The 140,955-nt window shown below is 42.9% G+C and overlaps 2 protein-coding genes and 2 long non-coding RNA genes across 4 annotated transcripts; 2 read left to right on the top strand and 2 right to left on the bottom strand.

Moving 5' to 3' along the window:
- The first annotated feature begins 327 nt into the window (after positions 1-327).
- On the top strand, positions 328-53,239 carry LOC100557280 (phospholipid phosphatase 3). The gene is made up of 7 exons (XM_016991137.2): positions 328-503; positions 1,331-1,752; positions 29,341-29,498; positions 32,137-32,417; positions 34,822-34,879; positions 41,752-41,928; positions 52,265-53,239. The coding sequence occupies exons 2-7, from the start codon at positions 1,575-1,577 to the stop codon at positions 52,364-52,366; spliced, it is 954 nt and encodes a 317-aa protein (XP_016846626.1). The 5' UTR covers positions 328-503; positions 1,331-1,574; the 3' UTR covers positions 52,367-53,239.
- Positions 23,208-24,462, bottom strand: LOC134296462 (uncharacterized). Its single transcript, XR_010003212.1, has 2 exons — positions 23,790-24,462; positions 23,208-23,704 (listed from the first exon to the last, which is right to left on the bottom strand). It is a non-coding gene; the product is annotated as an uncharacterized LOC134296462 (long non-coding RNA).
- Positions 53,240-60,435: 7,196 nt separating the features above from the next.
- LOC134296460 (uncharacterized) lies at positions 60,436-91,219 on the bottom strand. The gene is made up of 2 exons (XR_010003211.1): positions 91,074-91,219; positions 60,436-60,708 (listed from the first exon to the last, which is right to left on the bottom strand). It is a non-coding gene; the product is annotated as an uncharacterized LOC134296460 (long non-coding RNA).
- A 5,351-nt stretch (positions 91,220-96,570) lies between these two features.
- Positions 96,571-128,649, top strand: tubb4a (tubulin beta 4A class IVa). The gene is made up of 4 exons (XM_003216748.4): positions 96,571-96,731; positions 113,425-113,533; positions 116,374-116,484; positions 126,938-128,649. Exons 1-4 carry the CDS (start codon positions 96,675-96,677, stop codon positions 127,993-127,995), a joined length of 1,335 nt encoding a protein of 444 aa, XP_003216796.1. The 5' UTR covers positions 96,571-96,674; the 3' UTR covers positions 127,996-128,649.
- Positions 128,650-140,955: the final 12,306 nt, after the last annotated feature.

The following is a 140,955-nucleotide window of genomic DNA, read 5'->3' as shown; positions in this document are numbered from 1 at the left end:
GTCCTTCCTTCCTTCCCATCCTTTCCTTCCTTCCTTGGCTGTAATCTGGCTCTCAAATAAAGTCCCTTCCTTCCTTCCTTCCCTCCTTCCTTCCTTGGTTCCTTCCTTGGCACTAACCTGGTTCTCAAATAGTCCTTCCTTCCTTCCTTCCTTCCTTCCTTCCTTCCTTCCTTCCTTCCTTCCTTCCTTCTTTCCTTCCTTCCTTCCTTCCTTCCTTCCTTTTCTCCTTCATTCCTTCCTTCCTTCCTTCCTTGGCTCTAACTTGGCTCTCAAATAGAGTCCTTCCTTCCTTCTTTCCTTTTTTTTCCTCCTTCCTTCCTTGGCTCTAACCTAGCTTCCTGGAGCCCCCGCTGGCGTAGTAAATTAAAGCCTTGTGACTTGAAGGTTGGGTTGCTGATTTGAAAGCTGCCAGGTTCGAATCCCACCTGAGGAGAGTGTGGATGAGCTCCCTCTATCAGCTTCAGCTCCATGCGGGAACATGAGAGAAGCCTCCAACAAGGATGGTAAAAATATCAAAATATCCGGGCGTCCCCTGGGCAACTTCCTTGCAGACGGCCAATTCTTTCACACCAGAAGCGACTTGCAGTTTCTCAAAAAAAACAAAAAACCTAGCTTCCTTCCTCTCCCCCCTCCTTTCCTTCAGGTCTAACCTGGTTCCGTAATACCTACCTACATTCCTTCTTTGGCTCAAACCTGGCTTCCTTCCTTCCCTCCATTCCTTCCTTTCCTTCCCTTCCCTTCCTTCCTTCCGAGTTCAGTCGAACAGGAGGGCGGAGCTGCCTGGAAAGGAGAGGAAAGGAGCCCAGTTTCGCCCGTGGAGTTGTCCTCCTCCTCCTCCTCCTCCTCCTCCTCCTCCTCCTCCTGCGCGTTGGGTTTGGCAAGCCGAGCCCAGCCGGGCTTGGGGAGCCGCAAGACGGGCGCCCAGATCCCCCAGAGGACTTGCCTCCCTTCCGGAGCCGCCGCAGGTCCACACGCCTGGATCCGGGGGGCGGAGAAGGAGAAACGTCCCGAGAAGTCTCTGCCCCGAAGCCACTGCTGCGCCTTGGCGCGGCGGAGAGAGAGGTCGGGAGCAGAGGCTTGAGTTGCCGGGCCACTTTGCAGGATGTGGAGGTTTGTAAGCCGAGTCTGGGTGGCCGTCCGTCGGGGGGTCGCTTGGATTGTACCTTTCTTCATGGATTGGATGGCTTTGGGGCTCTCTTCCTGTTCTATTCAGGTCTGAAGCAGCATGCCCACAGGGGCCAAAAGCTGCCCTTCCTCTCTTTCCTGCTCCTCCCTTCCCAAGACTTAGGGGAAAAGGTTAGTAAACTTGTTTGTTTCTGTTCCTTGCCAGGCAGCAAGCAACGTGGAGTCCTCTATCAAACTGGAGCCAATATCACTCCTTTGCAACTTCCTAATGGACAAGGTCTGGATGTCTCCAAATCCTGCACCCAGGGACTAGAAGGTTGGATGCTGCCTTTGCTGCTTGAATAGGGATCATCACTGCTCACCACTGAAGAAGTAAAGACTGGAGTCTGCAAAGGTTTGAGGTGCTGGATCCTGCCTGATCCCACAGAATACGCTGGCCCGAAAAGACCATGCAAAAGGAACACTGTGAGCTCCTGGATCCTTTGCCCAAAGAGCATTGGGCGAAAGACCCATCGAATGTCCAAGTAGCAGTGCGAAGCCCAGGATCCCCGCAGGGGGACTTCGCCCCTCCAAGAGCCCTGCCCAGGAAGACCTTAGTGGTTGTGGATATCGTGTGCCTTCTTTTGGGTGAGTGGGAGGCACAGAATGGCCTGATGCTGCCATGCTTGGACATTGCATTGCACAAGAAATCAAAACTTTTCCATTTTTCCCTAGATTCGAAAGTGGGGCTGGAAAGATCTCTAGGTGTCTGAGGGCCCTTCCACACAGCTCCATATCCCAGAATATCAAGGCAGAAAATCCCACATTATCTGATTGTGGATAACCCAGTTCATAGCATGGGATTTTCTGCCTTGATATTCTGGGATATAGGGCTGTGTGGAAGGGCCTTGTGACTAAGAATAGGAAGCATCCCGGGAGTAATCAAACCCTCCTCTTAGCAACTCAGGGAATGGGCAGTGTCTGTGTGCAACCTCGAGTAACTTGGTGCTTGGCTTCAATGGCTTTTTGTGCCCATGTCATTGTGTTGTATTTCTCCGGCTTGGTAGAAAGCAGGAATCTGCTCTGCAAACTGATTAGGCGTCTCTGGCCGAAAGCCTGAATCTCAGCATAGATTGAGTAACTCTAATCCACCTCTAACTCGTAACTTTGGAATTGCTTAATTTGCACAGCCTGTGTTGCCGTTCACAACTTTCTTGATTTTGTTTGGTTTGGGTTTCTCATAGCACTATATAACACGATTTTAGTTCCTGGGTTATAAATATAATTTTCTTATTGGTTCTATCATAAAAACATGGGAAAAGTTTAAACTGCTAAAGTTTAAACTGCAAAAACTTTGCTTTTGCGGGACATCTGCAGCACTTTTATAGTATGTGTTGTCTAAGGCTTTCATGGCCAGAATCACTGGGTTGCTGTGAGTTTTCCGGGCTCCATGACTATGTTCCAGAAGCATTCTCTCCTGAGGTTTCACCCAAATCTATGGCAAGCATCCTCACAAGTTGTGAAGTATATTGGAAACTAGGTAAGTGGGTTTATATATCTGTGGGAGAAAGAGCTCTTGTCTGTTGAATGTTTCAGTTATCTTGATTAGCATTGAAAAGCCTTGCAGTTTCAAGGCCTGGCTCATTCCTGCCTGGGGAAATCCTTTGTAGGAAGGTGTTAGCTGACTCTGATTGTTTACTGTCTGGAATTCCCCTGTTTTCAGAGTGTTGTTCTTTGATTACTTTCCTGATTTTAATTGCAACATTCACACTTGCCTCCAACAGACAAGAGTTCTTTCTCCCACCCTGGACCTTCCACAGATATATAAACCCCACTTGTCTAGTTTCCAATATATCTCTGAGGATGCCTGCCATAGATATGGGTGAAACGGTCAGGAGAGAATGCTTCTGGAACACGGCCATACAACCCGGAAAACTCACAGCCACCCACATTTTGCTATAGTTTTTCATTTAGTATCTCATAGTCTCAGCTAATTCAACACAGCCACAAAAATGAAGTTCAAAGTAAGTACTGCACAATTAGAAAGGAAATAATACTTTCAAACCAGGAACAGATTTTTTTCCAAATTTTGTTACATAATGTAGTTTTCAGTTTTTAATGTAATTTTTTAAGCTACCCATAATTTAAGTGTCTAGTGTTGAAGTAGACATGCTTCGTTCTCCGGGCCAAGATGCCAGTTTGGCAAGCAAAGCTCTTCAAATGGAGACATGTGCTATCTAAAACCTTGCTCAAATATTCCCGTTAAAAATTGACTTCTCTGTAAGTCACTTTATTATGGGCGTTATAGCAGAGTGGACTTTGGAGCTTAGCAACATTACTCCTAGAGTTCCACAGCCAAGTGGGCCAGTAGCTATGCTGGCTTGGGTGTTGCTGAGAGGTTTAGTCCAGAAAAATAACTTTTCCAAACTCTGGTAGCTCACTTGTACCCTTTTATAGGATGCTATGGGTTTCTTTGCTAAAGGATGCTATTGGAAAAGCAGGTGAAGACTCAGCAGGGTTCAGAGGGGTCACCGAAGACCACTATTTTCTGTTGGAAGTTTGGCCCAATTCTGTCATTGGTAGGCTTCAAGGGGTTCTTAGACTGTAAGTGAACTATAAATCCGTGCAACTACAACTCCCAAGTGTCGAGGTCTATTTTCCCCAAACTCCATCAGTGTTCAAATTTGGGCATATTGAGTATTTGTGCCAAATCTGTTCCAGATCCATCATTGTTTGAGTCCACAATGCTCTCTGGATGTAGGTGAACTACAACTCCAAAATTCAAGGTCAATGCCCAGCAAACCCATCCAGTATTTCCTGTTGGTCATGGGAGTTCTGGGTGCGAAATTTGGTTCAATTCCATCATTGGTGTAGTTTGGAATGTTCTTTGAGCGTAGGTGAACTATAAATCCCAGCAACTACAACTCCCAAATGACAGAATTACCCCCCCCCCCCCCCAAAAAAAAAAACCCCACTAGTTTTCAAATTTGGGTGTATCGGGTATTTGTGCCAAATTTGGTCCAGTGAATGAAAATACATCCTGCATCTCAGATGTTTACATTACGATTCATAACAGTAGCAAAATGACAGTTATGAAGTAGCAATGAAAATAATTTTATGGTTGGGGGTCACCACAAGGTGAGGAACTATATTAAGGGATCACGGCATTAGGAAGGTTGAGAACCACTGTCTTAGTAGAAGGTGTTTGCTAGCAAGGATGATTGTAATGAGGCAGGGCTTTTAAATCATTCATTCACAACACCTGAGAAAATGTTGTCACCCTAGGTATATTGGTATATAAAATAGATATAAAAATCTAACAGTTACTAATAATAAATTAGCATTTACAAGCCTTGTTAAACTGGCTGATTTTCCTTTGTGTGGAGTACAGCTGAAGCATTTTCAGCAGGATCTACTGTAAACACTGCATGCTGTTGCTAACAGAGTGACATTTAGAAACATTTTACTGTTGTCAAATTCTTCATGACCCCAACATTGAGTTAAGAAGACCCTATTTGGGCTTGGGACCCAGTTTAAGAAGCAGTGTAATGGAGAATATTTATAGTGGAAGGAGTTTGTAGTGGAGGGTGTTTACTTGCAAGGGAGATTGTAATGGAGGGTGTTTGTAGTGGAGAGTGTTTACTCACAAGGGGCCAGAGGTGAAGGACGTGTGATAAGACTACACTTCTCATAAACTCTTAATGTTGGCTGTGCAGGCAAGGGCTCATAGGAGTTGCAGTTGCTCTACCTTTGCAAAAGTAGTCCACAAGTTAAATGTTAGACCTTTCAGAATGAGTGGCAAAGATCTGCAGGTTGTATTGAAGCTGGTTATGCAGAAGTAATTTAGCTTTGAGCAAAGGTAAGAGGTTTGTTTTCCAACTGGAACTGCTCATGTATCCTGAAAACTGTGTCCTTCCCTCTTAAATGGGCATGCAAAGGAAGGGAGAGCTTCAGGAAAAAAATTACAATGGGAGCAAGCAAGGAAAGAAGGTCTGCAGCTTCTCTCTGTGTTTCCAGTTTCTGCTATCAGCTGGGCATATTTTTTGATCTTGGACTAAGGACCTCATCACACTAGCATGGATCCACTTTAAATCCAGTTGCAGTTTCCTGCAGAATTCTGGGGTTTGTGGTTTAGGGAGGGACCTTTAAACAGCCAAATAGGTTCTGGGCCTCACATAGAATCATAGAATAGTAGAGTTGGAAGAGACCTCATGGGCCATCCAGTCCAACCCCCTGCCAAGAAGCAGGAAATCGCATTCAAAGCACCCCCGACAGATGGCCATCCAGCCTCCAAAGCCTCACGAAACTACAAACCCCAGAAGTCTGCAAGAGGCAGAAACCAGATTTAAAGTGGATCAATGCTCTAGTGTGGTAGGCTATTAGGAATTGTGGGAGTTGAAGTCCAAAACACCTGGAGGGCCGAAGTTTTCCCATGCCTGCTCTAGTGTGATGAGGTAGTAATAGTCAATAGAGGCAGCTAGAGATAATTGGATTTATACATAAATTTCCCTCTTGCTATGTAGTTCTTCCGTTCAAGGGATCGCTATTTCAGCCTTGTGTTGGCACTGGTAAGAAGCCAAGGGGGTAGTCATCCTGTGATAACACCATCATTTTCATTTTATTAAAACTTTTCCATCCTGATCTGTACTTAGATTTCTTGAGGTGGGATATAGTTAACGAAATGTCTTAAAATTATTATTATTTTATTGTATGACACAGCAAACATGATAATAATATGCTGGATTTCATATCACAAAATCACAAATCGAACACTTCCTAAGTGTCTAGGAATGTGTGATGTATTTTTGGATGATGCGCGCAGATCCCAGTAGGGTGGCCTTTTGCAGTTGGCAGATCGTAATTTTGTCAATGCCTATTTCCAAATGCCGGCTGAGATCTTTTGGCACGGCACCCAATGTGCCGATCACCACCTGCACTGGTTCTTGTTGTTGTTGTTGTTGTTGTTGTTGTTGTTATTATTATTTACCATATTTATATCCTGCCTTTCTCACCCCAGAGGGTACTCAAGGTGTCCTTACAACAAGCAGCAATTTGATGCCATATAAACAATAAATAATTACAATTAAAACCAACCAATAATTACAATTAAAACATGAATGATTAAAACAACAATTAAAATCACGCCCATCAAAACATAATCCAGGGCCATTCCATTTGTCAATCACATTGTTTCATAGTCACTTATTGCACTGCTCCATTTATTTATTTACTGCATTTCTATTCCGCCCTTCTCACCCCGAAGGGCACTCAGAGCGGCTTGCGAATCACATGCACATACAATATATATTATTAGCATAGCATAATATTAGCATTATATATTACTATATTGTACTATACCACTATACTGTAATATTATTAGTAATATTAAATGTAATATATAATATGTAATTAATTGTCAAAAGCTTGATCCCAAAGCCACATCTTAAGGGTTTTTTTCCTGAAGGTCAGGAAAGAAGGGGCTGATCTGATCTCCCTGGGGAAGGGAGTTCCATAGCCTATGGGCCACCACTGAGAAGGCCCTGTCTCTCGTCCCCACCAATCGCACCTGTGAAAGAGGCAGGACCAAGAGCAGGGCCTCCCCAGAGGAACTTAATCTTCGAGACTGTTCATAGAGATATGTTCAGACAGGTAAGCTGGATCGGAACTGTTTAGGGCTTTATAGGCCAAAGCCAGCTATTTGAATTATGCTTGGTAGCAGACTGGCAGCCAGTGTTGCTGATGTAACGGGTGGTTGTGTGCTCCCTGTACACCTCTCCAGTGAGAAATCTGCCTGCCATCCATTGGACCACTTGAAGCTTCCGAACAGTCTTCAAAGGCAACCCCAGGTAGAGCACGTTGCAGTAGTCTATTCAGGATGTAACCAAAGCTTGGACTACCATGGCCAAATCTGACTTCCCAAGGTACGGGCACAACTGGCGCACACATCTTAATTGTGCAAAAGCCTCCCTGGCCACCGCCAAAACCTAAGGTTCCAGGCTCAGCGATTAATCCAGGAGAACTACCAGGCCGCGAACTTGTGTCTTCAAGGGGAGTATAACCCCATCCAGCAGAGGCTATAACCATAACAATCTTAAAACAGTTCAGCATAATTCAAATAAAAGCCACAGTTCAACTTTGGTTCTACAGTGAGCCTTTGGTATTAATTGGCAATTGATTGCATCCCAAAATCTGTGGATGCTCAAGTGCCATTATACACAGTGGCAATGCATATTATATTAGTGTCTCTTACATAATATAGTGAAATCAAGCTTTGCTTTCAATTTTTATTTTTATTTTTGGAGGGGGAGTATTTTCAATCTATGGATGGTAGAAACTTTGGGGGAAGAATCCATGAATATGGAGGGCTACTTGCAAACAGTGAGTCTTGGCCACTGTTTAAGGCAGTGAAACAGATTTGGACCACTGGGTTCAACTTATTCAGAAACCTCTCTTTCGTGAGATCCTAGGAAGTGTGTTGAGTGAAATGTGGTGGAGTCATTTCCTAGGAACAATGCCTCCCTCTAACAAAATAAAATCTGTTTTAGCTTACTATGGCTGGGAACACCAGGTTCTAATAAAGCACAAAAGTCAGAGCCATGACATTTAAGCCTTCACCCCTCAAAATCTAATTTTGGCAAACACTTTTGGCTCTTGGTATTTCCCCAGGCGCTAGCCATGTTTTCTCGGAACCTAAGGGCTAGAAACTTGCTTTGTGCCTGTTGTTAAATTAAATCAAGGGCCCATTCCACACAGCTGAATAAAATCCCACATTTTCTGCTTTGACCTGGAATATATGGCAGTGTGAACTCAGATAACAAAGGGCTCTTCCACACAGCCATATAACCCAGAATATCAAGGCCGAAAATCCCACAATATCTGCTTTGAACTTGGGTCCTTTCCACACAGCTGAATAAAATCCCACATTATCTGCTTTGAATTGGAATATATGGCAGTGTGAAGTCAGATAACCCATATTAAAGCAGATATTGTAAGGTTTTCTTACAATAGTTGCCCAGGAAGTTTACTTCCATACTCTGGTACTAGAGCTGGGTATCTGGAGGATGGTGCTGATTGATCCATAAGACAAAAACAAGGCAGTAGTGTAGTGAACATGCAAAGGGAAGAGAATCCAGATTCAAATCAAGCATTGTCTGAAAAGTCATGCTCGTGTCTCTTTAAGTGTCACATACATACAATGTTCCAGCAGGAAGCAACTTGGAATGGAGGTGAAGAGAAGGACAGGCCCGTGCTGAGCACAGCAGGAGGGAAGTGTTTGGATATTGGGGACAGATGGGAAACCAAAGCAACAGGAGTTAAAACAACAGCTCTAGAAGTGAGGAAAGGAGTTGAGCTGGCAAGGCTGACGCTGGACCAGTTACTTTTTTAAACTACAGCTTCCTGAAGCTCCCAGCTCACATGTCTACTATTATTCTGGGCATTATAGTCCTAAAAGTTAATTCTTCCCAATCTCCTCTTCCCATCATTTTGGATAATGATCACTTCCTCCTTGTGGAAATTGTAGCCTCTTTGTTTTTTAGCCCTGTTTTACCACCCTGAGACCCCCCCCCCCAGTGGCACAGCGAGTTAAACCACTGAGCTGTTGAACTTGCCGACTGAAAGGTTGGCGGTTCGAATCCGGGGAGCAGGTTGAGCTCCCACTGTTATCTCCATCTTCTTCCAGCCTAGCAGTTTGAAAACATGCAAATGTGAGAAGATCAATAGGTAATGCTCCGGTGGGAAGGTAACGGTGCTCCATGAAGTCATGCCAGACACATGACCTTGGAGAGGTGTCTACGGACAATGCTGGCTCTTCAGCTTAAAAATGGAGATGAGCACCAACCCCCCCTAGACTTAATGTCAGGGGAAAACTTTTACCTTTACCTTACCACCCTGAAGTCTAGACTTCTGTTTTTAAAATATGAAAGCTTAGGCTTTACCAAGAGAACATGGCTGCGAAGTTTTCCCCCCGCTTTGCGATCTTAACTCGGACCTTTGAATGAAGTTTAATCAGAATTTGAAGTGCTCTATTTGTCTCCAAAGAAGACATGGTTTATGTTTGTTAATTTGTAGTGTTTTTATGAAAAAGAGTACCAAAAAGCAAATAATCTGCTGCACTGCCTGCTATAATAGTGCCAGAGAGAGAAAGAAGGAGAGAGGGGGAGGAAGACTGAAAGAAGAAATACTAGGACAAAGAGAAGGAATTGTTTGATCTTGCCACTACATTGATATCAGTTTCCACTGGGTTCAAGGAAGACTCTGTTTCAGGGGATTCCTGTCTATTGAAAGCAATCTGCTTCTTTTCTAGCAAGCCTTGAGGAATAGTTTCATATCGCTTTTTTATCTGTAATTCTTTCACCAATCTTGTAAGATTGTACAGAGATACTATCCCCATGATGGAGCTATAGTAAATAACATAAAAGACTGCCAAAAGGCAGAGATGGGAATCATGTAACCCTATGGGTGTTATTGGACTGAAACTTCAAATAACTCACTCACCATTGGTTGTGCTAGCTGGGAATGCTGGGAGTTGCAGCCCAACAACATCTAAGGATACCTAAAGAGTTTGTGACAGAGCTGAATTCATCAGAGCTGAGTTCAGGTCCATAAAATCAGAAGCCTCGGTGCCATCCAGAGCCATAGTATGCTAGCTATAAGTCATGTTGCTGTGCCTGACATGTCACCCTGACCCTATAAATCAGGGATCTCCAAACGTTTTAAGCGGAGGGATGGTTCGTGGTCCCTCTGACTGTTGGGCTGCATTTTAATTATGTGTATAAGAGGTGTGTGCATGTACGTATGTGTCATCCATGTGTGTATTTCTCTGATATGACCTGTGAACGTTTACTGCTTTTAAGTTTGGACTTTTCCGTTGTCTTCTTAGTTGTTCTAGTTAAGAGGATATAAAGGTGATCTTGTATTTTTCTGCCCATCTCCTAATTCTATGCTTCTGTAATTCATGGCAGATTTCAGGCCATGCCTTTGTTTTTCAGGAAATAATGCAAGAAGCAAAATGCAATTGGGCCTCCGCATTTGCAGGTTTGACTTTCAATGATTTGATGAAAATGTTCTCTCTAAGAATCTCGAGGTCTTCCAGTACACTTCTATGTTTGATTTCAAGCAGAAATCCACTGTTGAAGTGTCTGGATGACCTAGAGATTCCTAGGGAGATGTGCTCTCTGATTAAAAAAAAGAGTAATATTTTAATTGAGATTTTTCCTCTTTTGGGTTTTTTTTTGTGTGCCCTTAATCCCTGCGAATGTGGAAGGATGTCATTTCAATACCAGTCGTTATATACAACGGCACTGAATGTTTGCCATATCTGTACCTGTAATCCGCACTGAGTCCCCTCAGGGAGATAGAGCGGATTATAAATAAGGTATATTGTATTATTGTTGTTGTTGTTGTTATTATTATTATTAATTCATACAAGTCTTTCTAGAATAGCACTTCAAAATCCACTTGTTGATTTGTTATTTTGTAGCTGTGTTTTCTGCACACTGTTGGTTTCTTAGACCTCTTGGAACCTAAGGACATACAGTAGAGTCTCGCTTATCCAACATAAACGGGCCAGCAGAATGTTGGATAAACAAAAATGTTGGATAATGTTGGAGGGATTAAGGAAAAGCCTATTAAACGTCAAATTACATTATGATTTTATAAATTAAGCACCAAAACATCATGTTTTACAACAAGTCTGCCCCTTGTTTGGGAGTGTGGCTGCACTTGTGTTTTTGTTGAGCATGTTGGCCCACTGGGCATTGCTGCCTAGAAAAAAAGCTGTGGATCCGGGTGCGATGGAGGCTGCATTGGATAATACAGAACGTTGGATAAGCAAAGGTTGGCTAAGCGAGACTTTACTGTATTAGCTTAGTTCCTTCTTGATAAATTAAGGATTATAACATTTACTTCTCTTTTACCTTGCTTTCTATTGGGGTCTGGAAATGCTTTTGATTTATTTAATTACTTATTTAGCTGTGAATGCATCCAGTCTCAGATTTTGTTCCTGTTCGTATTGATTTTATACTGTGTTAAATAAACCGTCCTGGGGAACTAGTACAAAAGGTTTCTGAAGGTACCAGGAACTGACAGAAAATAGGGTAAACAAAATGTGGATGGATCGCTGAAATATAACGAAAAGAACAGGAACTAAATGTGGGACTTTCCATCTCTTTCATCAGTTTGGATTAAGTCTAGTTAATTGATTTATTTGTTTTATGTCAGACTGCCTCTTTCACATCTCATGGTTGTTAGAGTGTGTAAAAGGTACAACTTCACCTAATTATTCAGCAGAAAGACAGGAGATGAAGTGGTTTGAGTGCTGGAATAGGACTCCAGGAGTCCAGGTTTCAAATCCACAATCATTCTTGCCCAAGCTAAGAGGAGAGCAATGGCAAACTTCATCTGAATATATTTTGGCCAAAAAATCTATCATAGGTTGCTGTAAGAGTCAACTTCAAGGCAGATGCGAACAACAGGGCCCCTGATGGCACAGCGTGTTAAAGCGCTGAGCTGCTGAACTTGCGGACCGAAAGGTCCCAGGTTCGAATACAGGGAGCGGAGTGAGCACCCGCTGTTAGCCCCAGCTTCTGCCAACCTAGCAGTTCCAAAACATGCAAATGTAGGTAGATCAATAGGTATGGCTCCGGCGGGAAGGTAATGGCGCTCCATGCAGTCATGTCAGCCCATGACCTTGGAGGTGTCTATGGACGAAGTCGGCTTTTCGGCTTAGAAATGGAGATGAACACCAATCCCCAGAGTTGGACACAACTGGACTTAATGTCAGGGGAAAATCTTTACTTTTACTACAAACAACAGTTGAAATGAAAGAGTCAGCCAAAATTAATAATAATAATAATCATCATCATCATCATCATCATCTTTGTATTCTGCTCTATCTCCCCAAGGGGACTCAAGGGAGATAGGGGAGAATACAAACAAAAAACATAGAGGCACACATTCAGTGCCTCACCACAAGTGCAAACATTATTATCAGATACTTATTTGTATTTGTTCTGTTGTTGTGCATAAATGGGCTCATGCATGCATCTGTTTTAAGCAACCAAAAGAAGCACGTACAACTGAAGCATGAATTGGCTGTCCTCACCATTTTTAGCTGTGATGGTAGTGGAACCTCTGTCAGACGTCCAAAGTACTGGTTTCCGAACTAATAATACATGACACGCATATTTTCTAAAGAAGGGTGGGGATGTAGCTCAGTGGAGCATGTACTCTGAATGTAGAAAGTCCCTGGTCCTGATCCCAGGCATCACTAGCTGAAACTATAGTGGGTAGCAAGGCTGGAAAACATGTGCCTCAGATACCAGCCTTGGATATTTTGGTTTTATTAATGAGCTGGAAAAAGCACTTTTTTTCCAACCACAAATAGCTCCCTGGGGACCATTTTAGCCTTTGAACACTATTTTGCTTCTCACCCCGAAACAAACCAGAAGTGACTTCTGCTTGCTTAAAATGCCATCTCCTGTTATAGAATCGTGAGAGTTGTACTTTGCACCAGCACTCTTTTGGCAGAGAAGTCAAAAGTACTTATAAAACTACGACTTCCATGATTTCATATAATCAAGCCACGGCAGCTGAGCTGTTGAACTTACGACCAAAAGGTTGGCGGTTCAAATTCGGGGAACAGGGTGAGCGCCTGCTGTTAGCCCCAGCTTCTGCCAACCTAGCAGTTCGAAAACGTGAGTAGATCAATAGGTACCACTCTGGCGGGAAGGTAACGCCGCTCCATGCAGTCATACTAGCCACATGACCTTGGAGATGTCTACGGACAACGCTGGCTCTTCGGCTTAAAAATGGAGATGAGCACCAACCCCTAGAGTCGGACACGACTAGACTTCATATCAAGAGGAAACCTTTAGCTAGATGCATCCAAAATGTCCCTCCAACCTTCAGCATATGCCCACCTCTGATTTAGTACCGAGATCCATACTTAACCATTGTTGATTTTAATTCAGCCTTTAACCAAATATTTATGTGCTGAATGGTAGTGTTGAGTCATGTATAATTTATTTAACATCCAGGACTGTAAATAATAAGATAATCTCTGTTTCCTTTTGTAAACTACATCTACTGTTTCATCACTGTTGTAGGGAATATAGCAGTTGAGAATCTCAGTACCAAATCATACCTTATATACCTTTTAATAAATATACTTCTGATACTGACAGTTTGATGCATGTAAAAATCCTAGTAGAAGGCAGCAGGAAGCCACACATAAAAATGTGTGGGAGCTTTTGGCAAAGATAGCTGAACTGAAACCCAGAAACCATTTATTATAGAAACAGGCTTGGGGGGAAGATAATAGCCACTGAAGAAGGACAAGGAAACACCCAATGACCACAGTAGGTTTCATGTCTCAGTGGGCAACTAGAACCTAGATCTTCCCCGCTCAGTACTCTATCTGCTGCATTACACTGTCTAGCATTGTTTTGAGTGTCTTCAAGTCATTTCCAACTTAGGGAGAGATTAATGGTAAAGATAAAGGTTCCCCCTTGATATTAAGTCTAGTCAGCTTCGACTCTGCAGGCTGGTGCTCATCTCCATTTCTAAGCCAAAGAGCTGGCATTGCCCATATATGCCTCCTAGGTCATGTGGCTGGCATGACTACTTGGAGCATTGTTATCTTCCCGCTGAAGCGATACCAATTGATCTACTGGTTGGCAGAAGCTGGGGCTAGCAACGGAAGCTCACCCTGTCCCACAGATTCGAACTGACGACCTTCCAGTCAGCAAGTTCTGCAACTTAGTGGTTTAACCGCTGTGCAACTGCGGCTGTTTATGCAGAGAAAAAAGCGAAGCTATTGCAGGGTTTTCTCTGCAAGCTTTAGAGAGGGTTTTTTTTCTGTTGCCCTCCTCTGAGTCTATTGGGGTTTCCATGGTGGGATAGTATGTTGAACTTTGTCTCCCAGAATCCTAGTTCAACACTCAAACCAACACACCATTCTGGCTCAACTAATCTATCACATTACCTACCAGATGTCGAGTATCTTTTACCTGAAATGCTTGGGACCAAAGGTGTTTTGGATTTTTGTGTTTAGGTTTTTGGAATATCTGTATTTTCATATACAGTAGAGTCTCACTTATCCAACATAAACGGGCCGGCAGGATATTGGATAAGCGAATATGTTGGATAATAAGGAGAGATTAAGAAAAAGCCTATTAAACATCAAAATTGGTTATGATTTTACAAATTAAGCACCAAAGCATCATGTTATACAACAAATTTGACACAAAAAGTACTTCATTACACATTAATGCTATGTAGTAATTACTATATTTACGAATTTAGCACCAAAATATCACAATGCATTGAAAACATTGACTACAATGTTGGATAATCCAGAACGTTGGATAAGTGAGACTCTACTGTACATGCACAATAAGATATCTAAGAGATGGAACCCAAGTATTAACATGAAATTGATTGATGTTTCGTATACATCTTATAAGCTAAAGGTAGTCTTATAAAATGTTTTAATTATGGTGTGTATGAAGCAAAGTTTGAACCATCAAAAAACAGAGGTGTCGCTATCCCAGCCACCAATTTTGAAGAATTTTGGATTTTAGAATGCAGGATAAGGGATTCTCCACCTGTCCTTTTATAAAATGTGGACAAAACCATCATCAGTTCAAGGAAGCATGACCTAGGAAGAGCTGGGACATTTGGGAAGAATTAGTGTGTGGGGTGGAAAGGGAGAAAAAAGAACAAAAGATTATTTTCCAGAGGATAGTACAAAATGATCTCTTCTGTCTAATTGCCATACGACAAAATGTACTGAGATTGTGTTGTTGAAGGCTTTCATGGCCAGAATCACTGTGTTGCTGTAAGTTTTCTGGGCTGTAGGACCATATTCCAGAAGCATTCTCTCCTGACCATTTTGCCCACATCTATGGCAGGCACTCCAGAGGATGTGAGGTACATATATTAGAAACTAGGCAAGAGAGGTTTATATATCCATGGAAGGTCCAGGGTGGAAGAAAGAACTCTTGTCTTTTGGAGGCGAGTGTGAATTTTGCAATTAATCACCTTGATTAGCATTGAAAAATCTTCCAGCTTCAAGGCCTGGCTGATTCCTGCCTGGGGGAATCCTTTGTTGTGATATGTTAGCTAGCCCTGATCATGTCAGGAATTCCCATTTTCAGTGTGTTGTTCTTCATTTTCATGGTTTCATCCTTTCTGTTGAAATTGTCCACATGCTTACAGACTCAGATTACCATAAAGACTTCTCATGGTGAAGCTGCAACCAGGTCAAAGTGAGAGGGAGTGCAGATCAAGGGAGTATCTGCACTTGTGTGTTGATAAAATCTAAAGCTATTTCCATTATAAGTTATGCAGAACACGCTGTGAGTCTAGTCTCATTTTGTAATGAGTCATTAAATTTGAATATATAGTTTTAAAGTATTTTATGAGTATTTTGTCATAATCAAGAGAGCCGTGTGGTGTAATGTAGTTATTCAAGAGTGTTGAGGTAAGACAAGTGAAACCTAAGTCTGTGTAAATCAGTGGTTTTCAACCTGGGGTCCCCAGATGGTTTTGGCCTTTAACTCCAAGAAATCCTAACAGCTGGTAAACTGGCTGGGATTTCTGAGAGTGTAGACCAAAAACATCTGGGGACTCCAGCTTGAGAACCACTGGTGTAGACATCACTGAATGATATTGGACCACCACCTACTCTCTCAGCCTAACCCACTTCCCAGGGTTATGTTGAGAATAAAACTTCAGGAGGAGGAAGAAGCTTTGTTTACAGCACAACATACCCATGGGATAGTATCCACAGTTTCACTTATCAATTTTCTAGGTCCTCCAACATGACACTATCGTATTCTTGAGCTAAGAGTACTTAGAATCATAGAATCATAGAATCATAGAATAGTAGAGTTGGAAGAGACCACATGGGCCATCTAGTCCAACCCCCTGCTAAGAAGCAGGAAATCGCATTCAAAGCACCCCCGACTTCATTTCAATAGGGTTCATTGTTATCCACAGTTTTGTGAATCTATGTGAAGTCTGGGGACATATCCTTATGGATATGGGGGTTGCATTGGACTGAATAAAAGGAAGGAAACCATGAATGTAGTAGTGGTAATAGCGGTTGTTGCAATAGGAACGACAGTAAAAAGAGACAACAGGGATCCTTTGCCACTGGAAATTTTACTCAGACTATCTTGTTTCTCAGACTTGTACAGGCACCTTGAACCATAGCTTTCTAGCCATGAGGACTACGACCTTTTTTAAACAAGAACAGCTAGCCCTACACATTTGCGGATTTTACTTTTACAGATTTGATTATTCATGGAGTCACATTAGAGCAGAGGTTCTCAACCTGGAATCCCCAGATGTTTTTGGTCTACAACTCCCAGAAATCCCAGCCAGTTTACCAGCTGTTAGGATTTCTGGGAGTTGAAGGCCAAAAACATCTAGGGACCCCAGATTGAGAACCACTGCATTCGAGGAACCAGAGATTTTGAATTATGGCTTTTCCACTTTTCCAAGCGTTCTGCACTCCTAACCACAGTGAATGTAGCAGGTTGACTATAGTGAGGTTTGCAGAGGATGAATGCAAGTCACAGTACTCCAATGTCTTTCTGCACTTCTGTGGTCTTGTAATACATACAGTATGAGCCCTATCTCCACGGTTTCTTTTATCCATGCCTAACAAAATACGTCCTCTCATTTCAGTAAGGTTTGCTATGATTTGCGGTTCTCATACCCCGTGGGTCTGGGCACGTGTCCCCCCGCAGATCTGGAGATGGTAATGTATATAGTCCATAGCATAGACATACTTTTCCTATCTTTATCTCTTTTTAAATATCTCTTTTGTCATTTAAAAGCTGATACACAAGACTTGAAAAGCATGGGCTTTGATCACTTATTGACATGGTGGGGGCAGGAGTGGAATACAATAGCTTTCTGAACAATCATTACCTTTTGGTCATGGGAAAGGACTATCTGTCCAAGTCTCAAGATGCGATTGTACTATTTCCTCCAACCAAATCCATTTTCACATACAATTCACAGATTGTGGATAATAGATTACTTAATTAATGAGTAACTCAGCCAGTCAAAAAGGTAACAAGTGTGTGTAAGGAAGCGGTGGGTTTTATCATGGCCACTGGTTGCGTTTTGCCACACACAAATGGCATTGCTGTTCCCTTTATGTTGGCAGCTCATCACTGTCCTCAGACAGCCTGCGGATATTTATTTGTTTAAGATATTTATAGATTTCCTATTAGATATAATGGCATCCCAAAGCGGCTTCCCTAAAAAGGAAGAAAATGCTAGTCATCATGTTGAACAGCATAAATAAACAACAGTGAGAAAATAAAAGTCCAGTAACACTATATAACAAAATTTGAAAAAAAAAATTGTTCCTGGCTTGAAAGTGTTATTTCCTGATTAATTGTAAAGTACTTACTTTGCAAATTGTTATACTCTATAACCTTTGTTTTTGTGACTGCTACAAACTGTTGAATTAGTTGAGACTCTATGAGATATTAACTGAAAATTGAAAAACTATACCAAAATATGCTGCAGGATATCCCGCAAAAACTGCAGATTTTTGCAGTTTAATAAACCTTTTCCAATTAATTAGGAAATGATGTTTATAACCCAGGAAAAATTGTGTTACATAGAGTAATCATTAAACTGAGCTGTCATTAAACTGATCTGTGGCAGTTAAAATTAGCAGTTGCTGGCCAACCCAATAGCATTCCAATTAGCCTAACTTCTTCTCATGCCCTTCCAAAACTCAAGAGTTTTGGCTTTCTTAACCGACATCTTCCGTACTGTGGTCTTCCTCTTTTCCCATTCATCCAAATTTCTCAGATAATAATAATAATAAGAAGAAGAAGAAGAAGAATAAGAAGAAGAAGAAGAAGTTTATTTTTATATCCCGCCCCATCTCCCCAAAGGGACTTGAGGCGGCTCACATGGGGCCAAGCCCAACAACATACAATAAAATAGGTAAAGGTAAAGGTTTCCACTGATGTTAAGTCCAGTCATGTCTGACTCTGGGGGTTGGTGCTCATCTCCATTTCTAAGCCGAAGAACTGGCGTTGTCTGTAGACACCTCCAAGGTCATGTGGCCGGCATGACTGCATGGAGCGCTGTTACCTTCCCGCTGGAGCGGTACGCATTGATCTACTCACATTGGCATGTTTTCGAACTGCTAGGTTTGCAGAAGCTGGAGATAACAGTGGGTGCTCACTCCGCTCCCGGGATTTGAATCTGCGACCTTTCGGTCTGCAAGTTCAGTAGCTCAGTGCTTTAACACACTTCACCACCGGGGCTCCTCAGTACAATAAAATACAACAGTATAAAATACACAATATAAAATACATAACAATCACAATAGTATAAAATACACAATATAAAATACAACAATATAAAATACATAACAATCACAGTAGATCAATAACACAGCTTCAACAGAGTAAAAACATGGCCATTAAAAGAGGCGATAACATGGCGCTTCAGTCCATAGTCTTGGTGGAGAGGTAATTTCCATCATGCTATTGTTACTATCTTTACCAGTGAATCTTTTTGTCTTGTGATACATCCAAAATATGATAGCCTTTCTTTTGTCATTCTGGCTTCAAACAAGAACATAAAATGTGGGGAATGTTATGCAATTTTCTCTTATTTTTTCTTCTCTGGAAGAAGGGTTTTTTCCTCCGGGAATATGGGTTTCTTTCTGCAGAGGGAAAGCACTGGCAGAAATAAGCTATGCCACAAGTCAAAGTGTGGGAGATTATTCTGATCTGTGCATTAGAATCCATCATGTTTAGGAGTTCACTATCCATTTGGTTTTTCTGTGACTCAGGATACACTTGGGGTAAACCTTGACCTGTTTTATGTCCCCGCTTTCGGTGGGGGGGGGGGGGGTGTCCGTTTTTGGGAGCCTCCCGAAATTGGGAGGGCAGATACCCGTTTGCGATCTGGGGTGCCAAAATATCTGTTTTCTATCAGCCCATTATTTGGGGGGGGGGGCTTCCCAGGCTCCCCTTTCCACGAGCTTTAAGGAGGCGCCTTCTTACCTGCTGTTTCTTTCTACTCTAGAGGAGGTGCTCGGCTGCAGACACTGGCAGGCACACATGCTTTCTGGACACACACACTCTTTGGAAACATCCATAATATCCCTGATAGAGATCTTCTATGTTATTTTTGAATTGAGAAACCTTGCAGATTTCAGCTGTTCCTCATGGAAATGCTCCCGTATGGAGTACAAATTGAGAACACCACACCACCAACAAGTGGTAAACTCACAGCATTCCTATTCCAAAATAAAGCTTCATTGACTCCATTGGGAAACAGGTACAGATGGAAGTTACAGATATTATTCTTTTTATAAACCATGGCATTCTGGAAGTAGAACTTTCCTCCTTGTCTTTATCAGTCCTGCAACACTGGAAACAGATTGGATTCCTGTGCAAGCCTGGAATCAGACACAGTTGCCCGAGAGATTAAAGCCAAAAGCAGACCTCAATGTAAGGCAGTGTTTCCCTGCAGGTGTTTTGGACATCAACTCTCAGAAGCCTTAGCTGCCTTGGACAATGATCAGGGATTCTAGGAGCTGATGTCCAAAACACCTGTTTTAAGTCAGTATTTTTAAATCAATATCAAGAAGCCTCCAGTGGCGTAGGGGATAAAAGCCTTGTGACTTGAAGGTTGGGTTGCTGACCTGAAAGCTGCCAGGTTGGAATCCCACCCGGGGAGAGCATGGATGAGCTCCCTCTATCAGCTCCAGCTCCATGCGGGGACATGAGAAAAGCCTCCCACAAGGATGGTAAAATATCAAAACATCCGGGCGTCCCCTGGGCAACGTCCTTGCAGACGGCCAATTCTCTCACTCCAGAAGCAACTCTGGTTGCTCCTGACATGAAAAAAGTCAACATCCACACTGCAGAGCCTAGTCTAGAAAGTAGTGACTGATTACAGCTAGAGAGAATAGGAGTTGGCAAGACCAGGGACCCATTCATACTACACAGTTAAAGTACTCTGATTCCACTTTAACTGCTATGACAACATCCTGTGGAATCCTGGACCTAGTCATTTAATTGAATTTTCTGGCTGAGAATTCTCAACACCTCTCCCTAAACTGCAAATTCCAGGATTCCACTGGATGGAACCATGGCAGTTAAAGTGGAATTGCAGTGCTATAATTGTACAGTGTAAATAAGCCCCTGGTGAAAACACGTCTGTCTGACAGACAGACAGGCGCATCCAGGAGGAGGCCAGAGAGACGGTCAGAGGAAGCTAAAACCAGTTGTTACTCCGGAAATTATCCAGACCTGATTCAGAAGTGTCTATAGCAGGCATGGGCAAACTTCGCCCCTCCAAGTGTTTTGGACTCCAACTCCCACAATTCCTAACAGCCTCCCGGCTGTTAGGAATTGTGGGAGTTTGGGTCCAAAACACCTGGAAGGGCAAAGTTTGCCCATGCCTGGTCTATAGTCAGGGAGAAGAAGTAGCACGGTGTTTCCCAATCTTTGATCTGCTGGATTTGGAGGCTTCAACTCCCAGAAGTCCCAGACAGCTTAGTCATTTGTCCAAAACACCTGAAGGACCATAGGTTGAGAAACACTGCAGTGGATAATAAATCCATCCTGCAGTCTGTCCGGGAGGTGGAATGATAAATCTACTCCTGTCCTGCCATCCTGAGATGGACCATCCTGAGAGGTGGCATCTCTTAGTGGTTTTCTCAGTTTTTTTAATGCCTGCAGTTGTCCACTACCCAGCTCTCTGGGCTTCTCCAGGCCTGCTTCCAGCACCAACCTGCTCTCAGTTCCACCTGCTGTTTCTTCTTCCACATACAAGGCAGAGATGGCATCGCAGGCTGAGTCTTGCTGTCTTGGGTGTTGTTGTGGGAGGGGGCCCCTGGGCAGGCTGATGCTTGTCTCTACAGATCGAGAGCACTACCCTACAGAGCAATGCCAGAGGAGCAGATTCAGCCCAGAAGGCAGAGCAAGGTCTCTTCTTGTTAAGCAGTATCATTTACCTGCTCAGACTGTAAAACATGGGTGTTTCCAACTGCAGGCAGGGTGCAAAGAGCGTGGTGTATGGGAAGTGATATGCAAACACATTAATTCAGGATTGGCAGCTTGTTTTGCTGTGTCTTCCATGACTACAGCAGGCAGGGCCAAGTTAAATGTGCATACAGTAGCACTGATATGGAGCATCACTGAGCCCTCACAAAGAGTCCCTGTGACCCATAGCCTGACCTTGCTGCTCTTACCAGCCCCTCTGCCAAGCTGGACAGCAATACCTGCGTCCCAGCTCTGGGCATTTGGCCAACAAGAGGCAGTGCGAATGCCTCTGGGCAGCCAAGAGTAGTGTATATTAATAGCTATCTCCAAGTGCCCGGAAAGATTTGCATGGATTGAAGCTCCATATAAGGTGAGTTGGGTGGTTAGGATTCTAGGCAGGGGGCTATTGTGGGAATCTGGAAAGTTTATGATAAGCGGGAAAACAAGACTCCCTCTCACTTTAGTGTGGAAAACAAATCCCTGCGTTTCGGTAATGATTTCTAAAATGGAGCATCTCAAAAATAATAATCATAAGCATAAGCCTTCAGATGTTAGCATGCTTGCACACTTGGGACTTAAGAAATAGGGTCCTGTACACATTGGCTGTTTGTGTTTTTCTGGAGAACTGGTGGCAATCCCAAGGCTTGCCCACAAATTGCACAGATGCATGCTGTTAAACAAAATGCATGCTATACTTATGTCCCTAAATCCAGTAGAAAGAGAGTTTTGTGTCCTTTTAAGACTGAGAAATAAATGTCAGCATTAGCTTTCTTGGACAATAGTCAGGAACATAAATTCATGAAGGGCCACAAATGCATATACGGTACTGAAATAAATGCATGAAAGCTAGTGCTGAAACCAGTCCATGAAAGTGGGTGCTGATATACATCCATGAAAGTCTACGAAAGGAGATGCTGAAATAAACCGATGAAAGCCAATGAAAGTGAATGATAAAATAAATCCAAGAAAGTCTTCTTTTTTTTGGTACAGTAGAGTCTCGCTTATCCAACATAAACGGGCTGGCAGAACGTTGGATAAGCAAAAATGTTGGATAATAGGAGGGATTAAGGAAAAGCCTATTAAACATCAAATTACATTATGATTTTACAAATTAAGCACCCAAACATCATGTTTTTCAATAAATTGACAGAAAAAGCAGTTCAATGCATGGTAACGTTATGTAGTAACTACTATATTTATGAATTTAGCACCAAAACATTGCAATGTATTGAAAACATTAACTACAAAAATATAGACTACTAAAAGGTAGACTGCATTGGATAATACAGAACGTTGGATAAGTGAAGGTTGGATAAGCGAGACTCTACTGTAATATAAAATTTTATTTACATACATTAACAACTTGCAGAACACAAAACAATGAACATTTTACAAACACATAACCCTGCCACCGAGGCCTGAACAAATATCATTTTCTTTACCATAAAATTTATAAGTCAACCATTAAACAAATGTCATATCCAAAATTCCTGACCAACCAGGTTGTATTGTTTTGCCTTTTCACTCTCTAGGTAAAAAGGTAAAGGTTTCCCCCTGACGTTAAGTCCAGTCGTGACTGACTCTGGGGGTTGGTGCTCATCTGCATTTCTAAACCGAAGTGCCGGCGTTGTCTGTAGACACCTCCAAGGTCATTCCCACCAGAGCGGTACCTATTGATCTACTCACATTGGCATGTTTTCGAACTGCTAGGTTGGCAGGAGCTGGGGCTAACAGCAGACGCTCATTCCGCTCCCGGGATTTGAACCTGGGACTTTTCGGTCTGCAAGTTCAGCAGCTCAGCGCTTTAACACACTGCGCCACCACCAGGGGCCCTTTCACTCTCTAAAACATGTTTAATAAAAACCAACCAATATGAATCAAAATCTGGTCTATTAGTTTCCCCCCCTGTAAACCTTCATTTCCATTGATAGTTTATCATTTAAGGCTATGTTCCATACCTCCCCATACCATGCTTCCAACGTGGGGAAATCCTGGATAGTCTACATAGACTGGTGCTGAAATAAATCTGTGAAAGCTGATACTGTCAAGGACAGAACGCCACAAGGTTCAAGATAACAGAGTTTATTGGATTACAGAACTCAAAAATGCCCGTAAAATACAAGGGCCAGGCAGTATTAGCCTTTAGGAGCAAAAAGGGACAAGGAAAAACGTTCAAAAGATAAACCGGATTAAACCGGAGTTTAATCCGGGTAAAAACAAACTGCTTGCTTCAGCCTGGGGATAAACAAAACAAAAGCCGAGGAACAAAAGATACAAAAGAATGCAACTAATTGGCAGCAGATTCCTCTCTGCTGCCAACACTGTGCTTAGAGTAACTTGCGTCGCTCCCACACACACAGCAGACAGGATTTCCAACACGAACAGATCAGCCAAGGATTGTAGCAGTAGAGTAGACCAGTTCCTTTCCGTAGATCAAAGCCAGAAGCAGACGTTTGTAGATTCCAAGTCCAAGAAGGGGGAAGACAAGCCGTGGTCAGTTCAGTCCGAGTTTTCAAAGCAGGAGATGGCGTCCGTCAAGAAGACGACGGAAGGTCAAGCTAATAAGAGTAAGCACAGGTTTGCACAAACAAATGCCCACACAATTCCTCCCGCCGTCTGACCCTGAATTCCAAAACAACTTACGTATCAGCACACGAAAACACACCAGTCTTCAGGAAAGCGTCCCACACAGATCCCAAGCGTTCGTCCAGATTACCTTGCCCAACGCAATTTGCAATTGCTCCCAAGCCCCATTTTATGCCAGTTACAAATCCTCATCACTGTCAGCTGTCCTCCTTAACCCGGGCGTTTCCTCATCACTTTCCTCATCAGAGCTGGAACACCTCTGACTACGCCCCACAGCATCTCCAGCTGTGGATCCCGTCCCATCCCTCCAGCTATACCATGGGTCTAATCCTGAAGGTCCCCATTCATCTTCTATCCCATCATGACCAGTGGCACCCAATTCCTCCCTCACCCGAGTCCAATCCATCTCATCCTCCTCTGAGCTAACCAGCCCCTCCTCCATTCTCTCCGTAAACCCCTCAAAAGACTCTTCGTCAGATGGTGCTGCAAAAATGTCTCGCAGTCTTTTTCTTTCTCGCTCCTCGAGAGTATCTGACTCTCGAGGAGTCTTACGCCCACGTCTGTCAGTAACAGAGCCATGAGGCTCAATCATAACAGATACTGAAATAAATAATATTGCTAAAATAAATCAGTCTTAAAGGTGACCCAAGAATATTTTTTTCTCCTTCTTTGTATATGGCAACAAACTTAAACACAGCACTCTAAATGTGAATCGTATATGAAATCCTATCCTAAATGGGGGTTGAGGTCCCATTCATGTCCCTCCAACATCCCTGGGTGGGGCTGATACTGATCCCAGGTCTGTTCCTTGGGCACTTGAGCTCTTTGTGTCGGCTACTTTGCCATCTATTTTTAGAGCCCTCAGCCCTTCTCGCTTCCTCTCTCCTTACCCACCCCTGTCTTCCACACACGTACTTCTCGCTGCCCCTAAAAAGAACTAAGTGGGAAACTCTGTGAGATAGTTAACATTGATGTCTGTGTCCATATCAGATCAGTTTACCTGTCCCCTCGAGATTTAGGGTGGTTGGCAAGGCAGCTCCTCATAGTCTTGCCCCATAGCATTCTCCGCCTTGGTGACTCCTCTGCCCCAGCTGTCCATGCAACTTAATCCAGGCAGGCTTCTCCTTTGCTGGGCCAGAAAAAGCAGCCACACTCCTGTAGGGAAGGAACGTGCTGATGTTGGTTTGCTATTCATGCTCCAGAAAGGTGCACGGTAGCAGTAGACAAAGAGAAAGAGGCTCCGTCCAAGCCCATATCCTGAATTTTATGGCAAAATCCGTCCAAGAACCCAGTCTTTGTTTCACTGTTGTTTGAATTGTCTTTGCTGAGACATCAGTAATATAGCAGCTAGGAAGGGAGCTGGACAAGCATTTGTCACAGGTAGGACTCTATGAGACCAGTTTTAAAGTGCTTCTAGCACAGCGGTTCTCAGCCCGGAGCCCCCAGATGCTTTTGGCCTACAACTCTCAGAAATCCCAGCCAGTTTACCAGTTGTTGGGATTTCTGGGAGTTGAAGGCCAAAACATCTGGGGACCCACTGGTTGAGAACCACTGTTCTAGCAGATAAAGATCTCTTCTAATGCACCACTCCAAGAACCCAATATTCCCCTTTAAAAAAGGTTGAGGTAAATTGAATTGGGAGCCTCTGATGGCACAGAGGGTTAAACCGCCGTGCTGCTGACCTTGCTGACCAAAAGATCGGGGATTCGAATCCAGGGAGCTGGGAGAGCTCCCACCGTTAGCTCCAGCTTCTTCCAACTTAGCAGTTCGAAAACATGCAAACGTGAGTAGATCAATAGGTACCACTCTGGCGGGAATGTAATGGCGCTCCATTCAGTCATGCCAGCCACATGACCTTGGAGGTGTCTACGGACAACGCCGGCTCTTCGGCTTAGAAATGGAGGTGAGCACCAACCTCCAGAGTCGGACACGACTGGACTTAATGTCAGGGGGAAACCTTTAGCTTTACCTTTAAATTGAATTGTCTACAAAGATTTCATCCTGAGATAGGCAAGAATGGCCCATAGACTGCATGCGACCACTGATAGGCATTTTTATGGTAAATAAATGGCCTTACATGCAGTTTTTACAAACCCTCAATTATTTGTATTAAAATAGGGGGAAGACTACATTTCCTGTGGCTGTTTTAAGTGCCGGAGAACTGCTTACGAATTAGAAGTTGGGTTCATTCTTCTTTTAATAAAGGCCTCCACTAGAACAACTGGGAGCTGCAATAATATCAGGCATAGAAATTGGAACTCCAATGTCTTACATGGGCCCGGTAGAAACCCTCAGGCTCTGGTATTTGCCCATCCATTTTTTAACCAAAAATGTGTTCAGTCTCTCTCATTTATTCTTTCTATAATAAATTATAAAGTACCATAAAGCTATTTTTCCCTTATGTCTAGTAGGTAAAGGTAAATGTTTTCCCCTGACATTAAGTCTAGTTACATCTGGGGGTTGGTGCTCCATCTCCATGTCTAAGCCAAAGAACCAGCGTTGTCCATAGACGCCTCTAAGGTCATGTGGCCAGCATGACTGCAGGGAGCGCCGTTACCTTTCCACTAGAGCGGTACCTATTGATTTACTCACATTTGCATGTTTTTCAAACTGCTAGGTTGGCAGAAGCTAGGACTAACAGCAGGAGCTCACCCCGCTCCCCGGATTCGAACCGCTGACCTTTCGGTTAGCAAGTTCAGCAGCTCAGTGGTTTAACTTGCTGCGTAATGCAACAAAAACAGATAAGATACGAGATAAACTGTTGCAGGAAAAGAGGTCTGTTATTTGGGACTGCCATGCTCGGAGATAGAAAACCAGAGTGATCTAGAGATTTGAGACTACAACTCTTGAGACCAGAGTTCAATTCCCTGCTCAGACATGGAAACCCACTAGGGAACTTGGTCAAATCACACACTCTCAGCCCCAGATAAACTTGTGATAGGGTTGAAATAGGATCACTATAAGTAAAAAACAACTTGAAAGCACACAACAGCAATGCTTGTAAGCAGTGTCTTTGAATCACCACCCATATTATCATGAGAACAGATGAGGCCTATCCCATTCCATGTTTATAGGAAAGCTGCATAGTTCATCAGTTTGGATAACATCTTTGCATGGGCTAACTTCATATTTTCCAAATATTCTTCCCTGATTCCTGAAAGTTACTCTCGAGACCAGCCCTAGTGTGGGCAGTTAGTAGATCCCTCTAGGGTGGGGTAAAGATGATTTTTGCAAGGTCTTGGCATGAGCTGCATGACATCTGGAGTCCCAAGAAACATGTGCCAAAGCTTTTGAGGTGGAAGTGCTTCACCTGGAAAACACTTTGTTCTATGCCTCAAGGCTCCTGTGCCTGGTTTCGTGTTCCACTCCCCAAGATGTAGCAAGAAGGAATCCCTCACCCTTGCCAGGAAAACTAATGAGGACAGAAGAAACAAATTTGTGGGCAAGTGTGGTTGGTGGTTTACTAGCTGAAGCTATTTCTCTTGTTCCAGAGCTGAAATGTGGCTTTTTGGAGCTTAATCTTAATCCCTTTTGGTTGGGACAACAACCCTCAACTCTGCTTCCTTTCTAGTGGTTGGCTCTTAATGTGAACCACATTTTTTCCCTCTGCGGTTGAGTCTCCTTTAGCAGGAAGCAATAGGACAAACCAAATACCATAAAGACAACAAATTTCGGTAGCTCAATTGGGTGAGGACATGGAGAGAGCCTTCTCAGTGGCTACTTCCAGGCTGTAGAGTTTTCTTCCACAGCAGATTTATACGATCTCCTCGTTGCTCTCTTTTATCCAGACACTTTTTTTGAGGCATCCTTCTAGTGTTTAAATGTTGAAGCAGGAAGGTGTTCTCACCATGGTATGATATGGTTCTACCTTTTCATCTTTTAATTATGACTTACGTGGATTTAAAATGTTTTAACTGTGTGCTCTTAAATTAAATTTTGTTGGATTGTTTTTTAATTGTTGGAAATAGGATTTTACTTGGGCTATGCTTCTTCTTCTTAAATTGTAAGATGCTTTAAGTCTCTTAGCAGGAGAAACATGAAGGTGTCAATGAAATGAATGAAATGACATAAATAAATGTCTATCCCATCTACCCCTTTGCTGATTTTATAGTTCTGAGCAGTTTCATGTTCATTTGTCACCTTTCAAAAATTATGTTCACTTGCGCTGAGGCAGTAATTCCCAACCTTTTTTTTTTTTTAAGTAGGGACCACTCTCCAACATTAGTACCAAAAGGGTTATAGATCAGTTTTTGGTCAACTTTAGATTCAGTTTGGTTATTTGGGGTGCTGATTCAGAAAATTGCATTGGATAGACCACATCAATTCTAGTTTCTGATAAAGAACATATGCCATCCAGTAGTCGTCATCTGCTTGTCCACAAAAAAACATATTTAATTATCTATAACTGATGTGGTCTATCCAATGCAATTTTCTGAATCAGCACCCCAAATAACCCCAGGAACAGGCCTAAAAAACGAAGACACCAAGGTGCCCCCACTTCGCGGCGTCACATGGAACAGCTCCACTAAGGGGGAGAGAGGAGGGGGAGAAGCAGCAGTCAGGGGACGTTGTCACGTCTTTTGTGGGTAGTCAGCCTCTCCCCTCCCAACATCCCCATTTTCTCTGCACTATAAGAGGGTTTCGTGAGACAAGTCACGCTTGTTGCAATGGTGTCGTAATGGTGAGGCCACGGACCATATTTTACTTCTTGGGGACCACTGGTGGTCCACGGACTACAGCTTGGGACCACTGCACTAAGGGAATGGATAACATTACATAAAATTAAGCATTACTGAAATGAACAACTTCTGTTATGTTGGAGGTGTCCTATCTAGAAATATTCAGGGTCTAGGAAAGAATACAATTGGAAATTCCTAGAAAATTCCTTGAAAGGGCATATTTTGACAGATGTGATTAGGTGAAACCTCAGGTACCTGTCTGTATAGGCAAGTGGAAAATGTACAGACTTACCTGTATCCTGCCAATGCACCATAATGTAACATACACGCAGAATTTAATAACCCAGAGGAGTAATCCGAATCCTAGTTTTAGGGGTTTTTTTTAAACCCACTATTCTGGCTATGGTTCAAATCCCACAAGATCTATAACAGAAATCCTAACAGCTGGTCAACTGGCTGAGATTTCTGGGAGTTGTAGGCCAAAAACATCTGAGCACCCCAAGTTGAGAACCACTGCCTTAGAAAAATCTCTTATCAGAATTGGCATCTGAATTTATGTAACAGTTGTGACCTATTGTAAAGAAGTAAAGAAAATAAAGTAAATATTACTGAAACTATCACTGTATTTGTGTACTTAACTTTATGGAGATCATCTACAATCAACCACTACAGACTCCTACACTTTTCCTTCTGCACAACCATGAGTCAAGGTTTGAGAACTTTTGCTTTCATTTTGGCTCAATGGCAGTTTGCTATGTGATCCAAATGCAGACAAACTGGCCAGTTTTATCAACGAATTCTTTGTTGTATGAACTACAGGCCTCTGGGTTTTGTGGTACCACCTTACCAGTGGATGGTGTTTGAGTTGCTGTCATTTTCACAACATACCCTGTTTTGTCTCCCCCCACCCACCCACCCTGTTGCTGCAGCTTCCATCCCATTCCTCGTCTGTGAGCTTGGCCTCGTCTCCCCTGTGCGCCGTGGCTTCTTCTGCAACGATAGCAGCATCAGCTACCCACTCCAGCGGAAAGAGACCATCACTGACTCAGTGCTCATCTCAGTGGGCATCCTTATCGCCTTTACTGCAGTGAGTCTTACTTAGATAGAGAGTACTTTTTCCTACCACCTCACACCCTGATCCGCACAAGCCTACTCTGCATAATATTCAAAGAATGAAGTTTGCAGGCAAAGGGCTTGCCAAGGTTCCTCACTATACTCCTTACAGATCACATCTTGGAAAATGTTTGGAGTGGAATTCCTAGAATGCCCAAGGTAGCTGGCCAATTTTGCAAGTTAGGTTTTAAAAAGTCAAATTTCCAGGCTCTGCTACCAAGTACAATAGTGTTGGTAGCAGGTGGAGTAGCCTTCATATGGAATTCTGAAATCCAAAATCCCAGTTGTCCACAAAATACTGAGACTGTACCCATTTTCCACATAGGTGGCTGAGAAATTGACACCTTTGCTTTCTGATTTTTCAATATACACAAACTATGTTTCATTTACAAAATTATTAAAAATGTTGGTTATAAAATTACCTTTGGGTTATGTGTCTAAGGCAGGCGTGGGCAAACTAAGACCCCCCCTGGGCGCTTCCCTCAGGCCCTCCTCATTTTCCCTGTCCTCTTGGCATAAGGACATGCTGGCCCTCTGCATCCTTATGTAGAAAGAATGGGGACGAAGGTACACAGCAGCTGAGAGCCCTCTAGAGCACTCTCGCCCACTACATGTCTCGCTCATCTACCCTAAGTAAGGTGCAAGTGGTCCTGTCCTTATATTTATTATTATTATTTACAGCATTTATATTCCGCCCTTCTCACCCCGAAGGGGACTCAGGGCAGATCACATTACACATATAGGCAAACATTCAATGCCTTGACATAGAACAAAGACAAGACAAATGCAGGCTCTGAGCTGGCCTCGAACCCATGACCTTTTGGTCAGAGAGATTGGTCTCAGCTGGCTGCTCTTCAGCTTGCGCCACAGCCCGGGCCGTCCTCTTATACTGAGAGGACGGCCCGAGGTAGGCACGCAGCAGCTGAGAGCCCTCCAGAGTGCTCTCAGCCATCACCTGTCTTTCTCTCCTCCCAGCATAATGCTGACAGCCCAAAGATCGAGGGGGGAGGAACAGGGAGGAGGATCAGGGCAGTCACCACAAGTCTTGTTTTTGTCCCAGCATAAGTATGAGGCCAACAGACCCATCCTTATCCTAGGAGGACAACCTGAGGATGACCCAGGCCCTGCCCTGCCCCCACCCAGCACCATCCTCTTACAGGCCCTGTCCCTCCCAGCCCATCCCACCCATAGCATGCCCGGCTGCTCTCCCCCCTGGCCCGGACCTCTGAGTCGAGCCCATAATGTGACCTCAAGGCAAAAAAGTTTGCCCATGCCTGGTCTAAGGCATATATGAATCATAAATACATTTCAGGTTTAAATTTCAGTCCCGTCTCCAACATATCTCATTATATAAATGCAAGTATTTTCAATTCAGAAAAATCTGAAGGTACAGATCACTACTGGTCCCAAGCATTTTGGATAAAGGATACTCAACCTGTATTGCTTACATTCTGGGGTAGCATAGTAGATTAAGTGTTGGGCTCAGACTACAGGATGCTAGATTTTGACTCCTCAGCTAGTCATGGAAACCATTGGACAAACTAGGACAATTCACACGCATTCAGGTTTAAGACAAAGTAAATGACTAATCCCCTCTAAATAACTCTTGCCAATTTATTTATCGTGTCAGAAGTGAACCAAGGTTACAAGTTGCAATGTATTTGAAAATACAAACAAAGTTTAAAACAACAACAACAACTTGGCATGATACTAAATGTCCTTTGCCCAGTTGCTGGCCACTTGGAGTGCCTCTGGTGTTGCTGTAAGAAGGTGAACCTGAAACTGAGCAGAAAGCAAATAGGTGACAAACAATAACTTTGGCCAAAGGATCCACCAGGACTCAGCACTGCTTTCCAACCTACTCATAGCACTAACCCAAATACTACTGTATCTCGCTTCTCCAACATAAACGGGCTGGCAGAACGTTGGATAAGTGAAAATGTTGGATAATAAAGAGGGATTAAGGAAAAGCCTTTAAACATCAAATTACATTATGATTTTACTAATTAAGCACCAAAACATGTTTTTCAACAAATTGACAGAAAAAAACAGTTCAATGCACTGTAACGTTATGTAGTAATTACTGTATTTATGAATTTAGCACCAAAACTTCACAATGCATTGAAAACATTGACTAGAAAAACATTGGCTACTAAAAGGCAGACTGCGTTGGATAATACAGAACATTGGATAAGCAAAGGTTGGATAAGCGAGACTCTACTGTAGATAAAAGTTTATTTAAAGCAGCAGGTATTTTATAGAATTCCAGAGTTCACAAACAACAACGAAGTGTGTATGAGGAAAACTTTTTTCTGCATCGAATGCGCACACTGTCTATATGTATCGAGAAGTTCTTTGTTGACAAAGATGTTTCTGGGGTCTTCTCCAACTAATATTGGCCCAGAGTATGTATTTCCTCCCATTCTAAAAAATCTTGCCACAACTAGGTTTCTTTGGAAACCTATTGTGCCCTTCTGTTAGTTTCAGTGAATCATTTTCTACTTGCTTGGTTACCACTGATTAGCTAGCAGAGGCACAGCCTCCTGCCTTGTTGTCTGAGACACTGGATGTTCCTACAAAGCACCTTTTCTCTGTTCTTACCTCCCAACCAGATCACTTTGGGCGAAAGCTTCCGTGTATGCCGCTTACCTGAAAAATCACGCTCTGTAGTGTCCAATCCTTATGTGGCCGCCCTCTACAAGGAGATGGGTGCCTTCCTGTTTGGTTGCACTGTGGGCCAGTCGCTCACCAACATGGCCAAGCTTGCAGTGGGTCGCCTCCGCCCACACTTTCTGGCGACTTGTCGGCCTAATTTCACTCATATAGACTGCTCAGCTGGATACGTGGAAGATTATGTCTGCACTGGTGGGGCCTCTGCAGAAAAAGAGGCTAGGTATGTACTACAAATCTTTCTCTTCTCTATTGAAAAGAGGTGCTTGGCTGTCAATGGCTCATAGAAAAATACAAGTCTCCAAAAGTGGAATGTATTATTATTATTATTATTATTATTATTATTATTATTTCTTACTCGCTTCTGCTTGTGGCTCAAGGCAGGTTGCAGCATAATTAAAACACAGAAACATTTTTTAAAATCCTTAAATTCATATAGGTAAAGTTAAAGGTTTCCCCTGACATTAAGTCCAGTCATGTCTGACTCTGGGGATTGGTGCTCATCTCCATTTCTAAGCCGAAGAGCCAGCGTTGTCCATAGACACCTCCAAGGTCATGACTGCATGCAGCGCTGTTACCTTCCCACCGGAGTGGTACCTATTGATCTACTCACATTTGCATGTTTTCGAACTGCTAGGTTGGCAGAAGCTGGGGCTAATAGCAGGAGCTCGCCCCACTGCCCAGATTCGAACCTGGGACCTTTCAGTCTGCAAGTTTAGTAGCTCAGCGCTTTAATGCACTTCGCCACCGGGGCTCCTTTAAATGCATATATTAAAATGTATTTCTACAAAAGATACATATTAAAATGTATTTCTATAAAATACATATTAAAATACACAGAACAGAGATTAGACACAAGACATGAGTTAAAAAATTTTCTACCCTCCAGCCTCACCATACATTGTTTGGGTTGCTACAGTACAACATAACAGGATTTACATATTTGTGAAGTAGACCAGCTTCTTGTTATGTTTTTGAAACCACACATGAGTATACCACAATTCCAATAGTTTTGAGTTTTACTTCATTTTATAAGTCTTTACTGCTATGACCATGTTGGCCTTTCATGACAAACCATGATTTGTTTGTTTTTTCGTGTCAGGAGCGACTTGAGAAATTACAAGTCGCTTCTGGTGTGAGAGAATTGGCCGTCTGCAAGGACGCTTCCCAGGAGATGCCCGGATGTTTTGATGTTTTTAATCATCCTTGTGGGAGGCTTCTCTCATGTCCCCGCATGGAGCTGGAGCTGATAGAGGGAGCTCATCTGCGTTCTCCCCAGGTGGGATTCGAACCTGACAGCTTTCAGATTAGCAACCTAACTTTCAAGTCACAAGGCTTTAATCCACTATGTCACTGGGGGCTCACAAACCATGGTATGGTTCATTGTGATGTGCAAACAACATCATGGTTTGTGACTGAATGTGAACTCTGGTTGGTTAAGGCTTTGAAGTATGACTTGTTATTATATCTGATTTCCAAAGTCATAGCTTGTCCCCAGTTGATATCCCTAGCTGCCCACCCTGAAATAGGATTAGAAACAGGATGGGGAAATGTGGGAATGTTGCAGGTCAATATATATAGATGTCAGACCGTTGCAATAAGAAAAGTAGGAGGAGGATTTTGAATGCCAGTACAAGGTGGATGAGATGCACAGAATCTATCCCTACATAAAATGTAATTCCCCAAACCATTCTTGCCTGGTGTTTTTCTTACTATTTCTGCTGGCTTGCTGTTAGTGGGCTCAGCAGTATATGAGAAGAAGGTGAAAAGAAGAAAGGGCTAATATGTGGATGATAAACAAGATCAATAGTAGTGCCCCACCACACAATAATGCCCTATTGTATTGCTGTATTGATGACTTAAAACCACAAGCACACATCCCTCCCCTTCAGGACTATCACTAAACGTGCATCTCAGGAATCCTGTTCAGACATTTTGCAATACGACTCCCATCATTCCCATTCAGGCAGATATCAGCTGTAATCCATGGTGCTTGCTCTGTTGGAAAAGGCTGTTCAAAAGCAAGCCCTTTTACTCTGGATCTCTATTCTCCAAACCCGATAGTTTTGTTTTTACAAGGAGTGAGATTAATGTAGCATTTGTTTCATGGTGACTTGTGATTTCTTTGGATGATGCCCTCTGAATAATAATGCCCCCGGTGGCACAGTGTGTTCAAGCGCTGAGCTGCTAAACTTGCGGACCAAAAGGTCACAGGTTCCAATCCAGGGAGTGGAATGAGTGCCCACTGTTAGCCCCAGTTTCTGCAAACCTAGCAGTTCAAAAACATGCAAATGTGAGTAGATCAATAGATACCGCTCCAGCTGGAAGGTAACAGCACTCCATGCAGTCATGCCGGCCACATGACCTTGGAGATGTCTAGGGACAACACCGGCTCTTCGACGTAGAAATGGAGATGAGCACCAACCCCCAGAGTCGGATACGACTGGACTTAACGTCAGGGGAAACCTTTACCTTTGTGTCACATAGTGGGAAGCTGGAGTGATACTGAACTCAAAAGTAATCAGGTTGTAAGGGACTACGTTCCTAGTGGCTTTGAACTGGATTTTCGACTATAATAATATTACAACGTGCTCTGATCAAATAAAGTGCATCCTTTTCTCTTCCAGAAAGTCCTTCTACTCTGGCCATGCATCCTTTGCAATGTATACCATGGCATACCTGGTGGTAAGTCCTCTTTTCATGTTTACAAGGGAGGGATTTCCAGGGACTTCTTAAGATCATGGTTCAACCACTTTGTGAGCCAAACCTGACTCACCTATGCCAAATAGCTACATGACTGGCACCCTCTATGCCATGAGGATGGGTTGCCCTGCGATGTAGCCTCCACCCAACTAGGTTTAATTTTATCCCCTTCCATGTGTGGTGTGACACCATTCAGGGAATAGTTGGGAAACATGGATGTTAGAAACGTTCCACCAAGGTGTAACAGAAAATCTGTGAAAGCTGACAGTGTCTTTTATTAAGATTCCTTTCCTCTAAACTAAAGTTTGCAATACAGTTCTGTTACTTGGTCATTCTGACCTTACTCAGCATCTCCAGATTTGCTGGACAGATCCACTCTTGATGGCTGGTGGATCATCGCATTTATGGTCCATCATGAGCGGCCGCTGTTAGCTCCAGCTCCTGCCAACCTAGCAGTTCGAAAACATGCCAATGTGAGTAGATCAATAGGTACCGCTCCGGCGGGAAGGTAACGGCACTCCATGCAGTCATGCTGGCCACATGACCTTGGAGGTGTCGACGGACAATGCCAGCTCTTAGAAATGGAGATGAGCACCAACCCCCAGAGTCAGACATAACTGGACTTAATGTCAGGGGAAACCTTTACCTTTTTTACCTTATGCCTAGAGGGTACCAAGTCAGAAATGATATGATCTAGATCAGTGGCTCTCATCCTGGGTTCCCCAGATGTTTTTGGCCTACAACTCCCAGAAATCCCAACCAGTTTATCAGCTGTTAGGATTTCGGAGAGTTGAAGTCCAAAAACATCTGGGGATCCCAGGTTGAGAACCACTTTTTCATGGACTAGAAATTTCGAACATGTCAACTCTTTCAAAATTAGAGTTAGGGATTTGTTTGCTATTCAAACCTAGTCAGGGGTTATATTTGCATTAGAAATCTAGTGTGGTTACTAGGCCTTTGCTTGAGGCCAGTAACGTGGAGGGGACAGTTAAAAGTCTCCCAACAAAGACTGCCACTTCGTCCCCAGACTACTAATGCCAAGGTACCTTGGGAGAAACCATGCCAGTAAATTTCATTTTTCAAGGAGTGAGATGATAGGAATGTAAATACAGACTTTGTTTGGAAGATTATGAAGAGGGGACAAGTCAGGCTAAAGTCAGTTTTGGGAATCTCTGGTACCTTTCCACTAAGAAAGAAAAAGGTGATTGGGTTAGTTAATTTCCATTGCTTGCTAAAGACAGTACACAAGGGGCAAGACCCTCTTATCTCAGTTCTAGTGAATGACTGACGCTAGAAGACATTTTAGGTATGTATTTTAATAGGAATTGCTACCAGACCTGCGGTGGTGCAATGGGTCAAACCCTTGTGCTGACAGGACTGATGACCTGAAGGTTAGGTTGCTGACCTGGAGGTTGCTGGTTTGAATCCGCATGACGGGGTGAGCTCCCATCTGTTAGCTCTAGCTTATGGGGACATGAGAGAAGCCTTCCAACTAACACATCCGAGTTTCCCCTGGCAAATGTCTCTGTAGACGGCCAATTCTATCACACCAGAAGCGACTTGCAGTATGTTCTCAAGTCGCTTCTGACACGATTTTAAAAAATTGCTTAAGCAATTCAATGTCAGATAAATCCTGCTTCTAGTGCCTGTGCAAGGAACTCTGTATGCTTTTAATGCTGAGGCAGAATGTAATATTGCCTTCCGCAGTGCATTCCTAATTCATTTTATACTGCTGAAAACTTAATGGCTTTACAATTACACTGTTCTAGAGCAATTAATGAGCATCCTGTGGCCCTCTGGTTGTTTTTGAACAAGAAATTCTATCCACCAGAACAGCTGATGGTACAAGGTTGGATGTGGGCATCTCAGGGATGCTTTAGCTATGGATTCTTGTTTTGGACTATATGACCCTGAATGCCCATTGTAACTCTTTTGTTTGTGGATGCAATTCAGCACGTCACATGTTGGAAACTGCCTTGAGTCCCTCCGGGGAAATAGGGCGATCTACAAATAAAATTTTATTATTACAATAGAGTCTTTCTTATCCAACCTTTGCTCCTCCAATGTTCTGTATTATCCAATGCAGTCTGCCTTTTAGTAGTCAATTTTTCAATACATTGTGATGTCTTGGTGCTAAATTTGTAAATACGGTAATTACTACATAATGTTACCATGTATTAAACTGCTTCTGCTGTTGATATGTGGTCAACATAATGTTTTGGTGCTTAATTTGTAAAATCATAACATAATTTGACATTTAATAGGCTTTTTCTTAATCCCTTTTTATTATCCAACATTCTTGCATATCCAACATTCTGCCAGACCATTTATGTTGGATAAGTGAGACTTTACTGTATGTTGTTGTTGTTGTTGTATGACACAGCAAACAAGATAGATATGCTGGACTTCGTTTCACAAAATCACAAGTCAAACACTTCCCAAGTGTCTAGGAATGTGTGATGTATTTTCGGATGATGCGCGCAGATCCCAGTAGGGTGGCCTTTTGCAGTTGGCAGATTGTAATTTTGTCAATGTCTATTCTTTCCAAATGCCGGCTGAGATCTTTTGGCATGGCACCCAATGTGCCCATCACCACCGGGACCACCTGCACTGGTTTCTGCCAGAGTCTTTGAAGTTCAATCTTGAGGTCCTGATAGTGGCTGAGTTTTTCCTGTTGTTTTTCGTCAATGCGACTGTCACCTGGGATGGCAACATCAATGATCCAAACCTTTTTCTTTTCCACAATTGTGATGTCTGGTGTGTTGTGTTCCAGAACTTTGTCAGTCTGGACTCGGAAGTCCCACAGTATCTTTGCGTGCTCATTTTCCAATACGCAGGTTTGTGATCCCACCAGTTCTTTACTGCTGGGAGGTGGTACTTGAGGCATAAGTTCCAATGAATCATTTGGGCCACATAGTTGTGCCTTTGTTTGTAGTCTGTCTGTGTGATTTTCTTACAGCAGCTGTGGATATGATCAATGGTTTCGTCGGTTTCCTTGCACAGTCTGCATTTTGGGTCATCAGCTGATTTTTCGATCTTGGCCTTAATTGCATTTGTTCTGATGGCTTGCTCCTGGGCTGCAAGGATCAGGCCTTCTGTCTCCTTCTTCAGGGTCCCATTCGTGAGCCATAGCCAGGTCTTCTCCTTATCAGCTTTTCCATTATTATTATTATTATTATTATTATTATTATTATTATTACTATTATTATTATATCTGGAGATATGCAGAATTCCCTTTTCCTCTTTTAGAACAGCCAACCAACTGCCTGTCAGTGATGAGAATTGTAGTTCTAGTATATTTTTAATCAAATATTTAAAATTTCTTCAATGAAAAGGAATTTAAATCACATAGGGACAACTGGTTAACACTTTTATTGTTTAAAACAGAGGACAAAATTTTCCCGTTTTGAGATTCCAACTCTCAAGATTCCCAAGCTAAGTACTGGGAATTGAAGTCCAAAAGGAGAAGAGCTCCAAACTCCAGAACCTAAGAGCCATTCCTGTGCTTCCTGTGAAATTTTTGGAGGATGTGTGTATTTATTCCTCCGGCTCTTAAGAGGAAAGTGGAATAGATGGAAGTCATTGTGATCCAGGAATTATGGCTCCAAGTGAAGTTCTTGCCTGGAGTCTGTAGACATACCTTTCTACTTGTCTCTGCCAGAATTTCCTCTTAGGCAATACGAAAGATGTTGGTTGTGATCTCCCACCAAGGGCTTGGGCATGGTTTAATAATCACTTAGTGGCTGGGGAGAATTGTTCTCTGTGGGCATGTTCCAGGCAGTCGCAGTATGGCTCTAGTGGCTTGTGGGAAAGTGCTTTGGGCACTGCTGTACCAGACAAAAATGAGAGTGAGTTGTTTTCTGGTTCTTTCTTGAGGTTTGACCTCAACTATGCCTATTTTGGGGGCCCTGGTGGCATAGCGGGTTAAACCACTGAGCTGCTGAACTTGCTGACTGAAAGGTTGTCAGGTTCGAATCTAGGCAGTGGGGTGAGCTCCTGCTATTAGCCCCAGCTTCTGCCAACCTAAGTTCGAAAACATGCAAATGTGAGTAGGTCAATAGGTACCACTCCGGTGGGAAGGCAACGGCGCTGAATGCAGTCATGCCGGCCACATGACTTTGGAGGTGTCTACGGACAATGCCAGCTCTTCGGCTTAGAAATGGAGATGAGCACCAACCCCCAGAGTCAAACACGACTGGACTTAATGTCAGGGGAAAACCTTTATCTTTACTATGCCTATTCTGAGGCCTCTTCTGTTTGCTGTCATTGTGACTTGTGAGAATCTGATGCCTGCTGCATCATTCACCATCCTATATTTAGAAGGGAGTTTAGCATCCTGGCATCCTAACAGAGCCTTCTCCCCATTTGGGTAGCTTCTGGTGCCAGGGTGTGACTAGGAGAGAACAGAGAAAGATGAATATGTCAGGCTTGAGTCCAGTCAGGCTGGTTAATTTCCCCTAAAAGCCAGGAAGTAGCTTCTGCCACCTGTGTTTGTGAAACAGAGACCAGGAAAAATCTTAAACCAGGGTGCATCTGCCAAGATTTAATAGTACATTGACTGGGGGAGTTCGTAGCACAGACCAGACTTGAAGTGGAGACTTCTGGTTCACAATCTATTCCGTTCACTATTGTACTACGCTGAATCTCAAGGCATTACTGGAAAGCTTGGACAGTAGTTCTCAACCTTCCTAATGCATCCCCTTAATACAGTTCCTCATGTTGTGGTGACCCCCAACCATAAAATTATTTTTGTTGCTAGTTCAGAGCTGTAATTTTGCTACTGTTATCAATTGTAAATGTAAATGTCTGATATTCAGGATGTATTTTCATTCACTGGACCAAATTTGGCATAAATACCTGATACCTGGTAGGGTTTGGGGAAATTGGTTTTGTCATTTGGGAGTTGTAGTTGCTGGGATTTATAGTTCACCTACAATCAAAGAGATTCTGAACTCCACCAGTGATGGAATTGAACCAAACTTGGTACACAAAACTCCCAAGACCAACAGAAACTACTGGAAGGATTTAGTGGGCATTGACCTTAAGTTTGGGAGTTGTAGTTCGCCTACATCCAGAGAGCACTGTGGACTCCAAACAGTGATGGATTGGACCAAACTTGGCACAAATACTCAATATGTCCAATTGTGAACACTGGTGGAGTTTGGGGAAAATAGACCTTGACATTTGGGAGCTGTAGTTGCTGGGATTTATAGTTCACCTACATTCAAAGAGCCCCTTGAACCTCACCAACCATAGAATTGGGCCAAACTTCCCACACAGAACCCCCATGGCCAACAGAAAATACTGGAGGGATTTGGGTTCCTAAGACCATCAGAAATATGTGTTTTCTGATGGTCTTTGGCGACCCCTCTGAAACCCCCCTTGCAACCCGCCCCCAGGGGTCCCGACCCAAAGGTTGAGTAGCACTGTTACAAATATTGTAAGAAATTACCTTCAAGTTATATGTATACAATAGATAGGTAAAGGTAAAGGTTTTCCCCTGACGTTAAGTCCAGTCCTGTCTGACTCTGGGGGTTGGTGCTCATCTCCATTTCTAAGCCGAAGAGCCGGCCCTGTCCGTAGACACCTCCAAGGTCATGTGGCCGGCATTACTTCATGGAGCGCCGTTACCTTCCCACTGGAGCGGTACCTATTGATCTACTCACATTGGCATGTTTTTGAACTGCTAGGTTGGCAGAAGCTGGAGCTAACAGCGGCCGCTCCCGCCGCTCCCGGGGTTTGAACCTGGGACCTTTCAGTCTGCAAGTTCAGCAGCTCAGTGCTTTAACACACTTCGCCACCAGGGCTCCTTATACAATAGATATGAAACCTAAATTAATTTTGGGTTAAGACTTGGGTCCCACCTCCACGATATCTCATTATGTATGTATAGGCAAATACAGGTGCAGTAGGCTCTCAGTTAACTGGCATCTTTGGAATTGGTAGATGCCAGGCAAATGTAATTTCTGGTTCCTATTAAAAACAAACCTAACTAATTCTATACAACATACTATACCATAAACTCGGTATTGATACTCATATTGAAATACAGTAATTAAAACAAATAAATACAAACTTAATTTAATGTAACACAGTTTTAGTTTTCATCTAAAGTATTAATTTTTATTGATTGATAAAGATTCCTTGTTGTCTGAGTTCTGGTTCTTTGAGTTCTGGTTAACTAGGAGACTACTGTATTCCAAAATTGAAAAATTCCAAAATCCAATCCCCCCCCCCCCCAAGCATTTCAGATAAGGGATACTTGACATATATTGACCAACATAGGGTTACTCGGGACATCATGTCTTTGCTGCCCTTTGATTGCCTTGGCACAGTCCTTGTTTTCATTCGTTCCCTTAGAAAAGTTATACTTCTACATTTTTTAAGGTTCAGGATTTTCAAGGTCTCTTAAGATCCAGGATTAATCTTTGCCAGCATTGTTACTTTTATGGAATTGATCTCCTCATTGTTGGATAAATATTCATGTTTCGAAAAGTTACTTCAAATATTTCCACTACCAGTGTCCACAAGCAGTATTATGGTGGCGGTATTATATCGGGAATTCTGAGAGCTGATTTAAAAGAGTAATTTCCAAGTTCTGCTAAATATTCCTTGCATTCTAATAAATAGAAGTCCTCTCAGCCAATTAATGCCCCTGTTAGATTTGGTGGCCTTTTCTTATGAACAGTTTGGCATGCTTCTCTGAGGACATGTAGAAGACCTGTGGTTTCTTATGGCCGACAGCTTGTTTATTATGTTTCTGGCTGTTTTGAGAAAGCATTGAGTTCAGACAGATTAGCAAAGCTGTCTGCATTCCTTTTGCTCTGACATGTTTCCCCTTCTTCTATCTTCAGTTTTATCTGCAAGCTCGGTTCACTTGGCAAGGTGCTCGAGTCCTGCGCCCATTGGTCCAGTTTGTGCTCCTCATGGTAGCAATGTACACCGGCTTGACCCGCATCTCAGACTATCGACACCATCCATCTGATGTGGTTGTGGGCCTTTTACAAGGGGCACTTGTGGCCTACTGGGTGGTGAGTATCAGTATATGATTATCTTTCCATCTGGTCTCCCCCGCCCCTTCCAATGGTTCATAATACAGTGGGAAGAAATGGATACTATCTGGCTTCTTTTGCAGAATTTGAGAGAATTTGAGATTTGAAGTTCTATCCTCGGCCCAGTGCTGTGCAATGTCTTTCTTTAATAATTTGGATGAACGTTTAGAGGGTATAGTAATCAAGTTTGCAGATGACACCAAATTAGGAGAGATAGCTAATACTCCAGTGGACAGGATCAGAATTCAAAACGATCTCAACAGATTAGAGCTGGGTCAAAAATAACAACATAAATTTCTACAAGGAGAAATATAGAATACTGCACTTAGGCAGAAAAATATGAAATGTACAGATACAGGATGGATGATACCTGGTTCGACAACAGTCCATGTGAAAGAGGTCTTGGAGTCTTCTTGGACAATAGGTTGAACATGTGCCTACAATGTGATGCAGCAGCTAAAAAAGCCAATGGGATTTTGGGTTGCATCAAACGGAGTATCATGTCTAGATCAAGGGAAGTCATGGTGCCTCTCTATTCTGCTTTGGTCACACCTCACCTGTAATAACACGTGTCCAATTCCGGGCACCACAAGCTGGAACATGTCTAGAGGAATATTGACAAGCTGGAACATGTCTAGAGGAATATTGACAAGCTGGAACATGTCTAGAGGAAGGCAACCAAAATGGACAAAGGTCTGGAAACCATGAATCCCCATGAAGAGCAGCTTAAAGAGTGAGGGATGTTTAGCCTGCAGAAGAGAAGGTTGAGAGGAGACAAGAGGACCACGTATAAATATTTGAAAGGATGCCATAAGGAAGAGGGAGTAGGCTTTTTTTCTGCTGCCCTGGAGACTAGGACTCAGAGCAATGGGTTCAAATTCCAGGAAAGGAGATTCCACCTGAACATTAGGAAGAACTTCCCAACTTGTAAGAGCTGTTCAGCAATGAAACTCTCTGCCTCAGGGTGTGGTGGAAGCTCCTTCTTTGGAAGCTTTTAAACACAGTCTGGATGGCCATCTGTCGGGGGTGCTTTGATTGTGTTTTTCCTGCATGGAAAAATGGTGTTGGATGGCCCGTGTGGTCTCTTCCCACTCTATGATTCTATGAAGAGAAAGCTAAAATTCTTGCAAAACTACAAGTCTCATGATTCCATGGCAGTGAGTCATGGCAATTAAAGCCATATCAAATTGCATTAATTCTTGCAGTGTAGATCAGTGGTTCTCAGCCTGGGATCCCCAGTTGTTTTTGGCCTTCAACTCCCAGAAATCCTAACAGCTGATAAACTTACTGGGATTTCTGGGAGTTGTAGGCAAAAAAAAAAAAAAAAAAAAAAAAACATCTGGGGACTCCAGATTGAGAACTGAGAAACTACCCCTCCCATTTTGATATATTTTGCACTTTGGCCCAGATCCTTGTTTTACTCTCCTGCTTTTAATATTTTATGCTATATGTTGATTACTATGATGGTTTTATTGATATTGATGTTTTACTGTTGGAATAATTGTTTTATCATTTTATTGTTGTATGTTTTCGGGCTTGGTCCCCATGTAAGCCGCTCCGAGTCCCCATTGGGGAGATGGGGCGGGGTATAAAAATAAAGTTGTTGTTATTATTATTATTATTATTATTATTATTATTATTATTATTATAAAGCAGTGGTTCCCAACCTTTGATCTTCCTGGTGTTTTAGACTTCCGCTCCCACAGTTGGTAAGCTGATTGGGATTTCTGGGAGTTGAAGTCCAAAACACCTGGAGGACCAAAGGTTGGGAACCACTTCTCCAAAGACTAGAATAGCAACGGATTGATTCATATTAAAGGGACTCCACCTAAACATTAGCGCTTTTATTGCAGTAAGAGTTGCCAACAGTAGAACAGTCTGCCTTGAAAAGCAGTGAGCTCTCCTACATAAGAGGTCTTTGCACAGAAAATGAATGGATATCTTTTAGGAGCACTGCAGCTGTGCCTTCCTCCATGACAAAGGGTTGGCTAGATGTCCTTTGTGATCCCTCCCAGCTCTATGATTCTATGATTTTCTGTGATTTACTGGGTTAACCATTAGGATTGCTCAATTCTTCACATTAGCAGCTGTGTAATTAAAGAAAGAAAGGGTTCCCTGTAGATTTTAATCAAGGCCTGGACTGCAATGTTGTGATTATTTTTAAAAGAGAAATCTAATTTCTGTGCCAAGATGTTACAGAATCTGTAGCAAGAAAAGCAGGTTCTGCACCCTACATAAGTCACACAGAGTTAGTTGATCTGCATCATTTCCTGTTATTTTGCATATGATATTCTACGAGTCATTGGAAAGGGCAAGATGCCTTCCTCTCTGACCTATTAATCTTACTTGGCAGTGTCTTGTCTTCTGAAACTTCTGCAAGCATTCTCCTCACTCATACATATATCCCACTATAGAGGGAGGTTGAGAAAGCTGAATTGTAAACAAAGCGATTGGAAGTCTGTAGGAGATGAATTAATTCTACACTCAGTTCTGCTCAAATATGGGAGCACAGCATCACAAAATAAATGCAATTTGTTTCAAAAAGATCAAGTAGACAGAACATATTGAACAAAAATAACTTTCTGGCCTTGCATCACACATTTTAATGCAATTATTAAGACACAAATAGTGTTCAATTCAGCAAGTACTGCAGAATGTCATGCCACATTCCATTTCTTCATCAGCACCATAGAAGTCATATGTTAATGTGGACAATACATCTGGTCTGCCCTCTGAATATCTATCTACTTTCACTTTGAATGTCGTTTAAACCAGCCGTTTCGTGGCTGTCTACATCTCATAGCAATTACTTATTTTAAGACGCAACTTGTAGCTCATCAGTCATTGCCCAGAGATTAAGAGAGTTGTGGTATATCATCTGTAATGCTACATATTCCCCACCTACAGTTGCCAGATCTCAGGGCCTAAACTTCTCAGGGAATCTCAGAATTAGGGCATTTCCTTCAATAGCATGTATTAGGCTTGGGCCCGAATCATTTGTAATATTTGGTGGTCCGTTTCATATAATTTTTGAAAACAGAACAGACAGGAGGGAACCGAAAAACTGACCCAAACGGATTAAGGGAGCCAGATTTTATTGGTTACTAGAGAGGATGAAGTGTGCAATATACCTGAGACAGGGGTCTTCTGCGGGGCTCCTGAAGAATATGGGATTGCAGTGCCTTTTTCTCCCTTTTTGGCAATAACAGTGTCCATCCATTTCTTTATGAAAAGTTCCCTAGGCTCCTCCTCTAGAGAGGGCAGTGCTGGAAACTCTCTTTCCCAGCAGCACATACATGGGACGGACATTGAAAAGTCTCAGAGTTTCTCTCGGAGCATTATGGGAGTTGAAGTTTTTTTCTCTCTCTGTTTCTCAGCTAATAAAAAGCCTGGTTGTGTCCATGCTCTGATTGGCTGAGAATGGACACAATCAGCAACTACAATTCCCAGAACCTTCTCTTGCAGTTTGTCTTATTTTTAAAAATGTTATGATAAAAACTTAAAATAATTCTTAAAAAATCAGTAGATTGGCTAATTGTTTTGAAACGTGGCAGGCCTGCAGTTGTAAAAAGGGTCTAAAACTGAGGTAGGTTTCATACAGATAGTCCTTAAAATGACTGAGGACTGAACCTTTAAAGTTTCCCACTGTAGCCAATGGGCCGTACCTTTGCCAAATGAAAACGGCAACACCCCTCCTGATTCGAGTAACTTCCTGGTTCTGAAAATGGACCCCAAAATGGCATGCCTTTTGGCCGAATTTCACACCACTAGTATGTATGAGACTATTTGTTTATTTTCCTCATTTATTAAATGTGGTGTTTTTTATTTGAATTGCATGCCCTATGTACTGATGAGGGATGCTTAATGTGTTACATGTAGTGGGAAACTCCATTTCAGAAACATGTGCTCTCAACAGGTTGAGATAGTTTGGCTATTGTAAATTAATGTGGATCTTTGTTTGGTTTTTAAGTTATTATATAATTTTGTTTGACTACATGTAGTTTAATTTATTGATGTTAGGTTTAATTTACTGATGTTAGGCTTTAATTTGATGTTAGGTTTTAATGTTATTTTTATATACGGGGTTTCTCTGGGATATTATGTTAGTATTTGTTTGTTTACGGAGGCATTGAATGTTTGCCATTATACGTTGGAATCCGCACTGAGTGGAATACAAATAAAGTTTTATTAATGTTATTATTTTATTATTATTATTATTTGAAACACAACAAGATGAGTCCACAGCAGGCACTCTGCTGGCTGTTGTACTGGATCACATGCCAGACATTTCCCAAATGTATAGGGCTGTGTGATGTATCAGCGAATAATGCGTGCAGATCCCAGTAAGGTGGCTTTCTGCAGCTGGCAGCTGGTTGTTATTATTATTATTATTATTATTATTATTATTATTATTATTATTATTATTCAGGAAACAAGAGTTGATCACAGCACACAATTGTCAGAACTGAAAATGTTTCAGTTACATAGTATACTTACAGCACAATGCAGCTCAAACATTTTTGCAGGCTTTCCTCCCATTTGCCAACAACCCAAAACATTCTGACTTCCTAAGCTTTACACCTCCTGCTCTTTAATATCAAATTTCTCACAGGAATGACCTTGGTAGTTCGCAGCTTTGTTTTCTTCTCACACACATCTGCTCCTTACCCCAAGCTGCAAATGAAAAAGCTTCTCTCTTTCCAGCATCGCTAGCTGTGTTCCACATCCCATCATCCTGAGTTACAAAGCAAACATAAAACCATAACACGCCAACATGGCAAAACCTGTGATCAAGTAATACACCAGCTATGATATCACCAGGGTCTTCCTGCTGTGACATCACAATGCGAATAATTCTCATGTTTTACCCCTGAAATCTCAAAGTCTATAATAATCCTAATCTGTCAATCCCATCTCTTTGGTAAATAAGTTTTTCCCCCTCTTCTGTATCTCCTAAGTCTTATGCCACCCTTTTTCTTTGGATAGACCTTGGATGAATTTACACTATGTAACACAATTTTTGTTCCTGGGTTGTAAATGTCATTTCCTAATTGGTTCTATCATAAAAATATGGAAAAAGTTTATTAAACTTCAAAAACTTTGTTTTTGTGGAACATCCTACAGCAGATTTAATAATAATAATAATAATAATAATAATAATAATAATAATAATAATAATAATAATAATAATCTGCAAAAGGCCACCCTACTAGGATCTGCGCGCATCATCCGAAAATACATCACACAGTCCTAGACTCTTGGGAAGTGTTCGACTTGTGATTTTGTGATACGAAATCCAGCATATCTATCTTGTTTGCTGTGTCATACAATAATAATAATACAGTATAATCTCACTTATCCAACACTCATTTATCCAACATTCTGGATTATCCAACGCATTTTTGTAGTCAATGTTTTCAATACATAGTGATATTTTGGTGCTAAATTCATAAATACAGTAATTACTACATAGCATTACTGAGTATTGAACCACTTTTTCTGTCAAATTTGTTGTATAACATGATGTTTTGGTGCTTAATTTGTAAAATCATAACCTAATTTGATGTTTAGTAGGCTTTTCCTTAATCTCTCCTTATTATCCAACATATTTGCTTATCCAACATTCAGCCGGCCCGTTTATGTTGGATAAGCGAGACTCTACTGTAATAATAATAATAATAATAATAATAATAATAACAACAACAACAACAACAACAACAACAACAACTTTATTTTTGTACCCCGCCACCATCTTCCCAAAGGGACTCAGCACAGCTCACATGGGGACAAGCCCAACAACATAGTTAAAATATAACACACTAAAATGCATCGATAATAAACATAGCAGAATAAAACAACAACATAGTAACAGAATATAAATGTAAGCATTGACCCAACCAATGAACCTGAAGTACTAATAGATTCCTGAGCAAAGGAGGCCAGACTGGTACAAATCGAATTTGAGGATAATGCTCGTGGATAAAGTGTGTAAATCAAATGGTAAAAGTAGGGATGGAGAGTAGTGTAAAATGGAGCATAATATCTTTGGGTAGAGATCAGTAGTAAAGTGCAAAAAAAGTAGTAAAATGTTGCTCTAGTTTTTCAGTGAATATCTCATAGAGTCTCAAATACTTTATCATAGTTTGTGACAGCCTCAAAAGCGAAGTTTCTGGAGTATAACAACTACTTTGAAAGTAAGTACCGCACAGTTAAACAGGATATAACACTTTCAAGGAACATAAGATGATTCAAATTTTATTACATAGTGTTATATTCTGGCTTTAAACTAGAGAAAAAAATGGAAAATTTGACCACGAATCCATAACATTTATAATTTTTCAAGCTTCTGCTGCATTTTCTTCTGCCACAATGAACATCGTTCTTTTCTCCTAAACAAAAATAATGGAAACAAAAATAAATCTGTCCTTGGATGTCCTTTTCCTCTCTCTTCTTGCTCTGTTGCTATCATACTACTAGGGGCGAGGTGAGAGATTTGAGATACTAGAGACATGGAAGACTTTGCTCTGTGGAGGTGAGCAAGGGAATGGAGTTTGGTGGAAGCCGCCAGGAAATAACTAAGGAAACACACACCCTTTGCCAGCATTGTGTGCAGGCAGCCGGGAGGAAATCCTTCGATTTCCTACATCGGCTGTGGGATTCCATTCCCACCCATCCGACTCCGACATGGCAAAGGCACTGGGAAAACTGGGGAGGAGCAAGAGAGCAACTGCTGAGAGATTCCTTGCTGTTGCATGTCATTTGCACTTCTGGAGCTATTAATAGCAACAAGGAATCCAAAATATTGGTAACCTTATCTATTGCTGTGATGGAAAAGAAATGATTTCCTCAAGAATTGGGCTTTATCGCACAAACCTGCTATATTTTGGTATAGTTGCATTATTTTTCCTAGCATCTACATACTATGTTGACCACTCTCAAACTGCAATTCTCATCATTAGCACAACTACGGCAATCCATGATCCTGTGACAGCAGTTCTGCATAGCCTTATAGGTTTGGTAAAGGTTTTCCCCTGACGTTAAGTCCAGTCGTGACTGACTCTGGGGGTTGGTGCTCATCTCCATTTCTAAGCCAAAGAGCCGGCGTTGTCCGTAGACACCTCCAAGGTCATGTGGCCGGCATGACTGCATGGAGCGCCGTTACCTTCCCGCCGGAGCAGTACCTATTGATCTACTCACATTGGCATGTTTTTGAACTGCTAGGTTGGCAGGAGCTGGAGCTAACAAGGGGCGCTCATTCCGCTCCCGGGATTAGAACCTGGGACCTTTCGGTCTGCAAGTTCAGCAGCTCAGCACTTTAACACACTTCGCCACCACCAGGGGCCCATAGCCTTATAACCCCTCTGCTATTTTTCCTTAATTATTTTTATTTCATGCGCAATTTCACAATACCATCATCTTTTTAAAAAGGCAAATACAACTATAAAATAAAAGGAATGCCAGTTTAGGGAAAAGGAGGAGAGGGAAAGATTTAGATTTAGTATATACAAGTTTAAAGGGTTAAACCGCTGAGCTGCTGAAATGGGCGGTTCGAATTTGGGGAGCGGAGTGAGTTCCAACTATTAGCCCCAGCTTCTGCCAACCTAGCAGTTCCAAAACATGCAAATGTGAGTAGATCAATAGGTACCACTTCTGCAGGAAGGTAGCAGCGCTCTATGCAGTTATGCCATCCACATGACCATGGAGGTGTCTACGGACAATGCCGGCTCTTCGGCTTAGAAATGGAGATGAGCACCAACCCCCAGAGTTGGACACAATTAGACTTAATGTCAGGGGAAAACCAGAGTAGTTTGGCGTGTTCATTTTCTGTAAATTTTTCAGGCTTGTGATCCCATCAGTTCTTTGTCACAGGCAGATGGTATTTGTGGCACAACTTCCAATGGATCATATGAGCGTTATGCCTCTTATTATTCTGGGAGTTTCAAGCTATGTGGATAGCTGATATGTGGCAGCGGTGGGGGGGGGGGGGCACAAAGTGACTTATCTAGGTTTAAGGAGGGTTTTGCTGCATGCCAGCAGTAACCCTACAGATATATTTGGCCCAGAGTTATCATAAGCATAGTGAGTAGTGAGGTATTATGGGAGTTATAATTCAAAAGCATGGAGGTTTTAATTCCCCATCCATGCATTAATTAAATTAGAGATTAAGACTGAAATTGTATCTCTATACTTGCATATTGGAACAAATGTCTCAAATCCATTCCATTACTCCTCATGATCATGATAATAGTATAAACTAGGAATGCTACTGGCTTTTGCATTAAATAAAATTACTGAATTCCGTCAGTTCTAGGAAAATAAACAGATATGTGCCAAATTAAAGTTTGCTTAATTTCCATGACTGATTTTGTTTGTATGTGTGAGTGTTCTTGAGGGGGGGGGGGGTCCATACCATCCCAAAAGATTGCATCTCTCTCTTTTGGTTTGGAGGCTTGGATGAAATTCTGAACAATGTTCCTGGTACCCAAAAAAAATATTTATTTATTTTTACCATTATAAGTTGAACATACAGTATCTGGAATTCTGAAATCCAAAATTGTCCATGTGGGTGGCTAAGATAGGGACACCTTTGCTCTCTTATGCTTTAGTGCACACCAATTTCGTTCAATGCACAAAATTATTAAAAATATTGTAATAACATAAAATTATCTTAAGGCTGTATGTGTACATGAAATGTTAATGAATGTTGTTTTTGAACGTGGGTTGTATCTCCAAGGCCCCTTCCACACAGCTGAATAAAATCCCACATTATCTGCTTTGAACTGGATTATATGGCAGTGTGGACTCAGATAACCCAGTTCAAAGCAGATATTGTGGGATTTTCTGCCTTGATATTTTGGGTTATATGGCTGTTTGGAAGGGCCCCAAGATATCTCAGTATGTTTATATTCCAAAATCCCCTCCAAAAAGTCTTAAATATGGAGCACTTCTGGTGCCAAGCATTTCAGATAAGCTATATGTAACCTGTAATGGCTCTGTTGTCATTGCCAACATTTATATCAGACCTGAGCAGCTTGTGGCCCTCCTGATCTTATTGGATTGCAACTCCCATCAGCCATGCTAGCATTGCCAGTGCTGAAGCAATTCAACATCATCTGGAGAGCCAAAAATGGCTTTCCTCTGATTTAGATGTTTCTTTGGGAATGTTTCACAGGGAAACACTGTCTTTTAAACCTTGCAAATGGCCTGCAAAGCAGATCGGTAGTATTACTATCCTAGTCTTAAGATGGGATCAGAGGGGCATCAGGAGGTGTCACTGAAACTGAAAGAGACTGATGGGTTTCCTCAAACCATTTAGTACTTAGTGGTTTGGGTAACATCTGAACAGGGATTTTGGTTATTTAGCTCCACCTCTTGATTACTATATCATGCCGGCTCTTGGGTTGGTGAAACACAAAGTGGATATCCCTGAAATGTCAGCAGCACATTAGTGGGAATCATGGGTACAGAACCAGGATTGGCAGAGTTGGATGCTCATATTCCATCTGCAATGATCTCTGAACCATCCCATCTCAGGGACCACGTGGGGAAAGAAGGCAGGACTAGATCCGGGCTGTAGCACAGCTGGTTAATCGCCAGCAGCAATAGATCACTGCTGACCGGAAGGTGGCAAGTTCAAAGCCCGATTCGGATTGAGCACCCGATTGATAAGCCTAGCTTACTATCCACCTAAGCAGTTTGAAAACAGCTGAGCTGTAAGTAGAGAAATTAGGTACCGCTTAAAGCAGGGGAGGTATTTTATGACACCATAAAAATGTTGACAATCAAAGAACAAGAAGGAAATACTACAATCAAAAAGGATTCAGCATCATAGTGGATGAAGCACCAGCACTCTCCTGTGACCGGAATCGAACATAACCTCCAGGCGCTGAAGCTGGAAGATACTAAAATACCTCTTGTCTGTCTGTCTGTCTTGTATATCTAAAAACAGCACTGAATGTTTGCCGTGTATGTGTGCATTGTGGTCCGCCCTGAGTCCCCTCGGGGTGAGAAGGGTGGAATATATATACTGTAAATAAATATAATAAATATAATAATAATAATAATAATAATAATAATATCATGATCTGCCAACTGCAAAAGGCCACCCTACTGGGATCTGCATGCATCATCCGAAAATACATCACACAGTCCTAGACACTTGGGAAATGTTCGACTTGTGATTTTGTGATACGAAATCCAGCATATCGATCTTGTTTGCTGTGTCACAATAATAATAATAATAATAATAATAATAATAATAATAATAATAATAATAATAATAATTTGATGTCATTTCTCTTCTTTCCATTTCTAGGCATTCCACATCTCCAGCATGTTTCACTGCAAACAGCGTCCCTGCCCATCACCTTCAAAAATCTTGGTCATCTCCAGTTCAGATTGCCACACTGATTGCTAGGGGCACACTCAAAGTTTTTTTGAGCATAGGTGGGGCAAGATCGATTGTGCCACTTTTGCTTGGCATTCACTGCCTTGTTGACTTAATGTGCAGGCAACAGAGCAGGACAGCCATTGCCTTGCTGCCTACTGGGGTCCATTAGTGAATTTTGCTCACTGCGGTGCCAGCCATCACTGTGGCACTTGTTGCTGGAGGCTCCATGGGGTCATGAGATTTGGTGCCTTCTTGGGAAGTTAGGGCACCTCTCTGCCTACACCAAAGATTCCCCATCCTCCTAGTGAGCACCTGCTTGCCTGGTCTTCCTTTTGGATTTGGAGAAGAGACCACTCCCCTCTTCCTAGCCATCAAAGGATGCCACATCCACATCACTGCTGCCGGGATGGGCTTCCTTCTTAGACAGCACTCCCAGAGGAAGAAGCTTCAGAAGGAAATGCCATCTTTTTAAAGAACTCTGCATTATTCTTCAGGAAGACCTGCCCTTCCTCCTCTCATTGTGTTCGGAAATTATCTCACTCTTGGAAGTAATACACGCACAGGCTGTGTTTCAAGGAGTAGGACTGACAATTGCAGAGAATTCAGCACCAGTTGCTCCATCGGTGGCTCCTCGCTGCTTGAAGAACAGCCATGTGTCTTGCCGGAACATACATGTGAAGGAATGAACCACATATTCTGTTGGTGGGTTTAGGAGGCAAGTGCCTGAAAAATCACTAAGGAGGACCTGTGGATTTCTCCCAGTACGCTACCATTGCTGCTGTGTTAAGAGGCCTCTTGCAGGTATCTTGCACCTCCTCACCTCTTCCACCACCACCTCATAATGTGAATGGTATTTTTATATATGTGTATCTAATATATAATAAATGGTACTGACAATCATCTATTTTATTATCTGCCACTTAATGGAGACAGGAAGGTTGTGAGTGCCAAAAAGACTGCCTTGGTCCTCAGGACACTATTTCTCCTAACCAAGTATGGTTTGTCCCAAAAGGCTGGAATTTGTGTTCTGTGCTTTATCATACTTGAGATGTGAATGTCTGATACTGAATGAAGTCCAGAAATGCATAGCTTTTATTTAAGAGCAATACATGGACTTCTATTCCTTCTGATTGCAAAGATCTATATATCTTTAGGCGTTTTTCATTGCAGCCATTCCTCTCTATGAAACCTCCTTGCAGCTGCTGGAAAGCTCTTTTGGAATGGATGCAATAACGGTGTCATATATATGAAGAGTGATCCCCATTATTTCACTTTTGCCCAAAATGACACAAGAGGGAAGAAGGAATAGGATTGGGGAAAACACAAGATTTGCAGAAGCACACAAAAATCTCTAGGAAAAAGCCCAGAGCGGGGCTTAGATGAGTAAATCCCCCAAAACAGATCAAGGAAGAATGACTAGGTCTAGTGGCCACAGAATGATGGCAGGCAGGGAGACAGAAACATAGACTGGAATATCCTGTAAAGCAGTGGTTCCCAACCTGTGGTTCGTGGACCACCAGTGGTCCCAAGAACTGAAATATGGTCCACGGCCTCACCGTTACAACAAGAACGACTGGTCTTGCGAAATCCTCTTATAGTGCCGAGGCAACGGGGATGTCGAGAGGGGAGAGGCTGACCACCCACGAAAGGTGTGACAACAAGCCTCCTGACTGCTGCTTCTCCTCCTCCCTCCCCCTGAGCAGAGCCTTCCATGTGGCACCTGGAAGAGGAGCGCCTTGGTGACTTCATTTTTAGGCCTGTTCCTGCTGGGGTTATTTGGGGGTGCTGATTCAGAAAATTGTATTGGATAGACCACATCAGCTCTAGATTATTAAATGATTTTTTGTGGGCGAGCAGATGGTGACTACTGGATGGCATATGTTCTGTATCAGTAACTAGAGCTGATGTGGTCTGTCCAATACAATTTTCTGAATTAGCAACCCAAATAACCTAAGCTAAAGTTGACCAAAAACTAATAGGTAACCCTTTTGGTACCAATGTTGGATAGTGGTTCCTGGCCAAAGTGGTTCCTGGTCAAGTGGTCCCTGGTTAAAAAAAAAAAAAAAAGGTTGGGAACCACTGCTGTAAAGCAACACTGCGCACAGGTTGAACAAATGCACTTCTGAGGAATAAAAAGGAAATAAAGGGAAAGCAACTTCCGTGCTGATTTTAAATTCTATTTTGGTATGTTAACCATCTTGGTACAGAAGCAAAGAGTGCAATGTTTATAGTTGGGAGAATCACAACAATATGAAAAAAGTGAACTTTTGAGATCTCTTAGGCCCCTTCCACACAGCTGTATAAAAATCTACATTGGACTGGATTGTATGACAGTTTGTATTCAGATAATCCCATTCAAAGCAGATATTGTGGATTATCTGCCTTGATATTCTGGGTTATATGGCTGTGTGAAGAGCCCTTAATCTAAAACACTGGGCCCTGATACAGAGTGGACCTATTGAAAGTCAGTGGAGGCTTTTTGGACAATACTTGGGATTTTTCAACCAGCAGGGCTGCTGGGGATTTTGCGGCCCTTTCCACACTGCCATATAAAATCCAGATTACCGTATATACTCGAGTATAACACGACCCGAATATAAGCTGAGGCACCTAATTTTACCACAAAAACTGGGAAAACTTATTGACTCAAATATAAGATGAGGGTGGGAAATGCAGCAACTACTGGTAAATTTCAAAAATAAAAATAGATATTAATAAAATTACATTATTTGAGGAATCAGTAGGTTAAATTTTTTGAATATTTAAATAAAACTATAATTTAAGATAATAATAATACTTTAATAAGATAAGACTGTCCAACTCTGATTACCTATATACTCGATTATAAGTCAAGCTGAATATAAGCTGGCCAGGACCCTCACTCGAGTATAAGCTGAGGAAAGCTTTTTCAGCCCTAAAAAAGGGCTGAAAAACTAGGCTTATACTCAAGTATATACAGTATTTGCTTTGAATTGGGTTATATGGCACTCTTATGGTCCAGTTCAAAGCAGATAATATGGTTTATCTGATTTGATAATCTGGATTATATGGCAGTGTAGAAGGGGCCTGAGTGTAGAGTCCAAAGAAAAAGCCCTAGCTCTCTTGCAGTGGCTTTGTTCTACCAAAACTACACATTACCAGGTTACATTCATTTACAAGAAATGTAACAGTGCAGTTCAGGATTCACAGATACACATGTCACTTAAATAAGGCATGCCTGGTCACTAGGATTTTGTAGTTCATTTTGGGAATGCCCAGAAATCCCAAATAAAAAAGGGAAAGAGACTGTCTATTTCCATCAAAGACTGATTGTCAACCACCAACAACCTTTCCTTGCAATGCCTAGCTGTATTGCATAGCTGTATGCCAGAAGGACTCCAGCAATTGAATACAGTTTCAGGCATATTTTTATGATAGCTTTGCTGGCATTAATCTAGTTAACACATATACTTGCCTACCTGTCTTAGGACTAAAATATACATAACCTTTATCACTGGCCAGGCATGAAATGCATGAAAAAGCATGAAATGGCACCACGAGCAAAAATGCACAGCATTAACTAGAGAAATGAAAGGTATCTTCCCCCACCTCTTCCCTAGGGAGTTTTACTCCTATAAATGCCTGAATTGCATATTTTCCTGTCCACACCTGAAAAATTGGAACTCAGTCCTGCTCTGTTCTTCCTTATTGTGATTGGAGCATGAATAAAATACTTTTTAAAAATGCTTCAACCAGCACCTTTTCAAAGCCCTAAGGAAAAGTTCCTGGGGAAATTTTGCAGTATGGTTTGTTCAGATATCATCTGCTTGTCACAAAGGCTCTTTCTTCACACCTGTCAGGGGGGCAAAGAGTCAGGCCATAGCAAGAAAAAAAATCCTCTCCAAAGAAATAAAGATTGCTTTCATATCTGTGTCATCTGGAGACAAGATCATTTTTGTTCCATATGGGTGAAACTCAGTTGAATGGGGGTACAGCTATGCTCAGTTACCATCCCAACTTATAGTTGGGTTGTTGTATGTTTTCCGGGATGTATGGCCATGTACCAGAAGCATTCTCTCCTGACATTTTGCCCACATCAATGGCAGGCATCCTCAGAGGTTATGAGGTATATTGGAAAAGCTAAGCAAGGAAGGTTTATTTACCTGTGGAAGGTACATACTTATGTCTGAATTTATTGTTGAAGGCTTTCACTGCCAGAATCGCTGAAGTGTTGTGTGGTTTCTTCTGAAGATACCAGCCACAGATGCAGGTGAAAGGTCAGGAGAAAGTGCTGCTAGAACAAGGCCATACAGCCCAGATAATATCCAACACTCCTATGTCTGAATTTTGCAGTCAGCAAGCCTGAAAATTAGGGCAAGGCAAGAAAATGTGCAGTGGGACATATATGAGTCCCATCGAGCCCAGCACTGCAAAGGTTGGAGAAACTGGCATTCTATATGTTTTGGATCATAACTCAGCCAACACAGCTTCTGGAAAGCAATCTGTAGTCGAAAGATCCAAAGGACACACATTTTCTCATATCTTGGCTGTATCCCCCCTACCCACACAAACATCCTTTTTGCAAGAAGTGCTGCAAATGACCTCTTGATCAGCTGGTACGCAGACAATATGCTTCGCATGGGTTCAGCTACACTCTCTGACTTTCACCTCTGAATCCAAGGTGTCTTGTGCATGCCTACTCTGCTTGAATGGTTGTTCATCGGGCAGAAAATGTTCAGTATGATGGAATCCATGTCTTCTGAGAAGTAAACCTCATCGAGTTCAATCGGAATTAACAGGTAAGTTGTGTGTGAGGTTAAAGCCCAATACTAGAATTGGAAGCTGGTGAAGGTTTCAACCTTGAACTGATCTTGGGGGGATTCAACTGGAGTACTACTTCTTGGGGTTTTTTCCCCCTCCCTAAAATTCCCACCAATGTCCAGGAATCAAAAAAGATGCAGGTTGCTGTGAATTTTCCGGGATATATGGCCATGTTCCAGAAGCATTTTCTCCTGACATTTCGCCCACATCTATGACAGGCATCCTCCGAGGTTGCAAGGTCTGTTGAAAACTAGGCAAGTGGGATTTATATATCTGTGGAAGGTCCAGGGTGGGAGAAAGAACTTTTGTCTGTTTGCGCCAAGTATGAATGTTGCAATTGGTTAGCTTGATTAGCATTGAATAGCCTTGCAGCTTCAAAGCCTGGCTGTGTCCTGCTTGGGGGAATCCTTTGTTGGGGGGTGTTAGCAGGGCCTGATTGTTTCCTGTCAGGAATTCCCATTTTCTGAGTGTTGTTCTTTATTTACTGTCCTGAGTTTAGAGCCCATGCCCAAGCTATTCCACTCCTGGACTAAATGTTAAATTATGGATTGGACCATATAGGATTGAAGCAGTATGTCTAACAGACAATCTGAGTGTCAAATCTGTCACCCTTTGCTTGTGCCCAACATCAGAATTTTTAGAAGCTAAGCAATGTTACAAGGATCTTCAATATACCATTCTTATTTTGTTTCAATTTTCATGGGCAATTTTGGGTGCTGTCATTTGAAAAGTAACCTTTGTCCCACTCTAACCTTTATATTCCCAATAGGGAATCAGAGAAGAAAAAAGGTGGGCAGTTTTAACCAGTGCCCCTGGTTTTTGTTCTCTGCTTTAACTTGTCTGCTTATCCATCTGTTTTCCAACTTTGATATTCTCTCTTTCAGTATGTGAGAAGAAAATCTGACACAGATGGAATCTTTTGAATTTGTTTTGTTTTGTGTGAAATCCTGGGTCAAGGGATAAGCTCTTAAAACCAAGCATATTTTGGAGTCCCGATTCTCTAAAAGCACACAGGGCTGAGACAAGCCCTTTTGCCCTGTTCATTTTAACTGTTTTGTGCAGAATTCCCTCCCTCATCCCTGTCCCCACATTAGAATTGTGCAGTTCATTTGACTTGCTCCTGAATTTTGTACAGAATATGATAAAGTGGCCTCTTTTCCAATTTCTCCTTGAAAACTCAAAGTTCAAGAAGCATGAAGCGAAATCTCGACACAAGGTTACCCAAGGTCAACAACTTCAAGATGTTTGGCCTCAAAACTTATCTGGCAAAGCTAGCCGAGACTCAACATCGAACAAACATATTAGCCAAGTAACATTTTACACACTGTAGGAATAGCATTCCCGACATTCTGTGGAGTTTATTTACAGAGTAGAGAATGTGCGTTGAAATTGAAAACACTTCCAACCCACTTTGGAATATTTGTCTGTCTTCATCCTTAAGTAGTGTGGGAGGCAAAAGGCCAGGACAAAGGAAGGAAGACAGAATAGCAGATGTGACAACATTTCTTGGAGATACATGTCGATATATTTTGGATCCTCACATCATTGGCAAGAATCTCCCTTCTCTTTCCCACCATACAGTGTTCTGGTTTGTGGCCCACAAACCATACACTTTGGCCAGTTGTTTAATATACAACCTTTTAGCTCTGCCCTTGCAAGTGTACCAACAAATCAGAAGATTTATCAAGCCAGTCCTCCTCCCTTCCATGTCTTGATGGGTCATTTGTGCAAACTTTGCCATTCTTGGCTAAACTGACCCCCCCCCTTTTTTTTTTTTGCAATTTACACAGGTTCCACACCATAGATTTACTCTGCAGCTGCCTGGAAATCACCTAATTTCCTCTACCTACTCTGAAAATGTCTTTGTTCCTATTCAGGGATGAATTAATCATTAAAGTAAGTACACAGAAGAGCAAGGCCAAACCAAGGTCTTCACACCAGTTCTGCCAGAGTCTTTCCTGCCTTTCTTTTCTGTAACCATATAGCAGGATTCGCCAAGTCCTTAAGATTCTCTGGCCTAAAACTCAATAAAATAAATAAAGAACAACACTAAGAAAACAGGGGGATTCCAGACAGGAAACAATCAGGGCCAGGTAACACCTCCCAACAAAGGATTCCCCCAAGCGGGAAGCAGCCAGGCTTTGAAGCTGCAAGGCCATTCAATGCTAATCAAGCTGGCCAATTGTAACATTCATACAGACCAGAGTTCTTTCTCCCACCCTGAACCTCCCACAGATATACCCTGTTTGCTGAAAATAAGACATCAACAAAAAATAAGACCTAGTAGAAGTTTTGCTGAATTGCTAAATATAAGGCCTCCCCCGAAAGTAAGACCTAGCAAAGTTTTTGTTTGGAAGCATGCCCGGCACCTGCCAAACAAAACACCATAGCATGCAGGATTGGTAAATGTAAATTATTATTATTATTATTATTATTATTATTATTATTATTATTATTATTATTCTCCATCTCCCCAGAGGGACTTGGGGCGACTTACATACCAGTTGTATATGGAAATAATGGTAGTACAGTAGAGTCTCACTTAGCCAACATTCGCTTATCCAACATTCTGGATTATCCAACGCATTTTTTCAATACATCGTGATATTTTGGTGCTAAATTTGTAAATACAGTAATTACTACGTAGCATTACTGCATATTCAACTACTTTTTCTGTCAAATTTGTTGTATAACATGATGCTTTGGTGTTGGATGAGTGAGACTCTACTGTAACAAGAAATTATTGACAGGAGTCACAGTTTGTCTGGTTTAGTTATGTTGGTTTGTGATGACAACTACTGTACAGTATAGAATAAATGTTCTTTTCTTCTTTTTTTTTGGTTTAACAATGAATATGAATTCTTCATGGAAAAATAAGAAATCCCCTGAAAATAAGACCTGGCACATTTTTGGGCGTAAAAAATAATATAAGACACTGTCTTATTTTCGGGGAAACACGGTATAAACCTCACTTGCCTAGTTTCCAACAGACCTTACAACCTCTGAGGTTGCCTGCCATAGAGGTGGGTAAAATGTCCAACAGAAAGAATGCTTCTGGGACATGGCCATACAGCCCAGAAAACTCACAGCAACCCAGCGATTCTGGGCACAAAAGCCTTCAACAAGAAACCAAGCCTCTGTGAAGTAAGTTGAGAGTTTTATCAGCCAAATGGGTGAGGTTTCCATGCCCTCTGCTGCTCTGCCGCCTTCCTCCCAGGAGAATTAATTCCCCATCCCCACCCCCTCTGTCCTTGCTCACAATCTCTCCCAGGAAAGCTGCCGACTCCATTCAAGGCCACTCTGAATGGCTCCTTTATTTGCTGTCCCAAGTGTGTGCTGCACGCATGGGGGAGGGATGGTGCTGGAGGCATGTGATTCCGGGGGCCCAAACTAGAATGGAAAATAATCCCAAACTGGCACTGTTGAGTTCTCTCTAATGTTCTGCGCAGTCCCTCTTCAAGGCAGGGATAAACTGCTTGACGTTCATTCTGACCTTTACATTGGTCTTTTCTGGAGTAAAGGGCAGGAGTTGCCACCCGTGCCATGAGACAAGCCCGGAGCAGCAGAATCTGGAGACAGGAGAGTTCAAAGCAATTAGAAAGAGGAATTGCTCATCTTTACAGCCTGATCCTTCCTCTCTGTTTCACCTCTGGTGAAGGGGCAGCGTGGTGTTTTTATTTGGAAAAAGATGCCACAATAATTAGCAAAGATGACAATGAAACAATACAAAGAATGTCAAGCATATGAAAAAACTCAGTGAGATACTAGGGTGAAGATAGTGTCGAGATTGAGGGAAGTATAGTCAGACTGTCATATTTGTGGGCTTAATTTTGTAGATACAATTACACTATGCAACACAATTTTTGATCCTGGGTTAGAGTAAAAGGTAAAGGTTTTCCCCTGACATTAAGTCTAGTTGTGTCCAACTCTGGAAGTTGGTACTCATCTCCATTTCTAAGCCGAAGAGCCGGCGTTGTCCGTAGACGCCTTCAAGGTCATGCAGTATGACTGCATAGAGCACTGTTACCTTCCTGCCTGAGCAGTACCTATTGATCTACTCACATTTGTGTGCTTTCAAACTGCTAGGTTGGCAGAAGCTGGAGCTAACAGCAGGCGCTCACTCCGCTCCCAGGATTAGAACCTGCGACCTTTCGGTCTGCAAGTTCGGCAGCTCAGCGCTTTAACACACTGCGCCACCGGGGCAGTTATTGTATACCTGCAGCTATTGCTGCATTTTACTGATCTTAACGGGGAGGGGGGGGGGTGATATTTATGTGGACTGTTATTGCTTTTGTGTTATTGTTTTGTTTTGTTTTTGCACTTTGTGTATTTTGGGTGTTTTCCCCTTTGAGTGCATTGTGAGCCGCCCCGAGTCTTTCTGGGATATGGTGGTGGCGTATAAATAAAGTTTGTTGTTGTTGCTGCTGCTGTTGATAGGAATCCCTAGATCTTTTAGGACAATTGTATGATCCACTTCCACTGGGATGGCCACATATTCAGAAAGAAGGGTTAAGTTACTGCTATTGCTGCCTCTATTGAATATCTGCCAGTTAAGAGTGTTGCCTCACCTTATTGTAACACTGGTCCCACTTTGGGATGAAAAACTTAAGCAACGCAATAGTTGGATCCATTACTTGATGTCTACTCAAGGAAGAAGATCCAAAGGACCTTCATCATTCCTCACTACTCCCCCTATCAATGTGGAAACTGTGACATCTCCCAGACAGAGGATGTAAGGATTTGCTGGGATTTCTTGAGACACAGCTGGTAGGTTTACAACGGGAAGCATCCCCGCCGCTGAGAAAGTACTAAGCAAAAGCTGAGCAGGCAACATTAATGGCTGAGCTGGCCTGCCCTTGTGAGGAAGATATCCGCTAATCTCTCAGGAAATTATCAAGATCAAGAGAGATGTTTATTAAGTAAAGTTTGCCTTCAGTTTTAACCAGAAAAAACACATTCTGGTGTTTGGGAAATACAGGCAGTCCCCAAGTTATGAACAAGACAAAAGTTCTGTAGGTTTGTTCTTAAGTTGAATTTGTATTCAAGTTTAAAAATTTTAGCTCCAGCTATATATATAACTTTGGCTGGCATAGGTAAAGGTAAAGGTTTTCCCCTGACATTAAGTCTAGTCGTGTCTGACTCTGGGGGTTGGTGCTCATCTCCATTTCTAAGCTGAGGAGCCAGCGTTGTCCATAGACACCTCCTAGGTCATGTGGCCGGCATGACTGCATGGAGCACCATTTCCACAGGAGCGGTACCTATTGACCTACTCATGTTTGCGTGTTTTCAAACTGCTAGGTTGGCAGAAGCTGGGGCTAACAGTGGGGGCTCACCCCGCTCACCAGATTTGAACCGCTGATCTTCTGGTCAGCAAGTTCAGCAGCTCAGTGGTTTAACCCACTGCACCACCAGATGCTCCCTAGCATAGGGAAGGGTTATTGACTAGCATATATTGGCTAGCATAGGGAAGAGTTAACACTCCTGTGGTGTTTGTTTTGCTGTCTGTGCCCCTGTTGAGATTTCACATGACTTTCTGTCCTTCTGAGAATTGGATTTGAACATTTTGGCTTGTTGTGGAAACAGGGATTGTTGAGAAAACTTCAGTGGAGACACCTTTCCCCCATGATAACTCTTTCATGAGTGATTTTCCTTTCCTAGGGGTAGATTTCTCTCAATTCTTGTGGTCTTGCCCCCGTTCTTATCTAGGGATCATTTATAAACCAGATGTTTGTACCTCGGGGACTGCCTGTAATGGCAAAAGATGAAACAGGTCTTCATGGGTATATTGACGGTTTATACTGTTTAACAGTCCAGGATATGGAGGGAGATTTTCAGCAAGACCAGAAATGTCTGAATGTGTAGTATCTGAAGAAGACCAATCCATAGTAAAAGGGCCAAAACAAAATAGGAATGCTATAACATGAGATAACAAAAAAAAACGGTTCAAAAAATAAAATAGACATGTGAAAACCTGTTTTTCTTTTGCCCATGGATCCCATTTTATCGGCCGCCCCAAGAAGAATGTGGCATGATCTGCCGGAAGAGATCTGACAGCTAAATGAGATGTCAGAATCTAAAACACAATTTAAGTCCCATCTCTTCTGGCAGATCGTCTACCAAGTCAACTTTCAATCATGAGTTCTGATTTACATTCTAGTGCCTCTATATGTCAATTCTGTATCTGTGTTTGGAATAGCTTGTCTCATATATGTGGTGTGTGTATGTGTGTTTATCTATGTGATTTATTGTATTTTGATGTTCATTTATTTTTTAATTTGTTATACCCCACCTTGAACCATCAGGAGAGGCAGGTAATAAATAAATTGTATTATTATTATTATTATTATTATTATTATTATTATTATTATTATTATTTATTGTATGACACAGCAAACAAGATAGATATGCTGGATTTCGTTTCACAAAATCACAAGTTGAACACTTCCCAAGTGTCTAGGACTGTGTGATGTATTTTTGGATGATCCGTGCATATCCCAGTAGGGTGGCCTTTTGCAGTTGACAGATCGTAATTTTGTCAATGTCTATTGTTTCCAAATGCTGGCTAAGATCTTTTGGCATGGCACCCAGTGTGCCCATCACCACCGGGACCACCTGCACTGGTTTCTGCCAGAGTCTTTGAAGTTTATTATTATTATTATTATTATTATTATTATTATCAACACAATGACGTTGTATGGCACAGCAAACAAGATAGATATGCTGGATTTCGTTTCGCAAAACCACAAGTCGAACACTTCCCAAGTGTCTAGGACTGTGTGATGTATTTTCTGATGATGCGTGCAGATCCCAGTAGGGTGGCCTTTTGCAGTTGGCAGATGGTGATTTTGTCAATGTCTATTGTTTCCAAATGCCGGCTGAGATCTTTTGGCACGGCACCCAGTGTGCCCATCACCACCGGGACCACCTGCACTGGTTTCTGCCAGAGTCTTTGCAGTTCAATCTTGAGGTCCTGATAGCGGCTGAGTTTTTCCTGTTGTTTTTCATCTATGCGACTGTCACCTGGGATGGCAACATCAATGATCCAAACCTTGTTCTTTTCCACAACTGTGATGTCTGGTGTGTTGTGTTCCAGAACTTTGTCAGTCTGGATTCGGAAGTCCCACAGTATCTTTGTGTGCTCATTTTCCAAGACTTTTGCAGGTTTGTGATCCCACCAGTTCTTTACTGCAGGGAGGTGGTACTTGAGGCATAAGTTCCAATGAATCATTTGGGCCACATGGTTGTGCCTCTGTTTGTAGTCTGTCTGTGCGATTTTCTTACAGCAGCTGAGGATATGATCAATGGTTTCGTCAGCTTCCTTGCACAATCTGCATTTTGGGTCATCAGCTGATTTTTCGATCTTGGCCTGAATTGCCTTTGTCCTGGGCTGTCTTGGGCTGCAAGGATCAGGCCTTCTGTCTCCTTCTGTCTCCAGAAAACCGCACAATTATTATTACCCCCCCCCCCCGGCAGGTGCCACCTTGACGTGGTGGGGGGGCTTAGCTGCTCCAATGATGACTGAGGGCTGTGCTGGCGGTAGTGTAACTACCGGCAGGTCCAACCAAGCCAGAGAGGCCTCAGCTGAGGAGCACAACCAAGAGCACCTAACCCATTAGCATTATGGAGAATCAAACCCAAACGAAGTCTATACTGGCTCGGTCGTCGCCCAGGATAAAAAGGACCGCGGTGGATGCTGCTGATTCTGGACATCCATCGACAAGTGGGCTACGGAATCATCAAAACCCAAATGAACAGTCACAGAAGCGGCAGAAATACACAATGCCAGAAAACCGCACTATTATTATTATTATTATTATTATTATTATTATTATTATTATTATTATTTGTACTTGCAATCTTAGAATTTCTTTTCTCCAAACAGATGTGGAAATCCCTAGAAGTTCTTATCATGACATTATGATGATCCCTCACACAAACAGATGCAAACATATGTTTGAATCACTCTCCTGTCTGCTGTTCCAGAACCACAAAATCTCAGGAAATGAGGTTGAACTAACAGGCCAAGATTCAGAATTGGATGCCTTCCCATTCTTAGATCAGTACATAAACAGCCTCATATGATCACAGCAGCTGGCAGCAGCTTCTTTGCATCTCTTCCTTTTCTCTGCATGACACAAGATAGTTACTGGTAGTTAAAATCTGTAAGGATACGGAAAAAGATGAGATTTTAATAAATGAATACATAAATAAACTTTATTTATATATCATCCTATCTCCCCGAAGGGACTCAGTAGCAAACAAAGTCAGCAAACCTTCAAAGCCATACAAAAGAAAAATACATAAACAAATAACCACCCCACTCAAAACCCTACACAGAGAGAGAAGGAAAACCTACATTGCAGAATTAATGCAGTTTAATACCCCTTTAACTGCCATGGCTCAATTCTATGGAATTATGGGAGGTATAGATGTACAAAGTCTTTAGTCTTCTCTGCCAAATAGTGCTGGTGCCTTACAAAAATACAACTCCTGTGATTCCATGGCATTGTGCCATGGCAGCTTAATGTGGTGTCAAACTGCATTAAATTGCCAGAGAGTTGCAACTTTATAAGAGATCATTCTTGTAAAGTTTCAACTAATTGAATGGATTCACTATCCCATTTACATGAAAGCCAGCTGGATCCAGGATGTGTTTATGCAAATAAACACACTTAAAACTTGGAAAGGTTTCTTGCCGCCGACCATGGTATTTGGCAACTTTTGTGTGTAATAATGCAAAATCATCATAATTGACATGGTCATGCTGAGCCATATACAACCTTGGCAAACAGACTTCCTCTTTTTCCTTCTCACCCAGAGTCTCATACCAAGAAAAGGAGAAAAAACCTATATATCCCTCCCTAGCCTGGTGTTCACCAAATGTGTTAGAATAGCCATAACTTGGAGATGAAGATTTGCGGCCTTCCATGGGCTTTTGGCCTACAACTCCCATTTGTCCTATCTAGCATAGTCTATTGTGAGAAATAAGCTGATTTACAGTACAAACAAAATGGGAAGTCTACATTCTGTCCAGGAGTGTAAAATGTTTATTTTTACAATCTCAACTTAAAATGGACTTAATGTATGCTGAAAACCCAGGGAAGAAATGACATTGCACCGAACTGCATTTCTTATGAATCTCCACACTTTAAAGAAACAAGATTCTGACCCTAATATTTGTAAATATATTTTTGGAATAAATATATTTTTGGAAAAGTGTAAGTAAATTCTTTCTTTTTTTTTTTCCAAAAAAAGTGTAAGTGAATTCTAGGAGCCCCCAGTGGTGCAGCATATTAAAGTGCTGAGCTGCTGAACTTACGAACTGAAAAGTCACAGGTTCAAGTCCGGGGAACAGAGTGAGCACTCGCTGTTAGCCCCAGCTTCCACCAATGTAGCAGTTTGAAAACATGCAAATGTGAGTAGATCGATAGGTACTGCTTTAGTGGGAAGGTAATGGTGCTCCATGCAGTCATGCCGGCCACATGACCTTGGAGGTGTCTATGGACAACGCTGACTCTTTGGCTTAGAAATTGAGATGAGCACCAACTCTCAGAGTTGGACACGACTAGACTTAATGTCAGGGGAAAACCTTTAGCCTTTACATAAGTAAATTCTGCTGAAATCTTAAAACCTGGAGCACGTTCTGAACAACATCGTATGTCTCACCAAGAACCAGTGAAGTTAAGTTTCAGTGGCCTAGATATCTCGTCATACTTGGAAATAATATGCAAGCTGCCAATTAAAAAATGACACTACAAACAGTTCAAAATAAATAATCTAAATAGGCTTAGTTTTCACTGTTTATGTAGACTACAAAATGTAACTCTTCCAGTGGCACATTTTGAAAAATTTCACATCTAATTTAAGTGTTGCTTTTGTTGTTTTTAACAAATTCCAAACATCATAAAGTCACAAGTACCATATTACCATGTTGCTATTTTACCGACTTGTGTCTTCTTTTCTTAAGTGTAAGAAAATGGATACCCTTTCTATCTATGACTCGCCATGACTGGATGGGGGAGTGTGTCCCTATTGGTTCTTCTGGACCTTTCAGCAGCCTTTGATACCGTTGACCATGGTATCCTTCTGAGATGCGTCACAGGTAGGGGGCTTGGTGGTACTGCTTTGCAGTGGTTCCGGTCTTTCCTGGAGGTTTGTTCCTAGAAGGTGTTGTTGGAAGACACCTGCTTGGCCCCATAGCCATTGTCTTGTGGGATCCTGCAGTGCTCATTACTGTCCCCCATGTTGTTTAACATCTACATGAAGCCGTTGGGAGAAATCATCCAGAGTTTCGGAGTACGATGTCACCTGTAAGCAGACGATGTCCAACTCTGTCACTCCTTCCCACCTGTTACTAAGGAGGCTGTTCAGGTCCTGAACTAATACTTGGCAGCTGTATAGAACTGGATGAGGGTGAACCAATTAAAACTGAATCCAGACAAGACAGAGGCTGAACAGGGTATAGGGTTACAACCTGTTTTGGATGGGGTTACACTCCCCCTGAAGATGCAGGTTCACAGCTTGGGAGTTCTCCTGGACTCATCGCTGAGGCTGGAATCTCAAGTTTCAGTGGTAGCCAGGAGAGCTTTCACACAATTAAACTTGTGCACCAGTTGTACCCATACCTTGGGAAGTCTGACTTGGCCACGGTGATCCACGCTCTTTTTACCTTCCGAATAGAAGGTGGCACAGTGTGTTAAAGCACTGAGCTGCTGAACTTGCGGACCAAAAGGTGCCAGGTTCAAATACCAGGAGCGGAATGAGCGCCCGCTGTTAGCCCCAGCTCCTGCCAACCTAGCAGTTCGAAAACATGCAAATGTGAGTAGATCAATAGGTACCGCTCTGGAAGGAAGGTAACGGCACTCCATGCAGTCATGCCGGCCACATGACCTTGGTGGTGTCTACGGACAATGCCAGTTCTTCGGCTTAGAAATGGAGATGAGCACCAACCCCCCAGAGTCAGTCACGACTGGACTTAACGTCAGGGGAAAACTTTTACCTTTACCTTTACCTTTACCTTTACCTTATAGATTAGTGCAACACATTCTATGTGGGGTTGCCTTTGAAAACTGTTTAGAATCTTCAATTGGTCCAATGGGCAGCAGTCAGATTGATTACCGGAGTGGTGTACAGGGAGCATTCACCTCCCCTGTGTGCCAGCTCCATTGGCTGCCAGTATGCTACCGAGCACAATTCAAAGTGCTGACTTTAGCTTATAAAGCCCTAAATGGTTCCAGCCCAGCTTACCTGTCCAAACATATTTTCTCTTATGAACCATCTCGAAGATTAAGATAGTCTGGTCCCGCCGGCTTCGCAAGCTCGACTGACAAGGACTAGAGACAGGACCTTCTCAGTGGTGGCCCCTCGGCTGTGGAACTCTCTCCCCAGGGACATTAGGTCACCCCCTCCCTCCTAACCTTCAGAAGGAAAGTAAAAAACCTGAATCTGAGATCAGGCCATTGGCGAATAGCTCAGCGTAATAATAGATTTGGAATATGTGCAATGACTACATAATGGATGGTGTGATTTTATTTACGGTATTTATATGCTGCCCTTCTCAACCCTGAAGAGGACTCAGGACAGTTCACAGTGTTGGCAACAATTCAATGCCCTCGATAAAAAAAACAGTATAAAACATCAAACTTTACCTTCCCTTAATAAAACATGAAACATTATTAAACACATTCAATGTTAACATTAAATGCAATTTTAAATGTTTAATATGCATTAATTTTAATTAAATTTATTTTAAGTTTATGTTTGTGTGTGTTTTTAAGGCATTGAACAATTGCCATATGTAAGCTGCCTTGAGTCCCCTTCGGAGTCGAGAAAGGTGGGGTATAAATAGAGTAAATAAACAAATAAATAAATATTCTCCCAGGTAAGATATGAGAAGCTCTTACAACTCAAAATAGGGTGCTGTTCAGTTGTCTTTACTGCCAGCTCAGCAAGACCACCATCCTATATTGTTAATTTATGTGTACTTTATTATACCAGGTAGGTTTCCTGCCTCATCTATTGATGGCTTTCCTTCTCCCACAGTGGGAAGCAAACTTGCCACCAGTATCTCCTTCCACATCTCTCTGAAAAACTTATTTATTTGTTCAGTCGCTTCTGACTCTTTGTAACCTCATGGACCAGCGCATGCCAGAGCTACCTGTTGGCCATCGCCACCCCCCAGGTCAAGGTCAAGCTAGTCATTTCAAGGATATCATCCATCCATCTTGTCCTTAGTTGGCCCTTCTTTCTTTTTCTTCCATTTTCCCCAGCATCATTCTCTTCTCTAAGCTTTCCTGTATTCTCATGATGTAGCCAAAGTACTTCATCTTTGCCTCTAATATCCTTCCCTCCAGTGAGCAGCCGAGCATTATTTCCTGGAGTATGGACGGGTTGGATCTTTTTGCAGTCCAAGGCACTCTCAGGATTTTCCTCCAACAGTTCAAAAGTGTCTATCTTCCTTTGCTCAGCCTTCCTTATGGTCCAGCTCTCACATCCATAGATTACTACAGGGAATACCATTGCTTTAATATGCAGACCTTCATTGCCAGCGTGATGTCTTCACTATTTTATCCAGATTGGTCATTGCTCTCCTCCCAATAAGTAAACGTCTTATGATTTCCTGGCTGCTCTGAAAAACTAAAATGAAATTTTGTGGTTTATGCAGGTGTGAAAGAAATGGACCTAGACCCACACATTTCTATGACCTGCAAACTCATGGGTTTGTATTTTAAAGAATGGATTTGATTTCCTTTCCCAGGTTTACAAATTGGCAACTGAACAGGTTTAGGTGAAAATAAAAAGCCATTTGGAGACAGCTAGGAAAAGGCTCTTCCAGCAGCTTGTTGCATTCCTTTCCCCCTGGTTTCTGCTGACAATCCCATCCTGACTTCTTAACAGCAGGTTTCAAGTGATACTTGCAGGAACAACTGATCCATTGTGTTCTGTCTGAATGGTAATTCCTCTCTCACAGTTGCCATTAACTTAAAGGGCAGGGAGGGGAGTGTCTCCCCATTCAGCCCGTGGGTCATTTCCAAAGTACAAGAAAAAGATTATTGCATGAACGTTACAACCCACGGGCAGCAGGCATGTGATTAACCAGTGGAACTCCCTGCATTGGGATGTTGTGCAAGAGACAATTGCAGGGAGAAATGGGGAAACCTGTCACTTTTCAACTCAAGGTAAATCCTGGGAAGTATGAATCTCAGTTGACACAAGCAAGAGTGAGAGCAGAGTGTGGAGTGCATACTAATGCCCCACTGAGAGAGTGGAATTATAACCGCACATGCAGTCAGGCCTCCACATTTGCTGGGGCTAGGGACATAGGACTCCGGCAAAAGTGGATAAACAGCAAAGGAAAGAAACATTATTTTCAGTCAGATGTCAATCTCAGGATTCCATAGCATGTTGTGAAGGCAGTTACAGGGGCATCAAAGTGCTATAATTGTGCAGAACACCCTCCAAAATTTTGTTGATGAAAGCTGGAACATATGTGGCCAAGCAACACCAGAGTGTGAACAAGATGGCAAAAGTTGTTATTGAGGAAGAAAAGACAAGCTAAAACAGTGGTTCTCAACCTGTGGGTCCCCAGATGTACTTCTTCAACTCCCAGAAATCCTAACAGCTGGTAAACTGACTGGGATTTCTGGGAGTTGTAGGCCAAAACACCTGGGAACCCATAGGTTGAGAACCACTGATCAGGACAGTAAATAAAGAGCAAGACTCAAAAAGCAATGAATTCCAGACAAAAATCACTTAGGGCCAGCTAATGCCTCCCAATAAAGGACTCCCCCAGGCAGCTACCAGCCAGACTTTGAAACTGGGGGCCATTAAAATGCTAATTAAGGTGGCAAATTGCAACATTCACACGTACCTCAAGCAGACAAGCATTCTTTTCCCCACCCTGGATACTCCACAGATATATAAACCTCAATTACTTAGTTTCCAACAGACCCCTCAACCTCTGAGGATGCCTGCCATAGTTGTGGGTAAAATGTCAGGAGAGAATGCTTCTAGAACATGGCCATACAGCCCAGAAAACCCACAACAACCCAGTGATTCCAGCCATGAAAGCCTTCAACAACACATTATGTCCCTTCCTTTCCCCCACCACATCCTCTTCTGTGTTAACCGAGTGCAAACTATTTGTGCACTCTTTAAACTGAGTGTGTAGCAATTCTAGTAAACTGAGGACCAAGGCAGGGGAAGCAGGAGTAGGAGAGAGAAACTGGGACATTTAAAAACCACTGAAAACATGGGACATGAGAGAATTGATCAAAATAATGCCTACCAAACCAGGGCAGTTGGGGGTAGTGTGTATACTGTAAAAGAGACTTCCCAATACAGAATTACATGAGAGGAGGCAAAGAGGAGCCAAGAACAGCAAGCTCTCCAGTTGGAGCAGTTGCTCCGCAAGCTCCTAAGGAAGGGCTCGGTGCCAGTTTCTGGCTGAAGGGTTCGCCAAGAGCATTCAGGCTAGCCTTACAGCTGAGCAAGCAGATTTCCCTATATGACTTTATCTGACATTGGATAAAAGACCTGTTCTTGGTGCAAAAGGTCAGGTGTCCTAAACTAGCAGTCTGTGGTTCTGTTAGCCAAAGCCATCCCAGGATGTTCTTCTACCTTGGAGCCCATGATAGTGCAGTGGGTTAAACCCTTGTGCCAGCAGAACTGATGACTTGAAGTTGGGTTGCTGACCTGAAGGTTGCCAGTTCGAATCCAACCCAGGGAGAGCTTGGATGAGCTTCCTCTATAGGCTTCAGCTCCATGCGGGGACATGAGAGATGCCTCCCACAAGGATGGTAAAAATATCAAAACATCTAGGCATCCCCTGGGCAATGTTCTCTCACACCAGAAGTGACTTTCAGTTTCTCAAGTCGCTCCTGACATGAAAAAAAAAAACCTTGGTCAGAGAATTAGTATGCCATTTGATACGATGTTAACAGCCTTAGGTCAATGATATGAAATTTATTTATTTATTTATTACAATATTTATATGAAATCATGGGTGTTGTAATTTTACAAGGTCCTTAGAATTCTCTGCCAAAGAATGTCGGTGCCTCAACAAACTAAAACTCCCAGGATCTCATAATATTGAACTGTGGGCAGAGCCGGTCTAACAATGAGGCAAATTAAGCGGTTGCTTCGGGCGCCAAACATATAGGGGCGCAGTCGAGACTGCTTTTTCTGTTTATTTGTTGTAAAACATGATGTTTTCGTGCTTAATTTGTAAAATCTTAATGTAACTTGATGTTTAATAGGCTTTTCCTTAATCCCTCCTTATTATCCAACATTTTCGCTTATACAACGCTTTTATTTTTCAGTGATTGTTTTGGGGGGGGGGTGCCAAAATTCTGTTCGCCTACACTTGAAAAATACCTAGGGCTGGCTCTGACTGTGGGGTTAACGTGATGTGAAACTGCATTCATTCTACAGTGTAGATGCACCCTCAGTGGACCTCTCCCCCAACTCCTGAAGCAGAACCCAACTTGAACGGCAATATGACAAAATTCTCTTCCACTGCACCTGAGGGCAAAAGGTCAGTTGTAAGCGCCACAGGACAGGTAAAGTGTGGGATGCAGCTACCACCTCTACGGCCCCTTCCACACAACTGAATAAAATCCCACATTATCTGCTTTGAAATTGAATATATGGCAGTGTGGATGCAGATAACCCAGGGCCCTTCCACACAGCCCTATATCCCAGAATATCAAGGCAGAAAATCCCACATTATCTGAGTGTGGACTCAGATAGCCCAGTTCAAAGCAGATATTGTGGGATTTTCTGCCTTGATATTCTGGGTTATATGGCTATGTGGAAGAGCCCTACAACTTGGGGCCAAGGAATGATGGAATCAGCTGCTGTTTTGATGGAGGTGATGTTAGTCAAGTCTGGCTTTGGAGCTACAAGTGACTCAGGGGTTACGGCTACCTCTTACCACCATCCCTGACATGGAAGGAGAAAGAGAGAAAGATGAGGAACGTGGCAGTAATAGATGTGCCTCTAACCAATCTAGGCACCCACTTCCAAGAAACAAAAGGCCCTTCCACACAGCCATATAACCCTGAATATCAAGGCAGAAAATCCCACAATATCTGCTTTGAACTGGGTTACCTGAGTACACACTGCCATATATTCCCGTTCAAAGCAGAAAATGTGGGATTTTACTGAGCTGTGTAGAAGGGGCCAAAGAAAGAAGAGCAATACAGAAGTTAGCTATTGTTTTGAGGGCAAGATGGAGCAGCACCTAACACCTGAATGTCTGTCTTGATTTGGCCTGACAAATGGTGAGGGACTTTCACTACCATCGGATCCTTTGAAGATGCCAGCCACAGGTGCAGGTGAAATGTCAAGAAAAAAATTTGCTAGAACACAACCATACAGAATCATAGAATCATAGAATAGTAGAGTTGGAAGAGACCTCATGGGCCATCCAGTCCAACCCCCTGCTAAGAAGCAGGAAATCGCATTCAAAGCACCTCTGACAGATGGCCATCCAGCCTCTGCTTAAAAGCCTCCAAAGAAGGAGCCTCCACCACGGCCCGGGGGAGAGAGTTCCACTGTCGAACAGCTCTCACAGTGAAACCACACTACACCCGGTTCCGGCCATGAAAGCCTACAATCATACAAGTATTATTGTATTCGATAATACAATACCATATTTGTTAACATAAGGTACACAAAGTCTCCTGTTTGGCTCAGTGGGATTTACTCAGGAGAACTTCCCACCAGTCTTATTTGCCCCATGCCATCTACCATACTGCCTCTACCACACCGCCTGTACTCCACAAATTCATTCTGGAACACCAAATGCTTGTTTTTGGAGATGTACAGTCAGTGCAGTGCTGAACTTGCCAACTGAAAGGTCGACGGTTCGAATCCAGGGAATGGAGTGATCTCCCACTGTTAGCCCCAGCTTCTGCCAACCTAGCAGTTTGAAAACATGCAAATGTGAGTAGATCAATAGGTATTGCTCCGGTGGGAAGGTAACTGCACTCCATGCAGTCATGCCGGCCACATGACCTTGGAGGTGTCTACAGACAACGTCAGCTCTTCATCTTAGAAATGGAGATGAGCACCACCCCCCAGAGTTGGACAAGACTAGACTTAATGTCAGGGATACCTTTACCTTTACTAAAATGCCAGATAGAAACATTTCAAATTAAGACCGGAGACAGGCAGCTGATTCCCATCCACCCCCCACCTAAGTGACTTTAAGGCAGATAAGATAAAGGCCTCCTTGGGGAGATATTGGTGTCTTTTGCCTCACAATCGTCTCTCATCAAACAAGTTTCGCAGGTTTTTGTAGCACTTAAAAAGTCTGCTGAACTGTGTCTCTGAAGGTGATATTTGCTGATTGGGCATATTGCCACAGTTTGAACAGCAAAAACCCTTTCAGCATGGTTTTTTTTTAAAAAAATTGCCTGACACATTGTCTCACACATGGTTTCCAAATATTCAGATAGGTGGGGCAGATTGTTTTTCTGAATTAATATTTGCAACACGCTTCTCTCTTTCACTCTGTTCTCCAAGATTTGCTTTTGATTTATACTTTCTACAAGAATTGCCCACCACTAACCATGTCTCCGTGTGAGTTGCTGCTTTAAAATGCCCCCTGGTTGGAAAGCTGAGCAGAAGAGTGATTCCTCCAGAGATGTGGCAAATGGTTATCTCTGGGCCCTTCTACACAGTCATATAACCCAGAATATCAAGGCAGAAAATCCCACAATATCTGCTTTGAACTGGGTTATCTGAGTCCACACTGCCATATATTCCAGTTCAATGCAGATAGTGTGGGATTTTATTCATCTGTGTGGAAGGGTCCACTGAGAGTATATAATAGGGAGTTTTCTAAATCAGAAATGTCTGGATCAGTGACTCTCAAAATCAGGATTCAGTGACTCCCAAAATCCTGATACAGTAGAGTCTCACTAATCCAAGCTAAACGGGCCAGCAGAAGCTTGGATAAGCGAATAACTTGGATAATAAGGAGGGATTAAGGAAAAGCCTATTAAACATCAAATTAGGTTATGATTTCACAAATTAAGCACCAAAACATCATGTTATACAACAAATTTGACAGAAAAAGTAGTTCAATACGCAGTAACGTTATGTTGTAATTACTGTATTTACGAATTTAGCACCAAAATATCACGATATATTGAAAACATTGACTACAAAAATGGCTTGGATTATCCAGAGGCTTGGATAAGCGAGGCTTGGATTAGTGAGACTCTACTGTACTACAATCAGCTGAAGAGCTTTCCTGGCAAGAGCTAAGGGCAAAACCACAAGGAGAGCTCTTAAGTGGTTAATTGAACAGAACTTTAGTGTTTCCCTTTGGCAAAATGACTGGTCCAAGACTTTGGGAACTGCTTAAAGACATTGGAACCTAGGTTGAATTTGAGGCTGTGGGTGCCATCTTCTGGTGATAATACACATTGCATGTTCTCCTATTATTATTTTAAACCCCAAAGCAGAACTTAACTTAATCTGTGTGCTGGTTTTAGATTATTATTTTATAAATATTAGTTCAATACACCAAGTAGCTGTATTTATTTTTTTATTTATGTGTTTTATTTTTCAAAAATAAAAAATCCAATGTTAGAGCTGAAATATGTAGTTTGGTTTTGTTTGGGTTTTTTTGTTTGTTTTTGGTGTCAGGAGCAATTTGAGAAACTGTAAGTCACTCCTGGTGTGAGGGAACTGGCCCTCTGCAAGGACGTTGCCCAGGGGATGCTCGGATATTTGATGTTTTACCATCCTGTGGGAGACTTCTCTCATGTCTCATGGGGAGCTAGAGCTGACAGACAGGAGCTCACCCTGCTCCCTGGATTCAAACCGCAGTCCTGCCGGCACATGGGTTTAACCCATTGCGCCACCGGGGCCTCCATATAGTTTGGTGGGGCACTTTCATACTTTGACAAATTCTAAAATTACAACTCCTAGGATTCCATAGCACTGAGTCATGTCAGGGAAAGTGGGATCAAACTGAATTAATTATACAGTGTGTATGTATCCCTGCTCTCAAAGTGTTAAGAACTCTGCATATTATTAATTTCATTTTTAACATAGGTAAAGGTAAAGATTTCCCCTGACGTTAAGTCCAGTCGTGTCCGACTCTGGGGGTTGGTGCTCATCTCCATTGCTTTTTAAAATATATATATATATATTAGTGCTTTTCTGAAATTGTGACACTCATCTCCATTTCTAAGCTGAAGAGCCGGCATTGTCCGTAGACACCTCCAAGTCATGTGGTTGGCATGACTGCATGGAGCGCCGTTACCTTCCTGCCAAAGCAGTACCTATTGATCTACTTACATTTGCATGTTATCGAACTTCTAAGTTCGCAGAAGCTGGAGCTAACAGCGGGTGCTCACTCCGCTCCCCGGATTCAAACCTGTGACTTTTTGGTCTGCAAGTTCAGCAGCTCAGCGCTTTAACATGCTGCGCCACAGGGGGATCCTTATTTTTAGCATAGTTAGTACCATATTGCAGTGTTAACCTATTACTTTTGGATAGCAAATTTGGATAGTAAGCTGCCTTGAGTCCCCTCTGGGGTTGAGAAAGGCAGGATAGAAATGAAGTAAATAAATAATAAATAAATAAAATTGAGACATATTAGGAAATAGGTGGACAATTTGTATTTATTTATTATGAATGTAGCTTTATTGTCAGGATGGGGTGAATAACCCACAACATCTGCTTTGAACTGGAATATCTGAGTCCATACTGCCATAAATCCCAGTTTAAAGCAGATAATGTGGGATTTTATTCAGCTGTGTGGAAGGGACCTAAGATTTTCTGCCTCAGGTACCAAAATAATGCACCACAGTAGTTTGAATGTTAGGATAGACTTGAGGCCCTATCTACACTGCCATGTAATTCAGTTTCTGAATCCAGATTATCTACTCTGGACTGGATTATATGGCAGTGTCAGTTCATTGTTGTTGATGACTGTTTTGTACTCTGTTGTGTTGTTTTTTGTTTTCTATTGTCTTGCAATGTTGTTTATTATTTTTAATGTATCACACTTTATATGGCACTGTAGAAGGGGCCTGAAATACAATTGAAGCTATCTGTGGGTTTTTTTCCTCCTTCTTTTAAGGCGCCTTTCACACAGCTGAATAAAATCCCACATTATCTGCTTTGAACTGGAATCTATGGCAGTGTGGACTCAGAAAACCCAGTTCAAAGCGGGTATTGTGGGATTTTCTACCTGATATTCTGGGTTATATGGCTGTGTGGAAGGGCCCTAAGGATTTCTGCCTAAGTTACTCACCTAGGCCCCTTTTACACTGCCATAAAATCCAAATTATCTGCTTTGAACTGGATTATATGACAATGTAGACTCATATAATCCAGTTCAAAGCAAATAATGTGGATTATCCACATTGACAATCTGGATTATATGGCCGCGTAGAAAGGGCCTTGGAAAAGTGTGATTTAAATTTTAGTGATATATTTATTTGTGTGTAGATTGCTTTTGTGTCTTTTAAAATTGTGTGATAATTTTATTAATGTGTAGATTGATATAGATTCATTGTAATATCCTAACTCCTGTTGGTCAGTTTTGATTAGTATGCTAGATTTTTTTTTGCAAAAGGGAGTTGTAGTCCTACACCATCTTTAATGAGCTCCAGGTTTGGAAACTTGCATTTCTGATTTTTAAAATGCACTATGCTTTGTTTCTCGTCCCTTTGTTTTTTCCCCCCTGTATACTAGGTGAGTGTTACAAAATGGCAAAGAACATGAACTCCTAACAGGTTAGTTAACTTGGAAGACACATTGTAGCTGTTCAGCATTAGGAAGGTTGAGAATAACTGCTTTAGAAACACTTTAGAAACAATTTGTCACTCCCACCCCAATTTAGTAATGAATATTGAAACATTTTTTTCATTAATTGCACACGCCTACTCCTCATCATTGTTTACATAACATTTCAGTTCATATTGTCATGAAAGATCTAGTTTTTGCCTCACAGCACAAAGGTTCATGCTCAAGAACCAGCATGTCAAAGCTTGTTTGTACCAGTCTGTGGTGTTTTCCCTGCACATGAGAGTAATCTGGCTTGATGTAAGCTGTTGTTGTGTTTTTAAGGCCCCTTCCATACAACTGTATAAAATCCCACATTTTCTGCTTTTAACTGGGTTATATTACAGTGTGGACTCAGATAACTCAGTTCAAAGCAAATACTGTATTGTGAATTATCTGCCTTGATATCCTGGGTTATACGGCTGTGTGGAAGGGTCCTAAGTTGACTCCCATTCCTGGTCAACCTCTCATGGGGTTTTCTTGGCAAGATTTGTTCAGGATAGGTATGCCACTGCCTTCCTACAAGAATGAGAGAGTGCAACTAGTCCATTGGATTTCCATAACTAAGGATGCATGTACACTGTAGAATTAATGCAGCTTGACACCACTTTAACTGCCATGGCTCAATGCTCGAATCCTGAAATTGGTTATTTTTACAGTCTTTAGCCTTCTCTCCCAAAAAGCACTGGTGCCTCACCATACTACAACTCCCAGGATTTCCTTGCATTGAGCCATGACAGTTAAAATGATGCCAAATTGCATTAATTCTGCACTGTAGATCTATGGCCCCTTCCACACAGCTGAATAAAATCCCATATTTTCTGCCTTGAATTGGAATATATGGCAGTGAGGACTCAGATAACCCAGTTCAAAGCAGATATTGTGAAATTTCCTGCCTTGATATTCTGAGGGCCCTTTCACACAGCCCTATATCCCAGAATATCAAGGCAGAAAATCCCATAATATCTGCTTTGAACTGGGTTATCTGAGTCCACACTGCCATATATTCAAAGCAGATACTGTGGGATTTCCTACCTTGATATTCTGGGTTATATGGCTATGTGGAAAGGCCCCTAGTCCAATACTCAGCCCCTTACACCATCTTGCCTCCTTTTTATATAAGAGTCTAAATATACGAGGGTTATCCAGAAAGTAGATTACGTTTTGGAATTAAAAATGAACAAAGTATAGGAGAAAACATTTACCATATGCAGTTGAAAGTCACACCCAAATACCACTTCTCAACATAGTCGCCATTCAAACCTAGGCACTTATCATAGTGATAAATGAGCTTGGCAACTCCTTCCCCACAAAACTCTGCCACTTGCAACCTCAACCAGCCAGTCACCCCTTTCCGCAGCTGCGCATCGTTGCTAAAATGCTGTGTTGAGGACGCAAGCGGCAGAGTTTTGTGGGGAAGGAGTTGTTAAGCTCATTCATCGCTATGATAAGTGCCTAGATTTGAATGGCGACTATGTTGAGAAGTGATATTTGGGTGTGGCTTTCAACTGCATATGGTAAATGTTTTCTCCTATACTTTGTTCATTTTTAATTCCAAAACGTAATCTACTTTCTGGATAACCCTCATATAAAAGAGCTTTTTATAGATGAGTCTACACTGATGTATAATCCAGTTCAAAGCAGACAATCTGGATTTGAAATGGCAGTGTAGAAGGGGTCAAAGCTAAATGCAACCCACTCACCAACCATTATGAGCTCCATAAACCTTTAGACCTTGCTGACAACCAGGACTGCCAAAATAAAATGCCTGACAAGAACCTGGTAGGAACAAATATAAATGCTAATCTCTGGTCCTTGCAATATGGGCTTGAGAGGGCTAACACAGCACATTCATCATAGTGAGAGGGAGCCTCAAAAGAAGAAGCCAAGGGGACGAAAGGAGGGAGGTGTTGCATAACTCATAACTTGGACCGGTGCCTTCTTGGGTCTTTGTGTTCTCTTGTGCTATTTCTCTGGGCACCTTTCCCAGGCACATGGTCTTGAATCTGGCCCATTGTGTTGGGCACGGAGTCACCCTCCTGCAAAGATCAGGTCTTCTGAGGCTGGTTCTCTGAGTGACAAGCTATGCAATGGACTGTAAGTAGGAACACAAAGGCTCTTAGAGGCCCCTGGAAAGGAGAACTCAGGCCTCATGTGAAGCAGAAAAGGGCAGGCTGCTTAGGAGAAAGAGAGAGAGAGGGGTGGGAATCTGTCTGGGATCTGCAATAATTCTGGCGATCCCATAAAATATTAGTGTATCCTGATGCAATCCTCCTTCTCCTAAGTGTGACCAAACTTGTAACCAAAGTGAAACCAGAACTTGGAAATACTTCATTACATATAAAGAGTTGAGCACGGCCGGCCCTAGGTACTTTTCAAGTGTAAACAAACGGTATTTTGGCACCCCACCCAAACCAAAGCCTTCGACCACATAGCATATTTTTTCCAGACAATCAAGAAATAATAAATAATTATCCTAGATGTCCGTCATTCAGGTGGCTCCGCCCCCTCTCTTTCCCTTCCCGGCTAAGCGCTCTGAGCCCAGTGGCGATGGCCAGACCTCGGTGCTGAACCAGGATGGCTATCCCTGCTTGAGCCAGCTGTGCACCAGCACCAGCACCACCACCCCCAGCATCCCAGTTCAGCACCAAGGGCTGGCCGTCACTGCTTGCCTCAGAGTGCTCAGCCGGGAAGGGAAGGGGGAGGAGCCGCCTGAATGACAGACAGCCAGGGGCTGCCACTCATTCAGGCAGCTCCTCCCCCTTCCTTTCCAGGCTGAGCACTCTGAACTGGGATGTGGGGAGGCACCCTCCCTGGGCGCTCCAGGCTCCAGTGCCTCAACAGCACCCCTAGCGGATTTTGCACCGCCCGCAGTTGCTTACTCGGCTTATAGCTTCAGCCACCCCTGCATATGAGTAAGTATAGTTCATTGTGTATGTGCCTTCAAGTTGCCTATCAACTTATGGTGACCACATGAATTTCATAGGATTTCCTTGAGCAGCGAATACTCAGACATGGTTTCACCAACTTTTTCCTCTGAAACATCACCTGCACCACCTGGCATTAATTGGTGGTCTCATCTGAGTGCTAACCCTGCTTAGTGTCCAAACTCAGAAAGGATCTGGAGACATAGGTCCCTTCCACACAGCTGAATAAAATCCCACATTATCTGCTTTGAACTGAAATATATGGCAGTGTGGACTCAAATAACTTAGGGCCCTTCCACACAGCCATATAACCCAGAATATCAAGGCAGAAAATCCCACAATATCTGCTTTGAACTGGGTTATCTGAGTCCACACTGCCAAATATCCCAGTTCAAAGCAGATATTGTGGGATTTTCTGTCTTGATATTCTGGGATATAGGGCTCTGTGGAAGGTAAAGATTTCCCCTGACGTTAAGTCCAGTCGTGACCGACTCTGGGGATTGGTGCTCATCTCCATTTCTAAGACAAAGAGCCGGTGTTGTCCATAGACACCTCCAAGGTCATGTGGCCGGCATGACTGCATGGAGCTCCTTTACCTTCCTGCTGGAGCGGTACCTATTGATCTACTCACATTTGCATGTTTTCAAACTGCTAGGTTGGCAGGAGCTGGGGCTAACAGCGGGCGCTCATTCCGCTCCTGGGATTTGAACCTGGCACCTTTTGGTCCACAAGTTCAGCAGCTCAGTGCTTTAACACACTGTGCCACCAGGGCCCCATAGTACTACAGTAGAGAAGAATAAATGACCCATAAAACTACTGCTCCCATGTTTCTATAGCATTGCACCACAGCTGCTAAAGTCGTGTCAAACTACATTACTTCTACAGTGTAGATGTGTCCCAAGCACAGCATCAACAGTATTGCTCAGATCCTGCAAACTCAGGGCATCCGTGGCTTCCTTGATTGACTCTATCTGGAATGCCATCTTCTTTTTTGTATTGTCGTCTACCTTACCAGGTTTTGAACAAAACATGTTGAACTGCTATTTTGTGTGTGTATCACATAGGAATCTATCTCTATTCTTTGTGTATCATCTCTGAGCCCTTCCACACAGCCCTATATCCCAGAATATGAAGGCAGAAAATCTCACATTATTTACATTTATTTATTTACACTATTTATATTCTGCCCTTCTCACTCAAGGTGGATTACAATATGCATATACATGGCAAACATTCAGTGCCATTAGACACACGACATATACAGACAAATTCAGATAACTTAGTTCAAAGCAGATATTGTGGGATTTTCTACCTTAATATTCTGGAATATAGTGCTGTGTGGAAGGGCCCCGAGTCTCTGGTAGGATATGTTCAATTAAGAAAGAAATTTCCAGGAACACAGCTATTTCTCTGACTGAGGTATACCTATATTCTCTTGAGTGTTGAGAAATACCAGGGCTCCCCATTTCTGTGGATGAAGAACACCTGGAGAGTCAGGGTGTCTTAATAAAATTCAATTGACTTGCAAATATAAAGGCAGAACATTTAAGTCAGCAAAGAGACACTCCTACAGAATGTAGAAAACTTGCTGACTCAGAAAAATCAACTATACTCACCAATATTGCGTGATCTGTGTTAAGTCCCAACTATCTGCTGGATTCTCAGTTCAACCTGCAGCATGAACTGATTCATCCTACAGGAGGTTTAGGTTCTGTGTGACATTTGACCAGATGTGAACATCTGTAGCCTTCCATTTGATGTTGGACTGGCTCTCCCAGAATGCCTTACTAAATACAGGGCCTGCTGATTCTAATCCCTGCACTAGAATACTGTATTCTGGGAGATGTGGCCTGGAGCCCCTTCCACACAGCTGAATAAAATCCCACATTTTCTGCTTTGAACTGGGTTATATGACAGTGTGGGCTCAGATATCTCAGTTCAAAGCAGATATTGTGGGATTTTCTACCTTGATGTTCCAGGATATAGGGCCCTGGGAAGGTTTAAAAGAGAGAGCAGGTGAGGTAAGTATGTGGGCCGGGCTGTGGCGCAGCTGGCTAGTAACCATCTGCAATAAATCACTACTGACCGAGAGGTCATGAGTTCGAAGCCCGGGTCAGGTTAAGCCTCCGGCCATTAAACAGCCCGGCTTGCTGTTGACCTATGCAGCCCCGAAAGACAGTTGCATCTGTCAATTAGGGAAATTTAGGTACGCTTTATGCGGGAGGCTAATTTAACTAATTTACAACATCATAAAACTGCCAGCAAAATACGAGGAAAGGAATGAGGAAGTACAGCCACTAGTGGACAGTGAAGCAACAGCTCCCCCTGTGGCCGGAATCGTGAAACTGGAAAAAAAATGTTAAATGCCTCTGTGTCTGTCTATATATGTTGTTTGTCTGTTGGCATTGAATGTTTGCCATATATGTGTTCATTGTAATCCGCCCTGAGTCCCCTTCGGGGTGAGAAGGGCGGAATATAAATACTGTAAATAAATAAATAAATAAATAAATAAATTTTCTGGCAATCAGGAATGGGAGATTCCCAGCTATCAGTAGAATATTTTCTGCCATTAGCAATGGTACATTGCTCAAGTATTTACAAAACCATTAGCCAAACAAAGGATGATCTCTCAGCATTCAACCCACTCTCTATTTTTCTTGTGACTACAAGCTAGGAATTGCTGTAAGAAAAACTTTGTTTTAATGGAAGAAATAAGAGTAAGACACCGACTATTTTTTCTTCTTCAAGGAAGCATTTCCCTTGTTAGTGGCAGCCATGCAGTCATGCCGGCCACATGACCTTGGAGGTGTCTACAGACAACGCCGGATCTTTGGTTTAGAAATGGAGATGAGCACCAACCCCCAGAATCAGACATGACTGAACATCAGGGGAAACCTTTACTTATTAATGAGAGACTTCCAAAACACCTTATCATCAATAGCTCATGTCTTGCAGACTTAGCTTCTGTGACTTGAGTATATCCTGTTGTACTTTCTCTTTCTTAGTGCCTTTTACCTTATCAAGCATTTCCTGCTGCCTTATATATTACTAAGCATTATTGCCTGTTCTACTGAATCATGTCCTCTCATGCTATGGCCAATGTGTGACAGTCTCCACTTAGTCATCTTGGTTTCCAGGAGGCCCTGGTGGTGCAGTGGGTTGAACCCTTAAGCCAGCAGGACTGCTGACCGAAAGGAGCGGGTTGAGATCCCATCTGTCAGCTCCAGCTTCCCATGCAGGGAACAAGGGAGAAACCTCCCACAAGATGGTAAAACATCCAGACATCCCCTGGGCAACGTCCTTGCAGACTGCCAATTCTCTCACACCAGAAGCGATTTGCAATTTCTCAAGTCACTCCTGACACACAAAAAAATCTTGGTTTCTAGGGAGAGTTCAGGCTTGATTTGTTCTAGGGCCCATTTGTTTGTCTTTTTTGGCAGTCCAGAGAATCCACAAAACTTGCCTTCAGCATCACATTTCAAATGAATTTATTCTTTTCCTAAAAGCTTCCTTCATTGCCCAACTTCTACAGCTATACCTACAAATTGGATATGCATGCTATTGATGTGCGTGATTTCAATTTTCATTGATATATCTTGAGAATCATGTCTAGTTCTGTCATAGCTATCTGCCCAAATCTTAGTCTTCATCTTAGGCCTTTTGGCCTGTGTACAGGGTACGCAATGGGATGGTCAAATGTTGTAGCACAGCCAATTCTTTCAGAGCAATCTATAGTTTTTCAAAGTCAAAGGCTTTGTATAATCTATAAAACACAGGCTGATTTTCTTTTGCAATTCTATGGCATGCTGCATTATCCAATGTACATTTGCAATATGATCCTTAGTGCCTCTTTCTTTCCTAAACCCGGCTTGGACATTTGGCATTTCTCACTCAATACATACTAAGAACCTGTTGTAGAATTTACAGCATTACATTGCTTCTATGGGAAATGAATGCAAAGGCCCTTCGGTTAATGTAATCGCTGGTGACCCCTTCCTGGAGGATTGGAATGTATATTGAGTGTTTCCAATCTATGAGCAGTTATTTTGTTTTCCATATTTATAAAAAAAATATAGGCTATAAGTGTATGATCTCTGTTGCTTGGATCACTTCTTTTGGTATGCCATCTGTTCATAGTGATTTATTTTCCAGGATTTGGATGATCATGGTTCAAATCCCTCTTTGGCCATGGAAGCCCACTGGGTGACGCTGAGCAATCACATTCCTCATATCTCACAGGTAGTCAAAGGAAACCTCTTCAGAATAAATTTTTCATGAAATCCCTATGATCAGGTCAACATAGTGATCAAAACCACTTCAAATGACTTCTTACTTTTGGGGCTATTGAGGGGCTGGTAGAAATGTCACATTGAATAGATTTACCATTGCTGCAGCTGGTGGGATGCTTTGTTTGCTTTCAACATGACCATGTGATCTGGACTCTTGTTTATGAAATGAGTCCTTTTGAATTATCAGTTGTTCAATTGTTCTACTGCATTTGAAAAACAAGACATGCTTTTCAAATGCAGCAAAACATCACATTGTAATGCGAACCTTACTTAGCGGTATTTGGCCCATGGAGAGCAAGAAAGGGATAGTCTTAAAGCTTTCATCAGAGTATGGGTGGAAATCATTAGGCCTTCCAGATATTGTTGATATATTGGATTCTCATCCCTGTGTTTCAGGTTTCTTATATGACTTATTATCAAGACCATTTCCTACTTGTAATAGATTATAACATCAGAGTTTGTAATGCATACTATCCACTTGCAAAAATGTGTTAAATATAGTGGCCTACATCACAGTGTTGTTGTGAAACAATTGCATGTAATCTTTTATGGATTTACACTTGCTATAATCACAAATCTTGACAAATACAGTGCATATTTATTTATCTGAGAAATATTCTGTCACCAGAAAGAAGTAGAGCTAGATGGACATTCTTTTCCATGCTCGGAAATTCCAGTCATTTAGCCCTAGGAGATGACTTCATTTGGGCTTAGACCTAAAATAGTACAAAGTACTTAATACAATGACTAACATGGCCCCATCTCTGGTTCACTTGACTCATTTTCCTTCCGATCTTCCCTCAGCAAGAGTTTCTCTCAGTCACAGGAGTCTCAATAAAATTGGAGACCCATCCAGAGCTGAAAGCAGGATTTGGTATCCCTAATTAAAACACAGTGCTCTGCCAAAAATCGTAGTAAAACACTAGTTGCACCAAAAAACAAACTGCACTCACGTTATGACTGTTGAAAGCCAGCTAAAAGGTAATGCAATTGTAATACGTCTTTGTCTTCTTAGTTGGTGATAAAGGAAATCAGGTACATTTTGCTCCATGTCTCTGATTCTATAAGGGAGTGAGCGCTCGCTGTTAGCCCCAGCTTCTGCCAACCTAGCAGTTTGAAACATGCAAATGTGAGTAGATCAATAGGTACCGCTCTGCCAGGAAGGTAATGGCACTCCATGCAGCCATGCTGGCCACATGACCCTGGAGGCGTCTACGGACAACGCCGGCTCTTCGGTTTAGAAATGGAGATGAGCACCAACCCCCAGAGTCAGACACAACTGGACTTAATGTCAGGGGAAAACCTTTACCTTTACCGTAGACATTTATTTCTACATAAAGAAAAACTAGCAATTTTGGCCCACTAACAGTATAACAGTATAAACAGTGACTTGATAGCATAGGTAAAAAGGTAAAGGTTTTCCCTTGACATTAAGTGCCTCATCACACTAGAGCACGGATCCACTTTAAATCCAGTTGCTACCTCCTGCAGAATTCTGGGCTTTGTAGTTTAGTGAGGCCCAGGTCTTGCCTGGCTGAACAGTTTAAAGGCCCCTTCGCCCTTCTACAAACCCCAGATTTCTACAGTAGGCAGCAACCGGATTTTAAATGGATTCATGCTCTAGTGTGATGAGGTAGTAAGTCTAGCCGAGTCCGACTCTGGGCGGGGATGCTCATCTCCATTTCTAAGACAAAGAGTCAGCATTGTCTGTAGCCGCCCCTAGGTCATGTGGCCGGCATGACTGCATGGAGTGCTGTTACCTTCCCACTGAAGCAATATCTATTGGTCTACTCACATTTGCATGTTTTTGAACTGCTAGGTTGACAGAAGCTGGGGCTAACAACAGGAGCTCACCCCATCCCGTGGATTCGAACTGCCGACCTCCCAGTCAGCAAATTCTGCAGCTTAGTGATTTAATCTGCTGCAACACCATGGCCCCAAATACCAGCATAGGTAGAATTTCAGTAATACCCAGAAAACTAAAGGTTTTGGGGTCTTGCAAGTATTTTAAACAGAAAAGTAGGCCTTCATTATCCATTGGGGTTTGGTTCCAGGACCCTCTATGGATACCAAATATGTGCACATTCAGGTCCCATCACATTCAACATCATTGTAAAATGTTGTCCCTAATATACAACAGCAAAATCGAGGTTTCTCTTTTGAAATGTTTTAGATGGTGCAGTTCTTGAATGCAGAATCTGTGGAGTTTGAGGGCTAGTTCTATCACTGGGAGTTACTTTGCGGGCTACATCTCCCAAAATGGTAGTTGTGGTCCGAAAAAGTAACTTTTCCAAGCTCTGGATAACCCATCTGCTTCGTGCTCTGAAAGGAAGCCCCCTTGGCTTCTCATTTTCCTTTCCTCCCAGGGAGCATTTAAGCTTTCAATGAATGCCAGCATATAATAGGGTAATAATGGATAATAGCAACCCTGGAGTCCTGGTAATTGATACCTTCTGAACAGCATCCCATGAAGCCAGCTAATTCATCCAGCTAGAGAAAACAAAAATGTGTTTTGTGAGACTGTTGCCTCTAAGGATAAAGCATTGCACACAACTAGGCCAAACAGTAAGGGAGAAGGAAAGCCCAGGAGCGCAAAAGCCCCTCCTTCAGGAATAACAGATTAAGTCCAGTTGCCTTATTTCAGAGCTGGGAACCTCATGTTTTAGTTTTTGTGTTCATCCCAGAAAACCTACTAACTCCTTGTGCCATGATGGGAAATTGTGTACTCCTCCCAAAGTTGCCAACTGCAACTCACATCACTCCTCACTATTGAATGTGCTAGCTAGGGCTGATGGGAGTTCCAATCCAACAATATCTGAAGACACACGTAATTCCTATCCCAGCTGTGCACGCTATTTTTGGAGTACATCCCATTAAACTAATTGGATCTTACTTCCGAGTAAACATGTTTAAAGCTTAAGGTGTAATGGTGCTACCCATCTTGTTGTAAGGTCAGGGTGAGAAACAGGGCACCACTGCCTGGAGCATTTTGGAGGAAAGGGGATCTAGTAGTAGAGATGATAATAAATAAATGATTCCCACACTTTCCCAAACATTGGACCACAACTAGCATTTGACCCAAATCCCATCGCTTGTTACAATTGGCTGTGCTAGGGGTTGGGGGATTGCTAACACTCATGACTTAAGACTGGGAAATAATAATAATAATAATAATAATAATAATAATAATAATAATAATATCAAAAAATCAGCTGATGATCCAAAATGCAGACTGTGCAAAGAAACCGACGAAACCGCACAGACAGACTACAGAGGCACAACTCTGTGGCCCAAATGATTCATTGGAACTTATGCCTCAAGTACCACCTCCCTGCAGTAAAGAACTGGTGGGATCACAAACCTGCAAAAGTACTGGAAAATGAGCACACAAAGATACTGTGGGACTTCCGAATCCAGACTGACAAAGTTCTGGAACACAACACACCAGACATCACAGTTGTGGAAAAGAAAAAGGTTTGGATCATTGATGTCGCCATCCCAGGTGACAGTTGCATTGACGAAAAACAACAGGAAAAACGCAGCCGCTATCAGGACCTCAAGATTGAACTTCAAAGACTCTGGCAGAAACCAGTGCAGGTGGTCCCGGTGGTGATGGGCAAATTGGGTGCTCTGCCAAAAGATCTCAGCCGGTATTTGGAAACAATAGACATTGACAAAATCACGACCTGCCAACTGCAAAGGGCCACCCTACTGGGATCTGCGCGCATCAACCGAAAATACATCACGCAGTCCTAGACACTTGGGAAGTGTTCGACTTGTGATTTTGTAATACGAAATCCAGCATATCTATCTTGTTTGCTGTGTCATACAATAATAATAATAATAATAATAATAATAATAATAATAATAATAATAATAATAACAACAACAACAACAACAACAACAACCCAGGAGCAAGCCATCAGAACAAATGCAATTAAGGCCAAGATCGAAAAATCAGCTGATGACCCAAAATGCAGACTGTGCAAGGAAACCGACGAAACCATTGATCATATCCTCAGCTGCTGTAAGAAAATCGCACAGACAGACTACAAACAGAGGCACAACTATGTGGCCCAAATGATTCATTGGAACTTATGCCTCAAGTACCACCTTCCAGCAGCAAAGAACTGGTGGGATCACAAACCTGCAAAAGTAATGGAAAATGAGCATGCAAAAATACTGTGGGACTTCCGAATCCAGACTGACAAAGTTCTGGAACACAACACACCAGACATCACAGTTGTGGAGAAGAACAAGGTTTGGATCATTGATGTCGCCATCCCAGGTGTCAGTCGCATTGACGAAAAACAACAGGAAAAAGTCAGCCGCTATCAGGACCTCAAGATTGAACTTCAAAGACTCTGGCAGAAACCAGTGCAGGTGTTCCCGGTGGTGATCGGCACACTGGGTGCCGTGCCAAAAGATCTCAGCTGGCATTTGGAAACAATAGACATTGACAAAATTACGATCTGCCAGCTGCAAAAGGCCACCCTACTGGGATCTGCACGCATCATCCGAAAATACATCACACAGTCCTAGACACTTGGGAAGTGTTCGACTTGTGATTTTGTGATATGAAATTCAGCATATCTATCTTGTTTGCTGTGTCATAATAAAATAATAATAATAATAATAATAAACTTTATTTCTATTTTGCCCTATCTCCCCAAAGGGACTTAGGGCGGATTCCAACAAACAACAGCATACATTCAATGCCTTCAGAAAAGAGATAAATATTGGCATAAAATCCCAACAAGACCCCACGTATGAATTCAGCATTAAAAACCTAACATCAAATTAAACCTAATATCAGTGAATTGAGTATAACATCAGTAACCTAAACCAATATAAGACAGAATCAGACAAGAATTATATAGTGACATTAAACCTAAATAAATGGTCACAGTAATTTTCAAAAGCCAACTAAAGTTCAACAGAGTTGTGTGGGTTGGATTATGTGGCCTACGATGGTAAATGGGCTGACATTGTGAGAGTTGAAGTCCAAAACACCTGGAGGGCCAAAGTTTGCACATCTCTACAAGGATGTTTTTGTAAAATAATACAGCCAGTTCAGTATTCGTGGAGGCGGCATTCGTGGAGCTCTCCAAACTTTTTGTGTTGCTGCCACACTTTAGACATGCATCTTTTCATGACATGGTAATTCAATTTTACTAGAAAGCCAAAGGTTAAACCAAGCATGGCCAAACTTTGGCCCTCCAGGTGTTTCGGACTTCAGCTCTCACAATTCCTTACAGCCAGTAAGCTAGCTGGGATTTGTGGGAGTTGAAGTTCAAAACAACAGGAAATCAATCCCTTATAAGAGTTTCATACAATTACAATATATATAATATATAGTTGTGTGTGTGTGTGTGTGTGTGTGTGTGTGTGTAGAGAGGGGGGGTTAATATAATATTTACTCTTTAAATGAAGTTTGGAATATTTTATTTAACAATTCTTAGGTGCTACAGTTGATTCTTGTTTCATTTCCTCTATAGCCTCTCCATGGGATTCCTCACAAACATAGGGCCCTTCCACACAGCCCTATATCCCAGAATATCAAGGCAGAAAATTCCACATTATCTGAGTGTGGACTCAGATAACTCAGTTCAAAGCAGATATTGTGGGAATTTCTGCCTTGATATTCTGATATTCAGGGCTGTGTGAAAGGGCCCATAGTCAATAGATTTTTTTTCTTAATTAGAAACTTATCCATATTAGTGTTCCATTATTTGGGTGAAGGCCAGAAGAGGGTGCTAGAGATAGTGAAATTGAGCAATTTAGAGCGATTTGCAGATAGTGAGATCCGATAAGCGGATAACGAGACCAGGTAGTGAGCCACTGAGAGTCAGTGCCTGGAAAGATGAAAAGCTAAAACCCAATGTTCCCCAATCAAAGAAATCTCACCAGTTGAGAAATTCATTTGATCCGGCAAGAAAGGATGACAGCCAGCTGTAAGCCACCCAAAGCTGACATGATTTGCAAGCATCAAACATACATTTTTATATAGTACAGTCATGTGTGTTTCGCTCGCCCGCCTAGCAGGGACTAACGTTACACTGATTGGCAGGGCCGACTATGATGTCACAAGCAGCTGGGCGGGTTCCCTCCATGTGGAGGCGTGGCAGCCTCCGGCAGCCAATCAGAGAGTGTTCCCCGCTTCCAGTGTATATTCCTGCTCTCCAGTGGCTGACAGGGGATTGGGTGACCAGTGGAACAAAAGGAGACATAGTTTTATGAATGGATTACCATGTCTCAACCTCGAGACAAAGAGGGGCCCTCAGGCTCCATGGGTTTAATTGTGTAATGGTCCTGTGAGTCCTAAACAATTGAGTCTAGTGCCCCTGGCGCTAGTGTCCATTGTGTTCCATCTCAGTATATTGTCCAGGATGATGGAATTTGATCAGTGGTTCTCAACCTATGGGTCCCCAGATGTTTTGTCCTTCAACTCCCAGAAATCCTAACAGCTGGTAAACTAGCTGAGATTTCTGGGAGTTGTAGGCCAAAACACTTGGGACCCCACAGATTGAGAACCACTGGATTAGATTATCCATTCTTGGGAAAGGAGTATGGCAATCAGGAAGAGCAGTAGCAGAGCTTCCTCAAATTCCACAGAAGATCCCTGGGCGATTGTGAGTTCTTTGTCCATGTGGCTGGCACAAAAGGTTGTCTCAATTCAGGGTCTGGTAATCCCTTGCTCAGCCAGTTCTATTGATCTTGGAGATGCTGGTTGTTTGAGTCCATTGTTGGAGTGATGACCCAGAGAACACAGGAAGAAATCTGGGTCACGGTGTGCAGATGAAAAGTTACCAAGGTGGCTTCATACTTGAAAGAGTTATACAGTAGAGTCTGTTATCCAACATAAATGGGCAAGCAGAATGTCGGATAAACATAACAGTTGGATAATAGGGAGGGATAGGCCTCCCCTCGCTCGCCTGCTCTCACTTGCTCACTGGGCCAGGTTCTGGTTCTGCTGCCATTGCTGCCACCACCTTTGCCGCTAAGACCCAGCCCGGTGAGTGAGCGAGCAAGCGAGGGAGGGTGGCAAAGGTGGCAGTGGCAGCAGAAGCAGGAGCCTAGCCGCCTCTTCCAGGCTTCTGCTGCCACTGTCATTTTTTGTAGCCTGCCCTCCCTCCCTCTCTCACTTACTGGCAAGGTCTTAGCGAGGAGGAGGGAGAGAGAAAAAGAGGGCAAGTGAGTGAAAGAGGGTAGGCTGCAAAGGCGACAGCAGCAGCAGAAAGAGTAGCCTGGAAGAGGCGGCCATGCTCCTGTTTCTAACTCCGCTGTCGCCTTTGCAGCCTGCCTCCCTCCCTCCCTTACTTACTCACCTGCCCTCTTTTTCCCTCTCCCTCCTCCTCGCTAAGACCTGTCGGATAATATGGAGTGTCAGATGAGCGGAAGTCAGATAACCGAGACTATACTGTATATGAAATTAGAAAATACAAATATATTAAACATACACACATAAGGGTCCTGGTATTCGCTAACCAGCAGATCCCAGGGGCAGCAATTGCCCGGACTTTGGGGTTGACCCAGGGGTTGGGGTGCATGCAAGGGGTTTGATAAGGAAGGGGGGGAAAGGGAGGAAAGGAGAGCTTGTTTAGGCAGGGCACCTCAGCCAGGGATGATGGGGTTTGTAGGGGCAGAAGCCGGCCGCAGCGGTGGAGAGGAAGAAGAAAAAGTGAATCAAGAAGGATACAGAGAGGCAAGCATACATTTTAAAGGATACTTTTAATTGGGGGAATTTTTACAGTTCAAGGGAGAAAAGGGGTTCAATACAATGTATCTCCCAGATCCGGCTCTACTGCAGGTCCTCTCCCGATCTTCCACCAATTCATAGTTTTCTACAGGGACGGGGTTAGTGGCTCAACATCAATAGGATATAGTCCATTTTGTGGGGTTGGGAGTTTCCCCCATTTTTGTTGATTATTTCCCCTCCCCACTTCCCATTTCAAAATGAGGGCTGTTTCCACGATGGTGACATGGGTGGGGGAAATACAGAAAAACAGAGGGAAATTGTTTTACTCCTTCAAACCCTCCTCCCTTTGCCATAAAATGGACTACTGTACTCAGTCTAGCACCTACTTTTGGATGCCACCCGGATAATTGCACAGTACCCAAAAATCATTTCTTTGTATGTTTTGACATGAAGCTGGATGGCTGTCTGTTGGGAGGGCTTTGACTGTCTTCCTGCCTGGTTGAAGCAGGTTGGACTAGATGCCCTTTGGGGATCCCTTCTTCCTCCTCCACACTCTCCTTGGCACTGCCTTTGTTTGTGGGGGCAGCAATTTTCAGGAGACACACCTAGGGACTACAGGCAACATACTAGTGTGTCCCGACACACAGTTTGGAAAGTTATGAACTATAGCTTGAAAATCCCCCCCCCCCAAGAAAAATTCCCAAAAGTAAACTCTGATTTTGCCATTTTACAACTACACCATTGCCCAGAACACTATGTAACAAAATGTAAAACATTTTCTGTTCCTGGTTTGAAAGTGTTATTTCCTGTTTAAATGTGCTCTACTTACTTTGAAATTAGTTGTTTAACTCCAGAAACTTCACTTTTGTGGCTGCCACAAACTATGTTGAATTGGTTGAGACTCGAGGAGATGTGCTGCAGGATGTCTCACAAAACAACTGTTTTGCAGTTTAATCAACTTTTTCCATATTTTTTATGCTAGAACCCATTAAGAAATGACATTTATAACCCAGGAACAAAAATTGTGTTACATATACTGCTTATATATCCCAGGATCCGATCCCAGATTATCTGTTTATCCAGAGCCGGCCCTAGGTATTTTTCAAGTGTAGGCAAACAGAATTTTACCCCCCCCCCCCAAAAAAAAAACAATCAAGGAAAAATAAAAGCGTTGGATAAGCGAAAATGTTGGATAATAAGGAGGGATTAAGGAAAAGCCTATTAAACATCAAATTACATTAAGATTTTACAAATTAAGCACCAAAACATCATGTTTTACAACAAATCAACAGACAAAGCAATCTCGATTGCACCCCCGTATGTTTGGCGCCCGAAGCGACCGCTTAATTCGCCTCATTGTTGGACCGGCTCTGTGTTTATCCCAGGTTATCTGGCAGTGTAGACCTATGTAATCCAGTTCAATGCAGATAATCTGGGATCGGATCCTGGGATATAGGGCAGTGCAGAAAAAGCCACAGCATGAGGGGTTTAAGCATTTACAGATTTTGGCCTCCACAGAATAGTCCTGGAATCAAATCCCCGTGGATACGAAGGGCCCAGCAGAATTTATTTCCATGCCTGCTGTGCCTGGAATCCAATGCAAATTGCTGCAGAATAAATGAAAACTGCCAGTGGATGTAAGATACAGATCCCCTTGAGCATGTGTGACATTTGTTCACTTTCTTCCTTCTTAAGCTGGGGAGTTAATCTCTCAAAATGCATTCATTAATCCTGGCTAAACTGCAGGGCAGTCCTGGACCAATCTAGATCCAGGCTGATGTACCCAACTTTGTCATCCAGTAAGGCCAGGGGAGGATACTGTCCTATTTTCGGACTGGATGCCCAGTTTGTGTTGAGAATCCAGAACCCAGGATGGAATTTTTTACCTTTTGCCACAGGTAGCCAAATGTCTTGGGCCAGCATTTCACACTGACCTATGAGCTACCATCCACTCTTCTCAAGGGTGCATCTACACAGAATCATAGAATAATAGAGTTGGAAGAGACCACATGGGCCATCTAGTCCAACCCACTGCCATGCAGGAAAGCACAATCAAAGTATCCTGATAGTTGGCCATCCAGCCTCTATTTAAAAGTTTCCAAGGAAGGAGCTTCCACCACATTCCGAGGCAGAGAGTTCCACTGTTAAAAAACCCTGTATGGTCAGGAGGTTCTTCCTAATGTTCAGGTGGAATCTCCTTTCCTGTAATTTGAACCCATTGCTCCCAGTCCTAGGGCCCTTTCAAACAGCCATATAACCCAGAATATCAAGGCAAAAAAATCCCACAATATCTGCTTTGAACTGGGTTATCTGAGTCCACACGGCCATATATTACAGTTCAAAGCAGATAATGTGGGGTTTTATTTAGCTGTGTGGAAGGGGCCTCCTTCTCCTTGCCTCTGCATGGAGGTTACATTTTAGCTTTAGCATTTAATGGCCTTGCAGATTCAAAGCCTGGCTACTTCCTGCATGAGGGAATCCTTTGATGATAATGATGATGATAATAATAATAATAATTTATTTGTTTGACCAGTCATATGACCATTTCAAAGTGCAACATAAATAAAAACAAGGCAAAAAGGATGGGAGGACAGGCAGCTGACCTTCTGTTTGCTGTCAAAATCTTATTTTCCTGATTCTTCTTTCAGGAAATGTGCTCTTTTCTTGATAGCTTTCAGGATAAAAAGGCTTACTCTGATTATGGTGGATCTTTCTTGTCCTTGCAAGAGGACTGTCAGAAGATCATTTCTGTTGGGGGACCTAAAATTAGATAGTAATGGCTGTAAATATCTGTGTCGAAGTTCAGCATATGATGGGCAGTCAATCAAAAAATGTTCGATATCTTCCTTTGTTGAGAGGTGGCCTTGTCTGGAATTCCCATTTTCAGAGTGTTGTTCTTTATTTACTGTTCTGATTTTAAAGTTGTTTTTTTAATATTGGGAACTAGATTTTGTTCATTTTCATGGTTTTCTCCTTTCTGTTGAAACTGTCTACATACTTCCCTCAGGCAGGAAACAGCCAGGATTTGAATCTGCAAGGCCATTCAATGCTTTTATTTTTTTTATTTCGTGCCAACTGCGACTTGCAAAACTGCAATGCTAATCAAGGTGATCAATTGCAACATTCACACTTGCCTCAAAAGACAAGAGTTCTTTCTCTAACCCTGGACCTTCCACAGATATATAAACCCCACTTGCCTCACAACTGATAAACCTTTCCAATGCTAATTAGGGTGATTAACTGAAACATTAATGCTAGCTTCCAACTGACAAAAGACTCTTGTCACACCCTAGACTCTCCACAGATATATATTTTTTCCTTTCTTTGCCTAGTTTATCCATGCCTCACAACTTCTGAGGTTGCCTGCCATAGATGTGGGTGAAACGTCAGGAGAGAATACTTCTGGAACATGGCCACACAGCCCGAAAGACATACAACAACCCTCAGACATCACAACCTCTGAGGATGCCGGCCATCGATGTAGGCGAAACGTCAGGAGAGAATGCTTCTAGAACATGGACATACAGCCTGGCAAACTCACAGCAACCCAGGCTGCTGTTTTGTTTGCAGAAAGAAAGGCCTTGGGATTGAAGAAGAGCTCTTGCAATAGCCAGCCCACTGGGCAAGGAAGAAGAGTGAGTGAGTGAGTGAGAGGGAGAGGCTGAGCATTGGCAAGCAACTGGGGCGCATGCGCAGTGCCTCCCGCTGGCCCTTCCCTCTCCATTTAAGGTGCAGAGCAGCCGGACGCCGGCAGTCGAAGGAAGAGAAACACAACGCTGAGCAAGCAGCCAACGCTAGAAAAAGAGACCATGAGGGAGATCGTGCACTTGCAGGCCGGCCAGTGCGGCAACCAAATCGGAGCCAAGGTGAGGGCAACGACAGAACGGGCAGAGCCAGCTCCTTTGGGGATCTCCCAGATCCTCTTTTTGGATGCCGATGGGAGGGATTTGGGACCTGCAGTCCAAACAAAAAGGGGGATCTGGGCATTCAGGATCCAGAAGCGGCTCCTTTGGCGGAGGATCGACCCTATGCTCTTGAAGCTGGGTGGATCTCTGCAATGCGGGCGCCAACATGGCTCCCAACCCGCGTTTTCTTCGCGGCGACATCCCAGCCCGTGGCATTTCTCTCTCCACCCCCAACTTCCTTTCGAGCCCTCTTTCCCATCCCTACTCGATTTCTCGGGTTCTGCTGTTCTTAGTCCCGCCCACGCGGTTTGCTGTCAATCACTTTGGTTTTCCCCATTTCAAATCCAGTTGAACCCATTTTGAGAGATGATGGATGGATCTGGCACTTCCCATTCACACTTGATATGCTTTTTTCTGATTTGTGATACAGGCCCCTTCTTCACTGCCATATAAAATCCAGATTATCTGCTTTAAGGTGGATTATGTGAGTCCACACTGCCATATAATCCAGTTTAAAGCAGTTTAAAGCCAGGCTGTGGCACAGGCTGGTGAGCAGCCTGCTGCAATAAATCACTCTGACCACGAGGTCATGAGTTCGAGACCAGCCTGTAGGGGGGTGAGCACCCATCAATTTAAAAAAAATAGCCCTTGCTCGTTGCTGACCTAGCAACCCGAAAGATAGTTGCATCTCTCAAGTAGGAAATAAGGTAGGTACCACTTATAATGTGGGGAGGCAAATTTAACTAATTTACGACGTTTGAATGAGGAAGTGCCATCACAGTGGATGATGAAGCAGTTGCTCCTCTCTGTGGCCAGAATTGAACATCCCCTCAAGAGAAGGTTAAATTGCCTCTGCGTCTGTCTCTGTCTCAGTTTTATGTGTATATGGGCATTGAATGTTTGCCCTATATGTATATAATGTGACCCGCCCTGAATTCCCTTCGGGGTGAGAAGGGTGGAATATAAATACTGTAAATAAACAAATAAATAAATAATCTGGATTTTAAATGGCAGTGAAAGTGGGGACTAAGGGCCCTTCCACACAGCCCTATATTCCAGAATATCGAGGCAGAAAATCCCCCAATATCAGCTTTGAACTGGGTGATCTGAGTCCATACTCAGATAATGTGAGATTTTCTGCCTTGATATTCTGGGAAATATGGCTGTGTGGAAGGGCTCTTAGGTCCACTCCATAGAGCTGAATGAAACCCCACATCTGCTTTGAACTGAATTATATGGCAGTGTAGACTCACATAATCCAATGCAGATAATCTGGATTTTATATAGCCGTGTAAATGGGGACTAAGGCCCCTTACACACAGCTGAATAAAACCCCATATTATCTGCTTTGAACTGGATTATATGGCAGTGTAGACTCACATAATCCACATCAATGCAGATAATCTGGATTTTATATAGCAGAGTAAATGGGGATTAAGGCCCCTTCCACACAACTGAATAAAATCCAACATTATCTGCTTTGAACTGAATGATGTGACAGCGTGGACTCAGATAACCCAGTTCAAAGCAGATATTGTGGGATTTTCTGCCTTGATATTCTGGATTATATGGCTGTGTGGAAGGGCCCATAGACTAGAAACCCTGAAGGATCTTCTCCCCTCCGCCCCCCAAAAAAATCCTTGTTTGGATACTTCCCCAAGACAATGATAGTATAGTGGGCCTTTGGCACCTGCTGGGGTTTGGTTCCTGGACTTCCTAGGGAAACCAACATCCATAGAAGCTCAAGGGCCCTTCCACATAGTCCTATATCCCAGAATAGCAAAGCAGAACATCCCACAATATCTGCTTTGAACTGAGTTATCTGAGTCCACACTCAGATAATGTGGGATTTTCTGCCATGATATTCTGGGATATAGGGAAGGGCCCCCAGTCATCATAAATACACAGCCCAGCCCTTCAAAAATTGTGTCTCTGTTTTTAGGTCTTTTCCAGTTGTTATTGAGGGCGTTGATTCAGAAAATTGTATTTGATACACTGCATCAGCTCTAGTTTCTTAGGTATGGTTATCATGATTTCTTGATCGGGAAGGAGATATGTAGATGGCATATGTTGTGTATGCAGAAACTAGAGCTAATAGAGGGAAACGGATTACCCCATTTTTGAAATCCGGTCAAATATACCCAGAGACAGGTCTAACATTTGAGGCGCTAAAATGTGTGTTGGCCAGTAGTATAGACAAAGGAAAAATAAAATGGTGTCCCGTATATAAAATGGCAAAATCATGATTTGCTCTTTTGGATTTTTGAAATGTTGTCGAGCTATGGAGGCGGAATCCGTTAATGCAGAGAACTGTCTGTGCTGGAATGTGAACTGCTGCAATGCAATTCTTCCTCATGGCATATTTGTTCTGTAGGAAACTGTCCCTGCAGTGGACTCCTGCCGCATGTCAGTGTAGCAAAAATAGCTGTGTGCTTATCCGAGGCACAGAGATATGAGGTTCTCCTGTCTCATGCACAAGAAAAAGATGTCAGAGAAAGACGAGTTATATAAAAGAATCAGATGTTTTGACCTTTTCTTCCTCACCATCATAGGATGTAATTGTTTTGAGATGTGTCCTGGACTATGTCCAGTTTACTTAAAATTGTCACCTTGAGTTACAACAGCTTGGTTTCTTGGATGCCTTTGAGCCAGTTCCGCTAACATTGATTTTCCAGATTGGGCGCCTCCCTCGCCTCTTTTGATAGATCCAAACAATCTTTGGATCTTTGGGTGCCCCTTCTAGTTGCGCCTTTGACTCTGTTGGCACAGTGTGTTTGTTTTTGACCCACAGCATACTTTTAGGGTATACCTCACAACCTTTGAGGATGCCTGCCATAGATGTGGGCAAAATGTCAGGAGAGAATGCTTCTGGAACATGGCCATACAGCCCAGAAAACACACAACAACCCTGTGATTCTGGCCATGAAAGCTTTCGACAACACTTTTGGGGCTGCTTTAGAAAAACAGGACTCCGTGAGGCTTCCTGTCTGTTAAATTGTATCCACGGAGCTCCAATGTGGCCTCCTGCCAGCCCTTGTGGGGAAATAAGATGTTGCCTTTTGCGCTCCAAGGAAGAGGAAGTCAGTTAGATACGTGGCACACCTTCTCATCCAGGGCTTCAGAAATGCTCCACCCTTGTGAGTAATGCAGAGCTCAGCTGTTGGCGGGGGTTGGGATTGTGGGTGGCACGATCTGATGGGACTTTGTGCTTTTGCTTGGGAGCTGCTCTTATTCTGATCCTCTATATAGTCCCAATTTCAAATATTTTCCATCTGACTTGTTAGGTTACGTAGGAGGCTGGAGCTAGACTAGTCTTTGTAGTTCTAGGTCAGCTTAAGGCATTCTGAGGCCTAACCTCTTATGTCTGGAAGTAAAGCAGGGAATCCTATGGATCTTTGGAGCGATTCCCGCAATCTGCAAAGCTGGTGGGAGTTCCTGGGAGCAAGGCCGTAGCCAGAAAAATTGGGGGGGGGGGGGTTGAACCCCTAACACACACACACACACCGCCGGCACAGGCCTGTGTGTGAATAAATTGTCAATATTTGCTTGAAATAGTGCTTGCAGTTCTGGAGGGACTCTTAATTTTTTATGTCTCATAGACTTAGCATGGGGATTTGGTTAACCAGTTAAAATTCATGAGTAAACCAGTTTTTTCTATAACCTGAAAAATTTCGGGGGGGGGGGGGGTGAACACCTGCCTGGGAGTACCAAAATATTGGGCTATGAAATAGGGTGGTGAATAGTCCCTGTCTATAAGGCTGGGTATGCCATCATAGAAGAGCTTTATATTGTTGAAGGCTTTCACGGCCAGAATCACTAGTATGTTGTGTGGTTTCCAGGCTGTATGACCATGTTCTAGCAGTATTTTCTCCTGACATTTCACTATATCTGTGGCTGGCATCTTCAGAAGGTCCTGAAGATGCCAGCCACATATGCAGGTGAAACATCAGGAGAAAATGCTTTCTTTTCATGTCGGGAGCAACTTGAGAAACTGCAAGTCACTTCTGGTGTGAGAGAATTGGCTGTCATTGCCCAGGGGACGCCTGGATGGTTTGATGTTTTTACCATCTTTGTGGGAGGCTTCTCTCATGTCCCCACATGGAACTGGAGCTGATAGAGGGAGCAAATCCACGCTTTCCCCGGGTTGCAATCTTCACTTCAGCAACCCAACCTTCAAGTTATCATTCCTACTGACACACGGGTTTAATCCACTGCGCCAGTGGGGGCTCCAGGAGTAAATGCTGCTAGAACACCTCCATACAGCCCGGAAACTACACAACACCCACAGGAGAGCTTTTTCTCCATGCAAAAGAGCAAAATCAAAGGGAATGCCTCCAGCCCAGAGCTTTTATTCCTGGTTGCCTCTTCCCAACCCCCCAAACCTGGCCTTATGCCTTGCCTTGTGTGAGCCCCCACCTGCTGCCTGAAGTTACAGAGGCCAGACACCAGTTTATCACTTCAGGGAGAGGCTAGGGGTGAGTCACCCGCTGCCAACCCAGTTCACTTTCCCTGTAGTTGATCCCTCCCTCAGAGAGCCTGCCTGAGATCTCTGTCTATGAATAACCCAAAGCTGCTAAAGCTAAAATGTAACCTTCAATGAAGAAGCAAGGAGAAGGAGGCTCCTTCCACACAGCTGTATAAAATCCCACATTATCTGTTTGAACTGGAATATATGGCAGTGTGGGCCCTTCCACACAGCTGTATGTCCCAGAATATCAAGGCAGAAAATCCTACAATATCTACTTTAAACTGGGTTATCTGAGTCCACACTCAGATAATTTGGGATTTTCTGCCTTGATATTCTGGGATATAGGGCTGTGTGGAAAGGCCATCAGATATCCCAGTTCAAAGCAGATCATAGATATTGTGTGATTTTTTTTAACTTTGATATTCTGGATTATATGTGGAAGGGCTTGAATAAACCAGTTGGACCTCTGCTTCTGGAGGTCTTTCTAGCCCAACGCAGCCACTACGGTGCCTAGGATTTTTGGCGGATCAGACTGGCTTTGCAGTTGCCTTGCTGCAATGCCCTCCTAGGATTTTGTGGCGGTTTCCCAGCATAAAACTGCAATTTGCTTCCTCTCCAATGTGCCTGTTTTGCGGTCTTGTTCAAAACATCTGTCTGACTTTGTGGATAAACCTAGTGAGGCTCTGAAGGCATTAATTAAGGGGGAAAACAGCTCATGGACAGCTTAAAAAGACTTATCTGCTCAGCATGCTGTGAAGGATGCAAACGCCCCTGCAGACCTGATATGCCTCCTTGGGGATTGAGGAATCATCCTGACCTTGAGATTTAGGGCAGCTTTTTCCAGTCGCTCCATGGGCTTTCTGATACATTGCTATAATCAAATGCCCTCGCCCCCCTGTGTGCTGGGACACAACCCTTGTGGCTTGGTTTTGCACAGAGCCAAGAGTAGCCTCACCCCTTTCATGGAAATGACTTATGCCTGGATCTCTGCTCAGCCGTTCAGCTTCTGCAGAACAAAGAGAGCCACTGCACTCTTGGCAAGGGTTTAAATGCGCATGTGCATTAATATTGCAAGAAACCTCTCTCTCCCATACCCAGTCTCGTCAACCCATCTGCCCGCGATTGAGACTGGTCAAATGGAATTATTTTGAGAAGATGAACGGGGATTGCCTCAATAACTAGTCACCAGTTACTGTTTTTGAAGGGGGTGAGTTGAGAAGACAAGGAATACTCAGTCATTGGAATTGGGTCATTTTCATGTACAGTTTTTTAAAAAAGAAATGCACCTGTCCTCCAAAACCTCAAGTCTATAAAGGACAGGAGGATGGCTGGAGAGTGCTGAAGAAGGGGGAAGATTTGGGATTGATCAGTGCCACTTCCTTGCAGCAGCCAAATCCCTTCTTCCTGGAGAGTGACCTGACAGCTGATGGGAAGTGCGGAGGAAAAGCTCATCAGCCATCTTCCTATGTATCAGACTCCTAGTAGTAACCTGTTCTCCTGCAAGATTTGTGACTGCATGCAGTGTTTGCCTTACTGGCCTAGCTGCTTTCCCTGAGGGGTGTGTGTGTGTGTAAGTAAAAGAAGAGGCTAAATAATGCAAGGATGGCTGCACCCACCCTTCAAGTCTCCCTCCATCGGCAGCTTCTCCTCCTTCTCGTCCACCCCCACTTCGAGTATCACAGGCGCTGGGTATAAATAGAATCTGCCACTCAGGCTGCTGCCGTTCCTGCAGACATAGACCGTGAGGACTCCATTTTAGAGTCACTGAGTCTTTCAGGAGGCATTCAAAAATGGCTGGGGATCAGTGTCCTACCTACTATGCAAGAAGTGGGTCAGATCTGATGGAGAGATGAAGGGCAGCCTTATCCGTGACGTGGAGGCAAGGTCTCACCTTACCTCTTTGAAGCTTTGAGATCAGCGTATTGATAGAGCAGGATTGGTGAGAATAAGGATAGACTTGTAGTGGGATAGATTTCTGGAAGCCAGGGCCCTTCCACACACCCTATAACCTCAGATATCCCACAATATCGGCTTTGAACTGCGTTATCTGACTCCACACTGCCATATATTCCAGTTCCAAACAGAAAATGTGGGTTTTTATTCAGCTGTGTGGAAGGGGCCCCAGTATTTAAGCCAGGAAGTTTTTTCCCCACCTTTGGGAAGAGGCATTGTGCCTGACTAATACTTGACGTTACGTCAGTGTAGTGTACTAAGAGTGCATGTATAAAAAGCACACTTATTCTCTTGGCGCTCATCTCCATTTCTAAGCTGAAGAGCCGGCGTTGTCCGTAGACACCTCCAAGGTCATGTGGCTGGCATGACTGCATGGAGCGCCGTTATCTTCCTGCCGGAGCAGTACCTATTGATCTACTCATGTTGGCATGTTTTTGAACTGCTAGGTTGGCAGGAGCTGACTGGACTTAACGTCAAGGGAAACATTTACCTTTTTATTCTCTTGTGAATCGCTCAAATTGTACGAAAACGCGGAAGTAAGAGGGCCCTTCCACACAGCCATATAACCCAGAATATCCAGGCAAATAACCCATAATATCTGCTTTGAACTGGATTATCTGAGTCCAAACTGTCATATAATCCAGTTCAGTGTGAATGTTATGCAGCTGTGTGGAAGGGGGCAGAGTTAGCAACATTTTCAAGACAATAAATGAGGTTCTTTCATTAATTTCAGTCCACCTCTGACACAGATTAAAATCCACAAAATCTATTCTAAAATAAATCAGATAGCTGTATAAAATCCACATTGAACTGAATTATATGGCAGTGTGGGCTCAGATAATCCAGTTCAAAGCAGATATTGTAGATCTACCTTGATATTCTGAGTTATGTGGAAAGGCCCATAATCTTACAGGTATTGCTACATTTCTTCTTCCTCTGCTCTCTTTCCTTTTTATACTACAACTAATACAGCAGTCATTGAAAGTTAACACTGTGCAAGAGTAGTTGATATTCCTGTGGGTAACACTATAGCAGGCTTACACAAGACATGTGGGGAGGGATGGGTCACCCAGCCCTGTGCACTGGCTCCAGCTGATGCTGGAACTGCATGGCACTTGTGATGTGGGGAGGGAGTGTCCAGCCTCACAAAGAGAATCCATTCTCATAAGGCCCCACTTAATTTTCATTGGGGCAGTGCTACTCAAAGTGATAGCCTGCAGACTGGTTCTGGTTCATGAGCTGCTGGCCATCTGTGGCAATTTTCTGGAAAGTTGTGTAAACACATTAATAACAATATGATACCAGTCACTGCCATGTGGGGGAAGGTACTACTAAAAGTACACAGAAATCTATGAATACACGTAGAAATAAAGTTGTCCTATTACTAGCTAATATACATCATAGAACAATGGTAACAAATCAAATAGGATCATTCCAGATGCATGAGAAATGGACAAATGCAGACTATTTACAACATCACATTAAACATTATGTTCATGTTTATATGTTTTTCCACAGTGACAGATAAGTATATTCAATTGCTGAGTTCAATACTTTAAATTTCAATATTGCCCCACGCGGATAAAAGTCTTAGGAATGCATGGTCAATAAAATAAAATAAAACAACTGATAATTCCTTCTGTAAATAGTGGTTCTGGGTACTGGGTGCTGGCAACAGCAAATCTATTATGTTGTCTTTTTAAATATAGTCTACAAAAGCTCCAGGAGATTCTACTACGAACACATGAAAGAACCCTCAGAAGCAACCTGAAGAAGGGATATTTATCCAGAAACAAGGATCACAAAATACCCTTGTTGTTTTTCACTCCTTGATGTTTTACATTCCTTTATACGCATCTCCGAGACACTCATTTATATGGAACTATGCTGAATGTATTTAAAGTGTGAACCACTATTTACAGAAGGAATTACCAGTTGTTTTATTTTATTTTATTGACCATGCATTCCTAAGACTTTTATCTGCGTGGGACAATATTGAAATTTAAAGTATTGAACTCAGCAATTGAATATACTTATCTGTCACTGTGGAAAAACATATAAGCATGAACATAATGTTTAATGTGATGTTGTAAATAGTCTGCATTTGTCCATTTCTCGTGCATCTGGAATGATCATATTTGATTTGTTACCATTGTTTTATGATGTATATTAGCTAGTAATAGGACAACTTTATCTCTACGTGGGGGAAGGTACCAGTCCACTACATCAGACTGTTTGAGCATCAGATGTGGCTGATCCCATTGAAAAGCTCCACCTCTATACTGATACGAAAACATCTAGATTTAGCTCTGCAGTAGACCAATGACTCATGCAAATGTTTCTGTTCCCAGTTGTAGGGATTATGGCAGAGTAGATAGGTAGAGGTTAGATGTGTGTTGGATTCTTAACTAACATGAAAGCAATTGATCTTTCTGCATTGGTGGCAAGAAATCTAGTGAGGAGTGTGGTTAGAAAAATAAGTGGAGCCTAATCAGAGATAGGGGCCCCTGGTGGCACAGGGTGTTAAAGCGCTGAGCTGCTGAACCAAAAGGTCCCAGGTCCAAATCCTGGGAGCGGAGCGCCTGCTGTTAGCCCCAGCTCCTGCCAAACTAGCAGTTTGAAAACATTCAAATGTGAGTAGATCAATAGGTACCACTCCGGCAGGAAGGTAACCGTGCTCCATGCAGTCATGCCGGCCACATGACCTTGGAGCTGTCTATGGACAACGCCGTCTCTTCGGCCTAGAAGTGGAGATGAGCACCAACCCCCAGAGTCGTTCATGACTGGACTTAACATCAGGGAAAACCTTTACCTTTTACTAATTAGAGATATACATGCCACTCTTTGCCAACATGATGGCCTGTCAAATGTTTTAAGATTGTGATAATCTTTTAGCTTTTCTGGCCAACACATCTGGAGGGCATCAGTAGGGAAAGATTGATAGAGGGCCCCACTTCTCAGTATTAGTCTCAAAGCATTCAACTACAAATCCAATTGGCTCCTATATTTTATATATTTATTTACAGGAAGTTCCAAAGTTATACAGGAACTTCTCAGGTTATAAATAACATAGGTTTTGTGGGTTTGTTCTTAAGTTGAATTTATCTGTAAGTCAGAACAGGTTCATTTTTAAGTGTGACCCCAGCCATATAGATAGATAGACAGATAGACATAGATACATACATATATAAGCTTTGGATAGCGTAGTGTTTGTTTTGCTGTCTGTGCCTTTGTTCAGAAGATTTCACCTCACTTTCTGTCCCTGTGATCATTGGATTTTGAAAAATGTGGCTTGTTATGGAAATAAGCATTAGTGAGAAAACTTCAGTGGATACTCCTTTTCCCCTGATAACTCTTTCAGGAGTTAATTTCCCTTCCGAGGGGTAGATCCAATATTAAGACACCATCCAAGGAGTGTCTTAACATTAGATTGTATTTAAATATGTTTTTATATATGCTTATTTTAATTTTAATGAAATTGTTTCATGTTTTACGCTGTAGGCACTATGTAGTGCCATTTGTCAGCCGCCTTGAGTCTCCCCAGGGGTTGAGAAAGGCGGGATATAAATATAGTAAATAAATAAATAGATTTCTCTCACTTCCTGTTCCTATTCTTAACTATGAGTCATTTGCAAGTTGGATTTTTGTAACTCTGGGAATACCTGTATTTTTACAGGAATATCATACCCTTCTTACTTTCCTTAATATTAGCCCTCAATGTATTGTCTCTGTCGCTCCAGAATTTCAGTTGTCCACTTTGCTATGGAATAAGTCTGTCTTCAGCCACTAGAGCTGATGAAATGTCTTGCTTGCGGATAAATAGTTCTGGATATTGATTCTTGCCCAGCCTTGAACCTGCCCTTTCTGCCTGGCCCCTGGTCTGCTGTGTCCTTTATTGGGTATATAGTGTGGCATCTACCATTTGAGGGCCAAAGGGCACCTGTGCATCATCTTACGTCTTATCTATCCACAATCATCTCAGTCTTTCTGTTCTCATATTGCACCTAGATCTGTGTTACAGTCTTTGGATCAAATGTCTGAACATCTAGGCAACAGAGCTGTCATCTTTTGAATTAAAATTGGAGGCGTATTCCAGTCTTTCAACGAAATTGAAGTGTCCTCTTACTCGGATATAGATCAATTGATAGCCTTCCTCTCTGGAATTGCAGGTTGGCTCATTGCTATTATTAATCAGTCATCCCGCCTTCCCCTCAACTAGGACCCACATACAGTGTATGCTTTCTAGGCAGTGGTCATTCCTCTTAAGATTTTGCCACCCTGAAGTCTAGTCAGCTGCCAGGCAGGATGAATTGAGGAATCCTAATGCAATATCATCTCAAGGGGGAAATAGTGCTGCAGTATGTGTCTGTTGCAAGGTGCCAGGAGGACAACATAGCTTCCTTTTCAAATATGCCAAAATATTATAAAATGTTCTTCAATGTTTATTTTCCAAATCCAATCTAAACCACTTGTGGGAAGAGCCTTGGAAATCTACACAAACACAAGATGGTCTATGTACAAAGAAAATATGTCCAAATAGCATGTAGTATTATTAAAGTTCCCCGTACAAAGCTCAATTTGGCAGTAACAGACAAAATGAAAAGGAGCAACAGCTCTTAACACAAAAGTTATCCATCATTATTTTCTTCATTCCGGTATACAGCAACATGACCAACCATCTGTTTACTTTGTTTGGAAGATATTTTCATTGACTATGTATCCCTGAAGCCTATATACATTGGAATCAATATCAGACTTGGATAACTTTTGTGTTAGAGCTGTTGCTCCTTTTCATTTTGTCTGGTGCTGCCAAATTGAGCTTTGTACAGGGAACTTTAATAATACTATATGCTATTTGGACATATTTTCTTTGTACATAAACCATATTGTGTTTGTGTAGATACTTTACAAGTATTCTGGGATTTTGTATAAGAGCCTTGGGAATGCCAGACCGATAATAAAATGCTTTGAGTTAAACCCAGCTCTCTGTGATCAAATGAACCATTTAAGAACTGAAGGAAGGAAGCTGCTTTGACTCAGAGAATGGCTTGCACTGTGTTCCTTTCCCTTAATATCTATTGGGTCAAGACCTGCTTCATCAGAAAAAATCATCATGGAATCTTCCAGTAACATGGATGATTAACAGAGCTGGCTTTCCTCCATACATGTTTTTTGTAATACTGCCAGCAGGTAATCAAATCTTGCTCTCCAAAGTCATATTCCAAAGTTTCAATCAATATTCAGTCATGCTAATGGAAGGTTCTGGTGAAGCTTCAAAAAGAAAACAATAATCTAAGCTGTAGAAAGAAATACATTTGTTTGACCTTGTTCTGAATAGCTTCCTTGGAGTATTTTCCTTTGGCCCATGACTGGCCTGGAGATCCTAGTGGCTTTTAGGACAGAATGAATGGACGCCTGGAATTCTGTACCAGACAGTGACTTGATCTTTAGGTTCAAATAAAAGTGTGATGACAACTTGCTGAGTTTCCAAAGTAAGATTACTTCTAGGTTCGTTTCAAGATATGGGCGTGTTTTTTTACAGCTAAAGCATGTGCCTGAAATACGATATGAGAGAAGGTGTCTTGTTACTCTGAATAAAAGCACCATGTGCACCAAGCTGTGTTAAGGGTGTATCTGCAGAGTAGTGCTGATGCTGTCAATGGCTACATGTGTTGAAATTCTGGTTACGCTCGTCAATCCAGACATGCACACATGCAGTAAGGTAGTTAGTTCTGCAAGCTTGGTTCTGGCAGCACTAACTAGCCACAGCTTCCCAGCGTTTATATGGGGTTTTCTTCATGCCTAATCTGCAATTTCCAGGAATCTTCTACACACAGAGCATTTATCAGGGCTACCTTGATTGTGCTTTTCCTGCATGGCAGAGGGTTGGACTAGATGGCCAGTGTGGTCTCATCCAACTCTATAATTCTATGTGTCCCAACATTGACCTGTGATTCCCTCTTCATAATTAAACTGTACCATGTGTGTTGCTGTGTGTTTTTTGGGCTGTATAGCCATGTTCCAGAAGTATTATCTCCTAACGTTTTGCCCACATCTTGTGCTGGTACGGCTGTACCAGAAGCTCCAACTTTATTTTCTTGCAGCTAATGTTTGCAGTCATAGGACAGGCCGCCTGTCAATCATCATTAAGTTTGGTTCCGCCCCTTGTTCAGGGCTCTGGGAGGGAAGGAGCCATTTTAAGTCAGTCTCACTTAAGGAAGCTAAGCTATAGGACGTAGACCAGCTTGTCCCGTAGAAAAGCTTTATATCTCATTAACATCCGGGGATATAGGATATCCGAGAAAATAGAAACAAAAATTCCCAGGGAAAAGGTCCCAAAAGCTCTGGCTGAGAGCTTACAGCCTCTCAGCCTCACAGCTCCTGAGGGAAATAGTCCTAAAGTTTCCAAAGAAACCTCGGAGAGAGAACAGCATCACAGATTCACGGAACCCCAGCTGAAACATCTGCAAGCCTTGGTTGGTAGGTCTACTCGATGCCCAGACGCATTTGGAATCGGTAGTAGGTCCCACATCAGCTAGGCCCATATGATAGACAGCCTGGGAGAGGTTATAAGGGGATTTTCTTCTTACAGAGAAAATATAGTTATCCCAAGCCAATTGCCCGTCCCCTGAGGACAAGATTGAAAAGCCAACAGTTTATTAAGGAAACCTTGAAGTGTTATTTGACTCCTTGAAGATTTATTATTTGTTCATCAATAAAGACTTTGTTATTTCATTAAAGACTCAAAAGGCCATCCTTTTCAGGGACATCCTCAAGAACCTCTCTTTAGGTGCCCTGGCTTCCCGCTGGGCATAAAGTATATGTCGTATAGAAAAGACAATAGTTACAGGCCCAGCGCGTGACAGAACACATCTATGGCAGGGATCCTCAGAGGTTATACCTCTGAGGATGTCTGCCATAGATGTGGGCAAAACATCAGGAGAGAATACTTCTGGAGCATGGCCTTACAGCCCAAAAACATACACAACAACCCTGTGATTCCAGGCATGAAGGCCTTCGACAACACATTGTACCATGTGTGTAGTGCCCATGGGTCTTTAAACACATCTCATACCACTATAGGAAAACTGCCTAATAATGAATAATATTTTTAGCCCATTTAGCCTAGGGGTGGTAGAATCATGGCCTCTAGTGCGTTCCATAACTCTCACTCTTCCCCTGTATAAGAACATTGTTCCTGGTGGTGGTTGCCAACTCCCCCAAAGCCTTAAAAACGGGCTTACCAAATCACAACGTGAAGTGTCTGAGCTGGATTTTCAGCTACCTTTGATATGCATGTTATCTCTTGCTGAGATATGTAGTAGGGTAACTTCTGACTGAGAAAGATCCAGTCTGATACCCTAGCTTTCCATACTCAGGGGGATTTTGTGAGAGAACCATGAATAAGAATTGACCCATATATAATTTTTTGTTGTGGCATAGTTCTTGGGAGACTTGTGCATCTGTATCACAATGGCAGGTGATGTGGAAGTAATACTTTGTGGTTTAGAAATAAAAGTTGCCCCCCCCCCCCGCCATACTGTCATGTACTGAGAATTATTTTCACAAGCTTCATTTATCAGTAGGAGTGATGCTTTGCAAGATGTTGTCCTCTCTTGTCCCTTTCAGGTAGTACCTTCTTTGAAGAGAGACATTCTTTCTTCTGATACCTTAAGTTGGCAGTTCTCTAATCATACTTAGGGTCTTCCTCACTGAGATGTGCAGTTAGGGTAATGGTTCCCGACCTTCTTTAAAAAATCCAGGGACCACTTTCTAACATTAGTACCAAAAGGGTTATGAATCAGTTTTTGGTCAACTTTAGATTTGGTTTGGTTATTTGGGGTGCTGATTCAGAAAACTGCATTTGATAGACCACATCAGCTCTAATTTCTGATACAGAACATATACCACCTAGTAGTCGCCATCTCTCACAGAATTTTTTTTTCCGTGCCAGGAGCAACTTGAGTCGCTTCTGGAGTGAGAGAATTGGCCGTCTGCAAGGACGTTGCCCAAGGGACGCCCGGATGTTTTGATGTTTTTACCATCCTTGTGGGAGGCTTCTCTCATGTCCCCGCATGGAGCTGGAGCTGATAGAGGGAGCTCATCCGCACTCTCCCCGGGTTTTTTTTTCTTTTCACAGAAAATCATATTCAATAATCTAGAGCTGGTGTGGTCTATCCAGTGCAATCTTCTGAATCAGCACCCCAAATAACTCCAGGAACAAGCCTAAAAACAAAGACACCAAGAAAAATTTTTTTTTGGTTGGGCTGTGTTATTATCCGTAGAAGTAACATTTAGGCTGCGGACCATATTTTAGTTCTTACAGACCACTGGTGATCAACGGACCACAGGTTGGGAACCACTGAGTTAGGACAAACAAGATTCCTTAAAGCAGTTTGCCCCACCATTTCCGTATGTGATAGGGCATGTTATTTTGTCACTTTAGATGACATCTGCGAGAACTCTTAGTCCTGATGTCTACCCTAAATGAGCTGAGCCAGTGCATGAGAATAGTGTGGTGAGGAAAGAGCACAGGGAGAGAGGAAATATTACTTTGAACTATAGATAGGCTCAGCTTATGATATTATGGTGCCAGAATTGAATGGCAAAATGGTGCATGCACAAACACCTTTCCAAATATAGAAATCGATTGGACTAGTACTTGAATCTTCCTTCAGCATTGATGATAAGATATTGAACATTTTTTCTTAAAATGCCCCTATTACAACAAGATTCGATCTTTCTATTTAGAGCCTCTGCTGGAGAACCATCCTCATCTAGAGAATAAGGAGAAATTGCACATCCTTCTAACAGGGCTCAGATAAAAACTATTTTAAAACTGACCCTTTTTACGCAAAAAGCGCTGGCCATCTGCGAGAAGATGGAAGCGGAGAGCTGTGATATTAATGCCAATAACAAAATCCAAATTTAAAATTTACTATGGACAAGCCACTAGTTTTACTTACCTTTGCCCCCGCTTAAACCTTACTTTAAGGGAATTATTAATTTTAATTTTAATCTTTTTATTCTGTATTTGCACAAATACCTAGGAGTGGGTTGGCAGGCTAGTAGGCCGGGATGCTTTGTATCTATACATAGTTTTACATGGTTTTACTGTATGTATGGGTAAGTGTGTACGTTTTGTATGTTTCACATGTTTTGATATGGTCAAAATTGACTAATCAATAAAGAGTTGTTGTTGTTGATAAGATATTGGAGAGTTGGTATTGTTATCATTCCCTACCAAAGGCCAGGCTAGCTAGATGACAATTGAAGTTCAACATTATCCTGAAGTATGGAGTGACCCAATGTAGAACATGGCCCATGATCCTCTGTAACATGCAGGAGACCCACAGCATGTGGGCTTGTATAGGAAACGTAACCTGAAAATGGTGGGCTCAGCAAGGTTCAAATACTTTTATCACACTTAGTTTTTTCTCTGTGAAACTGAATATTGAAGTTCCTTCAGAGGCCAGAATGATCGCTATACCTTGTTGAATGAAGAATAATGCATACCCTTGGACAGCCAGTGCTCGAGATAATTGGTAGCAAATCCAATACATGCCATCTGATTACTATTGGAGTCAGTGGGGGTGATTCTGATACCCAATCCCTAAGGCATCAAGTTCACTGCTCTCCTCCCATGTGGCAGATGTTCAGTGATAGTTACTACTGGCTGTCAGCTACGACGGTGAAGAAAGACCTCCCCTTGCAGTGCCGTTATGCCTCAGGGACTAATATGAGTAAAATATTTCAAATGCGTGGAGAACCTGAATAGGATGCTGCATGATACCGTGGGAGACCAATCTGCTGAGTTTTTCTCCTGCTAGAGCCCAGCTTAATGAATGATAAACCAAAGAAAAACAAATGGTGAAAACCATTGTTTTTTATGGATAATTTCCAAAACCTCTTGCTTGCTTCAGGATTCTGGGTGTTTTATAATATAATATTATAACTTTATTCTTATATCCCACCTCATCTCCCCGGAGGGACTCAAGGCAGCTCACATGGAGACCAAGCCCAAAATACAGCATAAAATACAACAGCAAATGCATTTTAGTCCTAAAATATAACTTTTCCAAGCTTTCCTTGATCGTAAAGCTTTAAAAGCTTTCTGAAGCCCACTTTGTTCACTTTCACATTTCAGAAAACTCTAGTCTAGATCTATCTTTGCCCAAGGTTTTGGTCACATGAGGATGACGGATGCTTTTGTCTTTACCTCCCCACTTACAGTTCTGGGAAGTCATCAGTGACGAACATGGCATAGACCCAACTGGCACCTACCATGGAGACAGTGACTTGCAGTTGGAGAGGATCAATGTCTACTACAACGAGGCCTCAGGTTTGTTTCAAGCAAGGTTATATGTCTCAATAGTATACCCAAGTCATCATTCCTTAGTTTCATGCAAGTCTGCTGATTACCTCTCCAGGCCACTTCTGCACTTTTATACCTCAAATATTTTTATTTTTTTATTGAAAGCATCTGTAGACCTTATTTTGCAATTGAAAAAGATACAACACAAGGTATAAGAGCTGAGATGGGGGCGAGGTGTTACAAGTAATCTTCTAGCAAAGCAGATAAAATCCTGCAGCCTCCAATGGTGGTGGATGCAAACATGCATGGCAAGAGGTGAAGTGACACTCCAAACCTTCCAGTTCCTAATTTAATTTAATTTGCAAAAGAGAACTGCAACTTGGGGACGAGAGGAAGTGGCATTTCTGTTTTTCTCTCCCCCACTTGTTTGATGTTATATAGGATGGCATAGTGAGTGTTTGGCATCTGGGGGGGTTGGTTTCAGGACCCCTGTGGATAGTAAAATCAATGCATGTTCAAGTCCTGTTATATACAATAGTTTAATAAAATGATATCCCTTAATTAAATTGGCAAAATTAAGGTTTGGTTTTTGGAAGTAATTTTGTTTTCCAGTCATGGATGATTTAATCCATGGATACAAAATCCATGCATATGGAGGGCCAGCTGTATTCAGTTTGCAAACTAGTTTCCATACCAGAGACCAGTTGATGCTACTTGCTCTTAGCATTGCCACTATAATCAGTTGGCCCACTTTCTTCTCTCTTCCTGGTTTTTCTGCCCACATTTTTGTATTTCCCACTTACTCACACCTCCCTGGCAATATTTTGGCTCCAGTTTCTGCTGTCATCTGACATATCTTGAACTAGACTCTGACCTCACTGCCTCTGACTGTCCAGTTGTATATAGTAAAAACAGGATACTAAAGTCCCTGTATACTTTTAATATTTGTAGAAGAGGAAGTTTTAGCCGATGTTGCTTATCCCTGCTGAAATTTCTTCTGTGTGTGCAGAAGTCAAATCATAGAATCGTAAAAGAGACCACAAGGGCCACTCAGTCCAATCCCCTTTTGCCATGCAAGAACACAATCAAAGCAATCCTGATAGATGGTCTCCAGCCTGTTTAGAAACTTTCAGAGAAGGACACCCTACCGTTCTCCCCAGCTGCATATTCCACTGTCAAATAATTCTTACTGTCAAGAAGTTTTTTCTAATGTTTAGGTGAGATCTCTTTTCCTATAGTTTGAATTCACTGCTTTATTTCCTAATAATTGGAGCAGCAGAAAATCAAGTTGATCCGTCTTCAATATGGTATCCATTCTAGCGTTCAAACATGGGTATCATGTCTCTCCCAACCCTCTAGCCTCTATCCTAAACACACCCAGCTCCCTAAGTTGCTCCTCAAAAGGAATGGCTTCCAGACCTTTGACAATATTGCTGTTAAAGGTACAGGACCCCACTCAAGTTTTCCCCTAGCAACTCTTATTGTAAGAGTCTGTAGTAAGGGAAGATGCTAGATTAAATCAATTTTTATTTTTATAATAAATATAATGATAATAAAACTTTATACCCTGCTCCATTTCCCGAAGTACTCAGGGTGGCTTACACTGGGACAAGGCCAGAACAGTATTGCATCAATAAAAACAGTAACACAATAAAATCACAGTATAATAACACATCTTTTAAAAAAAAAGGTAAAGGTTTCCCCTGACGTTAAGTCCAGTCGTGACCGACTCTGGGGGTTGGTGCTCATCTCCATTTCTAAGCCGAAGAGCCGGCGTTGTCCATAGACACTTCCAAGGTCAAGTGGCCAGCATTACTGCATGGAGCACTGTTACCTTCCCGCCGGAGCGGTACCTATTGATCTACTCACATTGACATGTTTTTGAACTGCTAGGTTGGCAGGAGCTGGGGCTAACAGCGAGCGCTCATTCCGCTCCTGGGATTTGAACCTGGCACCTTTCGGTCCGCAAGTTCAGCAGCTCAGCGCTTTAACACATTGTGCCACCAGGGGCCCCTTACAAAAGTTAAAATAACTTAAAACATAGTATTTTTATCATGTCAGAAGCGACTTGAGAACATATTGTAAGTCACTTCTGGTGTGAGAGAATTCGCCAGGAGACGCCTGGATGTGTTACCATCCTGCTGGGAGGCTTCTCTCATGTCCCTGCAAGCTAGAGCTGACAGACGGAAGCTCACCACGTCTCACAAATTCAAACTGCCAACCTTCAGGTCAGTAATTCAACCTTCAGGTCAGCAGTCCAGCTAGCACAAGGGTTTAACCCATTGCGCCACTGCGGCTCCTATTAAATTAATATGAACACTGTCATTGGTTAGCCTGCAAAATAGTCTTTCTGCCTTCTCCACCTGATCAGTGCCTGTTATGGGAGTGAATCTAGTAAACTTTTCATGAACCCTGGAGTTAGGGAAGGGAGGGAAAGCAGTCAGTAGCAGCTGTCTGCCATTTCTGCAGCTGCTGCAACTGAACAGTTGTTGAAAAAGGATGACAAAATTGAAGGCATGCATTAAAGAAGCATCTCCTCAAATCATCCACCTCCATGCAAAGAAGCCAGAGAGTGGTGTGAAGGTTTAAAACACACCACTACTGCTAATGCTAAGCATCCTTGGCCCTGAAAGCTGCATCTGAGAGCTGTCATTCTTCAACTGCATTTCAGAGGGAAAGCTTAGTTACACGTGATCAGTAAATAGGGATAGTAACAAAGCAGTTCCTGCTTTGAACTGACTGACTTACTTGGCCCAAGCTTGTGTGGATAGACATTAGAGCCATTCTCTTGGAAAGGGAGGGCTCTTGCCACCAGTTGGATTCCTATCAATTCCTCTAAAAACATCTCTTTGTCTTTCTCCTTTCAGGTGGGAAGTACGTGCCCAGAGCTGTCTTGGTTGATCTCGAACCTGGCACCATGGACTCAGTCAGGTCTGGTCCTTTCGGGCAGATATTCAGGCCTGATAACTTTGTATTTGGTAAGGAACCCTTCAGAAGGAGCAACAGTAGCCTGCTCTTGCAGAAACGGTCTCACTGAATTTTAAAACCACATTTTTTCCTAGGATTTGTGTGTATAATTGATGTCACTGCTTCTTTGGTATTACAACATAGCTGTTTCCCAAAGGGTCAGGAAACCATTTTTGGTAACTGGGTCTTATATTAGATGTAGAACTTGGGCATGGAAAAGCATGCAGTATTTATCTTGTAACCTACTTTCAAGGAGCAGGGTAAAGGTGCTCCCTTCTTAATCTAGGAACTGTAGTTGTATACTGCCATGCAGACAGATAGCTTTTTATTGCAGCCACACTGTCTTTGTCTCTGGGATAGATAGATTTAACTGCCTATCCTTGTACTGTTTGCAGATAATATAAATCTAGAGTGGGAACTTAAAGCATTGCCTGTGAGCTTAAAAACTGCTGATGGGAAAGGTTCTTAACAGCAAAAATAACTCTTACATAAACCATCTCTGGCTTGTATTTTACTTCTAGATACAGACTGAGCATCCCTTATCCCAAATCCTTGGATTTGGGGATTTTAAAATTCATTTTTCTATTTTGAAATATCTGTATTTTTTTAAAAAGGTACATAATGAAGCATCTTGGAAATGGGACCCAACCCTAAACACAAAATTTGTACATTTTTCATCTTTGTACACATAGATTGAAGGCAATTTTATGCACAACATTTGTAATTGTGAATTGGTGTACCATTAAAGCCACCCATGTGGACAGGTTTGGAGTATTTTGGATTTCTGGGTAAGGCTGCTCAAGTTAGACTGCATTCAAAAGCAGCACAGGGATTTCAAATTTTATTTTGCAAGACATTATTTTTCTTTGTATCTTTGTGTCTGATGGGAGACACACAGGTGCTGCTAGTCACAATGGCAGGAAAACATCACATTCTGAGCTCAGAACTTCTAATGGATGCCACCTTCAGTTTTCCCATGTGTCGTAAGGGCTAATAACTGCTTGCTTAATTGAAGGTGGAGTTTTCTTGTGAAAATTTGGATCTGTTGATGACATGCACAAAATTTTGCATATGCTTATGGAAGGCCTGAGGCATTCCCAGACCATTAGAGGCATAATTTTAAAAATTAGAAAAGCACTTATTTAACAGAACATGTGTAATTTTGCTGTATGAGATAGACAGAGTTGAGGGCTTTGGATGAAGGAAGGGGACAATTTTGTAACATGACTTGTTCCCCATTTTAATAATAATAATAATAATAATAATAATAATAATAATAATAATAACAACTTTATTCTTATATCCCGCCCCATCTCCCCGAAGGGACTCGGGGCAGCTTACATGGGGCCATGCCCAGACACAACAGTATAAAATCAGAGCAAAAACAACAAAGCAAATCAACCAAAAAGGTTGTCTTTTCAAGACGCATAAAGGGGGGGAAAGGCAAAAATGTTGGCCTCCTTCTATAGCATGATCTATCACATGGCCCGTCATCTCTCAAGAGCGAGTACTTTTGTAGGTGCATCTACACTGTAGAATTAATGCAACTTGATGCTATGACAGTGGTTCTCAACCTGGGGTCCCCAGATGGTTTTGGCCTACAATTCCCAGAAATCCCAGCCAGTTTACCAGCTGTTAGGATTTCTGGGAGTTGAAGGCCAAAAATATTTAAGGACTCTAGGTTGAGAACCACTATGCTATGAAATCCTGGGATTTGTAATTTGATGAGGCAGGGAAGGTGAAAGACCTTGTCAAACTACAACTCCCAGAATTCCATAGCTATGAGCCATAGCAAATAGATGTACCAAACTGCATTAATTCTACCATGGAGATGCGCCATAACTACCTCCTTGAGGTACTTGCTCAGAATGGAAACAGATATCCCTGGTAGTAGATCATTTTCTCTCCATCCCAGGCACAATTTTCATCTGGAAAAAACTGCAATGACTTCTTTTTCTGAAAAAAAGAGGATTCACATTACAGGCAGTCCCAAATTTTCTCCCATTCGGCCAATCTAATTATATGTCCAAAATTTCTTGCCCATTTTATCATGCAATTTTTGATTATTTCTGTTTCCGTGGAACATTCTAAGATCTTATTGTATATTTTAGTAATGTCTTTCTTATCATTTTCTAGGATTATATCCCAAAAATTTTCCATTTCATTAAATCCTATCTTCTTGTCTTTTATGTATTGTTCCTTTATTTGTGCATATTGAAACCATAAGACTTTATTAAATTTTTGTTTTATTTCCTCCTGTGATTTTAATTAGTAAAAGCCGTTCTTCTTTGTCAGTAATTCCTTGGACTTAGGCCACTCTGACTATCCTAGGTTTTTTTTTCTGGTTAGCTTCAAGAGGGGAAATCCACATTGGTATTTTTGTATAGAAATGTTTTTTATATTGTTCCCAAATTTTTATAATCGAGGATCGTATAAAATGGTTACCAATTTTGGTCTATTTTTCTTTTATCGTACCAAAGGTATGCGTGCCACCCACGTCTTAGATCAGAACTTTCTAGTGATAATATGTAGTCTTTTTGTAAATTTGCCCAGTCCTTTATCCAGGTAAGTGCACATGCATCGAAATACAATTTTAACTATAGAAGGGTTTAATCTGCGCTGGGGATGGCATGAGTATCTATGCTATGACAAAATGAAAGTAGATAAAAATTTTGGGAATCATTTCATGAGATCATCTCTGATTAAAACATGGTTAAAATATAAAAGATATTTTTTTCTTCGTGTACTCTGTGAATGCACACTAATGGAGAAGCTGCGCCTGCGCAGGTTCCGACGGAAACTCTTCCAAGCTGAAGTTCAAATTTTGGCGGTAACCACGCCCCCCCCTTCCCAAGGGGCATATAAGGCAGCCCCAGGCGCCCGCTCTCCAGTTCCTTTTTTTCCACCGCAAGGTTCACTTCGGACTCTTCGCATGTCTACTCGTTTCAAGCGTTGCACGCAGTGTGCTGCTAAAATTCCTGACTCGGACGGCCACGCCAAGTGCCTCTTCTGTCTTGGCGAGGCTCATGTGGTCAGTACCTGCCGTTTCTGCCTAGATCTCAGCTCAGGCCAGAAAGAACAGAGCCGCTAGGCTTAGAGCGGCGCTTTACGAGAGATCTCTCGCGCCAGAACCGACTCCGTCGACGTCGGGTACGTCGTCGTCTTCAGCTCTGAGAGCTATGTCGGCGCCACCAGCTAAGCCTCCGACAGCTAAAGCCTCCTCGGTCTCGTCCAGAGCGTCCAGGACCTCCAGGGCCGCTAAACCGGTCAAGCCACCGTGTACTGTGACGACGGCTACCGTGTCGACCCGCTCCGGAAAGGTGGGGCCTTCCTCGACGTCGAGCTCTCTGGCTTCGGTGACCTCGATCCGCTCTCGTATCGGCTCCCCTCCGTCCTCCTCTGCTATCAAAATAGCCTTTAAAAGGGCTCACGAGGAGTCTCGTCGAGCGCAATCTGACTCAGCTGTGGTTCCTCCCACACCTGGCAAGTCCTTGAGGGTTGCATCCAAGCAACCGCCGACAAAGAAACGGCTGACTCAGCGCTCCTCTCCCTCGGCCTCCTCAAGGAGAGACCCGCCATCTTCCTCGGCAACCTCCTCGAGAAGGTCTTCTCCAATTGTGCCAGCCCAGAGGCCTAGAGATGTTTCTCAATCTCCATTGCACCCCCTGTCTGACGGGGAGCTGCAGGACTCACCCCACCACTCTACCCAAACGGTGGTCAGGGTGCCGGTGCCGGAGCCCCTTGCGCCGTCTCACTCGTCGCGCCAACAGCTCTTCCCTCCCACCTCGACACCGGAGCGTGGCAGACAAACGGCTCGCCTGGCTCGAGCAGCCCAGGCCTCAGCGTCTAAGGATCCCCGGCTCCCGGCCCTCTCTTCCCGTGAGGCCATGCCTCCTCCCGAGACTGTGCTTTCTTCTCCCCCTCAGTCCCCCCAAGGGGCTGAGGAGGAAGATGTTGATATTGACCGCCCAGACTCTGTCCTCTCGGCCTCGGTGGTCTCTCTCGGTCTCAACCTCTCTCCTCCCCACGATGCGTATGAGGCAGACCCTCCTTCTCCTACTGACAATATTCGTGCTTTCTCTGATCAAATGGTCAGAATGGCCGACGCCCTGGGTTTGGAGATCAAGCAGACTTCCAAAGCAGTGTCTGATCCAGTTTTCAAAAGGGTGCAGGCCCAAGCTCCGCCGGCCACGCTGCTCCCTTTCCTGCCTTATCTCTTGGACGTTATCCAGGCCTCCTGGAAAACCCCTTCCTCCATTCCTCCAACCTCGAAGAGGATCGAGACTTGGTACCGTACCGACGATGATACCTTGGAGTGGCTCAAACACCACCCCGACCCCAACTCCCTGGTCGTTAAGGCCTCTCAATCCTCAGGTCGTCAGTCGAACACTCCGGCCGACAGAGAAGGGAAGCGCTTCGACGCCGTGGGTCGAAAACTTTACTCTGGAGCCCTTTTGCTTTGCCGCATGGCGAACTATGGAGCCTGCATGGGTGCCTACCAGCAGATTATCTGGGAGAAGGCACAGCCCTTCTTCGCTAAGATGTCGGACGAAGACCGCTCCGTCCTCACTACCCTCCAACAGGAAGCAGACTCGCTTGCTCACCACCAGATACAAATGGCGAAACATACAGGTGATACTGCGGGCAAGATGATTGCCCACGCGATATCCATCCGCCGCCACGCCTGGCTGAGGTCTTCGGGTCTCTCCTCATCTTCCAGACAGGTCATTGAGGACCTTCCCTTTGACGCGCTCGGACTATTTAACTCCGGTACCGATGACAAACTCAAGTCTAATCATGACTTTAAAATTCTTGCGTCTAAATGTGGCGACCAACCGCAACCTCAGCGCACCCGCTGGTTCCCGCACCGCTCCCGCCGCTTCCCGCCGCAATCTTTCAGACACCACTCTTTCAGGCGGCCTTCGGGCTCGAATAATCAAACCCATCACCAACCTCGTCGGGGACCTCATCCGCAAAAGCAACGCGGTCGAACCACCCCCGCTCCTCCGCAGGCTAACCGGCGTACCTGACGCCAACCCCTGCCAAAGCTCCTCGCCCGCTACCGCTGTAGAGCCCACGCTGCCTCAACCCTCCTGTGCCTTTGCCGACCGCCTAGCCCCCTTTTACAATCAATGGGAGTCCATTACTTCAGATGCATGGGTTCTTCGCATTGTCCAAGACGGCTACGCCTTAGAGTTCACGGACCTCCCACCTACAGGTCGCATTCTCTACTCAACTCCTTCCCCAGAGATACTGGCCGAAGTCGATGCATTACTGGCCAAAGGCGCCATCCGTCCCTCCCCTCCCGAACTGGACCCTTTAAGTTTCTTCTCCAGATACTTTACAGTCCCGAAGAGGGGGGGCGGGCTACGCCCCATTCTGGACCTAAGGGCCCTCAATATATTCATTCGCCCTTCCAAATTCAGGATGGTCTCTATTGCCTCTATCCTCCCGATGCTGCAGCGGGGAGACTACTTTGCCTCCATAGACTTACGAGACGCCTACTTCCACGTGGCGATACGGGAGGCGCACAGACGGTTCCTCTGTTTCAAAGTTCTCGACCAAACCTACCAATTTACCGTTTTACCCTTCGGTCTCGTTACGGCCCCAAGGGTCTTTACCAAGGTCGTCGCCGCAGTAGCGGCCCACCTCAGGCTACATGGCATCACGGTCTTTCCTTATCTGGACGACTGGCTTCTCGTCGGGCCCGATCCGGTTCTTCTCGAAAACCACGTCTCCTTCACGCTGCGTCTTCTAAACTCTCTCGGCCTCCAACTCAACTCCGAGAAGTCAAATCTCTCCCCGTCAACCCGAATCCGGTACATCGGGGCCCTCTTCGACTCCGTCACAGAGACTGTTTCACTACCGTTCGACAGATTCCTAGCTCTCCGCCACCACATCGCCCTTTGTCGATCCGCCCGGAGGGTCAGAGCCCGTGCCATTCAAGTCCTTCTGGGCCACATGGCCTCCACGGTTCTCACGACCCCGTTTGCCAGGCTGCGCCTTCGGGTCCTACAAAGGTGGTTTATAGACACTTTCAAGCCGTTCTACCACCACAACTCCAAGTACTTGTCGGTACCGTCGTTCGTCCGCCAGTCCCTCTCATGGTGGACGTCTCACCAAAACGTGTGCAGGGGCCTCCCATTTCACCCAGCCCCGCCGTCGCTAACCATAACCACGGACTCCTCCACCTACGCTTGGGGAGCCCACATGAGCGGTCTAACGGTTCAAGATCTTTGGTCCCCATCCGAGAGGGCCAACCACATAAACTTCCTCGAGCTTCTCGCCATTCTCAAAGCCCTGAAAGCATTCTCCCGCCTCATCCGTCACAAGTCCATCCTCATTCAATCGGACAACCTCGTAGCAGTATTCTACATCAACAAACAGGGCGGTACGGGTTCGAGGAAATTGATGCTCCTCTCCTCCCGTCTCTGGGTTTGGTGCATAGCCCACGACGTACAGGTCTCTGCAATCCACCTGCCGGGCGCCCAAAACGACCTAGCAGATGCCCTCAGCAGGATGACATCTTCCTCTCACGAGTGGAAGCTCGATCCCGAGATCCTCGACGGTCTGTTCCTCCTCTGGGGACGCCCTACTCTGGATCTCTTCGCGTCTCCCCACAATGCTCAGCTACCCCGCTACGGAGCGAGACTTCCCCCGAACTCCTTCCCCGGCTGTCTAGGGGATGCCTTTCTACTGGACTGGTCGGCGGAGATGCTTTATCTTTTTCCACCGATTCCCCTCATACCGAAAGTTCTCGAAAGACTTCTCTCGATCTCGGTCACAGCTATTCTCATAGCTCCGGCCTGGCCCCGCCAACCGTGGTATCCAGCCCTTCTTCGTCTCTCCAGAGGAACGTTTCGCCCTCTGCCTCCCTCGCCGCACCTTCTCTCAAGGGAGGATGGCAAAATTCTTCACCCGGACCTCCCTTCCCTTCATCTCACTGCATGGAGGATTCTTACCTAGCCTCCCTTCCGCAGAACCTGCAAGACGTCCTTCGGGCAGCCCATAAGCCGTCTACTACCAAGGCTTATTCCTATAAACTCTCTCGCTTTCACACCTTCCTTCGATCCCGTAACGTCGACACCTTTCCGACCTCGGTATCGGTGGTCCTCGACTTCCTCATGACCCTCGTCGAGAAGAAACTCTCTCTCGCTTCTATTAAGGCTTATCTCGCAGCTCTTTCCTGGTCCTTTCAACGCCACGGTCAGCCATCTCTTTTTTCTCACCACTTGATCAAAACTTTTCTCCGAGGCTACAATAACATCTGCCCGCCGTCGCTACCACCTACGCCGGGCTGGAACCTCGAACTTGTACTTTCTCAACTCACTTCTGCTCCCTTCGAACCGCTTGCCTCGACCGATCTCCGTCTGCTTTCCTGGAAGTTGGCCTTTCTAGTGGCGATCACGTCGGCACGACGGCCATCCGAGCTTGCTGCTCTCAGGGTCGACGAGCCTTATCTACGTTTTCACCATGACCGCGCTGTTCTTCGCCCGGACATTACCTTTCTCCCTAAGGTGGTGTCAGCTTTCCACCTCAACCAGGACATTGTCCTACCAGCTTTCTTCTCTAACCCCTCCTCTCCTCTCGAGCAAAAACTGCACCTTCTTGACGTTCGAAGGGCACTTCTCTTCTACAGGGACCGTACCAAGGACATCCGTAAGACACAAAGACTCTTTGTCGCCTATGCCCAGGACAAGTTGGGTAATCCCATCTCTTCCCAAAGACTGTCCCACTGGATCGCTCAGGCCATTGAGTTGGCCTACGAACTAGCCAAGCGACCTCCTCCTCCATCCATCCGCCCGAGGTCGACTAGGGGCCTCTCGGCTTCAACCGCCTTCCTTAGGGGTATTCCGCTTGACTCCATATGCAAAGCGGCTATCTGGTCAAACCCTCTTACGTTTGTCTCTCACTACAGGCTGGACAATAAAGCCTTAAAGGACTCGGCCTTCGCAAGATCAGTACTCTCATCTTGCCTCTCCTGACTCTCAAACGTCTTTTCTCCTTATATTCACCTGTAGGTGACTCTCTATACCTCTCCTTCAATTTTGGGCCGGTCTTTTTCCCCATACCTACCTCTAGGGATATGTTTTTCCCTGATTGTGTTGAGCAGTTGCTCTGTTGCTTTGTACCGCCTTATTGATCCTGGCGGATATGTCAAAGGCCATGATGTTTTTTCCCCTCTCCCCCCTGGGAGAGCGTTTATATGCACTATACGCAATTGCGTGTTTTCTATCATGTTTATTGAATAATTTCTATGTTATGTTTCCTCTTCTACTATGCTCATGTTTGCATTGCACTGGTCCTTTCGGACAATTTATTGAACTGGTCTCTTGGGACTGTTCTCTCAAAATGTCCTAATAAATATATGTTTGGACATTCACTGATTGTCGAGTTTGCCTTGTCCCACCATCCGGGACCTTAGCGTGTCAGTCTCCATTAGTGTGCATTCACAGAGTACACGAAGAAAAAGGACAGGTTGCTCACCTGTAACCATGTTTCTTCGAGTGTACTCTGTGAATTCACACAAACCCGCCCTTCCTTCCCCTCTGGCAAACCTCTCCCTTTCTCGTTGCCTTGGCGGCGTAGGAACTGGAGAGCGGGCACCTGGGGCTGCCTTATATGCCCCTTGGGAAGGGGGGGGGGCGTGGTTACCGCCAAAATTTGAACTTCAGCTTGGAAGAGTTTCCGTCGGAACCTGCGCAGGCGCAGCTTCTCCATTAGTGTGAATTCACAGAGTACACTCGAAGAAACATGGTTACAGGTGAGCAACCTGTCCTTACGATAAAATCCCACTCTGGCTCTCCCCTCTGGAGGCAAACCAACGGAGGTTACTTGGATGGGAAAATTGGCCGACGTACAAAGAAATCACCAAAAAAACAAATAGAACTTTAGAAAACCCACCGATTAAAGAATTAGAGGAGATCCATAAAAATTATAAAAACGTATCTTGGTTTCAATACCACCAAATAAAATAAAGTTATAAAAAAGACAAAGAAACTGGATTTAGTATGACTAATAATTTGTGGGATGGTCTCTTAAAAAGAAACAAAAAAGTAATAACAATTCTATATAACAAGTTACTAGAATGGAAGACAGAACCCAAAATAATAAAGGATTTAATGCTAAAATGGTCCAGAAATATGGGCAGAATTATAACTACAGTAGAGTCTCATCCAACACTCGCTTATCCAACGTTCTGGATTATCCAACGCATTTCTGTAGTCAATGTTTTCAATATATCGTGATATTTTGGTGCTAAATTTGTAAATACAGTAATTACTACATAGCATTACTGCGTATTGAACTACTTTTTCTGTCAGATTTGTTGTATAACATGATGTTTTGGTGCTTAATTTGTAAAATCATAAGCTAATTTGATGTTTAATAGGCTTTACCTTAATGCCTCCTTATTATCCAACATATTCGCTTATCCAATGTTCTGCCGGCCCATTTATGTTGGATAAGTGAGACTCTACTGTATTGACAAATGGGAAAACATTTGGAACAGAAAGATGAAATATTGCTACTCTATAGAATTAAAAGAGAATTGGTTAAAAACAATATATAGGTGGTATTTAACACCCAAAAAACTCGGATTAATGTACAAAAACAGAGATAACAAATGCTGGCGATGTAAAGAACAGATAGGATCATATTTTCATGTATGGTGGAACCGTAAAGAAATTAAAAACTATTGGAAAGTAATTCACACGGAATGCAAATAAATCCTCAAAATTGACCTTGATTGTAAACCAGAATATTACCTATTAGGACTTCACAACATGCAAAATTATGATAGAATAGATTCTCCAAAGGGAAAAGAGAATAAGATAAAAAATGTATACATATGCTGTGACAGCAGCAAGAATAGTGATAGCTAAAAATTGGAAGAGCCCTGTACGCCCCACAAAAGCAATGTGGTTGGGGAAATTAATGGATATTAAAAAAAAGCTCCTTTACCTATTGAAATTTCTTTTGTATGTTGTCGATTTATTAAAATTTTAGCTTTTTGTTCATTGTAAATGGCACTTATAGCATTATCAAATTGGTATCCTATATCAATTTCTTTAAAGAGTAATTTGACAAATGTCCAATTTAAATTGTTCAACGCTTTTTCTGCATCAATAGATAAGAATGCCACTTCTTTTTGATGGTTAGTCTCATAGAATTCGATATTATCCAATATACACCTGACATTTTCTTTCATCTGTCTTCCTGGGAGGAATCCTTTCTGTTCCAGTCCAATCCATGTTGTTAAAAAAATTTTAAAACAGAGAATTGGTTTCTGTTGGGCAATTCTAGGAACCATAGTTAGCTGAATGGCTATGTATGTGTAAATGGGCATGAATGAGAGAAAGCCAGCGCAGTAATTTAATTTGTTGTTATACAAATCCAGTAATGAACTAAGCAACCTTTATTTTCATCCTCTCCATTACTCACCCTTCTTTTCTTCTTGCTCAGGTCAAAGCGGTGCTGGGAACAACTGGGCCAAGGGACACTACACAGAAGGTGCTGAGCTGGTGGACTCTGTGCTTGATGTAGTTAGGAAGGAAGCAGAGAGTTGTGACTGTCTCCAGGGCTTTCAGCTGACCCACTCTCTTGGTGGAGGCACAGGGTCAGGTATGGGGACCCTCCTGATCAGTAAGATCCGCGAGGAATATCCAGACCGTATCATGAACACCTTCAGTGTGGTACCATCACCCAAGGTCTCGGACACAGTGGTGGAGCCTTACAACGCCACCCTTTCAGTGCACCAGTTGGTGGAAAACACAGACGAGACCTTTTGTATTGACAACGAGGCTCTCTATGACATCTGCTTCCGGACCCTCAAGCTCACAACCCCCACCTATGGAGACCTCAACCACTTGGTCTCTGCAACCATGAGTGGTGTGACCACCTGCCTCCGTTTCCCTGGCCAGCTCAATGCTGACCTTCGCAAACTGGCTGTAAACATGGTGCCCTTCCCTCGTCTCCACTTCTTCATGCCCGGCTTTGCCCCATTAACCAGCCGTGGCAGCCAACAATACCGAGCTTTGACGGTGCCAGAGCTAACACAGCAGATGTTTGATGCCAAGAACATGATGGCAGCCTGTGACCCCCGCCATGGGCGCTATCTGACAGTTGCAGCGGTCTTCAGAGGCAGGATGTCCATGAAGGAAGTGGATGAGCAGATGCTGAATGTACAGAATAAGAACAGCAGCTACTTCGTCGAATGGATCCCCAACAACGTGAAGACAGCAGTCTGTGATATCCCACCCCGTGGTCTTAAAATGGCTGCTACATTTATTGGCAACAGTACAGCGATCCAAGAGCTCTTTAAGCGCATTTCTGAGCAATTCACAGCCATGTTCCGGCGCAAGGCCTTCCTCCACTGGTATACAGGCGAGGGCATGGATGAGATGGAGTTCACAGAAGCAGAGAGCAACATGAATGACCTGGTCTCAGAGTACCAGCAGTATCAGGATGCTACTGCCGAAGAAGGGGAGTTCGAAGAGGAGGCAGAGGAAGAAGTAGCATGAAGTCCTCATCTCTCTTTTTCTCTCTCACCCTTTCTCCCTCTTTCTCACCCTCCTCATGACTTCTCCTCTTTATTCCCCTCAGTCCTCTGAACAAATGGACCATGTCGCCTGCACTGGCATAGACTTGAATGTTCTTGGCCACCCTAGCGGAGTGAAACCAGAGCTGCAGTGAAAGCCTGCCCATCGTAAATGACAGAAGGTGGAATGAAGTGCACAGGATTGCTGGATGTGGGATGTGTGGGAAGGAGACATAGCAGGCTTCAAAGTCCATGTTCAGGAATGGCAGCAAGTGGTAATAATGTCTGTTGTAAAAGCACTATTATCCAATATATTTTCTCACCTCCTCACTCCACCCACTCTCCTGAGCACCTTCCTGCAGTGCTCTCTCTCCCTAAGTGTTTTGTGTGGTCATGTGAATTTTTGTTTTTTTCAGAAATGAGTATGCACTAACTCGAAACTTGGATTTGTTTTTTGGTTTCTTCATCCACGCTGGACTTAAAGGAAAAGATTAATGGAGCTTGGGGTAGAGGGCACAGGGGGATGGTGTGAGGGTTGGGTGGGGCTCTGTCCTTTAGGGTGAACTGTAGTCCCCCTTTTGAGTGTGTTTGCTGTCAAAGCAGTTATTCGTCTCCACAATAAACTACTGAATGATGATTTGTGGCTGATGTTGGTTTTTGAACTTGTCTTGTTCGATCCACCCTTTCAAACTAGACCAGACAGCTCTAGCCAAGTTTGAATGGAATGGGACCATCACAACACATAAATAGAGCTGCTACTTTTTGTCCTCTTCCCCGAAAAAGCTAATCACAAATCCTTAATGCAGCCTGACTCCAAATACAAAAATGGCAGATCTGCACCAATAGAGAAATTACCTGTTTTACTTTCATGGCCTAAAGGCAGACATTGGAGAGGTTCCAACTGCTTTATAAGCTGCAGAAACTGTATGCACACAATGTGTTATCGAAGGCTTTCATGGCCGGAATCATTGTAGCAGAAGAGCTAGTGTTCCTTGATCTTTATGAGAGTGGATTTGTAAAGGCAAAACAATATTCACATACTATTTTCTCATGTATAAGTCTACACATTTTTTGAAAATCTATAAACAAAACCCTGTGTTGATATATCCATGGATCAATGTAAGTACTGTACGTCAACTCTATTAAAAAGTAACCATTCCCTTCTCTGAGGAGAAAGGCAAGAGCTTCATCCAATCTATGAGACTAAAAAAAGTCATCCCCTCTACTCTTCACCACAGTGCTTTTGGCCTATTTAAACACCTGCACAAGAAAATGACAGCAGTGGCAGCCCCTGTTTGGCACTTCCGCTCCATGGAATGATATTTAACTTATTCATGGGACATAGCAAAATCCATCATGGTGGCTTCAAAAGCTGCTCTCTATGTATGTATACATGAGTATATATAGTACTTTTTAAACCATGCACTATTACTGAATTGCCATAAATTGGAAACACCATAATAGCAAACTTTAAAAAATAAGATTGCAATTTAGCCTAACATCAGAGGTTATCTTCAATCAATCAATCAATTTATTAATTCTCCGACCAATGGTCATATGCATTTACAGAAACAACATCAGGCAAACATCTATACAAAACACTGTAAAACCCAACAGTTAAAAGTAGGATGCAAGCAGGATAAAACAGAGCATGCAAAATATACATTGTGAGGTGCAGCAGCACAAGTGCAACATGTACCGAAAACTGCACAATTACTGGTAAAATGCCAATATATAAGATCAGTCATTTAAAAAACATAAGTAACCATATCAACCAAGGATCTATAGAAACACTGTAAAATTCCACAGTTAAAAGCAGGATGCATGGAGTATAAAACAGCTTGCAAAATATAATCAGTAAAAAGCCAGTATAAAATATCAGTCATGTTAAAAACTAGATAAAAGCATCACCAGCGCAGTCGACTGCAATGTCCGCAATCAGTCTTGCTCTGATTTTATTTGCTGCTAAGGTAAAGAGAGCGATCTTATACGTGATTGTGGAGTTGGTATCAGATAAAAGGTAGAAGATCTTTTCTGCAACCGTGTTCGATTGTAGGTACCATAGAATAGGCCCTAAGTATTTATTTCTTGGTGCAGAGTATAGAGTGCAGGCAAACAAATAGTGGGGCAGGTCCTCAATTTCTGAGGCCCCGCATATGCATATCCGGCTAGCCAAAGGAGTGCCCGAGTATCTACCATCCAGCACTGCTGAGGGCCTGCTTTGGAATCGTACAGCTGTAAAAGCTTGTCTGAGGTTAGGGAATGTAAGGTTGGTTAGATACATAGCCTTTTCATGGTCGAGTTTGTATAATTTGTACCATGTCGAGAATTTGGAGCTGTTAATAGCCTGTCCATTTGAATACCTTGGTTATGAATGTATTCATGCAACTTCTCTCTTGAACTCAGGATTGAAAGCTCATGAGACAGGATAGGGTATACTTTCAACAATTTCTGATGTTTTGAGCTCCAAACTTTGCATTCAGATAGATGTTCAAAGAATAGCTTTGGGAAAACCCTAGCTGAGGAATCCTTTATGATTCTCTAATAGTTGTATAAGGAGCCCCGGTGGTGAAGTGTGTTAAAGCACCCAGCTGCTGAACTTGCAGACTGAAAGGTCCCAGGTTCAAACCCCAGGAGCGGCGTGAGCGGCCGCTGTTAGCTCCAGCTTCTGCCAACCTAGCAGTTCGAAAACATGTCAATGTGAGTAGATCAATAGATACCACTCCGGCGGGAAGGTAACAGCGCTCCATGCAGTCATGCCGGCCACATGACCTTGGAAGTGTCTACGGCTTAGAAATAGAGATGAGCACCAACCCCCAGAGTCAGACATGACTGGACTTAACGTTAGGGGAAACCTTTACCTTTTAAATAGTTGTATAGAAAAAAGTGAATGCAGGATCTTATGGAGGGTAAACCAACCTCTGCTCTGACCAAGGCTGCTGGAGTGCTAGGTGGGATCAGAGGTTATCTGCCATATAATCTAGATTATCAAAGCAGATAATCCACATTATCTGATTTGAACTGGATTATATGAGTCTTCACTGCCATATAATCCAGTTCAAAGCGGATAATCTGAATTTTATATGACAGTGTAGAAGAGGCCTAAGACATAAATCCACCCTCCTCTCCCCACTAGTATCCAGTATAGGAACTGAGGCCCTTTCTACACTGCCATATACAATCCAGATTATCTGCTTTGAACTGAATTATATGGCAATATAAACTCTTATAATCTAAAACAGATTATGTGGATTATCTGCTTTGATAATCTGGATTATATGTCAGTGTAGAAGAGGTCTGAGTCCAATCAAAGGTGGGAGTAGAGCATTATTCCTATCAATGGCATTTCTCTTTTGCATTTTTTGAGATTCCTTCCATTTCTCAGAACAAAACCTCCAGCATTATTCTTGAGTTCAGTTGCATGACACTGCCTAAGAAATCATTGCATAATGGCCTGATTTTGTCATTTGGAGGCTAATTGATGGTTTTGTTCCCCACAGGTGTCCTTGTGGGGTGAGAATGTCTCCACCGATGGAAGGGAGATGGGGCAACTAACTGGGTGTGAAGCAAACAGGTTCTGGTTGTAAAGCAGGCTTGCCTGCTTGCCTCTGACAACTTTCCATGATTAAACTGTAGCTCTCATTTGGTAATTATCCTAACAATACCCTTAAGCACTCTCCATTAATTGTTCTCAGTTCAGGAGACTGATAGCATGGTTAACTATGGGAATACAGTAAAGCATTGATCAATGCATCCAGTGTAGGGCATGTGGCTGTTTTATGACCCATCAAAAAGAACTGTGGTGCTGTTTTAATAACTGAAAATGGTTTTCTGAGAACCTTGGCTGACTTGCCTTTTTCAAACAAAATAAAGGAGATTTTGTGTGAGCAACATCTAGTGCATTTTCTGTAAGATTGAAGAGTTGCTAAGAAAAACTAAGCCTGCCAGAGGCTAAGAATATTAGTTCAAAGTTGTACAGTTAAGGTAACAGTAAAGGTTTTCCCCTGACATTAAGTCTATTCATGGCCAACTCTGGGGGTTGGTGTTCATCTCCATTTCTAAGCCAAACTGCTGGTGTTGTCCAAGGTCATGTGACCAACATGACTGCATGAAGCTCCATGACCCCGCTGGAGCAGTACCTATTGATCTACTCACATTTGCATGTTTTCGAACTGCTAGGTTAGCAGAAGCTATGGCTAACAGCAGGAGCTCACACCGTTCCCGGGATTCGAACCACCGACCTTTTGGTCAGCAAGTTCTGCAGCTCAGCAGTTTAACCCACTGTGCCACCTGCCAGAGGCTAGGAACATTAGTTCAAAGTTGTACAGTTACAGTATTTTTTCTGAATGGTGAAATCAGGTGTGTGTCCTCCAATGGTTTTAAGCTGGGGTCTTCAAACTTTTTAAGCAGAGGGCCAGTCCTTCAGACTGTTGAGGGGATGAATTATCATTTGAAAAAAAATACGAATAAATTCCTATGCACACTGCATATGTCTTATTTATAGTGCAAAAAAAAACCCAAACCATGAAAGAACAATATAATATTTAAAAACAAAAAGTTTAACCAACATAAACCTATCAGGATTTCAATGGGAAGTGTGGGGCTGCTTCTGGCCAATGAGATAGTCAAGTTAATTAAAATTGTTGTTGTTGTGTGCCTTCAAGTCATTTCAGACTTTGGTTGAGCCTAAGTCTAAAAATGAGAGCGGGGGCCAGGTAAATGATAGGCATGTGCAATCCATGAAAAAAATGGTTCAATACTTGCTTCAAAGTAGGGGGCACTTGCGCTTCGTTTATAATGACTTCCGAAATTCTTGATCAAACATTTCAAAACTTTCTGAACATTCGGAATATTTGTAAAATGATTCGTTAATGGCAGACGCACATGCGCATTCACAAAAAAACAGCGTGGGGGGAGGCTTTACGGGAGGCTTTTGCTCTCATTTTTGGAGCTATCCTGATCAAATTTAGTATAGTGGGAGAACACATTCAACCCTGCTAGCTCACCAAAGTGCAGAACGTTTCCCTTATCCTCTGGTGAATTTTCAAAGCTTATGTAAGAAACCAGTTTTTAAAAATTGCAGAAATTTGTTCCTGCTTTGAAAGTCTTATTTCATGTTCCATTGGGTTTTATTCACTGTGAAAGTCCTTCTTCTACTTGGTAAACTTTGTTTTTGTGGCCGAAAATCCATGAAATTGGTAGACATAGGTGGACAGGACAGGACACACTGTGATGCCACAATGTGCTTCCGCAGGCATCAGGGAAGAAGCCCATTCCATGGACACTGGCAATGGGCAGCCTCAGTGCACGTGTAAAGTTCACAGTGCGAACCCCTGGGTGCAATGTCTAGCTGCTACATGTTACCACCAGCCAAAAAGGCAGGCATCCCGCACCACCCCAGAAGGGAATCTTCCCCAAGCGGAAGGGTACTGCAGATGCACCCAAACCAAACCAAAGAAAACCAAACCAATCCCACACCAGCAACAGGAACAGAACGCCAAAGGAAAGACCAGCTCACAGAAGGCTGTGCTAATTTGCTGAAGGAAGGCTGCACGGCTGCACTGTTGTCCAGACAGAGTGTCCAGCCCATGGACACCAAAAATGCACGCAGGCATTTGGATGAACATCTGGAAAGCCAGCACAACAACCACCATCAGCGCCAACACACAGGGAGGGTCATCCAACGGAAGGAAATGAACACTTCCAAAAGCCCCACCAGGCAACATTGGACAGCCCCCACCCTGCCCCACCGTCAAGATCGTGGGGCGGGGGTTTGAGTTCTTGCCTGACAGTGTTTAGAGACCTAAATTCAGTTTCTAAATGTTGGTCTGATATTGAAAGTTATTGCACTGCCAGAAATCCAACCCAAGATTTTAATAAAGCCTTTATTTCTGAGAAGTTGTTTGTTATTCTTCTCAGGAAAAAAACACAATTCAATTTTACTTGCAATGTAAAGCTGAGCTCTGCAAAAGCCAAGTACAGTCTTGCAGGCAGCTGCCCACTAACCGAAGCTCTACAAAGGAAAGCAAGCAAGCGTACACACAGTCTTGCAGCCAGACAGAGCCCAAGAGCTAACAAACCCACCCACTCGCGCGCCCTCCCTATCGACAAATGCCACGAGGCTCTCCAAGTCCTGCTTTTTTATAACAGACGCCAACGGAGGCACGCAGAGGACGTACAACCCCTTCCCCTTGCATTAATGTGCACAGTCATTGGTCAGGGAGGAAAGGACAAGTTAAAGTCCACTCATTTTCCATTCTTGCTGTAAAGACAAGGCTGGCATTTACTAATACTGTCTCTCATAAAACGTGCTAACAATAAGTGCACAGGAGGAGAATCATAGTTATTCCCATATTAAAAGGGAGAATCATAAGAGTTGGAAGGGACCACATGGTCCATCTGGTCCAGTCCCCTGCTATGCAGGAATATACAAAACACTCCCAACAAACTCTGTGTCTTAGGCCCCTTCTACACTGCTCTATATCCCAGGATCTGATCTCAGATTCTGTATATCCCAGCTTATCTGGCAATGGAGATTCGTATAATCCAATCCAGATCCTGGGATATTAGTATTTTGTAGAAGTTCCTTGGGCCCCTGGTGGTGGCGCAGTGTGTTAAAGCGCTCTTCGGCTTAGAAATGGAGATGAGCACCAACCCCCAGAGTCAGTCACGACTGGACTTAACATCAGGGGAAACCTTTACCTTTACCTTATGCTTTAGGCCAGGGGTCCTCAAACTTTTTAATCCGAGGGCCGGTCCACAATCCTTCAGACTGTTGAGGGGCCGGATTATCATTTGAAAAAAAAATACAAACAAATTCCGATGCACACTGCACATGTCTTATTTGTAGTGCAAAAACAACAACAACAACAACAACAACAACAACAACAACAACAAGAATGAAAGAACAATACAATATTTAAAAATAAAAACAATTTTAACCCAACATACATTTATCAGGATTTCAATGGGAAGTGTGCTCCTGCTTCTGGCCAATGAGATAGTCAAGATAATTATGATTGTTGTTGTTGTTGTTGTGTACCAACAAGTCATTTCAGACTTTGAGCGAGCCTAAGTCTAAAATGTATTTATTTATTATTTATTTATTTACTGCATTTATTTACTACATTTGTATCACACCTTTCTCACCCCAAAGGGGACTCAGAGTGGCTTACAAATTATATGTACATACAATATATTATATTGTTAGCATAGCACAATATTAGCATTATATATTACTATATTGAACTATACCACCATACTGTAACATTATTAGTAATATTATATGTAATATTAGCAGGCCTGTAGCGAGGGAGGGGTTTAGGGGTTCAACCCCCCCCCCCCGAAATTTTTCAAGTTATAAAAAAAATCTCGTTTACTCATGAATTTTAACTGGTTAACCAAATCCCCATGCTAAGTCTATGAGATGCAAAACATTAAGAGTCCCTCCAGGCACTATCTCAAGCAGAGATTGACAGGTTTGTAGCAGGGAGGGGTATGTGCTAGGGGTTCAACCCTCCCCGAAATTTTCAAAACCCTTCCCGAATTTTTTTTTCTGGCTACGGCCCTGATTATTAGTGTTCTATTGTATTACATTATAATATTATTATCAATATTATATGTATATACAATATATTATATTATAAAATTGAGGGCGGGGGGCAGGTAAATGACCTTGGAGGGCCACATCCGGCCCCCGGGCCTTAGTTTGGGGACCCCTGCTTTAGGCACTATGTAATGCCGTTTGTAAACTGCCTTGAGTCCCCCCAGGGGTAGAGAAAGGTGGGATATTAAAATGGCAAATAAATAAATAAATAAATAAATGATATTGTCTAAGACTAACCTACTTCACAGGTTGTCAGGATAAAGTGGAGAGGAACAGAGCCACATATGCCGGCTTGAGCCCATTGGAAGGAGGATCCGAATATAACAAATGACATGCAACAATTCAATGGGGCTTGTCAGGACATCTCCTCACTGAGAGGTTGATCCTTTTTAATGAATAAATGGAAAGACCATTTGCCTTTTATGTCTCCGGCACTCAAATCCCAGGCCTGCCTTTTTTTTGTGCTGGATGTGATCTCCTGCCACCCAAAATTAAGCTGAGGTCACTTTGGGAACATGAACAAAACAAGAGCACAGTACAGGTGGTGCCGAGTCTTCTCTTTCTATTGCACACAAAGAGGCACATTGTAATGGGGAAACACTTCCATGGGACGAGTGAATCACGATGCTGTCTTTGTAAACAGAACACTGGCACCCAGAGCCTTGCAAAGTGAGGTCAACAACAATGTAGACTAAAGAAGGAAAAAAATGTGTGTTCTCAAAGCACATGGCAGAGCCTAGATGAATGAATGAAAAATGCCTCAGAATAAGGTAGTTTTGCATTTCTGGTGGAAGCTACATGTGAAAATAACACTTTGTTAGCCAATTTCTGGTTTAGAGAGCCTTCCTACCTCTTTTAAGTGTAGTGTGGTAACAATAGGATTGGCCAATCTCATTTTCAAGGTGAAATGCTTCCCTGCTATGACACTCTCACCTGATTTCACAATTCAAAACATAATATTATGCATTATATTGGAGACAGGATTGTCATACAGCCAATGTAGTTTAGGGGCTGGACAGGAATTTAAGATAACCAGGTTTGGGTTCCCACTGAGTCAAGAAAATTCCCTGGGTGGACAGTCTATCCATCTAACCACTCACTCAGGGCCCCTCTACACTGCCATATAATCTAGAATATCAAGGCAGATAATCGCCCCGGTGGCGAAGTGTGTTAAAGCATTGAGTTGCTGAACTTGCAGGCCGATCGGTCCCAGGTTCAAATCCCGGGAGCGGAATGAGCACCCACGGTTAGCTCCAGCTTCTGCCAACCTAGCAGTTTGAAAACATGCCAATGTGAGTAGATCAATAGGTGCTGCTCCGGCGGGAAGGTAACGGCGCTCCATGCAATCATGCCGGCCACATGACCTTGGAGGTGTCTACAGACAATGCTGGCTTTTCGGCTTAGAAATGGAGATGAGCACCAACCCCCAGAGTCAGACATGACTAGACTTAACATCAGGGGAAACCTTTACCTTTACCTAATCCACATTATCTGCTTTGAACTAGATTATATGAGTCTACACTGCCAGATAATCCAGTTCAAAGTAGATAATCTGGATTTTATACAGGTGTGTAGAAGAGGCCTCAGTCAACCATGATGCCCCACAGGGTCACTATAAAGTGGGAAAGAGAAACACTTTATATGCGTCCTTAAACACATTGCAGGAAAGGTGGGTTATAAATAACTATAAACCTAGCACATATTTCATCTGACCATTATGGGGACCACGCTTTATTCCTGCTATGCCTTTGTTGTGGTGTTATGTGCCTACAAGTCCATGAGATGTTCTAAAAGTAAGAGTTAGTTACTTGCCCAAGGTCACCCTGTGGGTTTTCATGTCTGGGTGGGAATTCAAACTTTGTCCTCCAGAATCGCACTCCACTTCATACCCTTTGAATGAGAACTATTCAAGTCATGGAATTATCAGTAAAGAAATGGAAACTTATCAGAAGACTGGGGGCCCTTCCACACATCCATATAACCCAGAATATCAAGGCAGACTAATCCACAGCATCTGCTTTGAATTGGGTTATATGAGTCCACACTACCAGGTAATCCAGTTCAGTGTGGATTTTATACAGCTGTGTGGAAGGGGCCTGGGTGTGAGGATAGGGCCAGGGATAAACTGGACCTAAACGATAGGAAAATCTTTACTCATCTTCTTCTGCCTAAAATTGCATGGGGAGAGAGCGACTGGGCTTTGAAGGAAAAATAACTATTAAGGAGGGAAAGGCATGTGTTGTTGAAGGCTTTCATGGCGGGAATCACAGGGTTGTTGTGTGTTTTCCGGTCTGTGTGATCATGTTCCAGAAGCATTCTCTCCTGAGGTTTCACCCATATCTATGGCAGGCATCCTCAGAGGTTGTGAGGTATATTGGAAACTAGGCAAGTGGGATGTATATATCTGTGGGAGAAAGAATTCTTGTGTGTTGGATGCAAGTGTTGGTTGCAATTGTCTGTTGGTTGCAATTAATCACCTTGATTAGCATTGAAAAGCCTTGCAGTTTCAAGGCCTGGCTGATTCCTACCTGGGGGAATCCTTTGTTGGGAGGCATTAGCTGATCCTGATTGTTTCTTGTCTGGAATTCTTCTGTTTTCAGAGTGTTGTTCTTTATTTACTGTCCTGATTTTAATTGCAACATTCACACTTGCATCCAATAGACAAGAGTTATTTCTCCTACCTTGGACATTCCACAGATATATAAACCTCCCTTGTCTAGTTTCCAATATACCACACAACCTCTAAGATGTCTGCCATAGATGTAGGTGAAAGATCAGGAGATAATGCTTCTGGAACATGGCCATACAGCCCGGAAAACACACAACAACTGAGGGATAGGAACTTCTAAGGTAAAGGTAAAGGTTTCCCTTTGACTTTAAGTCCAGTCATTACCGACTCTGGGGTTGGTGCTCATCTCCATTTCTAAGCCGAAGAGCCGGCATTGTCCATAGACATCTCCAAGGTCATGTGGCCGGCATGACTGCATGGAGCTCTGTTACCTTCCCACCGGAGCGGTACCTATTGATTTACTCACATTTGCATGTTTTCGAACTGCTAGGTTAGCAGGAGCTGGGGCTAACAGTGGGCGCTCATTCCGCTCCCAGGATTTTAACCTGGGACCTTTTGGTCCGCAAGTTCAGCAGCTCAGTGCTTTAACGCACTGTGCCACCAGGGACCCTTACCTAAAGCATAAAAAACATAAAATAAAATAAATTAAAATTAAGCATACATAAAAAACATAATTAAAATACAGTCCAATATTAAGCCTCATCATTCAAAAGCAAGGTCTAAGGCTGATCCAAAGTCAATTGCAAGATTTTAAGTAAGCTTGTTGCACAATGCTACTTCTCAAAGGCCTGCCTCCAAAGCCAGGTTTTAACTCTCTTACTGAAGGCCAGGAGAATGGGGGCTGACCTAATATCGCTTGGGAGGAAGTTCCACGACTGAGGGGACACCACTGAGAAGGCCCTATCCCTCAGCCCCATCAATTGCACTTGCAAAGGAGGTGGGACCAAGAGCAGGGCCTCCCCAGATGATCTTAAGCTCTGAGGCAGTTCCTAGGGGGAGATACGTTCGGACAGGTAGAATGGGCCGGAACTGTTTAGGGCTTTATAGGCTAAAGCCAGCACTTTGAATTAGTTCTCGTGTGAGTGAACATAGTTCTGTGGAAGACAAGTTAGGAAATCATTTTCCTTTAAGAAAACAGCTTGATAATCTTCTGAAACGATTACGCATCTGAAGCTCTCTTAGTATCTGAGCAATCTTCCTGGGACAGGGAAGAGTGAATGATGTGGTCGTAGACCAACAACAACAACAACAACAACAACAACAACAACAACAACAACAACAACAAAACATTGCATGGAAAGTTCCTTGACAAAACTGAAGGAAAAGCTGATAAGGAGAAGACCTGGCTATGGCTCACAAATGGGACCCTGAAGAAGGAGACAGAAGGCCTGATCCTTGTAGCCCAGGAGCAAGCCATCAGAACAAATGCAATCAAGGCCAAGATCGAAAAATCAGCTGATGACCCAAAATGCAGACTGTGCAAGGAAACCGACGAAACCATTGATCATATCCTCAGCTGCTATAAGAAAATCGCACAGACAGACTACAAACAGAGGCACAACTATGTGGCCCAAATGATTCATTGGAATGTATGCCTCAAGTACCACCTGCCAGCAGTAAAGAACTGGTGGGATCACAAACCTGCAAAAGTATTGGAGAATGAGCACGCAAAGATACTGTGGGACTTCCGAATCCAGACTGACAAAGTTCTGGAACACAACACACCAGACATCACAGTTGTGGAAAAGAAAAAGGTTTGGATCATTGATGTTGCCATCCCAGGTGACAGTCGCATTGACGAAAAACAACAGGAAAAACTCAGCCGCTATCAGGACCTCAAGATTGAACTTCAAAGACTCTGGCAGAAACCAGTGCAGGTGGTCCCGGTGGTGATCGGCACATTGGGTGCCGTGCCAAAAGATCTCAGCCAGCATTTGGAAACAATAGACATTGACAAAATTACGATCTGCCTACTGCAAAAGGCCACCCTACTGGGATCTGCACGCATCATCCGAAAATACATCACACAGTCCTAGACACTTGGGAAGTGTTCGACTTGTGATTTTGTGATACAAAATCCAGCATATCTATCTTGTTTGCTGTGACATAATAAAATAATAATAATAATAATAATAATAATAATAATAATAATAATAATAACTTTATTTATACCCCGCCACCATCTCCCCGTGGGGACTCGGGGCGGCTTACAAAGAGAATGTGACAACAACATAGCATACAATACACACGATCCACTAAAACAATGAGATTTAAAAACAATGCAATACAAGATAAAAACAACGTAATAGTTTTTTTAAAAACCAGAACATCTAATTGTTCTGCACAGGAGAGGGTAACTAATACATCATCCCACCAAGTCCAATACAATTAGATTGGTGGTAGCGAAGTTATATCGTGATGTAACTGCATGGTCGGCAGTTGGGATCGACCGTTGTAAATTGGTCACCCAAAGAAGCCGGCATATTAGTCTCTTGCAGCATGAAAAAACGAAAGATTGGAATAATAAAATTAGTTGAATATATCCAAATAGCCAAACTCTCCAACGATTTAAGGGGAAGGAGCAATGGCGAGGTTGTTAAAAAATGAGGCCTTGCCTTTGAGTATTTTTTTTAAAAAAGACAAGCATAGATTTTGAAATAGTTGCATGAGGAATTTACTAATGCAATGATAATGATAGAGTTTTGTTGCATACTAGTTCCATAGGGTGTGATGTCAGAAGCCATGGGTGGGGGTTCACGGGTGGAAAG

Source organism: Anolis carolinensis, chromosome 2 (genome assembly GCF_035594765.1).
Source record: "Anolis carolinensis isolate JA03-04 chromosome 2, rAnoCar3.1.pri, whole genome shotgun sequence".
Taxonomy (NCBI): domain Eukaryota; kingdom Metazoa; phylum Chordata; class Lepidosauria; order Squamata; family Dactyloidae; genus Anolis; species Anolis carolinensis.
The sequence above is the reverse complement of the archived record's forward strand: the minus strand, read 5'-3'. Positions and strand labels throughout refer to the sequence as shown.

Excerpts from the sequence above, each read along its gene's own strand:
- LOC100557280 (XM_016991137.2), top strand. The coding sequence starts at position 1,575 with ATGCAAAAGGAACACTGTGAGCTCCTGGATCCTTTGCCCAAAGAGCAT. Across the intron at positions 32,418-34,821 it reads TCTGCAGAAAAAGAGGCTAG|AAAGTCCTTCTACTCTGGCC; the intron begins GTATGTACTACA and ends TTTCTCTTCCAG. Across the intron at positions 34,880-41,751 it reads ATACCATGGCATACCTGGTG|TTTTATCTGCAAGCTCGGTT; the intron begins GTAAGTCCTCTT and ends TTCTATCTTCAG.
- tubb4a (XM_003216748.4), top strand. The coding sequence starts at position 96,675 with ATGAGGGAGATCGTGCACTTGCAGGCCGGCCAGTGCGGCAACCAAATC. Across the intron at positions 113,534-116,373 it reads CTACTACAACGAGGCCTCAG|GTGGGAAGTACGTGCCCAGA; the intron begins GTTTGTTTCAAG and ends TTCTCCTTTCAG. Across the intron at positions 116,485-126,937 it reads GCCTGATAACTTTGTATTTG|GTCAAAGCGGTGCTGGGAAC; the intron begins GTAAGGAACCCT and ends CTTCTTGCTCAG.